This window comes from Telopea speciosissima, chromosome 8, assembly GCF_018873765.1.
Source record: "Telopea speciosissima isolate NSW1024214 ecotype Mountain lineage chromosome 8, Tspe_v1, whole genome shotgun sequence".
NCBI classification, from domain to species: domain Eukaryota; kingdom Viridiplantae; phylum Streptophyta; class Magnoliopsida; order Proteales; family Proteaceae; genus Telopea; species Telopea speciosissima.
The window spans coordinates 50038766-50182944 of record NC_057923.1 but is presented as its reverse complement, the minus strand read 5'-3'; the positions used below and the strand labels follow the sequence as shown (position 1 = coordinate 50182944).

Below are 144179 nucleotides of genomic sequence, written 5' to 3'. Positions count from 1 at the left end.
ACGGTTTCGGTTTGGTTTTGACACCCTTACATATATAAGGTAAAAAACACGTTTTTTATTAGGTAGCATATAAATACGTATTAGATGTATAGTACTTTTAAGTTTGTTTAAGTTAAAGAAAAAAGAGGTTTCTTCAAACGCTTCCCTTAAATTGCCCAAACGTACAAATGCCCCTTGAACTTTCACTAATTTCAAATGCATCCCTACTTTTCAAACTATATAATATTCTAGTCCCCCCGTTAGTCTGGGAAGTTATGTTCTAATGTTTGGCATTTTTTTAACATGGTTAGACCATTCTGCCTTTGATAAGGTAAAATGACAAAAATGCCCTTGTCTTGAAAAAAAAAAACCTACAACTCATCTTCCCCAAATCGTTTAGGATTTGAAAAAAAGAAAAAATTGCAGGTTGGAGCAGATGAAGGGGAAACCTGCAACTCATCTTCCCAAATTTTGATCATCAACATCCTTATGGGGTTTCAGAGCTTTTCTTGTTGATGTTTTGCATTGTAGATTCGGAGAATAAAAAACCCTTCTTCCCCAAAACATCTATTTGATTCGGTTGATTCTTCCCTCCCTAAGGTCCATGCGGTTTCTCCAAATTCCCAGCTTGATTCTCCCCGTTTGCAATTGGACAACTTGGAGAATGTGTTTAGACTCAGAAAAACCCGATTAGAACCTAAGCCTTTAGGGAAAGTGAGGTCCTGGTTGTTTGATTTGATTGCTCTGCAACATCTCTAAATAGCTTAATATATCTTAACACCAAATTGAATTCTGAAGATTTTTGGGTTGAAAAGAACACTGCCCAAGTTAATTCGCCTTCTATAATCAATGGAGGCTCAAATTTGGACAATTCTTTGTTCATGAAGCCAAGTTCGCTCCCTGGTTACCACAGAGTCACTACCTGTATTATCTACAACCAAATTCCCTTCATCTGCTTCATCATGTACGTTTTTTTTGTTATTTTTCTAGGTAAAGGCATTTTTGTCACTTTACCCTATCAAGAGAACTTTTAATCATGGTAAAAAAAATACTAAACGAGTAAACGTTATAGTATAATGAGCGGAGGACTAGAGTGTTACATAGTTTGAAAAGTAGGGATACATTTGAAATTAGTGAAAGTTCAGGGGGCATTTTATGAAAACCCAAAAAAACAAAAAAAAATCCCTCGTCCTTCCCGTTTGCGAATGAAAAATTCTGAACCCTGCTCCCTTCATCTTCGCCTTCACCGTTCCCGTTTGAGCTCAACAGCGGCCGGCGAGTCTTCTTCCTCTAAGGCTCAATACCCCCTGCCCCTTCTTCTTCTCCATTTCCGTTCCCGATTAATTGCAGCGGCGGGAACACTGTTCCAAGGTAATACCGGCAGACAAACACTCAGTTCTCCTTCTTCTTCTTCACCGTCTCCGTTCGGCCGGAGATTTCAGCGTCGGGAACACTCCATCTGAAGCAATTGAGCCCTGCCTCCTTCTTCTTTTCCGCCTTTAGTCGGCAGCGAGTCTCTCTCTTCTCCGTCTCCATCTGTAAGGATTTTCTCAGCCTTTATGGTCTGATTTTTGGTCTCTGTTTGCTTGTATTCATGGGTTTTTTTTCCAATTAAATTTTAACACAGTATTATTGAAAGGTTTTAATTTTACTTAAAACATATGTTTTTCCACCTGTGCATTCTCCTGTGATGGAATCGAGTCAGCTCAAGGTTTTGGGTATATTGGATCCATGGTGTGTATATTGTTTTTTTTTTCTTAGGTTTTAATCTTAAAGAGGAACTCAGGAACGGTTCAATGTATTTCTTCCCCCTAACCCCTAATTTGTTAAGTAAGAATGAATCAACAATGGATATTAGAGCCCTGAAAGATAAATATGTTGATAATTATTGGGCCATTTGTATTTTTTCTTTAACAGATTAGTTTCTACTCTTGTTTATAATTTTATCTTTTTATTTCTTGAGAACTATGGAGTGAGAATGTGCAGCTTTTTAAGTAAGAATGAATCTAACAATGGTTATTCGAAGCCGTTTTTGCACTTCTTATTTGAACAATGGCATTTTCATTTGTAGACCTGAACTTGTCTACAAAATGCCGTTTTCCTGTTTCTGAATTCTTCAGCAGATCACTGACTGGTGATTGGCATGAATCCATACTATTATTGGATATGTATTAATCCATAATCTTTTTAATAGGAGGAGGGCTTTGGAGGGCATGGTTGCATGTTTGTTATATAGTAAATATATGCCTGTATTTTTGCTTAAACACGTACCGTATGATTGCTGTACACGTTTTATTATGCCGGATTTTTGAAAAGTATTATTGTTTTCTGAGCGGTTTAATTGCCGTACGTACCTGTTTTATTGCCATTCCCGAACTTACTAACTAAGCTCATACCTCTGCCGATTTTTGCGATTTGAACCTTTCTTACAGCGGTGTTCGTGACTTGCAGAGATTTTGATCCTGGGCTTCGTGACTTGCAGCCGGAGAAATAGGGCTTTGTGATTTGCAGAGGTGCGTAGTGAATAAGGGGAGTACAATCTTGCAGTGACAAGTTTGATTCTTCAAGAAGCACGGTCTAAGGTTAATTTTGCAATACCTTACCGGATTGAGAGGTGAGACCATTGCTACAAGTCCAACTATGAGCAGTTTAAGGTCTATAACCAAACACCCCACGATTTCCCTGGTTGAATCATGCAGTGGCCTTCGAGAGATCAGGCAAATCCACACCCAACTGCTCATTAATGGTCTTCTTAACGACCCTTTCTTCTTAGCCCAGTTTCTTGGTTCACTAGTTCTCCACCACTCAAACAATGTGGGTTATTCCCAGCAGCTCCTTGACCAGTCCCATAATCCTACTCTCTTCGCCTTCAACTCCATGATTAGAGCCCACTCCAAAGGCCCCATTCCTGAACAGAGCTTTCATTTCTTCCACCGAATTCTAAGCTCCAATCTTTCTCCTGATAACTACACCTTCACTTTTCTCATTCGCACCTGTACACGCGTCTCCTTACCCAAGACTAGCCTAGCTGTTCATGCCACTGTGATAAAGCACGGTTTTGAATTAGACCCACATGTTCAAAGTGGGTTGATCAATTCATATGCCAAGTTGGGTTTTCTTGATTTTTCCCGGAGACTATTTTCAGAAATTTATGAGCCGGATTTGGTAACACGGACATCCATGCTAAGTGCTTGTGCTAGGTCTGGTGAGGTTGATTTTGCACAGAAGCTGTTTGATGAAATACCTTATAGGGATGCCATTGCTTGGAATGCAATGATTGCAGGGTATGCGCAATGTGGTCGGTCAAGGGAGGCCTTGCATCTGTTCCACTTAATGCAAAAGGAGGGTGTGGAAGTTAGTGAAGCTACCATGGTCTCTGTCCTGTCAGCATGTACCCACTTAGGTGCATTGGATCAAGGAAGATGGGCGCATGCATATATAGAGAAGAATAGACATCACCTGACTGTGACACTAGGGACTGCACTTATAGACATGTACTCGAAATGTGGTAACATGGGTAGAGCCATGGACGTCTTTTGGGAGATGAGAGAGAAGAATGTCTACACATGGAGTGCTACTATTGGTGGGTTGGCAATGAATGGTGCTGGTGAGGAGTGTCTCAAGCTTTTTGACCTCATGAAACAAGAAGGTGTTATGCCCAATGAAGTGACCTTCATTGCAGTTTTACGGGGTTGTAGTGTTGTTGGATTGGTTGAGAAAGGTCGCAAGCATTTTGATTCGATGATCCAAGTGTATGGACTTGAGCCTGAACTTGAGCATTATGGGTGCATGGTTGACTTATATGGACGAGCTGGCCTCTTAGATGATGCTTTTATCTTTATCAATAATATGCCAATGACGCCTCATGCTGGTGCCTGGGGGGCTTTACTTAATGCTTGTAGAATCCATAGAAACATGGAGCTAGGGGAGCTTGCATTAAGCAAGATTCTAGAGCTAGAAGATAAAAATCATGGTGCCTATGTGCTCCTGTCAAACATGTATGCTGATTCTAAAGATTGGGACAGTGTCAGTAATGTGAGGCAGTTAATGAAAGTTAAAGGGGTCAGAAAGATCCCTGGTTGTAGTGTTATAGAGGTTGGTGGTGAGGTTCACGAATTCTTTGTAGGGGACAAATCACACCCCAGGTATGGTGAGATCGAGGTGATGTTGGGAGAGATCTCAAGAAGGTTAAAACTGTCAGGTTATGTGGCTAATACTAACCCTGTTCTCTTTGATATAGAGGAAGAGGACAAAGAGGATGCTCTGTGTAGACATAGTGAGAAGGTAGCCATTGCTTTTGGTTTGATCAGTTTGGGTGAAGAAGTTCCCATAAGGATTGTGAAAAACCTAAGGGTTTGTGGGGATTGCCATGATGCTACAAAGATCATATCTATAGTTTTCAGTAGAGAGATTATTGTGAGGGACAGGAATAGGTTCCATCATTTTAAAGATGGGGAGTGTTCTTGTAAAGGTTATTGGTGACAAGTTGAAGTTCACTTAATTTGCTGAAAGATGATTTCAAGCTTGAAGAACTGAAAGCTGTGCTTACACTTTCCACCTTGAGTGTGACTGAATGGCCATTCATGGGTGACTACCTTTTTTGTCTATTTATCTAATGGCGAAAATGACAGAGAGCCATGGTTTCCAATGACAATGTTTGTGATTCTGCAATTTAGTTGCTTGTTCAAGAAATATCTAAGCTCACTCAAAGTTTATGGGAGATTGTGAGCCACAACGCATCTGATTTTTCTTTAGATCCCAACTTCTTATCAATGGCATTCTTCTGTTCCTGCATTGCTTTGATATCTTCTGGTATGTGCGTCCACTTCTTTATCTTAGTTAGAACCTTTGAGAAATTATTTGATTCAATGCTGTAACACTGTTGTTTTAAAATTGTTTTTAGAATTGAGCTGTTTAAATTTTTTGCTTCTTTAATGTTTATCTCGATGGATGATTTATAAATATTTAGAGTTTTGGTTTTGAGGTATTTGCTTGGGTTTGGGTCTCAGCATGGGTGATAAAAGTTCTCTCTATTGAATGGAGTTAACAAATTTTTATGTGTGAAAAAATAAGGTTAAAAAAAAAAAGATTTTACGTATTTCTTGATTTATGAAATTGGGAATTTTCTTCAAACTCCTTTTCTCCTTAGAGGATATTCTCTTCCCAACATAACTATGCCCGTAAGGACAATCTCCAAACCAAAATCTAAAGGCCTGTATTTTACCCTGATATTTTAAGTCCGTTTTCTGTTTAAATATTTCTTTAGTAGAAGGGAAAGCTAATGTACAAGCTATGATTCTCAGCAGAACCTGTGTTCTCGATTCTCCCACTGCGTCATGATGATTCTCAACAGATCCACTGCTCTCAGTGTCCTCACTGTTATAATGTCAATGAATTATATTAAATTTTTATTTGGATAATGCTTACACAGAAACATACCCTCTGCTCTTAATGTTCTCGCACTTCAGTGGTTTCTTTTTCCCCACTTTTATGGTGGGTCATGTTAAACTCAGTGTTTGTTTCTGACCTATATAAGTTCACCCTTGTTCTGAGGGCAGCTTGATTGAATAAGTTGGATGAATTCTGGGAGGAGAATCCTGACACTGGGTTTGTCAAGGCCAGTCCTCTTCTTTTTTTTCTCCAGTTCTAAAAAACTATTCATAGCCCTTCTTTCTGTTTGCCTATTCCTTCTCAACTCATTTGCCATGTAAAGACACTTCATATGTTGTACGTGCATTGTGGAACATATTTATTTTCTTCTGTATGCAATTTTTTTTTTAATATTTTCTTCCTTGTGGTGTTAATGAGCTCCCCTGATCTATTTTGTTTTTGTCCCTTTGTTTTTTTTTGTGTGTGTGTGTGGGGGGGGGGGGGAGAGGGGGTTCCATTGAGTTCTTACTCAATTGCCATTTCACTGAAGGACATGAAGAAAGGCAATAAAATTTATTTTATGTTTTTAACTATAGGCCTAATCAAAGTTTTTATTTTAGGTATAATGGTAATATAGAATAGTGGATTCTAATGGATACAATAAAGACACCATCTGAACAGCAATTCAGAGAGAAACTAGATGTTATGTGAAGTAGAAGACCCTTTGGATTTCATGAAAGGGACTGTTTCCGAAAATTTCTAACAGTAAATTTCTATAATTTTCATCCAATGGATAGCAATCTGCTTTACCACCTCGAAGTTTAACTGAAGTATGCTGTTAAGTCTCTTCACAAATCTAGAGGTTCAGATGCGCTGAGAAATGTAAGGCTATATATATATATATATATATATATATATATATATGGGTAAAGCTGTTTGTAACCAACCCTTTTACAACACACTGTTGTGACCAGACTTATTTCCCACATTACTTACCAGCTTTTTAAGGTAAGGGTATTTTTGGTCATTTCCTCCTCCTCCCTATCCCCTATTCCATCTTCAGCACCCCTCCCATTCCATCTCCCTCTCCCCCATCCTCCGGCCCCCTCATTGATTTCCTTCCATCTCTTAAAGTGACACACACACACGCACTAGACCAAGTATATTGTTGTTGGAAATGAAGTCAGTCGACTCAAACTGGGCGCAGTGTACACCGGAGAAGATGCGTTTGAAGCACCTGCTAGGGTGGCCAGGGGTGAAGCTCCAAACCGGGCGGCTGCGATAATGGAAGCTAGGAAGGATCCCCCTTTGGACAGAAATTCAACTTTGGCGGCTCCCACCTCATTAAATTACATGACTTTGGAGGGGAGTAATTTGGATTTTGTTCATAAAGAAAATCAAAGTCTTGACTCTTTGAACCAAAACTTGGAAAAGGTTACCCATGTGGCCCAGGTTGATATTAATTCTCTAACAGAGACTAATAACAACTTGAACATCTCTACACTACCAAGTTTGGCTGGTTGTGGGTCGGGTTATGACCAATCTGATCATGAGGAGGTGCGAGGCGGGTGGACTCAGGTGTTGGGTCGGAAAAATCATGATGGACATAGGAATGCTCTTCGTGGTGGTCGTGTGGGTTCCTATAGGGCACCTCCAGTTATTGGCAGAACTCGAAGTCAAAGGAATGCAAATCTTGGTGTTAAGGCGGTGGACGTGGCAGTAGAAAAACATCAGGTTGAAGAGGAGTTAGGAGTGGGGTTGCAAAAAATTCCATCTCCCTTTTCGCCAGAGGAGGAGGCTCTTTTGGCCCGTGTGGCTCTTGATCGGCCTGGTTTATATTCTGTGAGATCCCCTGATGATCGATTAGGATAAGGACCCCTTGGTGCGCCTCACAGATCCCCCGTAGCCTTATTTTATTATTTCTCTTGGGTGAGCGAGTGGCCTGTTGCCCTCGCCAATATGTTTTAGGACTTAGTCCCCTTTTTAAGCTTTAGCTTGCTTTGCCTTTGGGCTGTCTTTAGGCTTGTTTGCCCCCTTTTTAATCTTCAATAAATTTTTATTTAAAACAAAAAAAAAGTCAGTCGACTCAATCCCTCAATCCCACTATTAGCAATGCCCAGTTCGTTCTCCCTGCAATGTTCCAGTTTGTGCTCCCTATAATGCAAAATATTTGTAACACAATTTCTTCAGCAGGCCTACAGAATGAAATTGAGGTTTCCACAGCTGTCGGTACCCATCTCGTTGGAACCTCTTACCCTTCCATCCCAAGATGCATTCAAGGATGACAATGATCATTTATAGACCCAATTATTGGCTTCCTTGCCAACAACAAGGCCAGAACGTTTGTTAATTTGAAATCTGTAGCCATTGAACAACAGGGACTATCTCAGCACAAGTGGGTTCGTGAAGTTCGTGTTAGAAAAACAACGCCTAGAATGGCGATTTTGCAGAAGAAAAATGAAGAGAAAGAGAAGACAATCACATAAGACCAGATTTTACATGGTTCACCCCCAAGTAGGAAGGCTACATCCATGGCTGAGGGATAGAATGGTTTCACTACTTCTCTGAAGCAAAAATTACAAACTCTCAATCTCACACACACCTCTCAAAGAGATAAGAACATTTTATAAGAAAACCCTAACCCAGAAAAATACAGAACTGCCCCTAGGGACTCAAGACCTACCCGTTCTGGATTTTTTGACTGTTTTACCCTTTGTACGAACCGTTTCATTGATATAGTATCGGGGCGGTATCGATATCGATCACCTTCAAAACTGTGCAGTATCGGCGTGTTATTGGTGAAGCTTGATCTCAGTTCTAATCCAGAAAGTACTGTTGAATCTTCGGCGGACTGTTTCGCCTTTGAAACTCGCCAGAAGGGCTAAAAAGTGCATACATCAATGCCTTTGGCACTGATTCCTGAAGAGCTCGTCGAGATCTTCGATTTGATATGTTTTTCGCCCTTTGTTGGTTTGTAACTCGAACTAGACCGGGTGGACTTCCGGGGGCAGTTTTGTACTTCCATGGATTAGGGTTTTTTCTCTATATTGTATCTATATATAGTGGTTATCTCTTTGAGAGATGAGGGTGTAAGAGAGAGGTTTTGTATTTTTCTTCATAAAAATAGTGGATTTGAGATTCTGAGACTATCGCTCTGCAGTGGATGTAGCCTACCGTATTGGCGGTAAACCACATAAAAATCCCTGTCTTGTGTGTGTGTTTTCTCTTTCTCTTTGTTTTTCTTCTTCAAATCACCATTCTATTGCGTTGTTTTTCTTAACACAGCATATCGGGTGATCCACTACCAATACCTTAAACCATGTGCCCCATGGATTTAGTGCACGGTATTGAATCGGGATACAGTACCAATATGAATTGGCATGGATTGGCCCATATCGAACAGTTTTACCCCTGGTTTACCATAAAAATTGACTTTCTGGACTGTTTTACCGTTGGTTCATACTGTTCCATCGATATGGGATCGGCCAGGTATTGGAATTGGTATCGGCCGATACACCTACCTGATACTGATTTCTAAAACCATGATGCCCATGTTTTGATTTGATGATTTCCTTCCAAAACCCATGAAAAGAAAATGGAAACTCCTGAAAATTCAAGCCCCATTCTCCCTTCCCTCCAATTTTTGTAAAAAATATCAGATGCGTGATCTAGATCTCAAATTTAAAAGACAAAGCACAGGAGAAGTTATTTATAAGTGCGATTTGGAAATTCAAACTCTCAGTCTTCTCTCTAAAACTTTCTCAAGGAAGCCACCCCACCTCTCACATTTTTTTATAAGATCTCTCTCAAACCATTATTCCACAAATCTCAAACTCTACCTCGAAAGGGCTTGAGACTTTGGAGCAATTCTCTATCTATTCCAAGTTCTTCCTGGAATTCCATGGAGCCTTCTCGATTATCTTCTAGGGAGATCCATGTAATAATCGGCCCAATGTTGGCAGTGAAAATCGCGGCTCTCCTCTGTGGCATCCAGACTGCAAGCAATAATGGAAGGTTTGCTTCTGTTAATTTATTGGTTCTGGTATGTTATTGGTGAAGCCTGATCTCAGTCCAGAAAGTGCTGTGCTGATTCTTCGGTGGGCCGTTTCGCCTTCGAAACGTGCCAGAATGGCCTAAAAGTGCATACATCAGCGCTGTAGGCGCTGACCCCTGTAGAACTCGTTGAGATCTTTGAATTGATATGTATATCGATATATGTTGGGTTCAGGTCCGAACCAGACCAGGTGGGTCTCTTGGGCTTCTAGGGGCAGTTTTGTACTTTTCTGGGTTAGGGTTCTCTTATAAAATGTCCTTATCTCTTTGAGAGGAGTGAGAGATCTGAGGGTTTGTATTTTTTGCTTCAGAGAAGTAGTGAAACTGGTCTATTGCTCGGCCATGGATGTAGCCTACTTGGGGGTGAACCATGTAAAATTCTTGTCTTGTGTGATTGTGTGACTGTTCTTCTCTTTATCTTCGTTTTCCTGCAAAATCACCATTCTGGGCGTTGTTTTTCTAACATGGTAGAATTTGGGGTTCTATTGATTCTTCTGTGTTTGATATTTACTTTGAGCTTCATTGTCTTATGGGATATTAACGAGGTACAGTTTTATATTTTTTATCTCTATTATAATTGTAGAAATATAGCAGTGATAAAATCGAACAAGGATACAAGATATGGATTGGACTCCGCCGTGACCCATGATGGGGTGAAGCTGCCATGTTTTGCATTGACTGATCTATCATCATTGACAGAAAAAATTGGAGTCCAAGCTTATGAAAAGGTATATTTTTTAAGTTTGAACTTTTTGATTTTATTCCATTAAATGTACTTTGTTGTTTGATGTACCCTGCCATTACTCTGATTCGAATCCTACTCTCTTTGAATCTATTGATTCTATTCCATCCATTGTTCTTGTATGTTTGATTTCCTCTTCTGTAACTCTGTTTTGGATCCTGATCCAACACACAACCCACATTGGTGATCAATTGCTAAAGAGAACAGTTTAATCTGATTGTTTTCATTGTTTTTATTCTTAATTGGATGCATATGGTTGCAGCTGGACGTGATAGGGATTGATGAAGCTCAATTTTTGGAAGACCTTTATGATTTCTGTTGCAAGGCAGCTGATAATGATGGGAAGACAGAAATTCTTGCAGGCCTTGATGTTGACTACTTGAGGTACTAATTTTTTTTTTCATGTAATGTTAGCTAATCCTTACATTGATTAATTCTTGTTCACTAGTAGGTAAGACCATGAAAGAGTTGATGCAATTTATGCAGATCTATTACTTGTTTTTACTGGTTTTGGACATAATTGGATAAATTTTCTATGCAGGAGAAGCTTTGGTTCAGTTCTTGATGTTGTACCTTTGGCTGATTCTGTAACCAAATTAACTGCTCGATGTGAGATCTGTGGTAAACGTGCTTTCTTTACTTTAAGGAAGACAAAGGAGACACCGGCAGAACTGACTGGTGGGTCTGATATCTATATGCCGGTCTGTCCGACAGCACTATACCAACGGACAAGTTAATGAAGCTGGAAGGGTTGTCATGAAGTCTCACAAAATTCAATAAATATGATTCACCTTGAATCATCTTTGCTACTAATTTAGTATGTTCCGTCTATTGTACAATCTGGGTGTTTTCAGATTTATGCTTTGTCACTCTTAGCTGTATAGAAGCTACTTCTCAATCTTTCATAGATTTCTTGAAGTGTTATATGAAAAGTGAGGGTTTTCAGATTCTGTTGCTCTTCTTCCCCTTTCTACTCCATATTTTGGGTTTTTCTTGATTAGTTCAGTTCTCTTTCAAATCCTTTTCCAATCATCTAGATGATTGCATCAGGCAATATCCTCATCCCTGCATATCCTTGACATAGTTATTATTATTATTATTATTATTTAATTCCTATAAAAAGCTTGAAGAGATTAGATTGCAAGGTGGAAAGAAATCTGGAGAGGATGTTGCAGTGGAATTGTTGAGATTACTTGACCCAATTACATGGTCAATCATGGCCAACCAGTAAGGTGCTATAAATAGATTAAACCAAAGGGAACAATTTTTCACTCTAGATAAAAGGTTCTACAGACCATATCAAAACTAGCAGGTTATATGCTGTCATCCAGGATTGATGCTAAAGTGGGTTGGATAACACAGGGACTTGTTTGGGGTCATTTCCTGGATCTGTGATTCTGATAAGAACACCAAAAGGTCCAATACTTGGCAGAGCATGCCAAATACGTACATTGGCTGTTGCCACTGAGTCATCAAAGAAACCAAACTGCGTTTTCTCTCTCTTTTTTTTGGTTTTTGTTTTGTTGTTGAAATAGAATACTTATTCACTAAAAACACCCAAAACATTGTTTGGATTACAAACCAGAGTATCCTTTATCTAAAACAACACACAACCACAGTGGAACATAATATCATTATAAAAGAAAATTACAACCCAAATCTACTGTATTCCCAGCCAACATATGAGCTGCCTTATTTGCTGATCTAGGAATATGACCAACACTGAACCCCACAAAATTTAACAATTCCAAGGCCATTTTATGAAATTCAAACAATGTGAATATCCAGCAGATGACCCTGAAAATACAAAATGCGAACGAGGATTGAAGCAAAGGCTCCAAATGCTGCCTATAGTAGGAAGTACAGATAAATTTTAACAATGCAATTCAGAGCAGTTAGTATAGATTTTTCATGATTCAAGATCTGATAAATATGCTCTATTCAAGAATTACAAATAGCGACCCTAAAAATGACAAATACCATAAACCATTCCCATAATTCTAGCCTCCCACCACTATAATAAATACCAATCATTGGTGGAATATTGAATGACTGGACTCATTGTTAGCCACTGAGTTTGGGCGACAATCAAATCAACATCAGCAAAGAAAAAATTAGAGCAGCAACACAAAACAAGTTATCATACTAGAACACTTCAGCAAAAACAATATACATGTGGGTGGAATTACGACTTGTTAATTGTTGAAGACTTGGCATGACAAGGCTATTAAGAAAACAACGCCCAGAAGTGGCGATTCTGCAGAAGAAAACAAAAATGAAAAGGACAAACACACAATGTAAAGAATTTTACGTGGTTCACCCCCAAGTAGGTAGGCTACATCCACGGCCAAGCAACAGGAATGGTTTCACTACTTCTCTGAAGAAATGTTACAAACCCTCAAATCTCTCACACACCTCTCAAAAATGATTAAGGATACTTTATAAGAGAACCCTAACCCAAAAAAGTACAGAATTGCCCCTAAAAGCCCAAAAGACCCAACCCGTCTGATTCAAACCAAAATTGAACATATGTCGAAATACATATCATTTCGAAGGTCTCGACGAGCTCTACGGATATCAGCACTGTTGTATGCACTTTTAGGCTTTTCTGGCATGTTTTGAAGGCAAAACGGCCCACCGAAGATTCCTCACAGCACTTTTTAGACTAAGATCAGGCTTCACCAATAACAAAGACAAGGCTCACTGGCCCTTATTATACAATTATTGCTATACATATAAGGTAATTCTTGTGCTTTTGGAAACCATTAGTCATTGTTATGGTAAAAAGCCAAAAATGAGATGGTTTGTATTTTTGCAATGGCATAATGAACAACTTGCACCCATGAGCTCGCTAGTACAAAGACTCAGTTGAATTTCAATCAGCAGTCCTTTGGTTAGGACAAGTGGACAACATTGAATCATGGTGGAAATGTTGCCTGAAAGACCTCAGAATCACATTTTTTTCCCTTGGTAAAGATACATCATAATAGAATACGAACAGTACTCAATTTCACAACCAGAGCAAAGGTCTCTTGGTAGTCGATGTCATACGTTTGGGTGAAAACCTTGGCCACAAGTCTTGCCTTGTATCTGTCAATTATATCATCTATCTTCTGTTTGACTACAAACACCCACTTACATCCAACTGGCTTTTTCCTTAGAGGAAGATAAATAAGATCCCAAGTATTATTTTTTCCTAAGGCTTTTATCTCTTCCACCATAGCTACTTTCCATTTTGTATCTGCAAAGGCTTCTTGCCACTTTTGTGGAATAGAAACAAAGAAAGAGAAGACACAAAAACATGATAGGAGAGAGAAAGAGAATCATAGGAAACAACATGAGATATGGGATGTTGGGGACATGCCTAAATACCTTTATGGACAACAATAGGTAATTCAAGAGAAAAAGAATTCTTACCAAACGGAGTAGTAGGCTCTGGCTCAAAGGACAACGACGGGATGAATAAAGGCACTGCAATGGTGGTGGTTTCAACTTGCTTTTTAGGGGTTCAAGTGAAGACACGAAGATTTGGAAGATCAAGTCTTTCCTGAATTTTTTCAACCTGTCGTCGAACAAAATTAGGAGTAGGTTGCTCCCCTTGAAGAGTATCCAAGGAATGCCCTTGATCGGACTTTTGGGTCATCATTACACTCTCATATTTTTATTGACAAAATCGAAATTACCCTCATACAATGCAGTCCACTGGTATGGGTGGATGTAGAGATTCCCTCCACACACAATGTAGAGAAACTCGGTCCAATTACCTCAACTGTTTCTTTTTCTCATAAAAAAAAATTAGCTCAACTGTTTCACTATTTCTCTAATTCTTCTTGTAAGTCCAAGTCTAGGATACAAATATAGCTTAGCTTAGCCCAGCCCATCTTATTATTCTACACACAACACATTACGTACGTAATGGCATCTTCGCTCTTGGACTATAGAGACCAACGATCCTTGACAAGAGTTGACCAACCCAAAGTAGAGTATCTTAACCTAACCGGAAAAAAAATCCTCTGCAGTGCCCTAATTTGGCGGTACACTATAGTGTGGGCCTGAGAGCTCGACATGTGGAAGATGCGACATCCAACAGTGCCGAGCTCGAGAAGAAAGAAAAGAAAAAAAAAATACCTTGCATCGAGCTCACACCGTTGGATGAAGCTTCTTCCATGTGTCAAGCTCTCAGGGCCGCACTGTAGTGCACCGCCAAATGCCCGCACTATAGAGGATTTTAATCCGTCTTAACCCTCCATTTATCTCAACTCGGAGAATTTTCAGGAAAATCAGATTTTACTTATAAACTTTGTTTTGTATTTCTTGCTCTTTGTCTTTGTTTGTTCCTGTTCCTGATTTTACATGACAAAAATATTTTGGTATGAGAAAAAGAATCCATCTATATATCTGTTTTGTTAGTCACTGATATGGATACCATGTTGATATTGTATCGATAAAATGGTACAAACAAGGAGTAAAACATTATCGGTTTTGTTAGTCAGCGTGTGGTTTGTGTGTTTAGCAATATCAAAAAAAGCTGCGTTGTGTGCGCTGAGTGTGTGGGTTTAGCCCCACATCGGGTGTGTGAGTGTGGTGTATGTTGTATATATCTACCATTCCTCGGTCCTTAAAGTCGATTAACCTTTTGGGTACTACCGTGTGGTTTGTGTGTTTACCAATATCAAAAAAAACAACAAAAAGGTAAAACCATGGGAAAAACCATTTTTTTTAATGTAAAATCAAGGGCAAATTTATCCGATATAAACAATCCATGCTAATATTGTATCAGTTTTGCAAGTGACCGATTCCTGATCCAATACCATGCACTAAAACCATGATGTGTTATTCTTCATAGGTAGTGGTAATTGTGTCACTGACTAATTAATACAACATAGAAAAAAAATAAATTGAAAATTGTTTTTAAAATTTTTTGTATTATATTTCAGTGAAATAAATTTTGATTTCTTAGGCTATATAATTTCTATTTATTCAAGATAAATCTTGTAAAATATTTTTGTTTGAATCAGCAGAAGCCGAAGGAAAACTGTTAAAGTGCATTTGGATAGGAATTTTAAGAGAGAGAGAGAGAGAGAGATTTTTCTGCCACCCTTCCTAGGGTATTAATACTCTTTGACTTAATAGACAACTGTGTCCATTTACAATAGTAGTAAGGGTAAGTTCTGAATAGAACCCATTTTATGTTTCTAGCACAACTTCAAACACCTTCCCACACCCATCCAAGATACTCTTAAGTCTTAAATCTCCCATTGGTGCTTTTATAAATGAGCAATACTAAAAAGATCTTGGAGTTAGAGGGCGGGCCTTGGTGCAACGGTAAATGTTGCTCCATTGTGATCAGGTGGTCACAAGTTCGAGTCTAGAAATAACTTCTCTGTCAAAATAGGGATAAGACTGCGTACATTATGACCCTCCGTAGACCCTGCAATGGCAAAAGCCTTGTGCACTGGATACGCCTTTTTTACTAAAAGATCTTGGAGATGCCTTTCTTTTAAAAACTCTTTATTCTATGAGGCCCAATCCATTTGATAAGTCTTCTAAAGGCTCAGGATTTGAGGGTGATGGGGTCCACTAGAAAGCAGATGTATGGATCTACCATTAGATAACTTTTAATTAATTTAAACTAAAATTAATTGACATAATGTCAATGAATAGCAATGGAAAACCATTACGTAGTCAACAAAGTTTTCCACTGCTTCTTCATTTAATCTTGGCTGTATTAATGGACATTTATACTTTAGTCAAATTTGGTCAAATTACTTAACCTGTTAATGCCATCTTAGTTTTACAAACCAGGGGAGGTATATCTATGATCAATTCTTGGATTTGGGGCTAATACCATATTTCAATCCATTTGGATCACCCCCATATAGGGTAAGCCGCAAATATGTAACTCAAAGTTAAATGTCATGGCTGAGTTCCTGAAATTCATTTTACTCACTCCCCTTGTTAATCTTTCACAACCAGCCCATCCCCTCCAATTTTATTTGTTGATGTAAGTGGGGCTACTTATCTCAGACCTGATTCTGTGAGGTCCCATTAGTTTGACGGAGAGGATGGGGTGGAAATGTTATGGGACTGGATCCCACAGTGTAGTGGGTTGGTGAACAAGGGTGGGATTTTTACTTTTCTCATGAACAGTAACCAAAGTCCTTTGTTTTTTGTAGGACTTTGGATAACATAGGAGTGGCATTTTTAATTGTCATGTCGGCAAACAAAGCATTTAATGTTGTTCCATGAGATTTTGTAAGTTCGACACATCAGTCTAAACAAACAAGATTGGGATGGGATTTTGAAGTGCTACATCAGCACTTTCCCACCTCACCTAAGTCCCCGTCAAACAAACGGGTCTTGAATGAATAAACAGGTATAACTAAGTATGGCTCTTTTTCCCATTTATTATTTGCATTATCTTTAAAGCTAGTTCTTTGGGAATCTTATGAAATTTCCCTGCACAGCCCCAAATCTACATACTATTGTTCCCTAATGTTCAATGTATGTACCCGAAGAATAGTATAATTATGATTCTTAACCGTATGATCTTTACTGCATGTGATGGCTCATCTGTCCAGGATAGAGCTTCTTATGGGGCTCATTCTTGATAAGATCGGTACTCCAATCTTTGCTTATGTTGGAGTCTGGAGTATTCTGTGATATATATATATATGGAAATGATGGCCATTTATAGTGGGCGAGCCTTGGGGTAATAGTTAAGTTGCGATTTTTCTAGCGAAGCAGAAGGGTAAGGCTGCATACATTTGCCCCTCCCAAACCTTGCAGCAACAAAAGTCTTGTTGATGTAGGGAAGGTTTCCGAAGAATTCATGGATTAGTTAAACCAGTAATCCACTCAATCGGGTTGAAGATATTAATTTTTCAGCTCAATTTCTGACGTCAATAACTTTTCAATGGGATGGAGTCACGGGAGCCATAATACCTTTTCGGAAATGACAGCTAGTTCTTTACAGATTGTTTAATGATCTACTAATTGTACTAATTTTTCATAGCCAAATTTGCACGTTTAAGGGGTGTACGCCGCCTCCGAAGTTTTGTGTGTAATTTCAAGATATTAGTTTTTTATTTTGTTTTTTATAATTTTCCTTTGTAATCTAACCTCCTTATATAAGGGTCATTTTGGACAAAATAAAGTATCTTGAAGTTTATTACTTATTTGCTTTGTTTTCTTTTCTTTATTGGAATTAGGAATTTCACTACTTGAGGATTTTTCACTCGTGGCACTGGGTAGCTCTTTTTTTTTTCTTTTAATCTTGTGTGCAGAGAACAATATACATAGAATTGCTATTAGATCTGATTCCAATTTAGCTATTGACATTTTAAGGAGAAGAGTGCAACCCCCTTGGTGGATAGCATCATCTGAAAAGCGCCATTTTATATTTCGTGGATAGATTGTCATGGAGTCTTTTTCAGCATGTTTGGCGAGAGAAGAATCAACCGGCTAACATCATAACTTCTATGGATATTTGGGAATCAATGAAACTTTTTTTTGTACTCCTCAAAATTCCCTAAAAAATTGTGTCCAGGAGAAAAGTTCTTTGTGGGAGAGTGTAACGCCCACGTCAAGACACAGTGGGGGGTGAAAGACAAAAATCGCAAAACCCATAATGCTTTGGCTCGCCCCATGCACACACAAGGGCCACGCTCCCCCCCAAAAAAATATTATCATGAAAGGCCATAGATTCTTCTAGGGCCAAATCCCGTGGCTATTGATATTTTCTAGTGGATTTTGAGAGAAGATGAAGAAGAGAGAGAATACTATTATGCTGAATGCAATCTTTGATTGGACAGATTGAATAATTCGTAGACAAATGAAAATTAGAATGACATTAGAATCTCACCAAGACATATGGGGTGGGATAGGACAGCCATTTCGGTCATGCAAGGAGGCGGGGCAATCATTTCACGAACCCCATGTGTTTGGGTGCATCCTACACCCCCACTGCAGAGAACATTTTCCCTAATAATCCTCGTTTGCACGCACTTCCATGCAAAATCTCATCAGCACAAGAGTAATAGTACCAATAGAAAGTCAAATATAAAGATCAATTACCCGGTGGTGTTTCTTTTGTTTGTTTTACTATAACAATCTAAGAAAGTAATGAAAGGCAAGTTAAAGGATCCTAACTCAAAATAGTTTAAGAATAAGAAGCAAAAACTATCAAAGTACATTTTTGACAATCATAAAAAATGAAAATATTGGAAAACTGCTCTTTCAAACCAAGAACAATTTATATGATCTTTTTAATTAGTAAATAATATTTATGCTTATTCTTGGATAATGGTTTTGATAAATAAATGGTTTTAAATTTTTTTTACTTTGAAATCATTTATGGGTTTATGCATCTGATTTTCATTTGAAGTTTGTGGTAAAACTAAGCACCATGTCATTGGATGATATAATCCTTAAAGGCCATAAAGGATTATTGATACTGCATGAACTTGACATTTGAAACCATAAAGAGCAATGGGTTAGTCCCAAATGAATTTTTATCACCTCAAGTATTGTACTTCTCAAGTGCACCAAAAAGGTACATCTGACGGTGCACCTTAAAGTGATTATTTAAAACACTCCCCCAAGTGCATGTGCACCGTCAAATGTACCTTTTTGGTGCACTTGAGGGTGTACTGTTCTTGAGGGGATAAAAATCCAGTCTCAAATAGAATAATAAACTTTGACAAACATAAACAAATATATTGGTTACATAGACAAAAAAACAAAAGAAAGTAAATATGTGAGATTTCATTAGCAAAAGGTTCTATGCATGGGTGTGCATCAAGCACGGACTGGGGGATAGGGATAATAGGGGGTCTAAATGATTAAACGCACCTATTTAATGTATCATAACCCGCCCCCTTATACAGCTATGCTTGAAAACCGCCCCTTATTTCATATATGGGAAAAGTAACCTATCCCCCTTATACGGCCGTGCGTGAAAACCGCCCCCTATTTCATTTATGGGAAAAGTAACCTACCCCCCTTATACGGCCGTGCATGAATCTTTGGTGAATTAAGAATTTTTAATTTTTTTTTTTTTTTTTTTACCTTATTAAGATTACACACTATTTTTTTCAATGAGGAAAAATCTAGTCATTTCACATAAACATTGCATTAGATACTATATTAAATAACTTTCAATTTTTTGAAAATTTATTTTTATCCTTGCATTAAATATTGTATTAAATAACTTTTGAAAATAAGACAAAGGCCAATTAAAAGAATATTACAACTTCTTATAAGTTCACCACTTTGGTATTGTTCGACTTTAACTTAGTCTTGAATTGTAACTTATAGTATTTTGTTGAGATCATTAGTTTTAATCTCTTCTGGGTTTAACTCTTTTAATATAAGCACCAACCAAACTTGAATGACAGTAGAGTCTTAGGATTCCCGTTTGGAAGCATTAATGAGGTTCTCTTTCCATTTTCTATAATCAAATATTAATGAAGATATTTTGGTATCTAATCTCTCCCTCAATCATGAGTTAACAAATATACCCTTATTGCAAACTTCTGTTATTCTATTGGGGTCCTCTTAAGTGATCAATAGCTTACCTTATAACCTTCTCTTTATTAGCCAAAGGACTAGTATTGCAAATATAAGTGTAGCTAAAAGTGCATGGTTGGTGATGATGGTGTTTATGAAGGGAAAAAAATATGTAGAAAGGGATTCTTGTAAAAGAATGTAAGAAATAGATTAGAGCTTGATGGCAAACACACTTTAATCAATCATAGCATGTAGGAAATTAAATTACCTCAAAATCTCAATCTGAATCATATTGGGCAAGCATTTATTTCATATTAATCAAGAGAATACTCAAGTTCATGAAAACTAAATAGAATAAAGGTGGTACATGTTTAGGAAAGCTCACAATTAAAAGATGAACAAACAATTAGGTGTTTCATACCATCTTTGTGCATGTCTTTGGTGTAAGTTTTCAAGACATTGTAGGTAGGTTAAACTAAGTTCTTCATGCTTGGATAGAGATAACTGTACAAGCCTCTACATCTTTTAATCAATATCATGAATGTAGTTTTCCATTGCAACAAGGAGATGTGCGATTAATATCCCCACACATGTACACACGAATACATAAGGATCTTGTCAATAACATTCTAGAATCACAAACATCAGAGAAAAGACGCATACCATTCACCAATGTATGCTATGAGAGGATTCCTTGACTCCCACTAGCCATGGTGACGTTCGCCTTCGAATCACTGCAACAAGAACGAACAATGGAGCTTCTAGGTTTCTCCTTGTTGATCTCCCATAATGTTTCTCACTGATGGGCTGATATGAAACTTGGCATAGATAGAGAGAGGACCTAGAGCCCTTAATTTATATAGATATTTACTGTGATGCATTCCTCCCATCAAGGATTGCTATTTAGAGTAGGACTCTAATCCCCAAGTTGGCCGGTAGTCAATAGGTTTTCTCAATTAAATCCAATTACTGTAATGAGACATACTTGCCCAATAATTTATGGTCATGTGGGACACACAATTAGGGAATTAAATATTTCCTACAGGAGCACAATCAATAGATAGATTTTCAGTCAATACTTGATTTATCACCAGCAAAAAATTATCCAAGTGAATGAAAAATGCAACACCACACTAAGAAATTTTCAAGATTGCTGTTAATGTCCATTGTTGAATCCCAAAGTCTTTCATCAATTATGAATGATTAATTACCCTTAACTTCAGAAAAAGTTCCACTCCATCTTCCACATGATCTTCCTTCACAAGTTCACAATGACTCAAACACAACTGCATCATCTTTTGTAGGCATATGAGTAAGCATGCATTTAAAAGACTAATATAAAGAAGTTCTTCTATAAGAAAGGAATTAGTATTAATCTTGAAATTAGTACAACCAAACTCATTGTCAATCCTTTTATGTTTAAAGTAGTAATGGATGAGAATATCTGAGGAAATGTTAGGAATCTCAAATTGAGTAGATTCTGAAAAAATTATAATTGATTCTAATTATAAATTATAATTGATTCTAATTATAATGAGACAAAAAACAGAAATTTAAAATAATAAAAAAAAAAACACTCTTACTTTATTCAGCAACCCTACCCCTCTATGTCTCCCCATGGCATCTCTCACAGCTGTTATTACAACCTTTTCCATTTCTTGCTATAGTGAATTTTGCATCCAAGATCTATATTAGTATTAGGCAGTGTTTGGTATGCATTCTTGGAATGCATTCTAAGTCGATTTCGCATTCTCTGATGATAAAAATAGTTGTTTTTATCATTGGAGAATGTGAAATCAACTTAGAATGCATTCCAAAAATGCATACCAAACACAACCTTAGTTGCATCTTCGAAGGTGCGCTATTGCAACCTGTTTGGTTGTGGGTTCAAAACTTGGAAATAGCCTCTCTCCTGTGAAGTAAGGGGTAAAGTTACGTACATTTGCCCCTCCCAGACCCTGCAGTAACAGAAGCCTCGCGTGTACTAAATGCCAATGAACCTCCATTTATTTCTATAATCCAACTAGGAAGAGTTTATCTTTCAACCACAACCTACTACTAGATATACTTGTAAATGATCCTGTGATAAAAAAAAAATTTGGGTCAACAAAACATGAATGTGACTGTAATATTATGACTTAACCATGCACATATGCTTCTTAACATCATAAGCCAAGGTATTTTACGTAGTACAAATTCATGGCCTTCATTCCCTTACACCAAGTCCTTGCATGAAAGAATTGGAGTTTCTAGATCTAATTTATCAAAGAAAGATTCTAGGGTTTTAAAGATGGGTTTTTGGGGCCTTTCTTTACATGATATATAATACAAAAGTTTGCCTAACGTGCACGCATTTGAAGAGGGATTTGATTTGATTTTTTATTAGTTTAAAGAAAGTTAGCCTAACGAGTACGCATTGAGGTGTTGGAGAAGAAATTAAGGAAGAAGAAGAAGATACAAAGAAGGAAAAAAACTGAAACACATAACTAAGGAAGTCTTCTTCAAGATAGCTAAGATGAACATATAGTCTCATTAATTTCTAATAAACTCCAAAGGTACAAAAAAGGTCATACAAACGAGAGAGAGAGTTCTAAAAAACAAAGAAAGAATTGATAGAACAACAAACTTACAAGTCTTTATCTTCACGCCTTAACTTGTTTAATAAAGCTGTGATGAGAGCATCTCTCTTCTCTGCCCTAACTTCTTCTCTCATTTGTCTTTGTTCTTCTCTTTCCCTCCATCTCCTATCCATCATCAACCTCTCCTTCTCCAAAGCTTCCATGGTTTGTCTCCATTCCATCTCTCTTAACCTTCCTTCCTCTTCCCTTGCTTCTACTGCTTCTCTCCATTGCACCTCCATTTGTATTTGTTGCCTCATAAAATCTTCCAATATCTCCTGCAAATTATTATTACTAGTACCACCACCACCACCACCACCACTAGTGGCCTTTCCCTTCCTTTTCTTCTTACCACTATCACTTTCTTCATTATCATCTTCATCATCTGAAGACAATCTCACTGATTTCTTTTTAGAACTACTGCCGCCGCTAGCGGCGGCACCACCACCACCACCTTCTGCTTCCAACCATAACATCCTCTGCATCCTGGCTGTGAATATTGCTTGAAGTTCATTATAGAATGGGAATTGTTGGCGCATCGATTCAGGCTCCATGGTTTCGCATCCCTGGATTCAGTTTCATCACAAATAAGAATATGTAGGAAAGCAACCAAGCTAGAGCAAGAAAAAAGGGAAACTAATCAAGACAAGATTTAAGAGTTACTTTGTAACGAGTGACGAGATTCTTCCACTTGCACTTGCACTGTTCAGCGCTACGAGTGTAACCCCTTTCTTTCATCTTAGAAGAGATGACTTCCCAAAGAAGCTTGTTTCGTTTGGTTTCCATGAAAGTACGATCTAGATCTGCTCTGATTGATAAGAACTCTTTTGTTTCTTGGAGACTCCATTGAGGGAATCGATCACCACCTGTGTCCACCATGTTAACGCTTAGCTGATGTTGATGATGATGATGATGATGATGACCCCCTTCCATAGCTCATTAATTTAGAGGTATAAAGGGATAAATACGGTGCGAACGCAACGGAGAGTTTTAAAAATCTCTCTCTTTCTCTCCTCACCTGTTAGATTGGTGTCAAAGGGAGCGTTTGTCTTTGTCCTTACAGATTCTTCAGAATTCCCAATAAAGAAGCTGAGAACCCAACCCCATCTTTTCTTTTCTTTTCTTTTCTTTTCTTTTCTTTGCTTTCTAAACAGTTTCTGAATTCTGATATTTCCCCTTCTTTCTTTTCTTTCTTTTCTTTCTTTCTTTCTTTCTCAAACTCAATCTATCTACGCGGAAAGGAACACCTTTCTGCCTTTTCTTCAATTCTTCTTCTTCTCTTTCTCACTCTTCTCCATTTGTTCCCATTGGCGTTTTCGCATGGCGTCACGCTTACGACTTAAACACTTCAGTTCATTCTCACTCTTCTCTCTCTTCTCTCTCTCTCTGGTGGGTCTTTAGAAAATTAAAAATCTACTAATTTTTATTCTCATTAAAGGTTTGTTATTTATAGAAAACTTGCTCTGTAAGGCTTTAATGGAGACCGTGAGAAGTACTATTGAGTTGTGAGGACAAGTTTCTCCTCTAGTGAGTTTGCCGGATTTGGATCCTCTACCCTTTGAGGTTGAGTGGTTTTCGTGTTGCGTTTAACTCGCAAATTGTCACATGGATTTTATGTCGATCTAATGGTTAGTAGACAAGCTCAATTCAAAATTCAAAAGTGGAGGAGCCCGTTGTCAATCATTGAATCAATATGAAATTAATCCAATGTGGCGGTATGTGAGTTGAGCGCAACATGATGACCACTCAACCTTAGATCGGGCTTTTCTATGACCTGGAGTTCTGTGGTAATTGTGTTGCGCAACTCCCAAGTTGCCATCTTAGCACATATGCTCATCCAATGGTTGGATATCGAGCTCCTTTTAATTTGAATTTTGAGATTTGCATTCTTAGGAGCTTGATGCCCAACCATTAAATGGGCATCTATAATGAAGTGGTGACTAGGGAGTTGCATGCAGCATGATGGCCGCACTACCCCAGGCCGCAGAGGATCGAAATCCGAGTTTGCATGTGTGATTTTGTGTGTTGGCCGTACTACCCCAGGCCGCAGAGGATCGAAATCCGAGTTTGCATGTGCGATTTTGTGTGTTGGCCGTACTACCCCAGGCCGCAGAGAATCTGAAACTCTACGTAGGCGGTCCACGGCTATATTTTGCATGGATTTGAATTACTTTCAATTATTTTCTTCGAGAATTGTGGACCGTCCGATTTTCTTTTACTTTTTTCTATATTCTTCTTTTAAAAAAAACAAATCTGTGGGAACGCGGTTACGCAAGTACTGGACCATGTGCACTGCTGCTCTACACTCGGTATCAACGTGGCTCACAGGACCGTAAGAATAGGGTGGTGGGCCCGTCCATATTCGAGATGGTTTTCACTTCATAGGCTTCGCACCGACTTGGTTTATTGGGGCGTACGTACAGCTGTTAATCCTTACGCTGTCTACGCGTTTCTTGTGGGACCCACTTTGTGTTGGATTTGGCCAAACATTTTAGAGTCATCTGGACAGTCAGATCTGAGAAGTAGCCCTTGGTTTGCTCAATTATTTACGGACCAATAGGGACAGTTCACCCTCTTTTATTCTGTCATGTGGGTCCCCGAGCAGCAAATCGTGATAGGTATCGGATACGATATCGGTTTCGATTGATACCAATTCGATATCGGTCCAAACTAGCCAGTATCAACCTTGGATTGAATTGGATTGGATTGGAATTGGGCACGATCGAAACCCTTGTTGTAGATCAGCTTTACTTGTCGGTTTAAAAGTCGATCTTACTACTTTACAGTGGGTGGTCGTAGATCAATTCAACTGTTTTAAGGTTGTAAATCATGGATAGATGTTCTTAGACCAATTAAAATCAAACAACTATGCGTTAGTGTCCATGAATCTTAAGTAATCGATGATCTGAGAACTAGCCCTTGGTTTTGCTCAATTATTTATGGACGAATAGGGACAGTTCACCCTCTTTTATTCTATCATGTGGGTCCTCGAGCAGCGAATCGTAATAGGTATGTATCGAACACAATATCAGTTTCGATTGATACTAATTTGATACCGGTCCAAACTGGCCTACAACCTTGGATTGGATTGGATTGGAGTTGGGCACGATCGAACCCCTTATTGTAGATTAGCTTTTTTTGTTGGCTTAAAAGTCGCTCAACTATTTTAGGGTTGTAAATCATGGATAGACGGTCTTAGACCAACTAAAATCAAACAACTATGCGTTAGCGTCCATGAATCTTAAGTAATCGATGATCTGATAAGGTAAGGTGTGTCAACTCTTGCATTGTGGGATAGTATATTTTGACCTATAGTATTATAAAGTTCTAATTCACGATAAGATTTTATTTCGACCCGTATCAGTTCAATATCGAATCAGATCAATTCAAATCGAATTGAACTTTTTCGAAGAAAAAAAATTAACCAGACCAAACCATTTGAATTGATAATTGGTCTAAATACTGATATGGATTCCCTAACCAAGATCAACCAAGAATTGATACCAGCCCGCACTGATTCCAATCCACCCGATTCCTCGTTCCGTGGTCCCGAGACCAAGGACCCCCAATCGTACGAGAATGTGTTCTCTACGCTGGATGCCAGCCATATAATCCACTCCTCCTTGGACAATGGTTGTGGATTCCATTTGGCTGGCATCCACCGTACGAGAATGTGAACCAACTTCGAAAAGGATCACGTGGAGATGGGCCTTACCAATGGAAGCCATAGAATTCGAATTATTATTGCAATTTAGAGCCAATAGTAGGCCACACACCACTTTACCCTTACATTCGTGGAGTCTCTCTCACTTAGTCACGTGGAGGTGCAGATGGACGCCATACTTTCGGATCTTACTGGAACAGTAAAAAACTTTGAACTGAGAATAACGGGTTTTAGTAATCCGGATCGACTCGTATCTGTCTGGATCACACAGATTTACCTCTTTATTCATCAAAATTTTAAATTTTTTTTAAAAATATTTTTACCTTTAATCCATTCTGATCTATCGATTCATTGGTCAGGAATTGATATCGGTCTCCACTAATACTGACATGATTTTAATACACGGTATTGGATTGGGTATTAGTCATATCAATACGGTATCGGCAAGGATAGATTGTATCGCACAAACTTGCCTCTAATTTTCTTTTAAAAAAATGGGATTTTTTTATTGTTTTACCTCTTATCTGTATTGTATCACCGATATAATATATGCATGGTATCAAAATTGTTGACTTATAAAATATACGAATGATATGATACCGATACGATACCGATACCGATACCGATACCTCAAAAAATGGATGCCGATTTCTCAAACCATGATTGATAGAGGAGAATTGGAAGGACAAAATCTAGAGATTGGAGTGAGAAGAAAAGTGGTGAAATCAGGCATTAGTGCATTACCCAATTGGAAATCGGAAAAGGGATTTAAATCTAAAGACAATTAATGAAAGTTCGATTTGATAAGGTTTTGAGGGTGGGCCCTTCTTTCGTGCACAAGATCTTCTATGTGGGTCCCTCCCCTCATTAAGTGGGTGGACGTGGATCCCGCCCACTGCGAATCTAAGAAGTAGATAAAATCAGATATCACCACTGCCTTTCCTTGTCAAAAGGTTAATTTGTTGGGGAAGAGCGAAAAAGAAAAGGAGGGCTAGATCATGAATGTTAGATTCTAAAAATCTATCTGTGTTACATTTTTTTTGTTTTTTTTTTCTATTATCTATTTACATGTGGTTTTACCAAAAAATCTCTTTTACATGTGATTGAATTTGTTGAATTTTTTTTACCAAAAAAAAAATTGTTGACTTTAGTCAATTCAAAAGCTTGAGCTATTACATAGACGAATCAAATTGACATATGAAGTCATTAAAGGTCTAAACTTATTTGATGAGAGATTATTCTCTGTCAAGGTTTTAAAGTACGGAATCAAGGACAAAACGGTCTGAATCGGTGCTCAAGAACCTTAGAATTCATTCTCAAATCCAATAATAAAGAATTTCTAGGGTTTTTGAGTGTCAACATTGGCGTTGTCAAATTGATGGAAATCAGGATCGATCACATCAAATTTTGATCCCAATCAACCGATTAACCGATGTGATTCTCGATTCTTAAAACCATATTCCTTGCTGGATTCACCAAACCACAATGGATGAACAAAAAAAATAATACTTTGTAGCTCTAGATGCAATCCTTTCCGTAGGGATGTTTCTTGTTAAATAATATTTTTTTTTATTGATCCACCAAACCAAAAAAAAAAAAACTAAGGATTATCAAACTTGAAACAATAAAAGAAAAATTAGAAAAATTCAACATTCTTTAGATTTCACTGATAATTTGGAAAATAAATATTTGATCCAATGAAAAATATTATTAAAATAATTCGGAAACACAAGTCAACCTGAAAATTCAAGATATTTGATGAGAAGAGAAGATAAATTTGTTTCTAACCATAGGTTTCTTGAGTTTTCTTGAATGCAGAGTAACCCTAGATTGATCAAATAGTCACCTTTACAAAATAAATCCAAAACTACATGTAAAGGTGAGTGTCTAGGGTTTGAACTCCAAACATCATTCAAGAACTTCATGCCTTGTATTCTGAAGTTGTGTATTTGGTTTTCAATATCTCTTTCAGATAGCAATAAGTTTATGTCATCATCAAATGAAAATGAAAAAATAAAAATTTTGATACATAATTAATCATATAGTTAAAATGGATCTTAAAACTTGACATTTGGCTAATTCAACGAAATACTTTGTATCCAATAATTTGTTTAACAAGGACCATCCTTGACATGACTCAAAATGGTTTGTTGTACCTAAAGTTATTATGAGGGACAATTTTGCATATTATTTACAGGGAAAAAGTTGTGCTTAGACACAAAAGGGTGCAAAATGACTGTCCGCTCATATGAAAAGTGGAAATTTCACTCTTGTTATGTTTCTACTCAAACTTTCATTGCCCCCCCCCCGCCACGCTAGCACAGGGGCCACGTTGTCTTTCAAGAAACCCTCTCCCTTATTTATATTATTCATTTTTTTTATTTCTACGAAAACAACATATTTCTATAGATGAATTAGGATCGGTGGAATTCCAAAGAGCTCATATTCATTGAACTTGATTCGCGACGATAGAAAAATGATCGAAGCTAGTTCCACCATTGGTCACATAGGCTTGAAAGTACCCCCTTGTGTCCTTTTCAGTCAATTCTTGTTTAGTCTATATCGATATCGGCACAAGCCCTGATATTATGAACTAAAACCTTGATCCAAACTACTACATTACACAAAAATAAAAAATTAACATTTTAAATATTTGCAATTAATCTATTCAAATCAAACTACCAATTGCTGGTGTTGATTTTTGCTACTTTTCATTTTTCTCAAAGATTTCTGCCATATCGTCTTTATGAACTTCTTTTCCCATGTACCTATTGCAGCAGAAATTCGAAGTAGATGCATGAAGTGGAAAGAAGCTTTTGCCATGTCACTGGTATAGAATGCTTGTCCCACATGTCTCTTGCTTTGGAAAATTATACTACATAAAACAAGATTCCAATGATTCTATCGCTCGCTATGTCCCTCTTTATTTTTACCCCTTTCTCTTTTGGTTGGCAATTTTACTATTTCAATCTTAAAAAATGTGCCACAAGTATTATTTTTGGATTCAGATCCTCTCCCGCACTCGTACCAAAAAAAAATCCTCTCTCGCACGGGTGCCTTTCCAACGCACATTCGACGACTGGACTGGCATGATGCAAATATTGACAAACAACCCGGTACGTATCATCCCAGCCCAGCCATTGGATACGCACTAAAGAGGCACCCGTGGGAGGATTATTATCCTCTCCAATTCCTAAAGTGTGGCAGTGTGGTAGTATTAGGTGGAGATATTGACACTTGGCAGTAGTCGTATCCAATGGTCTGAACTCATTGATATGAACGGTTGGATGTTACAGGCTTACAGCTGCCAAGTGTCAACATCTCAACCTAACACTGCCATACTGCCACACTTTAAGGAATTGGAGAGGATAATTTTCCCCCGTAGAAGAAGATCTGTATTTACCTTGAAATTTTGAAAGTTGAAACTATAATGATCTCTCTCTTTCTCTCTCCCTCCATTTTTCTTGATAAGAAAGAAAATTAATTTAAAATAAAAAAGTAGAAACTATAATAATCTCTCACTTTCCCGTGTCCAGGTGCATGGACCACAGGATCAGCCAGCTTTCTTTCTCCTTTCTTTTATATAAACAAAAGACATAGGGAAGGTGCAAGCTTTCCTGGCTAAGAGATGCGTAGGATCCCCAGGGCCATGAGGGACGTAGAAGGCTATTGAAGGAGAAAGTTAGAGGGTAAGACTTTATCTATCCATCACCAGCTTAGAAAGGATAGATGGTTCATCAACATTGACAGTAGAGACGAAATCCTCCCAAATCAATGATATTTCAACTCAACTACACAGTATTCCGATGGGGTTCTGGCTCTCCTCCAGCTGTGGGGGGAGCTGGAGGGTCCAGCGCTCGGAAACCACCCCAAAAATAAGGGGGGTCGATCATTTTCGAGGTGAGACCCACCTATGAAATGACCAGCCCACCCCTGTTTTTGCTGTTGTTTAGCAAGGCTGGACCCTCCAGCTCCCGCCACAGCTGGAGGAAATCCATCTCTCTCTCTCTCTCTCTCTCTCTCTCTCTCTCACACACACACACATGCACATGGAGAGAAGCTTTTCCAATAATTGTGAATATTCAATTGATAAGTTGAGATGACTCTCCTGTACCATAAGCTAGCACCCATGTGTCTATCTCTCTTTCCCTTTTGGAATGATTCCCCTGCCCCTCCTTTGTATTGCCGCCTCATCCCACGTCTCCATTGCTGCCGCCCACTAGCTTACCGCACGCGGGCGGTGCGCCTATCCCTCTTCCCTCTTTTATATACCTAATCAATGGTGTAATTATATGTCCATAAAAAATGGTATGATCATAGCCAAACAATAATTAAGACAATTATAATCAAATAGGACACTAATTAACAATCAATGCACGAAAATTAACTCTTAATTTTCACATTCAAAATAATTTTTAACTCTTAGAAATTAAAAACTGGGTCATAATGATAACTACGTAATCATAACAGCCCAGCCAAATAGGATCTTATCAACAATTATTTAGCCAAACAACTCCTTATTAGTAACTTAAATGTCAAAAAAAACTCTTACTCATGGCACCGGATCTTACCAGCCCCTAAAGCGTCACTTAAAACAAAAAATGGGCTTAAGTGAACCCACTGGGATGGGTTTGGCACATTAGGCGAAGTCCAGATTGACTGGGCTAGGCTCGGGTTTTGTATGGACTTCGTGTTGGGCTCACTGGGCCTAAAATAAAACAAGGTTTTAATTTTAAAAACAAAACAAAACTTGGCCCAAGCCCAAAACTTAACCCATCAGGGTTGATATATCAATGTTTAGGTCTATCACCCTCAACCTTTCCGCTCCTTTCTTCTTCTTCTCGAAACCCTAAATTTAAAAGAAAAAAATATATCTTTGTTTTATGGGAGAGGAGATCGATGCAGCAGAGAAGGTTTCCTCAAATTAGGGTTTCACAAACCTTAACTCTCTATCAACAAGGAGGAGAAGGAGGAGGAGAGAGAGTTTCTGCTAGAATCATGGGCACTCTCTCAAGCTCAATCTCAATTCTAGAAGCTCTAGTCCCTCCACCTTCTCCACAATCCTATATTGACTGAGCATGCCAAGTGATGTGATCCTAATGAGTGTTCTCACGAAGGTTGCATTATATTAGTCTAATCAACTTACTAATTGGGTACTAATTATGTTATTTACCTAGTAAATAACACTATTTATTCATAAGTGCAACTTTAATTAAATATAACACATAAACCCCCCAGGTACATCCCTCCATTTTAACAATATCGCACAATGGATTTACGAGTATAGGAAATAATACAATCAAAAACCCTAATTGGTCGTAATAGCCAATATAGAGAATCTTGACAAGAGATTGAACAATGTTGGAATTTTTTCCAAATAATAGATGTGGGATTTAGTCCCACATCGGTTACGTAGAAGTGTTTCCTTTGGTTTATATATGATTATGTGCTATTGTCACATGTTATATTTGGAAAGGGTTGTATGGCGCACTTACGAGCGAGGACGGTGATCGTCCAAGCGCGTACGCATACGCGTGCGCGTATGCGTGCGTGAGGCGCAATGTGGCGCTTTGATGGCACACTTTGCACTTCAAGAGGTTACTGATTCTGCAACCAGTAATCTGTTTTAGCCTGATTTATCTTGGGAGGCAGGTTTGCTGCAACCCTTTGCAGGAATAAGAGGGTGCAAATACTGTCTTAAGGACAGAACGACCTCGTTCAACTCAGGCCATCTTTCTGTCCTCTTCCTTTTGATTCAAGATTTATTAACAATCTTAAGGCAGTATTTTTTCCAATGGAGGAGACTGCAATAATGAAGATCCCTGGGAACGAGATAAGCAAACTAGAGAAGTTTGATGGGTCATTTTTCAAACGTTGGAAAGGGAGGATGTATTTCTTCCTCAGTGCTTTGAAGCTTGCTCATGTCCTTAATGAAGAGAAGCCAGTAACACCGACAAACACCGATGGAGAACCTTCTAGTGGAGAAACACTGGTTCAAATCAAGCAACGCCAGAAGTGGGAGCAGGATGATTTCATGTGCAAAGGTTATATCCTCAATGGACTGTTGAACTCACTGTATGATGTATACGAGCCCAAATTTGCAGATAGCACATCAAAGGAATTATGGGAGGATCTTGATAACAAATACAAGATTGAAGATGCTGGCAACAAGAAATTTCTTATAAGTAAGTTATTTGATTTCAGAATGCTAGGAGATAAGTATATTATTTCACAAACCTATGAGTTGCAAGGTCTCATGAATCAAATCATCTCTAAGGGTCATTCTCTTGAAGAATCTTTTCAAGTATCTTCTATTATTTCTAAGTTACCTTTTGCTTGGAAAGACTATCGAAAAGAATTGAAACAAAAGAAAGATGCAATGACTATGCAAGAGCTGATAAAGTATATCCAAGTTGAAGAGAATTCTCGTAAACTGGACAAACTTGAATTGGAGGAAAAATCTCCTAAGGGTCATGTTATAGAAAATGCATCTTCTAAGGGCAAAAAGAAAAAGTATGATGGGAAAGACACTGTTTTGGATAAGAAAAAGGGTACTTTTACTAACCCTAAAGCGGCTTGCTGGAAATGCGAAAAAGCCGATCATTTCAAGAAACAGTGTAGAGTCTTTCTCAAGGAGAAGTGTAGACGCTGAATTTTGGCACCTTGGAAGTGTGACTCGGCGATGATGATTAAAGGTCGACTGGCTTGCGTGGTGACCAAATGGTAGAAAATTACCAATTTACCCTTACCCCACTTTTTGTAACCAAACTGTCCCAAGTAGAGCCCAAATCTCTAGGATAGCCTTGTTTAACCATTTTAAGCCCACATGTGAAATTTCACTCCAATCTAACGCCTTTTTATCAAAATGACTGTCTTACCCCTGGCCTGGTTCTCGGTATCTGGACTGCCCGATTTGGCCCAAAACACTTTGGATGACCTTATTTGGTCATATTAAGCTTTCACGAAAAGTTTCGGCCAAATCGGATAACTTTTATGAAAATGACCATTTTGCCCCTGGCATGGTTCTTGGTACCCAAGCCACCCGATGTGACCTGAAACCATTTGGATAACTTTATTTGGTCATATTGTGTTTACACATAAAATTTCATGTAATTCCGGTATCATTTCGACCTTGATTAGTGTGAAACACCATTTACGTGCTTTCCTCGATATCCGTGCCATTTTTAGGTAAAATCTAACTATATCTGCCACACGGATGGAAAGTACATGTTGAGACCTTCGCGGCGATATGTGGCGCATCAAAATCGGCCATTCGGATCAAAAGATATTGATGTTTGAATGTGGACCTTTAAAATGGAATCTCTAAAAGGAATATATAAAAAAATTAAAATAAAAAATAAAAAATGGGACAAACTGAGTTGACCCGAACCGGGTCAACCCAGCCTGACCCGACCCAGCTAGGACTGTCGGCAGGGGACAAAGCCCCACCATTTAGGCTGAGCCACACAAGGCCCATCACCCATGCCCACCTACCCAGCAGGCCTAGGCACACCCATGCCCAGGCTGCATAGCAAGCCTAGGCACACGCAAGCCCAGGCCATCACTCACCTTATCCCCAGCCTTAAAGGCCCCAAGGGTCTTTGAGACCTTTCCTCGAATAGAGTTTCTCCTATAAATAAGAGGCCATTTGGAGGGTTTAGGCACCGAGAAAATTCATGAAAAAATTATCATTGTGAAGTTCGTTCTCCCCTCTGTCCATCCATTTCAGAAACATCTCCATATCATGCTTCCATAGACATATAAAATTTCTCAAATACCCCTTGTTCACCACTCTTGCCATTTGGGGCAAACACACTTGGAGTGGCTTTCGGTGCCTTCCAGCGATAATTCCGGCCATCCAAGGATATGTAGACTGAGCCCAGACACTTCCACGCTTCAAGGGTAGGTTTTATATATCTTTATTTAGTTTTTATGTATTTCTTTTGATTTTCTTTAGTTAAAAGAGGCTGTTTTCAGTTAAAAAATCTTCAAAAATAACACAAGAGTGGTAAATTTCTGAAAATTTTAGGGAAGATGTTCCCCACTGTGCTTGATGTCTATTAATTTTCTCAAGCTCCAAATCACGGTTTTTATGATATTTTTGCCCCTGTGAAGGATTTCGGATTATGTAAAATCTGAACCTGTGGGTGGGGATTTGGACAAAATCATTATGACCATGTTAAATATCATGTTTTGATTAGTGGATGTGGGCTCCGGTTTGATCCAATTCAGATCTGTGATGGGGATTTTGTATTTTTATTTGTTTTTCCTTCTTTTTAGCATTGCAAAAAATATTAAAAATAGTATAAATGCATAAAAATTCACAAAAAAATTATAGGATACATATTTCATCAGGATTGATTTTATGGGATCATTAATCACTGGCATGAATGCTTGATCATTTTCATAGGTGTTCCTTACCATGTTAGGGATGTAGATGTCATTTTTGTATTTGTTGTGAAAATCCAAGAAAATCAGAAAAAATACATTTCTAAGCATTAAATTCTGTTTTAAGTTGTTTTAGAATGTTTTCATATGCATACATGCCCACCATGAATCATAACCATGCATAAAAAGTCACTTCTGCCCTCGGGGGTATTTTGGTCATTTTGCGACCAAATCATATTTAGGGCCCTGGAAAGGTTTCTATCACTTTATTTGCATGTTTTAACTTTCATAAGCATGTTTTAAGTATAAGTTTGCATTTTCATGCATATTTGTATTTTTGCCTTAATAGGGGCATTTTGGTAATTTTATCACTTTGTAGTATTGGATATATTTTAATAATTCACATGCATGCCATTAACCATGTTTTAATCATTTCAGCATTTAAATGTGATTTCTTGCCTTTGTACATATTTTGGTCCTTTAGGGGTATTTTCATAATTTTGGCCATTTTGGCTCTACATAATCACCTAACTTAGGGGTAGTAATTAGGATTAAAACATTAATTTTAATTAGCCTAATTAGGTCCAAAAATTTCAACAAAGACAATCAAAACACAAAAAATAAAATAGTTTAATTAGGTGCATAATACGCATAACACAACAGTATACAATAGAGTTTGGTCTAGGAAGACCGCGTCGGCAGGCTCTTCGGGTGCCTAACACCTTCCCGACCGTAACTTGACATCTACCCAGAGATCTGGAGCGAGACCATCCATTGAGTCATTGGAGTTAATTAGCGCCCTTCTCTGAAGAACGGGCACCATTTGTGGGTCCTAGACCCTGATCTAGGTGGCGACTCCCTACACCATCAACAACAATCCCCGCACCGCTCCCACACTCGGGTGCACCACGCCAGAAAGAGGTCGCGGATCGATCTTCATCCGTTGCGCCTACAAGAAGCAACAGAAGGACCAAGCCAACATGGTTGAAAATGATGATTGGACTGCTATGATATGTGAGGTATATACAATGGGTGATGATGAGGAATGGTGGATTGATTCCGGTGCAACAAAACACGTTGCCAAGAACAAAAATCTGTTCAAAGCTTATGAACCTATAGCAGATGGACAAGATCTCTTTATGGGAAATTCTTCAACTGTTAAGGTCACAGGTAAAGGCACAGTGGTTTTGAATCTCACATCCGGAAAGAAACTTATTTTGAATGATGTACTTCATGTTCCTGATATTAGGAAGAATTTAATGTCTGTAAGCTTGCTTGACAAACATGGATTTAAAATCCTATTTGAGTCAGGGAACATCATCGTGTCCAAAGGGGGAATTTATGCTGGGAAAAATTATACATTGAATGGCATGTATAAGTTTAATATGATTAATGAAAATCCATCTTCTGCTTACATTGTTTCTACTTTTGATACATGGCATTCTAGACTTGGGCATGTTAATTATAAGTGCATGAGAAATATGGTTAAATTAGACTTATTACCAGAATGTACATCTTCTAGTCAAGACAAATGTTCTGTATGCATCAAGTCTAAAATTGCTAGAAAGTCCTTTAAGAAAGTAGAAAGGAATACACAACTCTTAGAATTGGTACACTCTGATTTGTGTGAGTTAGAAGGTATTCTAACTAGAGGTGGTAAAAGATATTTCATCACTTTTATAGATGATTGTTCAAAATATACATATGTGTACCTGTTAAGGATTAAAGATGAGGCTTTGGAGAAACTCAAAATCTACAAAGCCGAAATTGAAAATCAATTAGATCGTAAGATTAAAATCTTACGAACTGATAGAGGAAGAGAATACTTCTCTACTGATGATTTCTGTGAAGTTTATGGAATTATCCATCAGAAAACGGCACCCTATAGTCCTCAATAGAATGGAGTAGCAAAAAGGAAGAATAGAACTCTAACAGAAATGGTGAATACACTTTTATTTACTTCTGACTTACCAAAGAATTTATGAGAGAAGCATTAATGACTGCATGTCATATACTTAATCGTATACCTCATAAAATGACTAATATTACTCCCTATGAATATTGGATGAAGAGAAAACATTCTCTTGGATATTTCAAAGTATGGGGATGTAGAGCATTAGTAAGATTAACTAATCCTAAAAGACCTAAATTAGGTGAAAAGACAATTGAATGTATTTTCATTGGCTATGCCCAACATAGTAAAGCCTATAGATTCTTAACGATGGAATCTACAGAGACCGTTAGCCAAAATACAATTTTAGAATCTAGAGATGCTGAGTTTTTTGAGAATTCATTCTCTAGGAAACGGAAGAATGAAGATACAAACAAGGAGGATCAAGATACTATTCAATCAAGCTCTAAAAATAATGAGAATGTTGAACTAAGAAGAAGTAAAAGAATTAGAGTAGAAAAATCATTTGGTCTAGATTTCTATTAATACTTGGTAGAAGGAAATAGAAATGAAGTTACATATTCTTGTGTATATAATGTTGAACATGATCCATTGACTTTTCGAGAAGCCATGAATTCTCAAGATTCTGTTTTTTGGCAAGAAGCTATAAATGATGAAATAGATTCTATCATGGGAAATAACACATGGGTTTTAACAGATTTACCTCATGAATTTAGACCTATTGGTTGTAAGTGAATTTTTAAGCGAAAGCTTAAAGCTGATGGTACCATTGATAAGTTTAAAGCTAGGCTTGTAGCCAAGGGCTTTAAGCAAAAAGAAGGTATTGATTATTTCGATACATATGCTCTAGTTACTAGAATTAGTACAATTAGATTGTTAATTGCTTTAGCATCAATTAATAAACTTGTTATACACTAAATGGATGTTAAAACTGCTTTTCTAAACGGAGATTTAGAAGAAGAAGTTTACATGGAACAACCTGAAGAGTTTATTTTGAAAGACCAAGAAAGTAAGGTTTGTAAACTAGTCAAATCTTTATATGATCTAAAACAAGTTCTTAAGCAATGGCATGATAAATTTGACCAAAAGGTTGTAGCAAATGGATTTAGAATAAATGAATCTGATAAATGTGTTTATTCTAAATTCAAGAATGACCATGGTGTTATAATATGTTTATATGTTGATGATATGTTAATCTTTGGTACTGATTCAAGCATTGTATTAGAAACAAAGGTTTTTCTATCTTCATGCTTTGATATGAAAGATATGGGAGAAGCAAATGTAATTTTGGGAATTAAAATTGTTAGATCCTCTGATTGTATTTCTTTAACATAGTCACATTACATAAAGAAAATATTTAAAAAATTCAATCATGAGGATTGTAAACCAGTTGCTACCCCATATGATCATTCAATTAGATTTCTAATGAAGAGAATTGTATATCTCAATTGGAATACTCTAGTATCATTGGCAGTTTAATGTATGTCATGTAATGCACTCGTCCTGATATAGCTTTTGCAGTTGGTGTTTTGAATAGATTTACTCATAACCCTAGACAAATTCATTGGAATGCAGTTTCTAGAGTACTTAAGTAATTGAAAGGCACAATGAATTATGCATTAAGTTATAAGGATTTTTCCACAGTACTAGAGGGATACACAGATGCAAATTGGATTACAGGATCCGATGAATCAAAGTCCACAAGTGGTTGGATATTTACCTTGGGTGGAGGATCAATTTCTTGGGGATCTAAGAAATAAACTGTGGTTTCACACTCCACTATAGAGTCCGAATTTATTACTTTAGCAATGGCAGTAAAGGAAGCAGAATGGCTTAGGGACTTATTAACAGAGATTCCTCTGTGGCCTAAGCCAATGCCCTGCTATATTAATATCTTGTGATAATGAAGCAACATTATCAAAGGCTTATAATAGAAAGTCAAGGTATATCAGTTTAAGACATAATTATGTAAGAGAACAACTCATCAAAGGAGTTGTGACTATTAGTTATGTAAAGTCAAAGGAAAATTTGGCTGATCCTTTTACAAAAGGCCTAGGTAGGGATGTGGTATGGAAGACTTCTAGGGAGATGGGTTTAAAGCTTTTAAATGAGAGGTAACCTACAAGTGGAAACCAACTAGACACTAGACCAACATCTAGTCGACTAGTTCAATGGAAAAACACTTGTAGTAATAACCGATTATGCACTTAACTAGTAAAGATAAGATCTTTTGACATCTCAAGGTAGTGCATGTTTGTATGAAAAAACTGACAAAGGGTAGGATCAATTCTTTAATAAATCTATGCCATATTGGAAATGCAAGACATACAATTGCATTTTATTAGGTTCACCTATATAAGTGCAGGAAGTGGGGCCACTTCTGCGAGAATCAAAGCTTGTCTCTAAGGCACTTATGAAAACCTAAGATGATAGCATAAGGCCAAAAATGTGGGGGTATTATTGAAACTATGTTCAAGTAAGTCATATGTCTAGTATATTAGATTTGTCGCTATAAATTCTAAGTTCAAGGCTACGGCTACTTGGATTTTGACAAGTACTAATGTATTCTGACAACATTAAGGTTCAAGTCGAAAGACACTTTGATGTAAGTATGATTTAAAGGTACAGAGAGGTTATTGACTGAGACTCAATTATTTTAAAAAAATTGGGGAAAATTATTGGAATTTTTTTTAAATAATAGATATGGGATTTAGTCCCACATCGGTTACGGAGAAGTGTTTCCTTTGGTTTATATATGATTATGTGCTATTGTCACATGTTATATTTGGAAAGGGTTGTACGACGCACTTGCGAGCGAGGACGGTGACCGTCCGAGAGCCTACGCTTACGCGTGCGCGTGTGTGAGGCGCAATGTGGTGCTTTAATGGCTCACTTTGCACTTTGCACTTTGCACGTGCGCATCGTCGCAGTATGTCGCCTTAATCTTTTCGGGATCGACGGTGTCTGGTCAAAGGGTGCTTAGGATCAATCCAACCGTTTGATCAGTGGCTAATCAAAGTGGGGTGCAACCATTGGTTCAACGTTGAGCCCAATGGTTGCAGCCCACACGTACAGCCATGAAAGCCCAGCCCAATAGTCATGACTTGTCAGATCAAGCCACATGAGCCAATGGGTGTGACCCATCCGAACAAATCTTGTGGGCCTTTAAATGGGCCACGAATTCTCTCAATCTAATATAACAAAAACTTCTCTGATAGCTTCAAGAGGTTACTGATTCTGCAACCAGTAATCTATTTTAGCCTGATTTATCTTGGGAGGCAGGTTTGCTGCAACCCTTTGCAGAAATAAGAGGGTGCAAATACTGTCTTAAGGACAGAACGACCTCGTTCGACTTAGGCCATCTTTCTGCCCTCTTCCTTTTGATTCAAGATTTATTAACAAACAATTATAAAAATATTTTAAAATAACATTATTTAATAATAATAATAATATTTAAATATATTTTCAAATAATTTACGAACTACCACCGATCTTGGAATTTTGTCCAATCACTCTCAGAAACTTATCTCAGGATATTCTCCCTGATCGGGATGTAGATTCCATGTTAAGTTTCTCCCCCATTCACAAATACACATTGTGAATTTAATATAGCATTTATAGCAATATACAGCCAATGTAGGCATCAACCAATAGTACATTTCTACCACACACACACAAAAAAAAAAAAACCAATAGTACATCAAAACACATAGAGTCTAATTGCAATAGTAAGAACCTCTAAATATAAAGACCAAGATAACTATCAAATAGTCTTGTTGTATAAACAAGTGACGATAATTCGTACAAGATTCTCAGCATGATCATGTTCAACAGACATACAAGACGAATGCTCACATTTATATTTTGAAATTACTTTCTCAAAATATACAACCTCATTAACGTAATACCCAATTCTTTTCCTAGATGATAACAATTTATATGTTTGGAAGCCAAGAAAAGAAAAAAAATTCAAAATTTTTTTTAATTTGAGTAGAGAGATAGACACATAAATCAATCATTGTGTCATCATAGTTTTTGTTTTATTATGTTTTTTATTTTATTTTCTTTTCTTGGCATCCAAACATAAGTTAAATAACCTTAGGATAACATATCACACATAAAATGATAATGCAAATTAATTTAATTTAAACACTTCCAATTGGATTTGATGGGCACACATATCCAAGTACATTGGCCCATTAATAGGAAATCCTAGCTCAAGCTAGGGGGCGCCTGACAGGCCTCGCACTAGGGGGGGCCGGACAGCCTCACACAAGGAACTATAAAAAAGAAAAATGCATAGTTACATGGGATCTCAGTTCTAGCAATTGCATATTAGAAACCCATTTTTTAATGTCCTTATAATTGTTACAGTAGTTTGGTTTGAGCTCATATTTGATGGACAAGTTATCAACATCATCATCCATCAATGGTTAAAATTTCAAGACTAATAATCTCATTTATCGTTATAAAAATTTTAAAGAATATTTGAAAGTTTAGGAAGTGAGGTCATTAGAACTGCTAAGAATCTTTGAAAGATCAAAGAAAAATATCCATATATGAAGAGTCATACAATTGAGATAGATCATCAAATTTGGTCGGTGATTTACCAAAGGGGTGTAGCCATTGGTTAATCTACCAAATGATCTGTCCATGTTGCTAAATTATATGTCTAACGCAAAGGTTTTTTAGTGTAAGTGTTCGTTGAGCATTTTCCCACTCCAAGTAAAATAGTAAACACTTACCTCTCCCACAACGTGCACTATCAAACTCGGAAAAATATCCATTTATGAAGAGTCATACAATTGAGATAGATCATCAAATTTGGTCGGTGATTTACCAAAGGGGTGCATCCATTGGTTAATCTACCAAATGATCTATCCACGTTGCTAAATTATATGTCTAATGCAAAGGTATTTTAGTGTTAAATATTCGTTGAGCATTTTCCTACTCCAAGTAAAGTAGTAAACACTTACCTCTCCCACAACGTGCACTATCAAACTCAGACCAAGAAAAAAAAATAATCTGAGTTTAATGTATAGACTTTTGTGACGTATCTTTTTTTTTTTTTTTTTTTTGGAATTCTCATTATTTTTCTCTTTTTTTTTTTTTTGGGAACTCTCATAATTTTTTCTATCTTTTTTTTTGTGTACTCTCATATTTTTTTAGATTGGCCCAACTTAGATTGTGAAAACAATTTTTTTTGTCCTTTTTCATCTTTGAGAATTGTATTGACCTTGTGACATTTGACTTCAACACGGAGATCTCTCTTGGTCAAACCCTCGAAGTTAGTGGGAACTGTAACAAACAAGAGGGTATATTGATAATGAGTTATAGGTGGGTCGAGGTGAGTTTTTCAAAGAAAAGGCTAAGGTACATCTGGGGGCTAGCGATTCCGCAGTCTTAGAGAGAAATTGAGAGAGAAGTGGTTGATGGTAAGGGGATTTGCAAACGGCACACTGGAGGTGGCTGCCAAAGGGTTGCTTCAAAATTCTAGGAACGGGGTTTTAGCAGCACATGTTATGAGAGAGACAGATTGCCAAGAGTAATTTAGGAATTTTGAATTACTAGATAAAAAAAAGAGGCGGAAGTTTAATTTTGGAATTAAAAAGGAATTTGAGATGAAAAGGATTTTTTTGGGGGCAATGTTCTCCACCCGAGAGCACATGGGGGCGTAGGCTATGCCTACATGGATGGGGTGGGACGGGACAATCATTTTGGTCATTCAGGGGGATGGGCCGGTCATTTGCCCACCCCCATTTGTTTGGGCACGTTCTGTGCAACTAGTGTTGAGAAGATTTTTGCTTCTTTTTTTTTGGGGAAATTTACATCTACCACCTCTGAGGTTTCAAATAATTATATCTATCACCTTTAGAATTTTAAAATTACATTCATACCCCTGAATACTAACTATGTTAGTTTTATTTTTAAAAGACAATCTTGCTCTTTCTTATTTGTTTTTGGGTAAATGACACCTAAGGTAACTACCGTTTTAATAAATTGTAATTTAAGTACCCAATGTTTCACCTATTGTGTTTGAGATACCTAAAACAGATTATAACTAACCTAATTACTCAATTTTTTTTCTTCTAATTTTACCCTTAAAATAAACTAATGTAATGTCACTGTTATGTTTTCTTCTTCTTGTTTGAGACGATGGTGTTTCATAGCACTTTCTTCTTGAAACCCTCTCCCCTTTTTTTTTTTCGCCTTTCTTCTTAAAACCCATCTTCCACTAACCGAGACCACCTGCAACCTATAACCCATGCCCTTTCGTTTTTGAAACCACAAAAGAAATCCCACTTCTCTGGATTCCACTCACCTAATCAAACCCTCTCCAGTCTCCACTCCTTCTCTTTGTTCTCCCTTTCCATTTCCACCATTCCAAAATCCATTTTCATCATAACCGAGACCTTAGCTCAGCCTCCATTACCCATCATTCCATGGCCAAACCTATTTTCCCTTCCTACTTTCTTTGTCAAACTGTCACCACCATTGCCCAAATCTTAGTCCCCATTGCCCATAACTGAAACCCAATTTCTGTTTCTATGTTGCCTATTTTGTCAAATATATGTTGTGATGTCGTTTGATTGTGGATGTGTTACATATTGATCCCCATCCCTGTAAGATCACCGTTATATTTTCTTCTTCTTGTTTGGGCATGATCCCTACTGAAACCTTTTCTTTGTTATGAACTCCTCTGGCTATGTTTGGTTGTAAGGGGAATTAAAGGGAAGGGAAGTGAAAATTTTCAAACCTTAAAAAGAAACTTTTGTAATAATTACCCCATGTGATTGTATAATCTACTTATTTATTTATTTAATTAAAAAAAACATATATTAAAACCACTGATCAAACTACAGTCCTATCGCATACCATATTTAGTAATGATACATTTTACGTGTAATTTTTATTTTACATTTTAAACCAAAGGGAATTAGATGCACAGTAAAGTGAAATTTAATAACCAAATATGGAATGGTGATATAGTCACATGGGGGTAATGATTACAAAAGTTTTCTATTTAAGTTTAAAAATTTTACTTCCCTTCCCTTTAATTCCCCTTGCAACCAAACGGAGCCTCTAGGAACAGAGGGAGACAGAGGGAGGGGAGACGGGAGGGTGGGACGTGGTGGGGTTGGCTTGCAGCAAGTGGTGGGGCCAGTGGGGTTGCAGAGGAGGAGGAGGGATGGTGATGTGGTGGGTCCCATTAAGTTTATTTTGAGGGTAAAATTAAAAAAAAAATGGGTGTAAATGTGGAATAGTACTTTCATTAAGCATATTATGGGCATTTAGTTCATTTTTGGGTGATGACATCATAACTTAATTGTTCTAATCTAATGGTAGGGGTACGTTTGTAAGAATATTTCAAAAATACAGGGGAGGTAGATGTAATTTTTGAAATCCCAAGGGTAGTAGAAGTCATTGTTTGAAACCTCAAGAATGGTTAATATACCTTTTCCATTTTTTTTTTGTAATGAAAAAGAGGATTTTAATAAGTATGGAGCATGTATGGGGGAGTAAAAAAAATTTCCCTTTTCTATTTATACCAAGCTAGAACTTGTATCATTGGACTGTGTGAGGGTATAATTAATTGAGAAAAACATAACTCTTCGTTGCTAATTGGATTTAGACTTCTAATGAAATGGTAAAAGTGATGGTGAACCATGTAGGGCCTCTCATAACGTATGACCCTTCGTCTTGTAGTGGTGGCTACGTTTACCTTAAAAACCTTGTAGAATCATATGGCTAGTGGTATGTCATAATTACTTTCCTATTTTTTTATGAATTTAGACCTCTACACACTATCTTACGCCACCATCATCCTCTCATTACTATCAGGGGTTTATATCGTCTACGGTTCCCTGACAGGTGCGGTTCCCTAGTGCCTCTCACAAGAGAGGGTGGGACCCACCCGGGGCACCTGACCTAACACTCTGCCCGGGTGGGGTCCACCCTCCTCTTGTGAGAGGCACTAGGGAACCGCACACGATAAAAATTCTTACTACCGGTCCCTGTCCACCATGTCTTGAAGCCTAACCCCTTATTTTATCACTCTAACAATCCAAATATGAGTATGATAAGACCGTTCTTGTAGGTAACCATTGTTGTGGGTGCCGAAACCACGAATTCAATTCAAAGGTAAATACGGCTAAGATTGAAGAATAGAGACCTGAAGTAGAGAAAGCAAAAGATAATCTTCTTAACCAGAGTTTAAGAAGATAATCCCTGGTAGCACGGCTCCACGAAGGTTGTGGTTGATATCCTGTCACTGTGTAGTAGTATTTCTTTTATTTCTTTTTTGCATGTTTCTCGAGACCGTGTTAGAGGAGTTTATCTTCTTGCTAAAGGAGCTTCTAGGTTTAGCTTGTCTCAGTTCTGGTGGTCCCTGCCACCCCCCATCCTTGTACATTTTTCTGTTGGCCAAAGTTTCTCTGCTGCCGATTTCTCTTAATAAAATTTTCTGTTCTTGACCAAAAAATAAAAAAAGAAAAAAAGATAATCTTCTTAACTAACCAACTTGGGAGATTACCAATTACCAAAAGCCAGGATACCTAGTCGTTACTTGAATAAGGACAGGAATTGGTTTCCAAGGCCGCAGATCTAGCGTGGATTGGTTCCATTGGGCATGAGCAACATGCAATCATTAAAGCAAGGTGATGAGGAAAGGATAAAACAAGATAAAGCAAAATGAAGTTGCCGGTATTTCCATTCTATATTTAAATTTCTTATTCTAGTTTTTTCTATTCTTTTACTAAGTCTCATATTTCAGCTGGAATTGGGTTTCTGAACCACAGACGTATGGCTGGCTTTTCTTTTGTTAGACAGAGTAATGACTATGTGAAATGGATTCGGATTACTCAAAATTTGGGCAGAGTATGGCTGTAAAAAAATGTTTTGTTACGTGGACTTCAAGCAGAGTAACGACGTCACAAAGGATTTGGGGAGGCTAGCACTCGCACCCAGACAGAGTAACTACGTATTAAGGGACTAATAGAGGTTATTTGATAGGGTTTGATAGAAAGAGTGGGAAAAATAGGGTTTGGATGGGTAAACGGGTGGATTCCGGTCACTCAGGGTGTAGTCAGAGTAACGGGGGCTTCGAGGTGGGGGCTCGGCAAAATGTTGATGCGGATTGAAAAGTGACTCTCCCTCTCTCAAAAACAAAAAATCAGAGCTTTGGGCCTCTCCCCTTGGACTGAGGAGGGGATCCTCTATTTATAGAGGGTTTTGGACTTTCGTGGTGCCATAGAAAGTGCGGCTCCGTACCCGCGGTGCCGCGTGTATGGAGCCACAGAGGTTTTGCGCGTCAGATCCCCTAAAATGACCATTTTTTGGGTTTTTTTGGTCAGTTTTTGTGTCCTTTTTTGGCTCTTTATTGGGGTTCGCCGGTGTTTGTCCGTGTCCTGTTGTCATCATTGCTGGGGGAGGGTGGTAATTTTTCAGCGTCTACAGATGAACATAAACAAAATATTGCATTGTCTGTCTAAATGTAAATGATGACCATATAACCACTCCTCATATGAGATTTTCCTGCATATCTCCATCATGTCATTTATCTATCATTAACGAGATTGATCAATCAAGAGAGACATATAGGGACCTAGAGAGATATTCAGAGAGAAATGGTTGAGGGTGGGGGTGTAGGTACTATGGCCTCTGGATGTGGGTTCAGTCCCGCCTTGCGGGCAAGGATCCAAGAGTTTCCCGTGGCCCCTCCGGCGACGAGGTGTTATGTCTTGATAAAGTTGAATCATATAAATAATCGTGGGTATTGGGTTCGTGCTGAATAAATAAATGGAGTCGCCACCTAGGATTAGGGCGCCCAATGGTGTAGCCCTATTTGAATGAACAGATAGGGCTACATGATTCCATCTGGTCTGGTTAGAGATTGGGTAAGGGGTCAGGTTATGAGAATGGAAGTGTATTAGCACCCCATCTCGCCCGGTCGGACCAATCTTTCTATTAGATGCTTAGTATCAAATATTCTCCCATTACATAAGGCTAAATAACATTACATAAGAAACCAAATTCTGATACGCGCATGCATCCGATCATGGTATATTTACATTATCTAACGCAACATGCATGAAAGCTCTACATTGTGCCAAAAACGGATCATGACAAATATACCTTTATGTATAAATGCAAAGGCTTTGCTTGTCAGTTGTCTCCAGACTCAGATGGAGATGGATGGCAAGATCGTTTTCCTTCTATTTAGATCAAAACTGACGGATTTTATCAAAAGCTTTCGTCACTCGGACAGAGTGATGACTAAGGGGAAAGGTTATCTGTATGTGAACTATATAACACACATAACTGACCGATTGTCAGGAAAACATGGTTATATGTTGGCTAGATCTCAAGTTGGGTGATTGAAGGAACTACCCATGCTTGTTTGGCAAAATGGAGATTCAAGGGAGCAAAATGAGGAAAAATGAGTGGCAATGGGGATGTGGGGCTCTCTCCCATGCCCTTCTCTCTCTAATTTCTCCTCTCTAGAGGATAGGGGGTTTGGATGGGTAAACGGATGGATTCAGGTCACTTGGGGTGCAAACAGAGTAACGAGGGCATCGAGGCAGGGGTTTGGCAAAATGCTAAGGCGAAATGAAAAGCGGCACGTTTCTCGAGCTTGGGGCTCTCCCCTTGGAATGGGGAGGGGACCCTCTATAACCTTCGTGGCACCATAGAAAGTACGGTTCTGTACTTGTGGCGCCGTGTGTATGGAGCCACAGAGGTTCTATGCGCCAGATCCCCTAAAACGGCCATTTTCGGGTATTTTGGTTAGTTTTTGGGTCCTTATTAGCTATTTTTTGGGGTTCGCTGGTGTTTGTCCGTGTCCAGTTGTCGTCATCATCGGAGGAGGGTGGCAATTTTCAACGTCTATAGATGGACATAAACAAAATATTGTATGGGGCGCTGTTCTCTGTGCCGCAGCACAGGCTGTGCCTAGGCACATGGGGGTGGACGCAATGACCACCCTGCCCCCTAAGTGATAGACCCATGTGCCTGGGTGCAACCTGTGCTGCGGCATAGAGAACATTCTCCCATATTGTATTGTCTATACAAAATGTAAATGAATGACTATATAACCATCCCTCATATGAGATTTTCTTGCATATCTCCATCATGACATTTATCTATCTCATTAACGAGATTGATCGACCAAGAGAGAATTGTAAGGACCTAGACAGAAATTCAGAGAGAAATGGTTGGGGGTTGGGGTGGGAGATTTGCAAAGGTCACGCAGTATGGGGCTGCCAGAGAGGTGCTTTGAAATTGTAGGAGGGGGGGGGGGGGGGTTGTAGGAGCGCATTATGAGAGAGACAGGTTGCCAAGAGTAATTATTTTGAATTACTAGAAAAAAAGAGAGACGGAAGAGGATTCCAATAAGTATGGACCAAGTATAGGGTAGTGTTAGAAAATTTCCCTTTTCTATCATTTTGAAAGCAAATGTGAGTTGATTGGTTCCATGATTTTGCTAGGACCGTGGGAGTCAAGCACCTGATCTGAGCAGCTCAAGCTGCCTAGTGTGGGCCAAAGCCAGTTTGATCATCCATTTAGGTGGTGCAGGTGGTTGAGCTAAGGCTCATACCCTCTTGCAAAATGAAGTAATTCCTTGCTAGAAACCATAATAGCCTTTTGTTTTTGGGGTAAGGTAGAAATAGAAACCATAAAGCCTATCTATATACTCTCTAAATCTGACCTTAGATCTCACCTTTCATTACCCATCACCCTTTGCCTCCCCATATATATTCTAGCTTCACTTGTCACTGGAAACATCATCTAATTTAGTAATCTTTTAAGCCACATCACAAGAAATTGACCAACCATCCTTATATCTCTCAATTCTCAAATCAATTCCATCAGAAAAGAAAAAGAAAAGAAAGAGAGAGAGAGAGAGAGAGAGAGAGCCTTGGAATTGGCACCAAAAGAAAATCCATCTTCTTCTTTAATTGAGCACATAAAACACACTCCTGTCCTAAGTCCTAACCCACCTTCTTCTTTAATTCTCTCTCTGTCTCTCTCTGTCTCTCTCTCCCTCTCTCTCTCTCTCTCTCTTCCTTCCTGTGTTTTATACAAGGAAAAATAAATTATTCCAAAAAGAAAGAGTGAAAACTGTAAATCCAAAATCAAACTACATCAAACCAAACAGTTTTGTTTCCCAATTAATCACAAAAAGTCCACAAACGTTCCCCCCTTTCTGTTTCAGCCGACAAAGCTTTACGGCGACCAGAGAATGTGACTGTGCTTCTGTGAGAAAGAGAAAGAGAAAGAGAAAGAGTAAAGCTTTAAAGAGGAGAAACCCCAAGATAGAGAAGAAAAAAAGAGAAAAAAAAGAAAAGAAAAAAAGAAAAGAGAAAGAATAGAACAACATTGCCGTACAAATCAGTAATTGGCTGAGATTTGCAGAGAAGCTCTTCTCTCAACCAATCAAACCACATTCTCTCTCTCTCCCTGACCTCTCTTCTAAGTATCCTTCAATCCACACATCATAATCGGTCAGTCTCTGAAACTCTGAACTCTGAACTCTGAACTACTACTCTCTTCTTCTTCATCTTCTTCATGATCATCATCATGTTAAACCCTAGCTAGGGTTAGGTTTTTGGCTTTACTGGATCGTCTCCACATTCTCAAATCTGGACCGATTTGATGGGAAACTGTTGTAGATCTCCCGCAGCGGTCGCAAGGGAGGACGTGAAGTCGAACTTCGCAGGTCACGATCATGGCCGAAAGGACAGATATGGAGGTGATACTGGTTCCGGAGGCAAGAAGACTATCACAGTCTTACCTGATGCTCCTAAGGAAGCGATCGAGGAGACGTACATGGTTGATAGAGAATTGGGTCGAGGTGAGTTTGGTGTAACTTACTTGTGTATTGATCGTGATACTAGAGAACTTTTGGCATGTAAATCGATTTCGAAGCGGAAGCTTCGGACGACGGTGGATATTGAGGATGTGAGGCGAGAGGTGGCGATCATGAAGCATTTGCCGAAGAATTCGAGTATTGTGAGCTTGAAGGAGGCGTGTGAGGATGACAATGCGGTTCATTTGGTGATGGAATTGTGTGAGGGTGGGGAATTGTTTGACCGGATCGTGGCTCGTGGTCATTATACGGAGCGAGCTGCTGCTACTGTCACGAGGACAATTGTGGAGGTTGTTCAGCTCTGTCACAAACATGGGGTGATCCACCGAGACTTGAAGCCCGAGAACTTCCTCTTTGCGAACAAGAAGGAGAATTCGCCTTTGAAGGCCATCGATTTTGGCTTATCCATCTTCTTCAAGCCAGGTAAGACCGTGAGAGTGAGAGTTCCTATAATCTATATCTGCCTTCCGTCAGCATTTTCTTCTGTTTAATTCACATAGCAGTAGAATTCTAGGTAATTGAATTCTCCCTTTTGCGCCATTGGATTACCATGGGCACTTCTGACATAATAGTGACTAGAAAATGCTTCGTTAGAACAGCAGCTGCACTTTTATTTACCAAATTTTGAGACATTTCATAGGATTCGTCTGTTGGTTCGATAAATTTTCCGGGTTTGACTTCAAAATATGAATTGGTGGTGGATTTAATTATCATATTTTTGCACAGAATAGTTCCACATTCTCAAAAGAACATAGGTAGGCATCAGTCTTAATCAGATGATGACCACGAATATATGTGAGAATAGTGATTTTTTATTTGGCTTTATTGGTTGACTAATTCCTAATTCGTTGATGGGATTAGCTTGCATTCCCAAATGTAGCATGGAAGGCTGTTAATTCCTATTTCTTTTTGTTTTTATCCTCTTTCATCCTGGTCAAGTAATGTAGGCCCGCATAGAAGTCCTAATTTCAAATAGGGAACTAAAAAACCAACCAACTTATTGACAGCAGACCTGGTTCCAGCTATGATGAAGGAAACAGAATGTATACTAGGATTTACGGTTCTGTAAGGCAATTAGAAAACCAAACATAAGAAGAAAAAGTGGCACAAGTAGGAACTGGATTAGACGAGAATTTCAGTGAAACTTTCTGGTTGATTGAGTAATAGTCAACAGAAGGTTCTGAATAACTGGACAGTTTCAGGCTATAGGAAAGCAAAAATAAAATATAATTGATTTGCAATAAGGAGAATACAGCCAGAAGAAATAGCATCTAACTAGATCCAAGAGTTTCTAAAATTAGAACAATTTATATATATTTTTTCATGTCTTCGCTTCTACCATGCCTTGAACCTTTGGTCTCAAGGTTAGATACATGCACAACAGACCATTGAGGTTCCAAAGAGGTTGGTAGAAAGTTAGAAATTGATAGCATACAGTTACTTGATCTGTTGATCATAATATAAGCACTATTCTGATGGCTGATATCCGGATCTACTCAAGCTGTAATTGTTACAGATCTCAGTGAGAAATTAGTGGGGAAGAATAACAGAGTTTAGGGGATGGGGGATAAACCAAGAATCAATGGAGAAGAAGAAGAGAAAAGGATAAATAAGAGAGAAGATTTTGTAGAGAAAGATAAAGAAACTAATAAACAAGAGAAAATAGGAAACTTAGTCCAAGAAAGAAGGAAATTCTTAGGAGAGAGAAAAAATAGAATTTGGGTGTTGGGGGTAAGGGAGTGGGAGCCCACACAAGCTTCACAGAACAAGATTTTAATTTTTCTAAAACGCTGCTCATATATGGGGGTCTACATCTCCTTCTATAAGACTATTAATGTAAGAAAACAAGATTTTAATTTTTTGCCCCTTGTTGATTTAGGGTAGTAACTTCATTATTCAGTTTCCTGAATCTTTTTATATATCATCAGATTGTTGTTTGACCCTTCCATCAACTGATTGATAGAATCTGGAAGGCTTGTCATAAAAAGGTTCCTTAAATCGCTGCTACCATGTGTAGTTCTAAATCTTGACCTAATTTGGCTAGTCTTGAGTGATGCAGATTCATCATCGAAATGGGCTTATTTCTTTAGAAATAAGTCTAGGATTGGGATATATATATGTTGGGCCTTTGATCCCAAGGGTTTTTTTTATTATGTAATAGGCCACTTTTATGGGCCTAAAGTTGGGGTACATGAGTTGCATACGGGATTAGCCCTATACTTAGTTTATTTTTATGTTTTTAATGTTTTAAATTGAATTGGTCCAAAGTTGGTTTGAACCAGTGATTCAATTTAAGTGATTTTATTAGTTTTTCTTTTAGTTGTTTAGTTGGGCTGGATTAGGACTCTATTTTCAGTCTATTTCAGTTTCCTAGTTAGTTTAAGTTAGCTAATAGGTTAATGATTGGGTTAGGCCTTTCCTTTTTAGTGTCTAAGTCTATTTTTGAGTTTTCTATATAAGTTTGTAAGGGAGGCCAGCATTGAATACGAATTTGATTAATGAAAAGCTTTTGCTTGCTGCCATAGCTGCTGCTCTGCTCTGTTGAGTGAACCTTGTGAGTAATATCAAGGCTACCTTGTGGGTAATATCAAGGTGAAGGGATTGGTGGACTCCGATTGACTCCTTGCATCGTGTAGATCGGGAGGTTCTGCTCTAGTTCTTCTTCAAGTTGCTGCATTGAAGATATTCAATTACAAGTAAGTAATTTACTGATTCAGCATTCACGCCTTATCAAAACGAAATGGTAGGCGAAATACAAAACAAACATTATCTCAGTCTGTCTCGTATCGTTTCTCCGAAACGACACATACCCCTTTACTTAACTACCTATTTCATGGGTTTTGGTCGAAATTTCGACTAGAACTCGATTGTTTCGCCAGCGGGAAGGAGAAAACACCTCCTTTGCTTGGATTTTTACCACATCACCACCTCAAACTGCTGGAATACATTTGTTGGGTGTTGCCACAACATTGCCTTAAACTATTGGAATACACTGTTTGGGGTTGCCTCATCACTCCTCAGGTGGCTAAACTCGGCTACCGTCATCATCTACTCATGGAGCTGATATCGACGACGACGATGATGGTGATGGGGGTAGTGATAGATATGCAGGACTTCGAGAGAAGTATGACCAGTCAGAGGAGGTGTAGGAGTCGAAGCCGATTCGATTCATTGGGGAGACCTGGTTTTATCATGACACAGGGTACAGACCACGGTGCACGTCCATCCTCCTCACATGCAGGCTACATGAGAGGGCCTCGTCACCGGTTCCGAGCAGATGAGCAGCCTGATTGTATGGACATTGATAGTTTGACATTAGAGGAAGTGGGCATTGGGTTGCGCCATCCTTTGTTGCAGGGAGCAGCTAGTCGGAGTTCAGTGCATATGGGCATTTCACTGGCGTGGGTGAGCATGCATCTTCTTCATCCGTTCCCAGTTTTGAGTATGACCCCCCACTCATAGGGATATACTGGATCGTCTTTTATGGACAATTTCTTCTCCTACCCATCCTACCAGCCGTACATGTTGCCAACACCATCAAATCGCAATGGCTCAGTGGCTGGTTTTTCATATTACGGTGAAATATATCTTAGGATAGGTTACCTCCAGTATGTAGATGAGGCCATTTACGAGGCAGTTGTGGAGGACTACGTGCGTTTTTTCTCGCACACTATGACATGGGATGCATTTGTCATGTAGTCAGTGGAAAATGCACGTCAGCTCCATCGGACCATGTGTGGAATCGATCCAGCACGTAATAGATCCTATTAGCACTTAGCAGATAGTATTGTATTGTGGGGACTTGAGAGACTTGGGACTTTGGTGTCTATGTTAACTATACTTTGTAGTTTGTACTATTTCGTAAATAATTAATCAATATTATGTTTCTTCATTCATGCTGCATAATTTACTTGTTTTACTTGCCCATTCTGTCTTCTAGTGCTAAAACAAGGAGTAGAATAAGCAATATTACATAAGGTATAAAATAGGGTTTGGTGTTTACTGCCAACCAAGGGTTCAAATTCAAAACCACTTTGCGTGACTTTTCTTGTAATATGAAGGTTTACATATGTGTATGTAGGCTAAAACAAGGTTTCCCTGAAGTATCAGAACCTAATATGGCCATTTGTCCACCGAAACAGTGCCAAAAAATTCATTGTTTCGGAGAAATTTCAGTTTTTTGCTTTGCTCGGAGTGAATTTTCTTGCAATATGAAGGTTTACATATGTTTATGTAGGCTAAAACAAGGTTTCCCTGAAGTATCAGAGTCTAATATGGCCGTTTACCCACAGAAGTAGTCTGCCAAAAAATTCATTGTTTCGGCGAAATTTCAGTATTTTGCTCGTCTTGGTCTGACAGGAATGGCCTACTGAAATGAGATTTAGAACTATTCTATCTTGGCTCTGGTACCAAAATAATAGTGTTTTAGATCACCTAAAGATTTAGGGTTTAGAAACCCAAAGGAAATTCCAGAATCACAGGGATTAGGAACAGGACCAGAATTGGTAATTTGTTATATATCAATAAATACAAGTCAGGTTGTCTTTATTGTCTGGTCGATTGGGCTACTAATGGGTATGGATAACAAAACAATAAAATTTGAGAGAAATGTGGCGGCCAGATTCCAAGATAGGAGTAGTCTAAAAAATAACAGGTTACTAAAACCCAGTCCGAAAATAGAAACCGATAGTGAGAATTGACAATCTAAACCAGAGTATGATTAAGGCAGCAAACAGGGATTAAATAGCTAACAGAAACAAGTAAAAAGAATTAGAAACTCAGTTTTACAGACCAGATTCGGAAATAGAAACTTTCAGAAAATAGCAATCAAAATTTAGAAGGTAATGCTGTAACATATCCCAGAGGTTAATAAAGAAACTGAAAGCAGAAACAGAACTAGAAATCGATGGACAGAATTGAGCATTACACCAAACTAGATGTCTGATGTGAAAACAAAAAGGAAAACAAAAATGCAGTCAGTTAGCAGAATAGCACCTCAATAGAACAAAGCAGAATTGAAAACTGGTATGCGCAAGAATGAGAGAACACAGAAATATGACTATTATCAATTGGAGAAGATGATAGAAAAGATATTGTAAATAATATGAAAAAGAAGTGAAAAACAGAGGAGAAATGGAGAAAACCGAGAGAGCAAGAGAGAAAGAGAGAGAGAGAGACGATGGTGAAACTTTTGGGAGAAAAAAATTAATTCTGTCTCCTCCCTCTTTACTTCATTAAATAAATCCCATTAAGGGTATAACAGTAAAATACCCAGAAACATAAATAAAACAACTTGACTAAACTACCCCTTTCCTCTTTTCTTCTCTTGCTCCAATCTCGATAACACCCCTTCAAGCTGGAGCATAAATGTTAATCATGCCCAACTTGTTACAAATATAATCCACTCTTGCACTCCCCAAAGACTCTGTAAATATATATGCAAGTTGCTCTCTCCTGTACGAACTTGACTAGGAGAAATCAGCCCTTGTTGCAGCTTCTCACGTACAAAATGACCGTCAACCTCAAAGTGTTTCGTTCTTTCATGAAACACAGGATTTGAAGCAATATGGACAGCAACTTGATTGTGACACCACAGTTGCATCGGAGAATCATCAACGAACCCAAACTCAGCCAGTGATTGTTTCACCCACTTCAGCTCACAAGTAACATGTGCCATAGCCCTATACTCCGATTCTACACTGGAATAAGCAACTACTGTATGTTTCTTGCTTTTCCAGGACACCAGGTTCCCTGTTAAAAACTTACAATAACCTGTAGTCGACCTCCTGTCAACCAGAGATCCTGCCCAATTAGCATCTGAAAAAACCCTCTATCCGCCCATGGCCATGATCACTATAGAGGAGACCACGTTCAGGAGCCTTTTTGAGGTAATGCAAGATACGCACAATTGCCTCCCAATGAGATTTCCGAGGAGTAGATAAGAACTAACTCACCACACTAACAGGAAAGGCAATGTTAAGCCGAGTCACTGTTAGATAATTCAATTTTCCAACTAACCTCCGATACTTCTTAGGATCACTAAAAAATTAAAATATCACCATCATCAACCATAAGTTTTAAATTGGGATCCATGGGAGTATCTAGAGGTTTAGAACCCAACATCCCTGTCTCTAAAAGAAGATCAAGAACATACTTTCGCTGTGACAATGAAATCCCTTTCTTCGACTGAGCCACTTCCACACCCAAGAAATACTTCAACTTTCCCAGATCCTTGGTCTGAAACTTCTATTGCAAATATACCTTCAAGTCCTCAATACCAATACCAGTAGCATCATCTACATAAACCACAAGAAATATTTTCCTAGCACCAGAATGGGGGAAAAATACTGAATGATCACTACTACACCGTGTCAGCCCAAATTCCAAGACAACTTCAGCGAAGCGATCAAACCAAGCCCAAGGGGATTGTTTCAGCCCATACAATGACTTCTTGAGCTTACAAACCAGACCAAACTCCCCCTGAGCAACAAACCCAGGAGGTTGCTCCATATAGGGCTGCAACAGGGTCGGGTTGGGCCGGGCTTTATAGAACCCTAGCCCAACCCTGAGTCCCCTTAGCTGGGCCCAGGCCCGACCCGACCCTGACTCAGGGCCTGAAAAATCCAACCCTGACCCGCCCTTAGGGTCGGGCCAGGCTGACCTTGATTGGCCCTAATCACGGGGAGGGGGAAGGAAATACATGGGCTAGAATGGGCCGTGGAGAAAATTCTCAATTTTACGTAAAATAAAACTATAATAAAATGTATTATATCACTTATTATCTTCATATATAATATATTATATACCAAAATCTGGGTGACGTTTAAAGTTTATAATATATATTTTATAGTACAACTTAAAACAGGGTCGGGTCGGGCCGGGCCAGGCTTAGCCCGAGGCCTCAACTCTCGCTCGACCCGACCTTGACTCAGGGCCAGGAATTTCCAGCCCTGACCCGCCCTCAGGGCCAAATATCTTAACCCAGACCTTGTTTGCGCTCAGGGCGGGCCAGGGCGACTTCGAGCCGACAAGGCCAAACTTGCACCCCTAGCTCCATGTAAACCTCTTCATCCAAATCCCCATGAAAAAATGCATTCTTAACATCTAACTGCTAAAAAGGCCAATGATAAGTAGCAGCAAGTGAAATCAAAATGCGAACATAAGCAAGTTTTGCCATAGGAGAAAATGTATCCAAGTAATCCACACTATATACTTGGGCATAGCCCTTTGCCACAAGATGAACCTTCAAATGGGCCAAGGATTCATCAGGGTTTACTTTCACCACATACACCCAACGACAACCAATAGTAGATTTACCTGAGGTTAAGGGAACAAGATCCCAAGTCTGATTTTCCTCTAATGCCAACAATTCCTCATTCATAGTAGCCCTCCAACCAGGACTAGACAATGCCTTTATGATAGACTTAGGAACAGGATGATTTTCAATGGTATTTAAACAAGAATGAAAGGTGGAAGACAAACCAACATAGGAAACAAAGTTAGAAATGGGGTGTTGGGTACAACTCTGAACACCCTTACGATGAGCAGTAGGAATATCAAGATCAGAAAGAGGTTCCACAGAAGAAGGATTACCTAATACCTATTGTGGGACCAGATGGCGAAGAAGTAGATGGGGCAGAAGTTGCTGAAACGGGGGGAGCCCATACTTTCCATTGGTGATGTTGGAACACAATAGGAGGAGGTGCCGGTGATGAGGCAGCCTGTGGAACAGTGTTAACAATAGACTGAACAACATACAAGGGAAGATCATCATCCAACTTAGACATAGTAAAAGAAGAAGCATCATACGGGGGTGGATTCAAAGAAGGAACATCAGTAGTAACAAAATATTTTTGTAAGTCAAAGGAATAACAACGATAACCCTTTTGTGTGCGGGAATAGCCAACAAAAAGACACTTAAGAGCTGTAGGGTCCAACTTTGAAACACCAGGACAATGATCCTGAATGAAGTAAATACTACCAAATACTCGTGGTGGTAATACAAACAAAGACATAAAAGGAAATAAAAAAGAAAAAGGAATTCCACCACATAAAACAGAGGAAGGCATGCGGTTAATAAGGTAACATGCAATCAAAACATCTGCCCAAAAAATTTTAGGCACTTTCATCTCAAATTAAAGAGACTGAGTGGCTTCCGTTAAATGTCTATTCTTCTTCTCAGCCACATCATTTTGTTCTGGAGTGTCAGCACAAGAGGATTGATGAATTATTCCACGTTGAACCATAAATTCAGCAAAGGGAGCAGAAAAATACTCCTTAACATTATCACTACGAAGAATACGCAAAGGAGTCTGAAATTAAGTATTAACTTCATTCACAAAAGCACTAAAGATGGAAAATAACTCCGAATGATTTTTCATTAAATAAAGCCAGGTAACCTTGGAATAGTCATCAATAAAGGTAACAAAATAACGAAAACCCAACTTGAACACGACAAGACAAGGACCCCATACATCTGAATGAACTAAAGAAAAAGGTTGGTCAGGCCGTTTATTGACTCTAGGAGGGTAACTCGCACGGGGAAGTTTCCCGAACTGATAGGACTCACAATTCAAACTAGAAAGTGATAAAAAACGACTATCTAGAAGCTTCAAACTGATGTAGTCCTAGATAGGTAGGAGACCTACTAGGAGCCAGATAACAGGATCAATAGCAAAAGGGGTTACTGGTTCGAATGGACAGCACTAGGTTTTAGGTTAATTCTAGGGTTTAGGATGGGAATTTGGGAATGGGTCTTATATCGCTTTAATGGGCAGTTCTAGGGGGTCAATATGGTATAAAAATAATAGGATTTGGGAAGGTTCTAAAATTTTGCAGTTCTGGACAGAATTGTGTTGCAGGTTTTGGGTTTTAATGGAGTGAAGGAATGGAGGGGATAAAGTAGAGACTAAGGGCTGGCTTTTGGGTTGAGTGTGGGGAGAGGTGTGGGGAATGTAGGCTGGAAGTAGGGTTTGAAAGTGATTGCTAAATCTGGAGTAATGGGGGAATCCTAGTGGAGGTAGGAGTGCAGGTTTAATGGAGAATTAGGGTTTGATGGATGGAGGGGACTGTGGATTAGGTCTAAGGGAAGATAAAGGCTGGTAGAAGAAGGTTTAAAAACAAATAGCAGGTTCAAACTTATTGGATTGCAGAGAACAATGGAAGCAGCTTGATAACTTGAAGAAACCTCCCGATCTTCACAATGCAAGGAGTCGCAGGAGTCCACCCACCCTATCCACCTTGAGATCCACAAGGATATACACTCACAAAGAGCAGCAGCAATGGCAGCAAGCATAAAGTTAATTTTTATTAATCAAATTTGTATGTAATGCTGGCCTCCCTTACAAACTTATATAGAAGACTCAAAAATAGACTTAAACACTAAAAAGGAATGGCCTAACCTTATCCCTAACCTATTAGGTAACTTAAACCAACTAGGAAACTAAATACTAAAAGAAATAGACTCAAAACATGATTGGACTTATAGAGTCCTAACCTAACTCAACTTACATCACATGACCACTTAAGTTGTCACATGACCACTTAACCAAGTCACATGATCACTTAAATTGAACCAATTGGATGCAACCAATTTGAACCGGTTCAATTAAAAAACACAAAAATAAACTAAGTATTGGGCTAATCCCGTATGCAACCTATATACCCATATTTTAGGCCCATAAAAGTGGCCTATTACATTAGAAACCCATGGGATCAAAGGCCTAACATGTATGTAACCCAACCCTAGACTTATTCCCAATGAAACAAGCCCTATTTGGTGATGAATCTACATCACAAACTCTCCAACGAAGGAGAATTTTTATCACTTATGGTTCCCCTACCCGGTACGATTCCCTAGTGCCTCTAATAAAAGGGGGGTGGACCCCACCCGGGTAGTGTGTTCGGTCAGGGGGTGGAATGGTCATTTCAGCCCCCTATGAGAAGAACCGCACAACTGTACCGGTCAGCGAACCTCAGGGGATAAAGATCGACCCAAACGACAATGAATCTGGTGAGGTGACGCAACACTGGAACACGCCAGAGACGAATTGTCCTCAAGTATATATAGCCCCCCCCGATTCACGTCCTCTACCAATCATCTTCTTCGTCATAAGCATAGTACTAAAACTCGCGAAATTTCGGTCGAGATATCGAATATTTCGAGTATCTCGACCTGTCCGAAACGAAACGCAAGTTCGATATGAAAAAATGCAATATTTCGAATATTTTGGAAATTTCGATGAAATTTGGGTCATCTCGTTTCGGAAATTTCGGAAATCTCGGACATTTTTGGCATTTTACACCCACAGAAAAATACCATATTTCGACGAAATTTCGGTATCTCGGAAATTTCGGTCAGACCAAAACACCGAAACGAAACGAGATTTAGTACCATAGTCATAAGATCCTGAAACACATAAGAGTCGGGAAAAAGGTTACGAAACAATTATAGATTTTGGTAAACCTATTAACAGACAAAAGATTGAAAGGAAAATTAGGTAAATAAAGGACGGAAGATAAGGACAAAGAAGATGTAACTACAACATTACCAGTACCAGTTACTTTAGCTAAGGAACCATCAACTAAAGTAACACTAGACGATGATTTTTGGAAGGAGGAAAATATACCTGAGACACCAGTCATATGATCCGAAGCCCCTGAATCAATGATCCAGGGACGAGAAGTAGTAGCCGAAAGACATGCAGTGGCATTACCTGTCTGAAAAATGGTGGCAGTTGGAGTTTGGGATGACTGAGAATTTGAAACTGGGTAAAACGAGCATACTCCTCATCAGACATCTTCACAGTCTTATCCTCAGGCTGTGAAGATGTAGAAATAGCAGACTCAGTAGTAGTAGCAGATGATGAGTCATAAATCTCCTAACCAACCAGAGGTCGCCACGTGGATGTGCTGAGACCAAATCCCTGGTCCGAGCCGAGCCGTTCGAGGCCTGGCCGAATCGTTCACCCGGAGAGATTCGACATTTCATTTCTCGCCTGGCCGAGCACCTAGGCCGAGCACCCGGTGTGCGGCGCTACACCGGGCGTGGAGCAAGAAAACGATCTCCCCAACGTGGCCAAGTTCCATGGCCGAGGCTCAGGCCTGCCGAGCCCCGAGCCGAGCCCACACAAGTAGGCCATAGACAGAGTGCCACGACTCGGCCGAGCTCCCGCATGACCGGAGGAAATTTACATTCCACATACGCCGAGGCCGAGGCTGAGCACTGAGGCCATGGCCGCCCGTGGCCGAGCACCGAGGCCATGGCCGCCAGAGGCCGAGCACCGAGGCCACAGCCGCCCAGGGCTGAGCACCGAGGCCACGGCCGCTCGAGGCCGAGCCCTCCACAGAAGCTACCATAACACCCCACCGGGGATCACGGTGCCACGACAGCACAACCCGAGAATCACGGGATAAGGATCAAGCCACGATCCCACGAGATCCCGAATTGCTCTCCGATAAGGACTCTCACTAAGGTAAGAGTCTGACCCCGAAAAGAACTCTCCACTCCGCTCCGCGTGGAAGAGCCCTACCAACAAAGGACTCTGACCATATAAGGACTCCTCCAACCGCCTCATCTCATCCTATAAATACCCAGGTATGGAGCTCAAACGCTCACCTCACTTTTACTAGCTGTTACGTTGTTGCACTGGAGACCTGACTTGAGTGTCGGAGAGTCCTAGGCCGGAGCCACACCGGCTCTCTTGCGCTCACTCAGTTTTTGCAGGCTCATCCGTGGGGGAACTGGGCAACAGAGGTTTTCACACGCAACAGCAGAGTAGGCAAATTGTTGTTGAGGTGGTTTGCCATGAAGTTTTCAACAAAAACGTTGGATATGTTCTGGACGACCATAATGATGACAAGTCTTAACCGAACTGGAACTATTTGAAGTGCCCTAAGTACCCAAAGAAGGTGGTTTACTAGAACCAGCCCCACGCCCATGACCACCACTACTATTACCATGACCACCATTACCAGCCCCACTATTGGGCCATAGTGGGGTGGAAAAGAGGCCAAAGCCGATGTGTCAACAGGTGTAGTACTCTCACCAGAAACACGTAGAACCCTGGAAAATGTCTCGGACAGTGTGGCTACCTTATCACCACCAAGAATTTGGGAACAGACTGAATCAAACTCCTTCCCAAGTCCTCCCAAAAATCCCATGAAAACAAGTTGTTCCCGCTGACTTTGCATTTGTTCCATATTAGAAGTGATAGGAAGTAGAGAATTTAATTCCTCATACATCCTCTTGAAATCAGCAAAGTATTGGGTCAAAGGACGACCCTTTCTATCAGCCCTATATAACTCTTAAGACAAATGCGACAAAGGTTGTTCTGTCTAGAGTACAAAACATTAAGGTACTCCCACAACTCTTTGACAGTGTCAATGTGTGTTACCAAATCAACAATTTGGTTCTCCATAGAATTCAGCATCTGTCCCAAGATTCTAGCATCAACAGTGTCCCACAATGGATCATCATCAACTTTGATCTTGAACAAGTGATCCTGTTGATCACGTCCGATCAGAACCAACTTCACAATTTTCTTCCATTGTTGAAAGTTGGTGATCCCCTCCAATTTCTTTTTAGTGATACGATTGGAGGAGGAAGAGAAAACTTTAGTCATCACAGTCTTTGAATTATCAACCATTATTCATAGCCCAATCGATGGAGGAAAATTGCAAGAAAATATGATGAGAAAATTCTGCAAAAAATTAGATCCTCAAAAACCGATCTCAAAATTTTGGTGATCCACGAAAGATTCTGCTGCCCCAGTAGCTTCTGAAAAATCCAGTATACTCCAAAAAACTCCAGCCAACAAAAAAGAGTCCTAAACTTCAACCAAAAAAAAAAAAAAAAAAAAAAAAAAAAAAAAATTCTTATCTTGAAAAAATCGATCTCAAAAACCCTGTCAGGTGCTGCTGATTTTATTCTTCAACTCCCAATGCAATCTTCACTCCATTAATCACCCACAAAGAGAGACGTAGTTCTTAATTTAGAACATGAACTAGTCTCTAAACAGTCCCAAAAGCAGCATAGGGTGCTGCACCACTCCAAGCAAAAGGTAGGAGAAGGCGTAAAAGCTTCAACAGTCTACTAACACCTCAATGTCGATTGAAGGCTTGAGAAAATAGAAGAAGGCGATCAAAGAGAGCTGTAACCAGAACCTATAGCTCTGATACCATGTAAATAATATGAAAAAGAAGAGAAAAATAGAGTAATTCTGTCTCCTCCCTCTTTACTTCATTAAATAAATCCCATTAAGGGTATAACATAAAATACCCAGAAACATGGATAAAACAACTTGACTAAACTAACCCTTTCCTCTTTAATTCTCTCGGTATTAGCGCCATATGCTAATATCGAGAATACTCCATTCTTGATAACAGATATGAATCAAGATCCCCACTTGATCCTCAGAAGGCTGGAATCCCGACAAACCCTATCTTGGACTCTCACCAGTCTTTTACTACAGCTTACAGTAGAACATGCTCTGAACCTTAAAGCCATTTTTTATTAATCAAACTCGTGTGTAAGGTTGTAGCCCTTTACATGCATGTATAGACTTGTGATGGGTAGACTTACTCTGAAAAATAGAAATGACTCTACACATGTTTCCCCATAGATCTCTTGTTGATACCCCAAGGAACAGGCGCATTGTTGTATCCTGGGGTCTTGATGTTTCTCTTCTTCTCTCTGTTGGTCTGGCTTCTTAGGCCATGAGTCTTGTATAGCTTCCCCCCCCCCCTTCTTCCATATGTATTCTCCCTCCCCCTCTCTCCTCCCCTTTCTGGAGTTTTGGTAAAGAATTTTTTATTCACCAAAAAAAAAAAAAAAATAGACCATCCTTACTACTAACACTTTAATAATGTCGTAATGGGGTACAAGGGAATATTGTCCATAGGGGTATTATTGTTTTTGTACTAGTTCTGGAATGTTCCTCCTCCTATTATAAATAAAGAGGCTGTGAGCACATTGTTCACAAGCCAGTATCTCCTCTTCCGCCACCCACCTTCCGCCTCACCACCACTCCTCTTCCGCCTTCCACCACCCTCAGCCACCCTTAGGCCTTCCACCTCCCTTCCGCCTTCCCGAGGTCCTCTCTTCCTTGCAGGAGGGTTTCCCAACCACCTGCTGCTACCGCCTCCCTTTTCTCACCCTTGGTGGTGAGTTAACTCCCACCAAGGGGTGTCCCTGCTCCCTATGCATCAAAAACACCCTTTGTGAATTTTTTTTTCTCTACGCCAGTGATTCTTTGATTGAGTTTTTTTTCTTTCTGCCCAACAGTCATGCCAGGAGATTCTAATATTACTACTGCATCCTCTGGACACGAAGGCGCGACTCAGCGCGCTTTCTTTCCGTTCCCTACCAGCTCCATTAAATTAAATGGAAGCAATTACCTGATGTGGTCTCGCTCCTGCCTCTTCGCTATCGGTTCCCGCAGTCTCTCTGGCTATATCATAGTAACGGTAGCCAAACCTCCTGATGTTGGTCCTGCACAAGACAAGCGGGTGACTTCCAACTTCCTTGTCATGTCATACCTTGTTAACTCTCTGGATCAAGAAAGCGCCAGACGTTATCTTCTCCTTGATATGGCTTCGAAGATTTGGAAAACAACCAAGGATACATACTCCCAAGTGTGCAATGCTGCTTCTCGGTATGAGCTCTGCCAAAAAATTCATTCAACCAAGCAATTGGAGTTATCTCTTTCCGAATATTATTCCAAGTTGTGTACTGTGGCAACAATTGGATTTTTATGGGACTTTTACTGCTACTTGTGATGTGGATACTACTGCCTTTCAGAAGTGGGAAGAGGACTTGCGTGTTTTTGATTTTCTTGCTGGACTAAACATTGAATTTGATCAAATTCGGGCAACAGTGCTCAATTGCAATCCTCTTCCTACACTTGAACAAGCTTATGCCATTGTTGCTGCTGAAGACAGTCGCCGGACAGTTATGGTTCTTCCTGTTACCCAAGAATGATCTGCTCTTTTGTTTGGCTCCCAGACCGCTACCAGGGGGACTACTTCTCGTGGTACTGGGAATGTTTATCTGGGCAGTGATCTCTCTCCACTTAAATGTCATTACTGTGGTAAGGAACAACATACAAAGGACCGTTGTTGGAAACTTCATGGGCATCCTACAGATACTCGTGGGCGTGGCTCCACTTGTTCTACCACAGTCCGGGCCAACCACGTATCCTCTGAAGATCAATCTGTTGATCAGTCCGGGTCTCTTTCCCAGGAGGAGATGTAGCGCCTGCGTAATCTGATGACCAGGCTGGACCCTAAGGCTTCTTCTTCCACATCTACGGCTGCCTCTACCATTTCCTTACTCGAATTTCTGGTTCAGGTACTTCCTTTAGAGGTAGATGCTCCTTTGTCGATTCCACCTCTTGGGTAATTGACTCCAGCGCAACAGATCACATGATAGGTTCTCCCTTTTTTTTTGAATTACTCTCCTCTACCTTGTAATACCAAAGTCTGTGTTGCTGATGGTTCCCTTTCCTCCATCTCTGGGAAAGGGACTGTGCAGTGTTTGCCTTCTATGAGTCTTTCATCTATTTTACATGTTCCTAAATTTTCTACTAATCTCTTGTTTATTAGTAGTATCACCAAAGACTTGAACTGCAAAGTAACCTTTTTTCTTACTCATTGTTTGTTTCAGGACTTGGACACGGGTCGTATGATTGGTAATGGAAAGGTGGTTGGTGGTCTTTATGTGCTTGACGACTCATCTTCAGAAAAATCAGCTTTGGCTTCTCAGGCTCCTAATTCTGGTTCTTCAGACTTTGCTCTTGCTGAACTCAATAATTGGCATCGTCGTCTTGGCCATCCCTCTATTAGAGTGCTATCTGCTTTATTTCCTAGTTTAATTAAATGTTGTAATACCAATAATTTTACTTGTGATGCTTGCACTTTTACAAAGCAATCTAGAACAATTTATCCAGTTTTCGATAATAGAAGTTTAATTCCTTTTGGTTTAATTCATTCCGATGTGTGGGGCCCTGTCCGGTGTGTGTCAACTTCTGGGTACCGGTGGTTTGTTACTTCATAGATTGCTTTAGTAGGACTACCTGGGTTTGTTTGATGCATCAGAACGGTGATGTGTTCACCTACTTTCAACTCTATCACAAGATGGTTCAGACTCAATTCGATGCCCGTGTGAAGATCTTTTGAACCAACAATGGAAAAGAGTACATGGACAGCCGGTTTCGTAGTTACTTTGATTCTCATGGCATATACATCAGACATCCTGTGTTGACACACCAGCTCAAAATGGTGTTGCAGAGAGGAAGAACCGACACCTATTGGACATTGCTCGCTCCCTCATGTTTACCATGAATGTCCCTCCACGTTTTTGGGGGGATATTGTCCTTGCTGCCTCCTATCTTATTAATCGGCTGCCTACCCGAGTTTTGGATGCTTGCTGCCCTCTTGAAGTGCTTTTGGGAAACTCCTTTGTTGTCCCTCCAAAGGTGTTTAGGTGTGTTGTCTTTGCCCGAAATCATCATCCTATTAATAAATTTGATTCTAAAGGGTTAAAGTGTATTTTCTTGGGCTATTCTGCTACTCAAAAGGGCTACAAGTGCTATCACCCCCCTACACAGAGGCTGTTGGTCACTATGGATGTTGTCTTCTGTGAGTATGAGGCCTATTTTTTACCCACTACACCTCTTCACGGGGAGCCTCGGAGTGAAGAGGTGTCTCCTCTTATTGAGCCTTTGGAAGTTGATGTTCCCATTGTTGAAGAATCATCTACAAAAATAGAACTCCAAGAAGGGATCACTGGGCAGGAACAGGAACAACCACCAATCCAAGGAGAATTTGAGGAGCCTCTAGTTCAGGGGGAGCCTGGAAAATATGGTAGCTTCGAGGAGACATTCTCCAGAGGAACATGGCACAAAACTACCACCACTGAACCTGCTCCATCTGTACCATAGTTTGAAAACTCGGGTCTCGGTGGGATCTTGGTCCCTTGGGAAACCGAGACGAGTTGAGATCTCGCCGAGATTGTGCATTTTTTTTTTTGGGACTCGGACCCCCAACTCGGTGGGTTTTACACATATTTTGGGTCTGAAACTTGGTATTCAGCCTATTTTAGGCCATTTAAACACAATGGCATGCCCAGATTTCCCAAAAAACAAGTCCAAATATGAGTTTCACTTTGGACCATAGGTTGGTAGGCGACGAGTTGTACTAAAACACCCTACTCTATACATAATTTAGTAATACATAGCAAATTAGCAAATAGCAAGCAAAACATTCAATTTAGTACATATCAATCAAAACATTCAAATAAAGAGTACATTAAATCAATCTTCTCTGAATTTGTTACATAAAATGTGATCGAGTAATGAATTCTTCCCCATATTGATCCACAAAGAATTTCCATGTCATAGAATTGCTGAAGTGTTGCACATAGTGTGACACAGCCTCCATATAAGTGTTGTCATCAACATATACCAAACCCCCTATCCTAGGGGTACATGGGAGGCTGTTGGTATGAGGTGTGAGATCCACGACTACTATCATATTGAGTTTGAGGTGTGTATGGCTTGTTTGGGACTGGGAATATGTACCCAAAACCTGACCCAGTGCTTTAATTGTCAAACTCAACTGCTGACTGTCCAAACTGACCATAGCCACTATATTTAGAACCGGTGCTCTCCTAGCTATATTCATAGCCATGATGATGCTGAGATGAATGCCATGACTGATGCTCACTAGTAGTATCTATACTCATGCTTCCGAAACTTGCAAGCATGGTGTCTATACTGTTGTCATCATCCTGAGCATGTGAGTGTTTGCGACCCTTCTTTCTGTTGTGCGTTTTAGTGTGGCCACCATGGTCTTGATCTTGAGTGGCATGCGTAAACTAAGACTCACCTGTGAAACGCACTGGGTCCACTTGCTTTTCCACGTCATTCTGGTACTGCTCGCGCATCCCCTCATAACGATCATCATAATAACCACCACTCTGCATGCGACCACCACCACCACCACCACCACCACCACTACCATCACCACCATCACCATCACCACCATCACCATCATCACCATCACCACCATCATCATCATCATCAGCAGGACTTCCTACAGCAGCCTCAAAAGGTCTCGGTGACTCTGAATGTGCACGCTCCTCTTGCGACATATAGTCCTCAACATCAGTACTGGTTACAGACGCAATGGTGGGATCGGGCTTACCCCCAGGTTGATCCATATCAGGTGTACCACGATCCCTCACCCACTGGAATAGGAAATCCTCATCATCATCAGAGTCCTCCTGGAAAATGTTGGACAGCTCAATGGGTTCTTTGTCATTGGCTTCAATTCCTTCACGTATGTGCCTCATCCTTAATCTCATATTGTAGTGCACATACACAAGCTGCTTCAGTCGTTCACTACCCAACCTATTCCGCCTCTTTGAATGTATCAATGAGAATGTACTCCAGCTGCGCTCACATCCGGAGGATGAACATGTTTGTGAGAGTACTCTTACTGCTACCTTCCTCAGGTTGGGTGAACTTGTACCATAAAGCACCCACCAATCGGCTGCATTACAAATATTGAATATTAAGCATATGTACATTCTAAAGGGATAAAATTATAATTCATAAATGTAATATCATGCCACCTACCAGGGTCTGACTTTTGTCTACCCTCCACTGCAGCTGTCGACCGAAACTTGCTGAGGCCTCTCTGAAGTATTTGATCTATTTTCATTTTAAATTTCAAACATTGTTAGAGGCATTAGTATTTGCTATTTAGTAATTACATTTATAAACTAACTACCAAAGTCCCATACTATCACCTCATCATTGCAGGTAACTTATCATTGCAGGTAACTTATATCTTTGGATTGGGCTCCAACTTCTCAATAACAGCTTGAACTCCCACTAACAAATCTGTGTCTAGCCCAAGATCATGGGAGTACTGATACTTTGGATTCAAATAGTATGCTGGTAAAGTAGACACCACAAATATAATTTGTTAGTGACTTAATGCCTTTGGGTTTTGAATATGTAAATGTAAAAAAGTTTTAACATTTAAAGTGTAAAGTATGTTGAACTCACCAGCTTTATGCAATGGATGACTCAAGTGTTTCTCCCATCGCTCATCAATGATGTTAATGTAGGACTTTGCATTTCGAGGTATAATAGCTCTAACCATTTCCTTCATTTTTTCAATGGTAGCATAAATGTGGGCCAAGGTAGGCTTCTTCTCTGTATCAACCATCCTCAGTATTGCCACTACTGGCTCTAATATGGCAACCACTTTATGCAAGTCTTTCTAGAATCCATCACTTGCAATGGTCTGTTGTGCTGCCCTCCCTTCTTCTGACCTAGAACCTTGCTAACCAAACCATTGTTCACTTGCAAATATAGACCTCAGACCTATCACCTTCGTCTAAAAGCTCTTCAATGCAATGTAATTGGTGGTAAATCGAGTGACACCTGGCCTCACTAAATCTCCATTGCATTTTTCCCTCAACATGGCTAAAGCATAACCATGATTATATATAAAATTTGTCATTTGTCTTGCCCTATTTACTACATCCGCCACCAAAGTTTTTTTCCCTATGTCATTCAGCATTAAATCAATGGAATGTGCTGCACATGGAGTCCAAAAGAGCTGGATCCTCTTACTCTTCTTATTCATCAACTTCTCTCCAGCCTTTTTAAAGTTAGAACCGTTATCCCTTACAATTTGGATAACGTTCTTTGCTCCTACCTCGTCTACCACTTGCTTCAACTCCTTATACAAGTATGATGCATCCTTTACATGCTTTGATGCATCGACAGACTTCAAGAATACTGTCTTCCCATTGCAACTCACCATGAAATTTATAATGGACAGTCTAGTAGGTCCAGTCCAACTATCAGCCATAAGGGTAATCCCATACGTCTCCCACATTGACTTCAAACCATCAATGTACTTTTTCAGCTCTTGTACCTCCTGAGGCAAATATACATTATATAATTCATGTGGTGAAGGCCCCTTTCATCCTGGGCCAGCCCTCCCTACAGCATCAAGGAATGCATTATAGTATGTTCCTTGTGCTATAGTAGCTGGAATGCCATTGTATAGCATGAACTTGCTGAAGGCTTTCCGTGCTTCCTCTTATTTACCACCAAACAATTGCGGGGTGGTTGGCTGGTAGGCATCTTGTTGCCTCAAAAAATGGGATCTGGGGAATGTGCTCGTGGTCGGGTTGGGGGCCGTAGTATATTTCTTGTCCTAGTGCTTTTCCTCCTCTCATCTTCTTGCACTGGTGCAGCTGAGCTAGATCCACCAGCTCCTCTTGCCTGCTCGTATCTTCTCACATTCTCAAAATGCAAACTTTGTGTACTCTCTGCCAAAGTCTGCTGGTAAATTCTCCATTCAGCCTTTGATTGAAACTCACCAGGTGGAGGCCTAAATTCAGTATCATCTCCTCCACGAACCTCTACACCAGGCCTCTCAAGTACTGCCTCATCAAACTGTTGTTGTATTATTTCCCTCTCAGCTTTTTTTATTCTTTCTCCTCTCAAGTGTTATGCCTCCTCTCAAGTGTTATGCCATAGCCAGTTTCACTTGGGTCGGAACATTTGGGCATGAGGCAACATCCTTGCCTGTACCAGACAAATGTTGCTCTAACCTGGTGGCTCCTCCAGATAGCAACTTTCCACAATAATTGCATTTGGACTTCTTTTTGTCTTTGGACATCGGGACTCCATGTTGCCATACTATGTCAGACATTGTGTACAAAATGTCTTATATTTTACACTGTTACATAAAAAAGCATGTATTAATAACTATTAAATACTTAAAGTAATGTATTCAAGACATTAAGTATTCTATTCATAACTGTTAAACATAATGTCAAGCTACTAGAATAATCAAATAGTTATCTCTTATTTATCCCTTAACCCTAATATTTATTTCTTAATTAAAAATAATATTTAGAATTTTTATTAAAAATATTTATATCTTAAAGTATAAGAAAAATATAATGTAATGATGTATTTGACACCATTTGAAGTTGAACATTATGTACATATGTTGTGCATAATTTTCCATAAACAACAAGTATTTTTCCATAATATTATATAGATATTTTTAATTTTAATAATATATATATATTTTTGGTGAATAAGCGGGAATACTTACCACTATACTACAACGACATTGTTCATTTTAATAATATTTTTATTAATTCTGAAAAATAAAATAATTTTTTTAATGGGTGAAAATAAAAAACTGATCCATGAGGTTGTAGAGCATCTAAAGTTGTTCAACATATATGAAAATCATTTCCAAACAATCACTATTCATCCTATTTTTTATAATTTTTTTTTCAAATAAATCATTTATTTTTGTAGAAATTATAATAATAAAAAAAATAACAGAAAAATAATTCGGACTCCATCAAGTGATAGATCGGCCAAAGTTGTTCAACATATATGAAAATCACTTCCAACCAATCAATATTCATCATATTTTTTTTTAATTTTTTTTTCAGATAAATCATTTATTTTTGCAGAAATTATAATAAAATAAATAATAACAGAAAAATAATTCGGACTCCATCAAATGATAGATCGGCCAAAGTTGTTTAACATATCTCAAAATCATATGAATCTATCAAGGATTGCACAAATTTTGTTGAAAAAAATAGATTTGGGGAAAAGAGGGAATACCTTTGAAAAATCTTCAAATATGTGATGATTCTTGCAATATTGGAGTTGAATCAACATTCAAATCTTGCAATCCATCAAAATTTGAAGCCAAGAAGAAGAAAATGGAGTTTGGAGCTGTTTTTTCAAAGTTTTAGGCCTTTAGGACAGAACTCTCATATCTCGTCGAGATATGCGAGTTTTGTCCATGGTTAGGTGGACTTAAATTAGGTAGATGGGTCATGATGGGTTAAAAAAATGGGCCAAACCGATATCCGAAACCGAGACCGATATCTCGGCGAGATATTGTAGTTTTATAATGCGTATCATGTATCGACTTGGTTTTTTGAAATACCGAGAAACTCGGCGAGTTCTCGAACCATGATCTGTACTACCTGCTCCAAGTTCTACTCCTGGTAAGCCTGCTTATGATCCTAGTCTTGATTTACCTATTGCTATCCGGAAACCGAAAAGGAGTTGCACTCAACACCCCATCTCTAATTTTGTGTCATATGAATCTTTATCGCCTTTCTTTCATGCATGTATCTCCTCTCTGTCCTTTGTTTCTATTCCTAACTCTTGGCAGGAGGCAATTGTCGAACAGAAGTGGAAAGAAGCTATGGATGAGGAATGTGTGCTCTGGGGAAGAACAATACCTGAGAACTAACATCTCTCCCACCTGGAAAGAAACCGGTAGGCTACAAATGGGTCTTTGCCATTAAACAGAAGGCATATGGGTCTGTTGAAAGGTATAAGGCCAGATTGGTCGCAAAAGGGTTTACCCAAACCCATTACATTGATTATCAGGAAACATTTGGCCCTGTTGCAAAGATGAACACAGTCAGAGTGTTCTCCTGTGCGGTTAACCTAGGTTGGGAACTTCAACAACTGGATGTAAAGAATGCCTTCCTCCATGGGGATTTAGAAGAGAGAGTTTACATGGAAATTCCAACCATAGTTCAAGAACTCGCGAGATCTCGAGAATCTCGACCCAAACTCCTTTATATGAGTGCCAGATCTTGAGATCTTGGTGAAAAATCTTGGTATACAGACACCTATCTATGCAAACCTTGGTATACAAACACTTATTTAGGCTAGGAACTAAGATAGACATTTATTTATGCCTAATATCATTTAAGTAAATGTTTTTGTATTTCATTTACTTAAGATATTATTCATAAATAAGCAAATACCCTCCTATTTGAATCCAATAAAAATAGTTAAAAAATCAAATTCCAAAAGGAAAAAAAGTCAACCCCCCCAAATTCAAGAACAAAAACTGGATTTTCGGCGGTAAGTGCAATTTTCAACTTTCTAATGCTAGGGTTTTTCTCAAATCTAAAAATTCCATAAATCTTAATATGGTAAAACCTTGCTAAAAACCAAAAGTGCGGTAAAATATTCACTTGTTTTGATGTCTAAGAAAATATTTTCATTCAGAGCGATTTTGACAGCATTCGTGCACACCAAATTAAGTTTGATCGGTACATAACTCCTATTTGGACTTTGTTTTTGCAAAATGTAATAGTGTCATTGTGTTTAAATGGCCTAAAATATGCTGAATACCAAGTTTTAGACCTAAACTAGGTCTAAAACCCACCGAGTTGAGGCTTCGAGTCGAAAAAAGAAAAAGACAACAACTCGGCGACGACTCGACTCGATTTTTCAAGGGACCGAATTGGTACCGAGTTCCGAGTTTTAGTACCTTGATTCCAACTGGGATTGCTACTTCAAAAACTGAAGGGAAAGTCTGTCATCTAAAGAAAACATTGTATGGTTTGAAGCAGTCACCAAGAGCTTGGTTTGGGAGATTTCACAAAGCAATGGTGTCAAATGGGTACAAGTAGAGTAATGCTGACCACATTTTATTTATAAAGAAGGTGGGGCAGCATATCACTGTGTTGATAGTATATGTTGATGATATAGTGATCACTGGGCATGATACTGAAGAAATAAAAAGGTTGAGACTTAGGCCCCGTTTGTTTGCCGGATAAAAAGGGGTGGGAAACTTGTGAGGGTGGATCCCACAGGGTTTGGGGTGGGTTGACAAGGAAAGGAAAGGAAAGAACGGAAATAATGGAATATGCATTTTGTAGCATAGTTATCAAGGTGGGAAGGCGACATGGCGTTTTAGATGGTTAAAAAGCAAGGTGAGCCTAGGCGTCCAAGGAGACCAAGGAGCCTGTACGCCATGGCGTCGCCTTGATAACTATGTCTTGTAGTGGGGTGGGATTTAGTGGGAGAGAGAGGAAATGGACATGGGGTGGGATTCCATGGGAAAGAAAGGAAATAGGAAGAGGAGAGAGATGACTTAAAAGTAACTTTTCCATGAATAGTGCCAAGGTCCTACCAATCTTGGTAGGACTTTGAAAGTGAATGGGGTGGGAAAAAGAGGGGTGCTACTTCACCAGACGAGAATAAATGCATTTAATAAGCTTGTTTAGAAGTTTCCCACCCCATTTATCCAAATGCACACATCCTTGATATTTTGTGGGAAAATAGTACACTTTTCCCACCTCTTTTTGCCTATCCAACTTTTATCCGGCAAACAAACGAGCCCTTAGATATTTCTTGGGAATTGAAGTTACCCATTCAGCTTGTGGCATCTCTTTGTCCCAACGAAAATATACCCTTGATCTGTTAAGTGAAACGGGCATGCTAGGTTCTAAACCTGCAGATTCACCACTAGAGCCAAATTCACATCTGAAGAGTAAGGAAGGAGATCTGATTGACAAAGGCAGTTACTAGAGGTTAGTTGGTCGCTTGATATATTTATCTCACACTTGACCAGATATAGCCTTTGCCGTGAGCTTTGTAAGCCAATACATGCATGATCCTCACTCTTCACATTTGGAGTCTGCCTACAGAATTTTGAGATACTTGAAGTCTTCTCCTGGAAAGGGAATTTTATACTCTCCTCACAGTCATACTCAAGTATAAGCATATATTGATGCTGATTGGACTGGCTGTCCAGATGACAGGAGGTCAACCTCAGGTTATTGTACTTTTGTTGGAGGTAACTTAGTAACTTAGTCACTTGGAGAAGCAAGAAACAGTTGGTGGTTGCTTGGTCAAGTGTAGAAGCTGAATTTAGGGCTATGGCACATGGAGTTTGCGAGCTGCTTTGGTTATAGAGTCTTCTACAGGACTTATGTGTTTCAGTAGATCTCCCCATGCATCTCTACTGTGACAGTAAATCTGCCATTAGCATTGCACACAACCCAGTTCAACATGATCGCACCAAGCATGTAGAGATGGATAGGCATTTCATTAAGAAGAAGCTAGAGCAAGGAGTTGTGTGTATCCCATTTGTTCAGTTAAGTGATCAGTTAGCTGATGTTCTTACCAAAGGTCTTTGTCATAAGTCATTTTCTTCTGTAATTGACAAGTTCGGCATGTTTGTCATATATGCACCAACTTGAGGGGGAGTGTTGTAATGAGGTACAAGGGTAATATTGTCCATAGGGGTATTATTGTCTTTGTACTAGTTCTGGAATGTTCCTCCTATTATAAATAAAGAGGCTGTGAGCACATTGTTCACAAGCCAACATTCACAGAATTCCACAAATAACAATAGAACAAATGATACTGCTTTTGTTGTCAATGGTAGGGGAGTTTTTGGATCTAATGATGCCTTTTTGAATCGAGAGAGTCTTTCCTTAGCTATTAAGAACCGTCCCAATCCGAGTTGGGTGATTCCTCCCATCCCTCCCTATAATCCTAATGGGAAGGAGGTCTACTTTATATACAGATGATTGGTTGTTTGAGTTTGATTATGTCCTTTGTTCCTTTTTGCGTGGTTTCCCTTAAGCTTTATTAGGCTAGCTGTAGGTTAGTCCGTTGTTTTGTTGTGGAGCTTTCTCTTCGTTTTCTTCCTTGTTCTTTCCCCTTTAATTTTTTGGGGGAAATATTCTCGGTGCTTCGCTTAATTTATTTTTTATTCATCTTGTTGTGCAAAGATTTCTGTCAGAGAGAAATCTACCGGCGACACAACTGATATGCTAGTAACTAGATGGAATTGGGAATAACAGAGATGAGACTGCGAAATACTCTTTCTTTATTGAACACTGAATATTGCCAATTGAGTTCTCTCCCTTTTACATGAGGGTCTAGCCCTTAATTTATAATAATGAAGGCAAGGCTGGGCCATCCTTCCCTTTTCTATAGTTTCCTTTTCTGGGTGCACGGTTTTAGGAAAGCTCCCATTCCTGTTGAGATTCCCCTGTGAATCTCGGGATCTCCACGATTCTTGACGCAAGTGGGACCTTCCCTTGGTGGTTACGTAACTGCCGTAGTGGGGCCTAACTTCATAACCGCCAGGCGTGTGGGAGTCTTCAAGCACGCTTGCAACTCCCGTTCCTTTGTGAATCGTGGGGAGTCCACGTGTTCGGTCAAGATTTGAAGTACAAATTATGGCATATCATTTGCCCCCTACTCCCTTTACCTCGGTTGAGGTGTAGGGAGTAACTTGATATACATCGTCGATGGGCCTTGGCAAATTGTTGGGAGATCGGATGGCTGGTCTGGGTCTGGCTAACACGGGGGCCAGGCCTATTGGGTGATGATTCTTTCTCTGTTGGACATCTTTGCCCTTCATTGGTCATATGCGCTGCTACTAGCCGCTGTTAGCGCGGGGGAGCGAAATATCTGTCGCTTTTCGCACTTTTTGAGGGGAGATTGATGGGACGTCATAAAGTTTATTTTTGAAATCCCTTACTTTCCCGGTGTTCTTTGATGATGACGCCCTTCTTTCGAGGTCTAGGTCCTTTCCTCTCCCTGTCATCTGGTCCATTGAAAATGATTGTGCATTTGGATCTAACGGGAGTTACAAGGGTGTCCCCAAGGGTATAAAATGTTTCAGCCTTCTTTAGTTTTCTCATCTCATCATCTTCAAGCTTCTCTGTCAAAGATATTTCTTCGAGTTTTGCCCTAGCATCGTTCTGTGCCTTCCTATCTCCTTCAATTGCAATCTTCTTCATCCCAAGTGCTTTTGTATCTGCATTTCCTTTTTCTTCCTTTTTGTATTCACCTCGGGGAAATGGGGAAATCCAAGAGAAGTTCTTCTTCCAAAGATGACTCAGAAGTAGAATCCCTGTTAGATGAGGGTGAGAGATTATTCCACAAGGTTACCCAGGAAGGAAACCGGGGAATCTCCCCTCCATCGCCCCTAGTTGGGGGCGCAAGTTCTAGGATTTCAGCCTTTGTCCCTTGGAGCTCCACTAGTGTGTTCGCCAGCACCTCCAGCCTTGATTCCATGAAACGGCTAGGAAGGAAGGGCTATTGAGTTCGACAACCGCAACATGGTCCTACCATTGGAAAAGGGGTTGACGAAATTTCTTCGATTCTGACTGAATATAATCTTTTGGAGATCCGAAATGTCTATACGATCCCAAAGAAGGTTGTTCTCAGAGTTCCCTCTCTTGAGGATAGACTGAATCACCCGCGTCCCCGAGAGGTGGGGCTTATCCTTGATGCCTTTGAAGCTGGACTTCAATAGCCCTTTTCTCCTTTTGTGGGTCGACTACTCGACTCCTCAGACATTATAAGATAGCTCCCAGCCAACTGGTACCCAATGGTTGGAGGTGTGTGGGGGCCTTTTTAATCAAGTGCTTTCGGTTGGGGAGACATCCTTCCCCTGCTCTGTTCATCAGGTGCTTTACCTTGAATCAGATTAGCGGTCACCCCGGGTGGTACTATTTTCGGCAACGTGGTGTACCGGTGGTGGATTCTCTACCATCGTCCAACCATGGTTGGAAGCAAAGGTTTTTCTGGGCAGTCTGTGAGGAGCCTGAGTATCCCTCCGCGTGGAATTACCCTGAAACCAGGGCGGGAAAAAAAATTCCACCCTTGGATTCTGAGGATCAGGTGACTTTGGAGAAGATGATAGTTGATAGGAGTTGTATCAAGGCAGAGGTTATCGATGCCCAGGATATAGGCGAGCTAGAGCGGGGTGAGCATTTCGGGAATTCCTCCCTTCCCCCTCCTCGGGGTGTTTCAGGTTGTATTATGATCTTTTCTTTGTTTGATACTTTCCTTTTCTTGGCTGCAGTGGAGTTTCCTTTGGATTCCCTCGTGTCATTTATAAAGGACCTTCAAGTTGCCGGGGACAAAGTTGTGGCCCCCTCAGATAAGAGCAGGAAGAGAAAAGCGCCCTTTACCGAGCTGGGCAAGGATTCCCTGAAGAAGGGATCGTTCAAGCTTCCCCCAGCGCCTCCCTGAGGTTCAGAAATTGTAGAGGCTTCCTCGGGTAAGGAGAAGACTTCTGACCCGGGGCTGGTCTCCCGGGAGGAGGGGTCCTCCGTGATCCAGAAAGGTCTTCCTCCCCTTGGCAATACCAAAAAGGACAAGGGCAAGGGCAAGGCCAATCTTGATGTGTTCGTTCCCTGATGGTCCGTCAGTAACGACCAGAGGGTGATTGGCACTATCTTGGCTGCTGAGAATATGGCCCTGAATTGCGTTGCCCCAGCGGACCAGGACTGGCTTTCTGAGATGTCCGATGAGACGTTGGAGAAATCCACCCTTGCCCGGGCCTATGAGGTGACGTTCATCTTCTCCTTACTTGCTGATTCTCATTCCGTCTTCATTTCAAACTTTGGCTTTTGCCTCGGAGTTGGTGGAGCGGAAGAGGAAAGTTGCCTCGGTGTACCAAGAATCCGAGACCGAAATGACGGAGTTGAGGAAGGCTGTTCAGTACAATGATGAACGGTTCTCTCTCTTGAAGAGTCAGTTGACCACCCTGAGGGCAGAGAAAGATTCCACAGTGAAAACGCTGGAGGCAGCTCAGGAGAGTCTGACGAAGGCGGAGGAAAAAATCCGAGCTTCCGTGACCTCTTATGGGAAAGTAAAAAAGAAGCTGGGCAAGAAGAAACAATTAGTCCGTGAGCTGCAACTGGAGATTGATAGCCTGAAGGTTCAGGTTAATGATGCCGGGACCAAGGCCCTTAATGAATATCTTAAATCTGAAGCTTGCAAGGTTCATCACATGTCGACGGCTACTCTGACTATGCTGAAGACGGCTTACTCCATCTAGGTTCAAGTGAAGGAGAGACAACCAGATTTCAACTTCGAGGGGATATCCGAAATGGAGTATATGCTTAAGCGGTTAGAGTCGGGTACCTACAGGCTTGCCTCTTCGGTTGGAAAATTGAACATCCCTCGTCCCTCTTCTTTTGTGATTCCTCAAGTGCCTTCCAACGAAGCCGGTGGGCAGAGCTCTTTGGTTAGCCTAGGAGGAGCTACTACTGGCGAAACTGGCCAGATAGTGGCCTCTGTTCCTTCTGAGACTACTCCCGAGCAAAATGTTGTGCAGAGTGTTGAGCAAGAAGAGGAAAATCCTCCCTCGGCCACGTCGACCACACCATCTGCCCTCTTGACCCCTGAAGATGCTGTAGATGCCCCTATGGTTAAATTTCTTTGTTCCGTCAGATGCTATTGCGTTGTGGTTTCTTTTTTTTTTTTTTTTGTGTAATCCCGCGCATTTCAATTAATGGAAGATGGCCATAGGTCTTATTTGCTGTTTTGGATTTCTTTCTAGTTGCATATCCGACCATGACTCCTTTCCCCTTTTTTGCCTAGGATCATCCTCCCTTGTCCGATTTCGTGGCTTGGGAGGCCTCAGAGCGTGAGAAGGAGTTGCAATCTCGGATAGAAGTATATGACAGAGCCAATGCTATACTGAGGAAGCGTAATTCTTAGTTGGAAGCAGAGCTGGAAGATCATAGATCCCTTGAGTGCTGGGAGGAAGATCTACGGGTCCGGTTGGAGTTTGCTTGGGACATTGTGGATAATGTGAGCGACTATCTCTGGGCTGAAAGATATGTCGCGGCGAACCTTACAATCAATCACGTGGTTCAATCGGCTGCATGTAAATATTTCTGCGCGGATAAGGCTTTAGAAGGCGCTCAACGCCTATATAACCGAGTGACGGAGGTTGCCCCCTATTTTAATTGGGGGAAGATGAGGTTGGGTTTTAACCCTCGTGTTCCTGTACGGGAGGTTGTACTTGACCCCTTAACACTGTTCATACCTTTCTTTCCTCCTCCACAGAATGTTCCAGGGCCTTTGCCCCCTAATCCACCTCGTCCCAAGCTCACAAACTTGTAACTGCTGCTGTTGTACCTCGGGCAACGGTTTTTGCCCCTTTGATGTATATATGGTAGGTTTTGCTTTATGCTCGGTATTTATTGCATCTGTGCCACTTGGTTTTTCTTTCCTTGAGTTGTCAAATCTTTCTTTTCCTTTGGCTTCTGGTGACGTTTGCCCTTCTCTCTGACATAAATACTTGTTGAGATAGGCTAGTTACACGATTAGAGTAACTAGTCCTAGTGGTGCTATTATTGTAGTCCTAGTGGTGCTATGATTGTAGTCCTAGTAGTGCTGTGATTGTCTTTACTTTATTTTTCCTTTTTTATTATTTTTTACTTTCAGCCGAATCCTATTTTTTTGCAACTAGGAATTCCTAGTAGGATTAGGACTGGGGTTTTATTCCTATATCTACTGTGATTCATTGTAATTCAGTTTAGTATAAATAAAGGGCCTGGGTGATCTATTTTGATCACTCAAGCATTCAGATTTCATAGCTGTTTACATGGTATCAGAGACTATTCTGATCGAATAAACAGCCTTCTCAGTTTTTTTTTGTTTTTTTCTTCTCCCCTCCCCTCCACGGTTCCAGCTCTCTCTTCTTTCTCACTCTCGGCGCTTCTCTCTCATTCAGGGCAGCATCTATGAGGTGAATCTGTTAAGGATTTAGATGCTGCTCTCCATATCACCTCTTTGAAGACTTCAGATCCTTGGTGTGCCCTAATTCTGCCGGCAGAGCTTCTCCAACCTTGAAGATCGATTTCTGAATACAGTTGCAGATCGATTCTTTCTTTTATTTTGGGGTTTTTTCCTGCTGATACTTGGTGCACACCTCCTTTTGTTTGAAGACTGCAGGAGTGGAGCACAATCACATCAGATCCGGCGCTGCAATTTCTACAAACCCAGGTTTTCCTAACCTTTTTTCAAAAGTTAGGGTTTCTCCTTGGCTAATCCAACAGTATCTTTTTTGGAGCATCTATTCTCAACTTCCAGAAGCAGTACTTGACCTGTTGGAAGCTGATTTTCTATTTGCTGACTGATTTAAGATAACCTTCTTCATCTCCATTGCATACAATGCGTGATTCTGATGTATCTACTGGTTCGGATGATCAAGTCACTTCTGGACTTGATGCACAGACTCGACAAGAGTATTTTCCCTTTGCTGCCTCCATCAAACTTGATGGAATTAACTATCTCATGTGGTCCAGATCAACTTATCTCATTATTGCTGGCCGTGGTCTCACTGGCCACCTTACTGGTACTTCAGTAAAACCTTCTACTGCAGGTCCTCTACAGACTCGATGGATCTCTAATGACTCTCAGGTCATGGCCTTTCTTCTGAATTCTATGAACCAAGATCTTGCTAATGGCTATTTACTTCTAGAGACTGCTGCCCAGATCTGGATGGCTGCCAAAGAAACTTATGGACAGATTGGTAACGATGCTCAGGTTTATGAATTACGAAAAAAAATTCATGAAACCACTCAGACGGACCTCTCTATTTCCAAGTATTATGCTCTCCTACGAAGTCTATGGCAACAACTGGATCATTACACGGATTACCAGCCCACTAATCCTACTGATATTGCTGCCTATCGCAAGCATGTTGATAAAATCAGAGTATATGACTTCCTCGCTGGATTAAATATGGAATATGATCCGATTAGGGTCCAGGTACTTAGCAGGATCCCTTTTCCTACTTTGGAATAGTCCTATGCCTTGGTACATTCTGAAGAAAGCAGGCGGACTGCTATGTTACACACTCCCTCTAGTGATAGATCAGCTCTAAAAACTGCTGACACTGCTGTTCCTACACCGGATGGGCTGTCCACTACTAGTGACTCTTCTAAAGCAACCGTGAAGTGTGAACATTGTAATAGGACTTCTCATACCAAGGCTACTTGTTGGAAACTTCATGGTAAACCGGCTGACTTTGAAGCTAAGCGTGCTGCTCGGAAGTCGAAAAACAAAGCCAATCATACTGAGGCTGTCACTACTACTCCCACTTCTGACATTGGTCTATCCAAGGAAGAACTTCAAGCGTTCCGTCGTATGTTACAGGCTTCCGCTGCTTCTACTACATCGACTACTGCTAGTTCTTCCACCAATCCAGGTTCACATTTTGTCCATTCAGGTATTTCCTTTGCTGGTCATTGTGCATCGGTAGTCTCCTCTCCCTGGATCATAGACTCCGGTGCCATTGATCATATGACTGGATCCTCCAGCCTCTTTACTCGTTACTCTCCTACCTCTGGTAAAGATAAAGTACGGGTGGCTGATGGTTCTCTCTCTTCTATCTCTGGGAAGGGCTCTATCAGTTGTACTCCTTCCTTAACTTTATCCTCTGTTTTACATATTCCTAAATTTAGCACTAATCTTCTTTCCATCAGTAGTTTTACCCGTGATTTGAATTGCAAAGTAACCTTTTTTCCTTCTCATTGTGTGTTTCAGGATCTAGCAACGGGGACGACGATTGGATGTGGTAAGATGCATGGTGGATTGTACCTGCTTGATGATGGGAGTCCTACTTCACAACCATCTTTGGCTTCTCCTATACATCGAAGCTCGTTAGTTTCTTCTGAACTTCATCAATGGCATAACAGACTAGGTCACCCCTCTTTAGGAACATTATCCCTTTTATTTCCTGCATTAGCTAAAGAATGTCATAGAAACGACTTTTTTTTGTGAAGCCTGTGTTTTGGCTAAACAACATTGTTCTATTTATTCCATTTCTAATAAAAGAAGTTCTTCTCCTTTTAATCTTATTCATTCTAATGTGTGGGGTCCTAGTCGAAAACCATCTCTTAAAGGCCATCATTGGTTTGTTTCTTTTATTGACTGTTATTTTAGGAGTACATGGGTGTATTTAATGCATAATAAAAGCGATGTTTTTTCTTGTTTTCAAAATTTTCATAAGATGATTCAGACCCAATACAATGCCACTCTCAAAATATTGAGGAGTGACAAAGGTAAAGAATACATGGATGGTCAATTTCAACACTACCTTGCTGCCCATGGTATACTCCATCAAACCAGTTGTGTCGATACCCCAGCTCAAAATGGGGTGGTTGAAAGGAAAAATCGCCACCTCCTTGAGGTGACACGGGCTATCATGTTTGCCCATTCTGTCCCCTCCCAATATTGGGGTGATGCTATCCTGACTGCTGCCTATCTCATCAATCGGCTCCCTACCCGAGTCCTTGACTCTGCCACCCCTACATCTTTATTGATGGGTTCATCCTCCTTTGTTGTCCCACCAAAGGTTTTTGGTTGTGTCTGTTTTGTTCGGGATACCCGCTCCCCTGGCAAACTCGAACCCCATGGGGTCCGATGTATTTTCTTGGGATATTCTCCATCCCAAAGGGGATATAAGTGTTACCATCCTCTTACCTGTCGTACCTTCACCAGTATGGACGTTGTCTTTCATGAAACTCTCTTCTATTATCAATCCACACCTCTTCAGGGGGAGACTTTCAGTGAAGATGTGATGGTTGACCTTCTGGTACAGACCCAGACTCGGGTCCAACCACCTATTTCTCCGACCCCTCAACCGGTTGTTGTTTCATCCCCTCTTCCCTCCGATGGTTCCCCACCGGATTTTCCCCAGGGGGAGAACTTAGAAAATGCTGAAAATCCTATGGGTGACAATTCCCTTCAGGGGGAGATGACTCCAGTCCAACAAACCATTAGGGAATTTCAGAAGAAAATAAACGACTCTAACCTCAAAACCTATCACAGGGGACGATCCAAATACGAGCAGCTTCCATCCACTGTAGCACCAGCACCACCACAGTTGTCGGCTCTGGAACCAGATCAATCTCTAGGTAACATATCTTCTCCTTTGTCTCCTGATTTACCTATTGCTCATCGTAAAGGTATTCGGGCTTGTTCCCAGCACCCCATTTCTCATGTAGTCTCTTATGACTCCCTTTCTCCATCATTTCGTACATTTATTTCCTCTCTTTCTTCTGTTCGTATTCCCCAAAATTGGCAGGAAGCTTTTCCAGATGGAAAGTGGAAAGCAGGAATGATGGAAGAAATGCAAGCCTTCAAAAGGAATGATACATGGGAACTTGTGGTTCTTCCTTCAGGAAAGAAACCAGTTGGATGTAAGTGGGTGTTTGTGGTGAAACAGAAGGTAGATGGCACTGTGGATCGATACAAAGCATGTTTGGTTGCCAAAGGATTTACTCAGACTTATGGGATCGATTATCAGGAGACTTTTGCACCAGTTGCGAAATTAAACACCGAGAGTGCTACTTTCTTGTGCAGTGAATCTTGGCTGGGAGTTGCAACAATTAGATGTGAAGAATGCCTTTCTCCATGGAGAGCTTGACGAGGAAGTGTTCATGGACATTCCACCAGGTTTCTCTTGTGATAAGACCAGCGGGAAAGTTTGTAAATTGAAGCGTGCTCTATATGGGCTGAAACAGTCCCCCCATGCTTGGTTTGGACGATTTCATTAGGCAATGGTCTCTGCAGGTTATAAGCAGAGGAACGCTGATCATACCTTGTTTATCAAGAAAAATGGTGAAAAGGTAACTCTTCTAATAGTTTATGTGGATGATATTGTGGTGACTGGGAATGACAATCATGAAATCACCCAGTTGAAGGCTTATCTTGGGCGAGAATTTGAAATAAAAGATCTGGGAATTCTAGGGATAGAAGTTGCTCGGTCTTCTAAAGGCATCTTTCTTTCTCAAAGGAAGTACATCCTAGATTTATTGACCGAGATTGGAATGCTAGGGTGTCATCCCTCTGATACACCTATGGATGCAACTACTAGACTTGAAGAAAAGGAGGGAACTCTTGTCAACAAAGGTCGGTATGAAAGATTGGTTGGTAAGCTCATTTATCTGTCTCATACAAGACCTGACATAGCAGTATCTGTGAGTATGGTTAGTCAGTTCATGCATGATCCACATTCCTCTCACATGGATGCTGTTATCCGGATCCTTCGGTATTTAAAATCAGCACCGGGTAAAGGTATTCTTTTGTCTCCGAATGGTCATCTTCGTGTCGAAGCATATACTGATGCAGATTGGGCTGGTTCCTCTGACAGAAAGTCCATTTCTGGCTATTGCTCATTTGTTGGTGGCAATCTTGTTACTTGGCGTAGTAAAAAACAGAACGTTGTAGCAAGATCTAGTGCTGAAGTAGAGTTTCGTGCTATGGCACAAGGTATTTGTGAGATGTTATGGCTCAAAGGTTTATTGTAAGATATTGGTACTCATGTTCCTCTTCCCATGAGGTTGTACTGTGACAACAAGGCTGCTATTAGCATTGCTCACAACCCTGTTCAGCATGATTGCACCAAGCATGTGGAGGTTGACAGGCATTTTATTAAAGAAAAGTTGGAAGGAGGGCTGGTCTGTGTTCCTTTTGTGCAATCTACTGACCAGCTTGCTAATGTGTTCACGAAGGGCTTAGGTGGGAAGGTCTTTCAACCTATTTTGGTCAAGTTGGGCATGGTTGACATTTATGCTCGAACTTGAGGGGTAGTGTTGAGATAGGCTAGTTACATGATTAGAGTAACTAGTCCTAGTGGTGCTGTGATTGTAGTCCTAGTAGTGCTGTGATTGTCTTTACTTTATTTTTCCTTTTTTATTATTTTTTACCTTCAGCCGAATCCTATTTTGGAATTCCTAGTTGTATTAGGAATTCCTAGTAGGATTAGGACTGGGGTTTTATTTCTATTTCTACTGTGATTCATTGTAATTCAGTTTAGTATAAATAAAGGGCCTGGGTGATTTATTTTGATCACTCAAGCATTCAAATTTCATAGCTGTTTACAATACTCATTATGGCGTGAATCCTCTTTTCAGAGATTTTTGAAGATTCCCCACGCTAACATTTATTATTTCCTTGTTTGACTGATGTTTCGCATACTTCATCATTAATGGAGTTGGCGCAGAAGCCGAATCGCTGCCTGGGTAATCTCACCCCTTCCCTATTTTGGAGAAACGTTTGTCCACTGGGGTTAGAGCACGTGGCCTTGGGCATAACTTCCCATTAAGTGGGGTAGTTGTTCCCTTAATATTCTCTTTCATCTCTGAACCGTCGTTTTGTCCTATAAATAGGGCAGGTATCCTTCACACTTTTGCTTTTCATGGAGATATGGGTTCTTCGATGTTGCCTTTTCGTTGCCGTCCCATAGAAACTCTGCGCTTCTTATGGTGTTTTGGTTGCTATTGTTTTCTTAGATGTCGTGGTTCCATATTTCTGAAGGTCTACCTTTCTGTAACTGCTACTTTCGGCTTCAATCTTCAATCGACATTTCTCTTCAAAGCTTCGATCCTCAATCGACACACAGTGTCCTTTGGTTTGACGGGCCGTGATGGTGCCTCTCTGTGCGTCCTCCCTTTGCCAACTCTTTGGAGAAGGAAGGTCTCATCAGAGAGGTGGAGAATCTTCAGGAGGCTGCTTGCCGCCGACCTCACTGTTAATGCATTTGGTGGGCGGTGGTGTGGATCGATCAGTATGCTGGGGAACCAGAAGCCAGTTAGATGTCGAGTGCTCTTCGGACTCCTCACTTCCTGTGGCATGAGAGGAGTAGTAACAGGGCTATTTTGGTGCTTCAGCGCGTTGATGGTGAATCCCATTTGGCAATGCAACTGCCTCTTGATTCTCGGGATTGCTTTGGAGCAGGTGGTTTTGCGTCATGAATGCCGAGCTTAGTATCGTTCTATACGATGCCGTTGTCGATGCTACCCCTGTCTCACACTTCGCGACCCTCGGTGCTCAATTTTCATTAGCCTTCTTCTGTTCGGGAGTGCATAGATGGTTCTCTCCTGTCAGTGTGGTTGGCCAATTAGTTTGCCACATTTTCTCCTTTGGGAGAACTTGTTCTGAACCCGAGTATAGCTTCATCGTAGTACTTATAAATCTCACTGTCTACTTGTATTTGAAGGTTGTAACTGCTTTGTAAGCTTGTACTTGAATCATTACATACTTGTACTGGTAGACTAGAATGCTAATAAAAGAATTTTGCCATCCGAGCAATTTTCTTTGTAAACTTTGTTTTTGCATACTTCATCTTTGTGTTGCTTGGCCTTATATTCCCGTTTAGTGCAACTCACCATTATGGTCGGGTGGCTTTGGGGAAACGCCCCTATGGTGCAACTCACCATTATGGTCGGGTGACCATAATCTTTGCTTTGGGGAAACGCCCCTATGGTGGAACTCACCATTATGGTCTGGTGACCATCATCTTTGCTTTGGGGAAACGCCCCTATGGTACAACTCACCATTATGTTTATTGTTGGCACATTATTAGTAAAAAAAAAAATGGTATTGCGAAGAGTTAATAATATTGTAAAGAATCATTATGCTTGCCATTAACTTGCTTGATTAATCATTGATGTCTCTATCGGCCATGGCCTGAACTTTTAACAAATAATAATTTGGGATTCAAACAACTGGGAACTGACCTTTATTGATAAAATTTTCGCAAGTTTTCTGCATTCTAGGATTGCGGTATTGGTACCCCCTCCAGGGTCTCCAAATGATAGGCTCCTAGGGCTACTTGTTTGGAGATTCTGTATGGTCTTTCCCAATTGCGTGATAACTTTCCCATGGATCTCGGGTCTGAGGCTTCTACCTTGCGTAGGACCAGCTCTCCCTGATGGTACCTTCTAGCTTTCAGCTTTGTGTTGTAGTGGCGTGCCGTCTGTTGTTGGTGCACTGCGTTCTTTACCCGGGCTGTTTCTCTGATTTCCTCCAACAGGTCCAAGTTTATTCTTAGTTCTTCGTTAACCTCGGGATTATAAAGTTGTACCCTCAGCGAGATTTCTCCTATCTCCACCGGGAGCACCGCTTCTGTTCCATACGCCAACATGAAGGGCGTTTTGCCATTTGCCAACCTCGTGGTTGTCCGATATGCCCATAGAATGTTAGGTAGTTCTTCCACCCAGAAACCTTTAGCCGTTTCCAGTTTTTTCTTGATCCCATCTAATAAAATTTTGTTCATTGCTTCTGCCTGCCCATTGGATTGGGGGTGAGCTACTGAGGTCTTCCTTAGTTGAATCTCATATTGGTCACTAAATTCCTTGAACTTTTGCTCAAACTGCTTTCCATTGTCAGTAATGAGGGTTCTCGGGATTCCATACCTGTAGATGACTGAATGGAGGAAGAATTTTCAAACCTTTGCAGTGGTGATTGTTGCCAAAGCTTCCACTTCTACCCATTTGGTGAAATAGTCGACGGCCACTGCCACGAATTGTCTACCTCCAGATGCCTTGGGGAAGGGCCCCAATATATCCATTCCCCACTGGACAAAGGGCAATGGGCTTGAGATTGAAGCGAGCTCCGTTGCTGGTTGGCGCGTGATGGGTGCAAACTTCTGACATTTCAGGCATTTGCGGACAAAACTCATTGCTTCTTTGTGGAGGTATGGCCAAAAGTATCCCTGTCTAATGATCTTATGGGCGAGTGCTATGCCCCCCAAGTATTGTCCATAAATACCTGTGTGGATCTCCCGAAGAACATACTCTGCCTCAGATGGCCGGAGACGCTTCAAATAGGGCATTGCAAATGCTTTTTTATATAGTGTTCCCCCTATTATCATGTACCTCGCTACCTTCATTTTGACTTTCTTTGCTTCTTCCTTGTTGGTAGGTAGTACGCCCTCTTGAAGGTAGTTGACTAAGGGGTCCATCCATCAACGTTCCACCTCGATCGGTTATACTTCCTCGGACTGCTCTATACTTGGAGTACCGAGCACATCCAGGTACACTGTTCTGCCCAGGTCTTGAAAATCTGAGGTGGCTAGCCTAGAGAGGGCATCTGCAGATGCATTTTGTGTCCTGGGTACCTGAAGTATCTCAAAATGGCTGAATTTTGTGATTAGGTCCTGTACTCTTCTCAGGTACTGGGCCATTCGTGATTCTTTTACCTCATACTCCCCCTTGACCTGATTACCTATTAGTTGTGAATCACTGTGGATGGTGATACGCTTTACCATAAGACTTTGTGCCAGTTTCAATCCTACAATCAGGGCTTAATACTCAGCCCCATTATTGGTTGTCTGAAATTCGAATCTCAGCGCGTACTGTACCAGGAACCCTTCAGGGCTGGTTAGTATCAATCCTGCCCCATACCCTTGTGCACTGGACGAACCATCCACATACAGTGTCCACTCTTCTATCACCTCTTCTGGTTCCGCGGTGGTGGGGATCTCTTCTTCAGGGAGTGTGCATTCTACCACAAAATCCGCTAAGGCCTGTGCTTTTATGGCAGTTCGGGGCTTGTAACGGATATCGAATTCCCCCAACTCGACGCACCACGCTACCAGCCTTCCTGAGTGGTCGGGTTTAGCCAATATCTTCTTCAAAGGCTGGTTGGTGATTACTTCAATGCTGTAAGCTTGGAAATATGGCCTTAACTTTTGAGCCGCCGTAACCAATGCGTAGGCATATTTCTCCATAACGCCATACCTGGTCTTGGCATCCAGGAGTACTTTGCTGACATAATAAATTGGTTTCTGGGCGTGCCCGTCTCCTCGGACTAATACCGCGCTAACTGCAACAGCAGTGATGGCCAAGTACAGCTGCAATCTGTCCCCTAGTTTCAGTTTTGACAGGAGAGGGGGCTGTGCCATATATCTCTTTAGCTCTGTGAAGGCTTTTTGGCATTCTTCGGTCCATTCGAAGGTGAGCTTGGCCTCTTTGGTTTCACGTTCTTTTGCTCGGTTTTTGAGAGCCTTGAAGAAGGGCAAACATCGGTATCCCGAAGTTGAGATAAATCTCCCGAGCGCGGCTATTCTTTCCGTGAGTTCTTGTAATTCCTTAACTCTTCCTGGTGGACGCATCTCTAGTATAGCTTTGATCTTTGCTGGATTTGCCTCTATCCCTCTTCTTGAGACCATGAAACCGAGGAACTTTCCTGACGTGACTCCAAAGACGCACTTGGCCGGGTTCAACCTCATCTTGCTTTCTCTTAAAACTTGAAATGCCTCGTTCAAATCGGCAATGTGATCTTGTGCTTTCAAGCTTTTTATCAGCATATCATCTACATAAACTTCCATATTGCGGTCTATTTGATGCTTGAAAAGGTAATTTATCAAGCGCTGGTAGGAAGCTCTGGCATTCTTTAATCCGAATGGCATGCGAATATAGTAGTATGTATCCCTCCCCGCGATAAAAGAAGTTTTCAATATATCAGGTTCATACATCCTGATTTGATTATACCCTGAGTAGGCATCCATAAAAGAAAGCTTTTCATGGCCTACCGTGGCGTCTATCAATAAATCAATACGAGGCAAGGGGTAGTAGTCTTTAGGACTGGCTTTATTCAAATCTGTAAAGTCAATACACATTCGCCACTTGCCATTTGGCTTGGGCACTATTACAACATTAGAAAGCCATTCTGGATAGATAGCCTCCTCGATGAAACCGGCGTAAAGCAACTTGGTTACCTCCTCGATCACTTTTTCTTGTCGTTCTGGAGCAAAGGTTCTTTTCTTCTGGAACACAGGCTTGGCAGTGGGGTATACGCGAAGCCTGTGTTCAGCTATCTTCCTGTCTATCCCGGGCATTTCAGCAGCGGACCAGGCAAACACGTCTGCATTTGTCCTTAAGAAGTTTATGAGGGTGGATTTTCTTTCGCCATTCAGGCCTGCGCCTATCTGGACGGTACGCGTGGCGTCCCCCTCCACTATTTGCACATGGATCAACTCCTCGGCTGGCTCACTTCTCTCCTGCTCACCGATATCTCGGTTGTCATCCAGATGGATTAGATGCATCTGTGGCTCCTTTCCTTTGGTTCTTAGGTATCCTTCATGGTCAGTTGGGGATTTCATGACTAGGTGTGGGGTTGAGACCACCGCCTATAGTGCATTGAGTCCCGGTCACCCCAATATTCCATTGTGCGTGGAATTCACCTTTACCACCAGGAAGTTCATCATCACCGTAGAGAGTTTGGGTTCTGTCCCTACGGTAACCAGCAGCTCAATTGATCCTTCCACCTGTACCAGGGCCCCATTGAAACCGTATTGGGGAGACTCCACTCTTTTCAGCATCTTGGGTTTCAGGAGCATCTTTTCAAATGCATCATAATACATGATGTCCTCTGAACTCCCATTGTCCACCAGGATTTTCCCTACCGTGCAGTTGGCGATAACCATCTTAATTACCAAGGCATCATTATGAGGAGATTGAATATCTGCCAGGTCTTCGTCTGAGAAGGTTATGTGATGATCAGTTCTCCTCTTTTTAACTGTTACCTCGGCCTGGAGTACATTCCGAGCGTGTTGCTTTCGGGCGTTCGAGGTTTCTCCTCCCATACCAAGTCCACCAAATATGGTTGTTATCTCCCTCAGGGGTACATTCTCGGTATGGGGCTTACCTCGGTGTGGTTCCTCTTTATCAGCTCTTGGGGGTGATCTCTGTCTTCCCTCTGGCTCTCGAGCACGGTAATCTGTCCTGTGGTCGTTCCCTTCTTTCTTGACGAATCGGCTTAGGCGCCCTCTCTGGATAAGAGCCTCTATCTCATCCTTCAACTGTCTGCACTCCTCGGTATCATGACCGTGGTCTTGATGAAAACGACAGTATTTGTTCTTGTTGCGCTCATACGCCGGCTTGACCATCTTGGCTGGCCAGCGTAGGGTCACCTGGTCTTTGATTTCATTTAATATGTGTGTTCGGGTATGAGTCAGGGCCGTATAATCCGGCTCGGATTCCAGATCTGCAGCTTTGGGGACCCAAGCTTTCCTGTCATCTTTCTTTTTCCTAGCATCCTTGTCATCTCGGCTGCGTTTTGCGCCAACTTCTCGGGGGGTCTCCTCCTTTTCCTTAGCTTTCTTCTCGGTTTTATCTTCTTTCTCGGCCGCAAGAGCTTCGGCCAAGTTGATATACTTTTCACATCTTGAAAACAACTCATATATGTCTCCTGGTTCGTCCATGATTAAGGACTTTTTCAACTCGACATCTCGGATTCCACTACGCAACGCCTGGAACTTCACCATTTGATCCAAATTTCGTACCTCCAGGGCTTCTTTATTGAATCTTGTAAGAAAATCCCTCATGGATTCATCGGGGTGCTGCTTTATGGCCAGAAGATTGGCGGCTGTCTTCTTGTGAACTCTACTGCTTACAAAGTGAGCCAAGAAGGCCCGGCCCAGATCTGTGAAATTGGAGAGAGATCGTGGAGGGAGCCGAGAGAACCATTGTCGCGCTGCTCCCTTCAAGGTGGAGGGGAAAGCCCTGCACATTATAGCATCTGAAGTGCCTTGGAAGAGCAGGAGGGACTTGAAAGTTTCCAGGTGATCCTCCGGATCCGTGGTGCCTGCATATTGCTCTATGGTGGGCATCTTGAATCCTTTTGGGAGGGGCTCGAACCGAACCTCATCCGTGAATGCCAAGTCTATAGTGAAATGAAAGTTGTGAATCGGGGCTTGGTTCTTTCCCCTTATGACTTCTTGGATTTGGTCTTGGAGTTACAAGACTTTGTCGTTCAGGGCTTGCTCTACCTTCGTCATGTGCAAATCTTGATTCTTGGCGTTTCCCGGCGTCTCCTTGTTCCTTCGTCGAGTGTTGTTTGCATTGCTATGGTTCTTGCTATGCTCTGGTGAACGAGATCTTTCTCCGTTCGACGGTGGAGGTGGGGGTACGGGGATCCCCTGTAGGAGACCGCGCTGCATCTCCAACATCTGCTCCATCTTGTCGTCCCAGCGGGCCTGCATCGCGTCGAACTGTTCCACCGTTACGTAACGTGGTGGGTCCCTGGGGGAGTCTTGGCTGAGACTCCTGACGCGGTGGGTCCTGATCTTCTGGGATGACATTTTCACGTTCTTGCCGGGAAGCGGTCGAACGGGCCAGGGCTCCTCCCTGACCTGCAGCAAAAGGTCCTGGAGGAGAAATTGCTGCTGCGGTGGCGGCGGCGGATCGAGTGATCCTCAACTGGTTTCTTGTATTGGTCATAGTGGGATCTTCGTAGGTCTTTCTTCTCCGTTCCCACAGACGGCGCCAAATGTTGTGCAAAGATTTCTGCCAGAGAGAAATCTGCCGGCAGCACAACTGATATGCTAGTAACTAGATGGAATTGGGAATAACGGAGATGAGACTGCGAAATACTCTTTCTTTATTGAACACTGAATATTGCCAATTGAGTTCTCTCCCTTTTACATGAGGGTCTAGCCCTTAATTTATAATAATGAAGGCAAGGCTGGGCCATCCTTCCCTTTTCTATAGTTTCCTTTTCTGGGTGCACGGTTTTAGGAAAGCTCCCATTCCTGTTGAGATTCCCCTGTGAATCTCGGGATCACGATTCTTGACGCAAGTGGGACCTTCCCTTGGTGGTTACGTAACTGCTGTAGTGGGGCCTAACTTCATAACCGCCAGGCATGTGGGAGTCTTCAAGCACGCCTGCAACTCCCGTTCCTTTGTGAATCGTGGGGAGTCCACGTGTTCGGTCAAGATTTGAAGTACAAATTATGGCGTATCACATCCAAAAAAAAAAAAAAAAGCAATAGAACATATTAAAGTAAATAGAAATTAGAATTGAACAAGACCAACCTCTGCAGGCTAGTCTAGCCTGTTACATCTTCTTTCTTCTGCTGAAATTCTGCACCAACTAGAGGAAGAATTATTATCATGAGCAAGTTTTCCTAGTTCCCCTGTATCCACATCCTAATTTGAATATATGGTGTACTAAGTTGCAGTAAAAAATGTCAGATTGTTTTTTTTTTGAGGATGAAAAAAAATTTCATTACTAAAGGAAAGTAAAAAAGGAAGGGGGAGAGAGAATAAACAAATAGCAATCAAATTACAAGACCCTGCCTTTACAAGGAGGGAGGCAAGGGCCTGAAAGAAAAAGGGGAGAACCCCACGCAACCAAAGCACCCAAGCAAGGGAAGCAAGGGAACTCAAAACACCCAACTAAGTGTCTCGGCACAGGGCATGGTCGCGGATAGCCTTACTTGGGGGTAAAAACTTCTCATTGAGGGAAAGGGATAGTCTCGCGGGGGCAGCTCCTTGGGATAAGGGGGTAACTAGTGTCACGCGATGGTAGACATGAAAGGGGGGATGAACCGATAAGGCCAATGGAGGCATGGGCAGAGAAGAAGAGGAGATAGGCATTGATAGGGTCGAATCCCTTTCAATAGAAGAATCTGAAGAAGCAGAGGGAGGAGGGCAGACGGTGGCTTGGACTCCCTTATGGGCCTGGAGAGTAGAATAAAAGGAGGGCTGGGCCAGGTGGCCTAGGATTTGGGAACCAGAGTTTAGACTCGAATAAGAAGGGTACACGAAGGGGGGGGGGGTTGAGATAGTGAATGAGAGGGGAAATGAGTGGGAAATGCATGATTGTTCTCAAGACAGCTAGAATTGTCAAGAGAAATATATTAAAAAAATTTCTCTTTTTCTATGAAAAATATCTCAAAAAGCTTCACATTTTGCTCCTCCCAAATGATCAACAACACAATTAGCATCTTCACTTTCCAATTTCCATAATAAGCTTCCTCTCATCCTAAATGGACTATAGTGCTAGATCCATGTCAATTCCTCCACAACTTGGTAAAACACCCCATCCAAATACCTTCAAGGAAAGATGCCGAAGCTCTCTCACAAAAGAACTAGGGAGGAATAAGTGATCAAATGATTCTTTTTCCTCCTTGCACATGTGACATGCAGAAGGAGAAAGACTCGTCCCTGTCCTCCTCTATTGGTGTATGTCGGAGGTCCTAATCCTTTTTACAAGTTCTCTCATTCTAATCATAGTTCAAAAACACTGCATTTTCTCCTTGAGTTTTGCATGGCCAATTTGGGGGGCAACCGAACTGATCAAAATTTTCAACCGAAATGATTGAAATTTTGACGAAACAATGCATTTTTGTGACTGAAATTAGCCAAATTTCGACCGAAATTATGCTACTTCTGGGTTTCACCTCCTGTTTTGTATCGAGCATTTCGAAACTAGCAAAATTAGCAAAGTTCTTGGCGAAATTTTGAACTATGATTCTACTGCCTTCATCTTGAAGGAGTCTCTGGTTTCTAAAGAATCTTACAAGGGAAAGGTCCACAAGGATTCTCCAAATCCTCCAGATTTGAGTATTTTTTTTTTTAATTTTCATTTTTACAGAAAAGATTAGGAGTGTGTTATGTTGATAGCTTATCGCTTCAGTTTTTACTGTAGAGCAAAAAGGTAAGATCAGCACCGAAGATAATTTTTAATGAGATAGAAAGCTAAGACGAGATACAAAAAGGGTCCATGTCCACACCCAACTGGACCAAACTCCGTTACCAAAATGATCCTTTTGTTAGGGATTTTCAAGGTCTGGTAGTATATTTGTTAGTATGATTCTCAACAAATTTTTTGATGGATGATGCATTAGTTGAGGAATATTTTGAGGCAGATGTATAAATCAAAAGGATTTGCGCCATCCTCAATGTCATTGCATAGAGGAGAGGATGACGAAGCTGGGGCCTTTTTGATTTAGCCGACCTCTAAAAGGGTGTTAGTTTGTAGAGTACCTTAGATAGAGGTGCAATCCAGATGGGTTATCAAGCCTGACCCATGGAGAAGATTCTGCTGACCGACCACTCAGCCGGCCTGCTCATCAACATGAGTTGCTCAAATCTGAAACCAACTCACATGACAACGATAATGCAATTTTGGCCGAGTCAGGTTGGAGTGGGTTAAGTCAAGCTGGAAGGAACTCTCTATTCATTTAATTTAGATCTGACCATGCAACTTATTCACCCTGATATTTAATGTAATGCTTATACTCTTGGATATTCCAGGTGAAAAATTCTCTGAAATTGTTGGAAGTCCATACTACATGGCTCCAGAAGTGCTCAAGCGTAATTATGGACCTGAAATAGATATATGGAGTGCAGGAGTGATTCTATACATCCTACTGTGTGGGGTTCCTCCATTTTGGGCTGGTAAGGTTCTTCCCTGGTGAACACAATCCATTTACCATATCTCTACAAGCTGATACTTATGTTAGCCAACCAGAATTGTAGTCCATGATCCTAGTTTTGAGCTTGACATTTTACTATGCCTTCTAATAAATAGAATGCTTCCTCTGCACCTGTAATGGATTTTATGATTTTAAAATACAGAGTCAGAGCAAGGGGTTGCACAGGCCATTCTCCGCGGGCTAATAGATTTTAAACGGGATCCATGGCCAAATATTTCGGAGAGTGCAAAGAGTCTTGTTCGACAGATGTTGGAGCCTGACCCAAAAGTCCGGTTAACTGCAAAGCAAGTGCTTGGTATTGTATGCCTTTCTGCTGGTTAATTTACATATAGACTATCTAATGACTGTATGGACACGACTTTTTTAAATGGTCTGACACATCGGACACTTGCTATATCAGTATGCATCCCTTTTAAACTGATATTCCTCTGCATTAACATATGTAACTGATGTTCCTCCAAACAAGATTCGTCAAATAGTTTGGTATCTACTTAGATGACACCAAATTATATGCCTATAGTGACATGCATAGTTGTTGGTTTATTGCCATCTGAAACCTTCAGCATCTTGACTTTCTCATATCAGGTGGACTTTTTTTTGCTGGGAATGCTCCTGATGCAGAAAGTTTTGTTTATTACCTTTTCCATTAGCTTGTCCACTGGAAGGCACATGCACAGACATCCACGTACACGTGAGAATGCTTCACATGCAGAAATTTTGTATGTGTATGCGCGGATACACGCATGTGTGTGGAATATTTATTTTTGGCAGTTGGACTTACAGAATCAGGTGTACTTCTCCACTGTGGAAATGCTCCCCATGCAGAAAGAGTGATTTGTTACTTGTGCCATTGCCATTTGTTAACTACTAGTGAACACATTGTCATTTTTTTATCTGGTTACAGTTCTGCAAAGCCACTGGCATCAAATTCCCTTTTGATGTATGCTAGGGAGTTTACAAATCTCACTTTTTTTGCTTTTATTTTAATGTCTAATTTATATATTGAACCATTTGATTTAAGAAAAGCTAGTTGTCCACCCCATGCCAATACGTTTTTTGACTGTCTGCAACAAAATATATGTTCCCTTTATTTTATACAACAACTATAAAGTGACGATTCATTAGAAAGTTATGGCAGCTCAACATAGGTTTTTCGTCATGCAATCACACGTTGGAAATTTGACTATTAACTCATGAAATTGCACATAATTTAGGATGTTCAGAAGCTAGGAACAAGTATCAAGTCTTTGTTAATTTTATTAACACTTGCATGACTTTCTGACCTATTTTGGTTAGAAATAAACACAGATAGCTTTTCTGTAGACAATGTTGTTGAAACCGCATCAGCTAGCTGTAATAGAAAGAAGGGGGATAAAAAAGGAAAGAGAAAGTGCTACTAGTATCGATGTTTTTAATGTTAAAATTGATTACCCCACTATTAGAGTATACTTCCGTGATATATACCTTGTTCCCTGATCGCAGAACATCCTTGGCTCCAAAATGCTAAGAAGGCTCCAAATGTTCCCCTTGGAGATGTTGTCAAGTCACGGCTTAAACAGTTTTCTATGATGAACAGATTCAAGAGGAAAGCCTTGAGGGTTGGTTGACCGTTTTACACTCCTTTTTTTCGTTGCTCGGTTAATTAGTTTTATACCCAAAATACCTAATAGTAATGGGGGTTGTCAAATAGGTTATTGCTGATCATTTATCCATTGAAGAAGTTGAAGACATCAAAGAAATGTTTGAGAAGATGGACATAGATAATGATGGTATTGTTTCAATTGAGGAACTGAAAGCTGGACTTCAAAAATTTAGCTCTCCGCTTGCAGAATCTGATGTGCAAATGCTAATTGAAGCTGTGAGTGAACACTAGCCCTGTATACCTGATGCTAAACCTAGAAAGCCCATCTCTCTTCTTTTACTGCTCAGCACTATTATTATGCTTTGTATGGATCCTTTTTAACAAAGCTTCTTTTGTTTTTCTTTCTAATATATATATATATTTTTGTGAGTTTTTGTCATCATGAGGTTGAAAATGTGTATGCAGATTAAAGGTTAAATTGCATAAATGTTAATTAAACCTAACTTTAAGTAGTTCATTGAACATTAGACTTGTATGCAAGGGAGTAAATTAGCCTAATGGCACCCTACACACCCAGCATCCTAATTCTGTGTTATTATACTGGTCTGCTGTTAACAGTCTGCCCTCATGATCTGCCAACATTTGCTTCCTTTCTTTTTCTTAATTTTGTAACTCAAAGACCAACTTCTAATGCAACCCCGTGTTACAAACCCTATTTTGTGTCGCTAACTCGCTATGGGCCTGCCAAAGTGATAAAAATCTCAAATAAAAGTAGCGGCAATTTCGTAAATATTGAGGACAGTTTAAGACTACCTTAGAAAGGTAAACAGAATCTGGGGATAGAAGAGTAAATAATTTATAAGAAAAGGACCAATCTGGAATTTCAGGAAAGATAGGAGTAAACAGAAACAACATAAGGAAATAAGGGCTATTTGGGAATAACATAAAGAATAAGATGTTGTTTGTAAATAACTGTAGTAAGTCTTTTTCTTCCCCACATTAAAAGCAAGAACATTCCTGGAACAGTTCAATCGAACTTTCTCCCTACGTAGCCAAACCCAATGAATTTTTAGGGTTGAGTTTTCTGAGGAATAACTGAAAGCAGTTCCAGAAATCTGGTATTAATTTAATAATAATTGACTGAAACAAAATCTGGCATAACCACTAGAACCAGCCACGTTGTTGCTTTTGACCTCATAGTAGGAAGGTTTGAAGGAGATAAAACTCTAGGGTTTGTCACCCTAGGATAGCAATCAAACCCCTAAAGTTTCAGGCGAAACCGATTAACTATCAAGTAGTTCGAACCAATTCTTCACAGCCGGTAGTGTCGCCAGTTGCAGCAACAGAAAAAAAGAAGAAGAATAATTCAAATGAAGAAGAGTAAAAGCAAGAAGGTTGGAGCACACCTGAGACAAGAGGAGAACAGATGGGGAGATTAGAGGGAGAGAACAGATGAAGAGGAGCTAACCAACCAACCAACAGGGCATGCAGGCAGCAGCTTAACAGCCTTCAGAAATCTTAACTTTCATATCATTCAATCAACTCTCCTCAATATTTAATCAAAATAAAATAAAATAAACTCCCCTTAATATTGATGGGTTAGATGAATATATATACTTGTGAAAAACTAAGATAAATTCCTACTCAGACTCTATAATTGAAACAACTCTATAACCTATGACTGCTATTGTTGGCTAACAAACACATAAGATAATATATTCAAATTAATAACCCAAATAAAAAATAAATTCTCTGAAATACCTCTCTGCCTGGGTTTCCAGATTGAGTCAAGCTGGTCCAACCATGAGGGTGCTACTGCATCAACTTACCTACATTCCACCCCCTGCCCAGCAGGAAGTATATTTGCCCCATGATAACCTGCCTGGCTCAAGTTTGGTACACATGTAGGCCCCACCATTCATATGTGCCTATAAGATTCATCTTAGTCCTACACGTGGCAAGAAAAGAGGGTGAAACAGGTTAAAATTCAAGGTAGATGTTAAGCTGATTTTTTGTTGAAAATACATGGACAAAAGTCCAATACCAGGTGGATAAAACAATTGAGTTGGACTATCATATTCTACACATGTCTAATACAGGTGTCAGGTGATACTTGATGCTGTTAAGATTGTCCAATTTGGCCAAAAGGCCTCAGAAGGCGACGCCTTTCTCTCGCCTTGACTTTTGGTGTCGCTTTGGTCGCCTAGGCGGCGCCTTGTCGCTTTGTTGGTGTCGACTTGGTTTTTAGTCCTTTCCATCGCCTTGGTTTGCCTAGGCGCCTTAACAACTATGCTCAAAAGACTTATTTTGGCCCATGGTTGAGTTCAATGCGCCTTGGGATTTTTGTTTTTGGGTTTATTGATGTAATGAACATCTTTTATTAGCCCATATTTAAGGTCTTAATACTGAACATTGAATTTACTTTATTAGTTTGTTTAGTTAGAGTCTTATCTCTTTTTTTTTTTCTGTTATTAAGTGTTTTAGTTGGAATAGGTGTCTAAGAGTCCTACCTTATTTCAATCTCTTTCCTTTAGTGATTCAGTTTCCTAGTTAGTTCAAGTTACCTAATAAGTTCAGTATGGGTTTAGGCCTTTCCTTTTTTTGAGTGTCTGTTTTTGAGTCGTCTATATAATTTCATAAGGGGCTGTAAGTCTATAACCTTGTACATGAATTTGATTAATGAGATTTGGCTTCAGCCTGTCTTTATTGTTCTATGGAAATTCAGAACTTGGTACTTGTATTCAGTTCCAGCCCCAACTGTGGTGATTCCAATCGAGGCCTTTGGTGGTGATTCCTAGGTCTTAGCCTCCTCTTCTTTATTCTTTCAATCAGAGTATCAGGTAAGTATACCCTAAGCACCAATCTTCTATTTCAGTTTCTAAATAATCTTTCAATCGATTGTTGTGCTATCCCTGTGATTCTGTTTTTCTCTGTTTTCTGTTCTCTGTTTTATTCTTAATTTCTGAAATAAAAATGCATATAAAAATTTAGTTTAGCATCAATTTCAGTTTTCCAGTTCTGAAAATTCCAAGCTTTTAATCTCTGATTTCTATTATGTTTTCAGTACCTTCCATTGATTTCGATTCTCTTTTGTTTTGTGATTTCAAAATCCCATCTTCAGTTTTCTCGGAATCCTAATCTCACTCTGTTTCTAGAAATCTTAATTTTCGAGCTAGATTTCTGGATCTGTTGCTGGTTGCTATTTACCTTCATTACTGATATTTCCTGCATATATGTTGCTAAATACACCTGATTGATTGCCTACTTTTCTGAGATCGATTGCTGGTTCTGTTACTCAGTTCTTGAGAATCATATCTTCAGTAAGAATCTCCCAGATCTCAGAATCCGATGATTGGATCAACCTGAGATTGTAGTATTCTATTCTCTTCTGTTAATTGTTAAATATACCTTCAACTAGAGTACGAGCTGCCAATTTGATTCTTTTGAAATTATCCTGAATCTGGTTTTTTATTTTTTCACGATGATTCTGCTTTCTATGGGATTTCTGGATTCCCAATGTTGGCAATTCTGAACCCCATCAATACCCCTCCTTCTCCAATGGTCTGTATTTTCCCTGTCATCTGCTATATGGCATCAAAACCTTGTATCTCCAATTGCTTATAAATACTGAAAGATGGAAGAGGAAAAACAAGGTAGATGGATTACCCATTGATTTTACATCCTCTTTAATGGACATGCTGTCCCACCATTTTCATCATACAATGCTTCCTAGGGAGATAGGAGACCTCTTAGAGTGAGTCTTTTAGACTTTCTATGCTTGACAAGGACAGTAACACAGTGTCAGTCTCGGATTGGCACCTATTGTATTAATTTACAGGCTTTATATATTAAATAGAAGAACCTCTTGTTGTCTGACATGAATACATGGTTTCTGATGCAACAAAATTTTGAAATATGAGTCATTTTATGTAATGTCTCAAGTAGGGAGGTTGATCATGCAATTTCTTATGTGCTTCTTTGAGCTTCAAGATCACATAAATGATAACTAAAAAGAAAAGCATATTGGATGGGCAAAATGATGCAGACAGATCATAATGAGAAGAAAGAAGGTTTGCATTTCTGGTACAAAACCTACAGATATGGTTTTAAGATCTCCTAGAAGATTTGAATATCATCTAGAAGATTATAAGAAGATTGTGTGAAGATTTTCTTGAAGACTACAAGAAGATTGCATGGGGAATATTCTGCTGTCAACCATGGGCTCTTATTTAACAGTTTATTTTATTGTAAATACTAGATCCTAGCTACTAGGTAGCTTAACAATTAAGTACTTTAGTTACTATTTTTACAATTACTAGTTACTTTCTATTTTGGTGACTCTTCCTTAGGTATGGAGAGTTACTATAGGACTCTCCTACCATATAGAGGTTTCCCATTTTGTTTTTCATTGAGATTATTAATAAAAAGAGAGGGGTTGTACTCTAGACAACAATTTTAAACAAAAGAAAAGATGATGGCTTTATGCTGTTATTCCTTGTGAGATGTAAGATGGGCTGTGAGATGCAGTTACAAGGTGAGAGGATTTGCATGGTCAGTGTGATGTTGATCGAGGCTTGGGTTGGATGCCCAAGTCATATCCTTTAAAAAAAGAGAAATTATGTTATTTTGTTTGTCCCTAAATCATCAATCCTGTTGCAATTCATCTACCATTGGTTCTTTCCCTGGATCAAGATTGATTCTGCATTAGAATCAAGTTATCATGTTTGAGAAGGTTTTCTGATCTAAATGAGCTGTTAACTTGTATGGTTTGTTACAACCCTCATCTACACTGCATCAACCTTTTTGTTTGTAGCAAGTTTTAAGCAACATGGAACATAAAAAGGTAAAACAGGTTCTTCATGTTCTAATGAAATATTTTTGCTAGAAACAGGTTGATACCAATGGGAAAGGAAAACTTAATTTTGGAGAATTTGTTGCTGTATCCCTTCATCTACAAAGAATGGCCAATGATGAGCATCTTCGCAAGGCCTTCTCCTATTTTGACAAGGATGGCAATGGTTATATTGATCCAGAAGAGCTCCAGGGTGCCTTGATGGAGGATGGAACCATCACCAGTGCAGATGTGGCAAATGACATCTTCCAAGAAGTAGACACTGACAAGGTGTGAACTTCAGATAATACTTTACTGACCTAGCATGGATTCTGTGCTTTCCAACCTTACCTCAATTTCTATGAAATGCAGGATGGGAAAATCAGCTATGAGGAATTTGCTGCAATGATGAAAACTGGAACAGATTGGAGGAAGGCTTCTCGACACTACTCAAGAGGGAGGTTCAATAGCCTAAGTGTAAAGCTGATGAAAGATGGTTCTTTAAACATGGGCCATGAGTAGCATATAACCGTTGGTATATCTCACTGGTCAATACAAATCCTTGGGACATTTTCTTGGACTATATATTTTTTTTTCTTCTTTCACTTCCCCTTGATATTTTTGTGGGGACCTTAATTCAGCCGGCCCCTATGATTGGTGGCTTACAAGGGTCCTGGAGAGGAGAGTTAATTGTTGTCCATTTTCTTCCACTGTTAAATGAGTAGGAACAGTGTCTTCTGGCTCCATTATGTATGATTCTATCCTGTCTTACCATATCAACCTCCAGTGTGTATTCCATGTGCAGAACTTGTATTCGTGGGATTAGTAGCAGTGTAGTATTTCCTTGTAAAAGAAATTTTTAGGCTTGGTGTTCCATGTTATCTGTTGGGTTGTAGTTGGGATGAGAATAGATTTAGTTTATATTAGTGCTGCTGCATGCTAATACTGTCATAATTTTTCTGTTTCAGCATTGTAGTAGTACTGATGTTTAAACACCAGCTATCCTGATCATGTTACTTCATGTTTTCACTTTTCAGTTTATCCTCTGTTGAAATACACTGGAGTGTTTGATGTGATAATGGTTACTTGCTTAACTATGTTCATAAACCCTACTGTTTCCTGTGAAAGTACTGCTGCGGCGTCTGTGTTTGCTGCAAGAGGTCTACGCCTATTATCAATAACAGATAATCTACAGTGTTTATCTTGTCTTAGTGCGGTCTGCAATATGGAATAGGTTCATTACTATTTCCTAGTCCCACCCATTGTAATGTCTATGCTCTGTTCTCTGCATCAGTTGCTTTATTGTGCTTCTACATAAGAATATTGCAGACAATCCTGAAGATTTGGGAGAATTAGGCTTTTTCTCATGTTAATCTAGGGGCCAGCCTTCCTGTATTTCTGAATCTTGCATGATTAGTTAACGGATTGGGCTTGGGTTTGGAGTTTTGGGCCCACATTCTACCTTCAAAACCAGTGGGCGAAAGGGCAGTCAATTCTCAAATCCCCAATATGCGAAGTGCCATGGCAAGTATGACAAGTGTGAAGTACTGATAGACATCACTGAGGATGGAAAAGGAGAGGACTAGGAGGGGTGTCAAGGAGTCGCACGAAGCCTATCATGACTCGTGAGCACTAAGGAGACAGTAGGATAATCATTTATATCCTCTTTTTGATGTGATATAATTATTGGTAGGATTTTGATGTGATATCTTGATTCATACAAAACCATAGAATATTTGTATTTTACTGCTACTAATAAACAATGGCTTGCCAAGGTATGTACTCCTAGATGGTGACTGATGCATATTTAAGGTAGACATGATCCATCTCTTTGAAATCTCCCCATCTTATCTTCATTTTTTATTAGAGAATCTCTTCATTCATCCTTTCTTATCCACAATTTTTTTAAAGAGAATCTCTTCATCCATCCCATCTAACTCTATTGGACTAGAGCTTAGTTAGTAAGTTCGTGTATAATACGTGTATTATATGCGTATCTGAATGTTTAATTTAAAAAAAACTTATTTTACCGTATATTTTCGTATATATGGTAAAAATGCATCCGTATTATACACATATTAAACATGAATTAAACACGTTTAATACTTTTTAATTTAAGTTTTGTTTTGTTTTGAAAAAAAAAAAACTCAAAACTTAAAGAAGAAAAAATGCAAAACAAAACCCTCGCATAAAACGATTTTGGTCGTCTTCTCTTCGAACCTTAGCCGTCGACTGCCCCCATTCCATCCATCTTCTTCATCTCTGTTCTCATTTCAGTTCAGGTGGCCGGTTCATTGCAGCTGGGTGAATTGGCGATTGTAGAGGCAAATGAACTTCCATTGGTGATGCTAGTTCATCTTAGAGATGAGTTCGTTGATGTGAGCTCATCTTAGAGATGAGTTCTAGAACACAATGTCTTATTTTCTTTTCTTAGGTCGGATGAGATACTTTTATTGATATTTTGATTTGTTAAATGATAATCTTATGAGATGTGATAGGAGATATTATATTGTGTTTATTTTAGTTGTGAGGTTTCTTTTTGATAAAATAATTGTCTATATGCTATTATTTTGTTTATTAGGTGGTGCATGTCTATTACATAGTGAATATATGTCCGTATTTTTACTTATAGAGCGGTCGTATTAAACACGTATCGAATTATTACTGTATGCATTTTGTTACATCGGGTTTTTGAAAAGTATTATTGCCGTCTAGTCCGTTTAATTGTCGAACGTATCCATTCCCGAACTTACTAACTAAGGACTGGAGAAGGGTATTTTAGATCATGAACAACCATGAGTGGGATTTATTGAAAAACTCGGAGTCCAATCATAACGTGAGATCACCATGTTGGACTTATGGTGTTGTGTGGCAATGTTTACTTTGCATGTGTTGTCATTGTTGGCAATACAGGTGTTTAAAGTATTGGGATGTGTTTTGAGATGTGCTGGGGATGTTTCCGGATGTATTTGGTATGTGTAGGGATGTGTTAGAATATGTTGGACTTGTGTGCGGATGTCAGTTGATGTATGCAACATTGTTCATGATGTGTTTGATGTGTTTTGCATGTGTATAGTGTGTTTCAGATGTGTCTGGTATGTCCATGATATGTTTTGGATGTGTGTGGCATGGGTGCAGATGTGTAGAGCATGATGGTGATGAGTTAGGCATGTTTTAGTATGATGGAGATGCATGCATGTAGAATGGAGTTCATGTATGATAATGGATGTGATAAGTCATAAAATCCCCATCCAACCATGAAGCGCCACGTGGAGGTACTGAGATTGAACCCGAGGACCGAGCCAAGCTGACAGATGCCGCGTCGAACCGGTTAGTCGGGGCTAGATCATCACCGTAATTCTCCCTACAGCCGAGCACCACGGTTGAGCAGTGGAGTCTGCCGAGCACTGAGCCACATCCTCCAGGATCGGCCATACAGTTGAGCGTCCCCGAGGACGAGCATCGAGCCGAGCCCTAGTGTGGTCCAAGTTCAGCTGAGCTCACACATACGCCTAGGGCAGCTCCCACGCCAATTGTGCCGAGCGCGAGGCTGAGCACTAAGGGCATGGCCGTCCGAGGCCGAGCCCTCTCCAGAAGCAGCAATATCGGCTCACCAGGGATCACGGAGCCACGTCAGCGTGTCCCGACAATCATGGGATATGAATCGGGCCGCAATCCCACGACAGAATCGAATCACACTCCCATAAGGACTCTTACCTTATTAAGAGTTTGACTCCGAAAATAACTCTCCACTCAGCTCCGCGTGGAAGAGCCCTACCAATAAAGGACTCTTACGATACAAGGACTCATGCAACTGCCTCATCTCATCTTATAAATACACAAGTATAGAGCTCAAACGCTCATCTCACTTTCACTAAGCTGTTACGCTGTTCCACTGGAGACCTGACTTGAGCGTCTGAGAGTCCTTGGTCGGAGCCACATCGGCCCTCTTGCGCTCACTCGATTTTTGCAGGCTCATCTATGGGCGAACCAGACGACGGAGGTTTTCGCACGCAACAGGATGCATGTCATAATGACATGTATGATGGTGAGTTGCTTGTGAGATGTCATGGTATAAGATGATGGCATGGATGAGATGTCATGATAACATTATGGATGATATGCATGTGAAAGATATCATGATGGTGATGAGTATTATAATGCATGATATAATGGGTACATAGATGGCTCGATGGGACACACACTATCAAGGTAATGGTCATGCATGATATTAAAAATGCTGACATGGCAGCCATTGGAGTGATGTGCAATGGAGTGTTAATGTGGAATGAAGTGGCACCCAAGTGGATTTCAGTTTTCAGCCCAGGTGAGCATGCATAGAACCATCTGGCAGCACAGGCTCACACGGACACGCAACAGTGCAGCTCTTGACCAGGCCAGTAGCCACATGGCCATGCAACCCAGGGGCGAGGGCGAGGGCCATGATATGGCCAGCAAACAAGAGACATGGCCCCGCGCGCGGGCAAGCGATGCCGGGCCAGGCGCATGGCACTTCAGCTCTGCTCTATGGCTTCAAGTCGAGGACTCGAGCATTCGTATGGTTACTCTTGGGAACCTCAAGCCTGAGAAAAGGTTTTTTAATGAAGTTAATCGGTTCCAGAGGGTTTTAGTCCATTGGATTGAGATCTAAATGCCCAAGATGCTATTTAAATGGAGCGGACAGAGTAGGGTGGATTATATGCTGGGCCACAACTGTTCGTTGGTGGGTGTATTGGGAAGTCTACATCGGCGCTTCATTGAATGGCGCAAATCAAAATCATCGGGAAGATTCTACCGCGGGCTTCTTAAGTGGTTGCGCAGAAATGCTTTGATGCGCAAGTCTCACCGAGGTCAAGACCCTATCGTAGGTAAAGAATGGTGTTTTATGGTCATATGCGCAATGACCATCCTGCCTCGAGTGGTAGGCTCATGTGCCTAGGCGCAGCCCTGTGCTGCGGCACCGAGAACATTCTCCCCAATTTTAATTTCAATTCATTTTCTTTTGTTCCCCTAGGGAAACTATATATCATATCGTTAGGCGGTTAGAGACAAACTAGTCTGCCTCAATTTGTTTGTATACTCCAGACCTTCCCATGAGTTGTTCGTCCTGTTAGGCGCAGCCATGATTATAATCAATCTCTATCAATTGATAACGGTTGATAAAGCACTCAAGACATATATATATATATATATATATATAAAATAAAGATTAAAAATTTTGGACGAGCTTCGGCGGCCACAATCTTTGTTAATTGTGCAAGACAATTTGTCTTTTCATTGTCGACCCCATTAGATACCTAATTCAGTGGAGTGAGTTCTGCTCAGTGCTTAATTTTGCGGTGCCTTTGCAGTTCACTTTTGCGAGCTCTACACGTAGAAGATGCTTTATTCAATGATGCAAGTTCGAGCATACCTAGTTGTTGTTATTATTATTATTATTATTTTTGTTTGAGGTCACACAGTTGGATGAAACATATTCCACATCTCGAGTTTGTAGACTCGAACTACAAAGGTGTTACGAAAACAACGGTCAGAATGACGATTTGCAGAATAAAAAACGAAAATAGAAAAGAACACATAACGCACAACACAGAGATTTTACGTGGTTCACCTCCAATATGGAAGTTACATCCACAGTTGAGCAGTAGAACGGATTTCACTATGTCTCTGAAGTATTACAAAACCCTCATACATCTATCTCAAAGAGATAAGAAGAATAAATAAGAAAACCCTAACCCAGAAAGTACACAAATGCCCCCAGCCCAAAAATGCCCAAAAACTTGGGCCGGTCAAAAACATAATACATGGCTCAAAAGGTACTTGTTTCGAAGATCTCGATGAGCCCAACACCACTCGGGCGTGGAGCCCCGCCAGTTTTTGGCATTCCGAGATAGTTTCGAGGCCGAAACAGTCCTCTGAAGGTCTCAACCGCACTTTCTGGGCCAAATCAGGCTTCACCAACAACAAAAGGCACCGCAAAATTAAGCAATGCAGAGGATTTTTGTCACACTTGTTGCTTGATCATGTTTGTTTGATGAAAAAGAAAAATGGGGTGGGAATATAAGGGTAGGATATTTTGAAGATTTTTTATAAAATTTAAAGGAATTTTTTTTCTGTGGAGGTAGTGTACCCCGTGCGCTTAGACACATGAAATGTAAAATAACCTGCCCACCTCCCATGAAATGTAAAATGATCCCCCTATTGGATGCTTCTGCATACATTTTTATTGGCCCTCGTGCACCTCGGACAGAGAACACTTCCCCAAATTCTAAAAATCAAAGTTGTTTGTTTGCATGAGATAATAAAATAATAGACAATATATATTAAATAATAAACTACATTAAATGTTTTGTCTACTTATGTGGCAAGAGAACTATCTTATATCCCATCCTTCAAGTCTTATCACATTTGGTAGGATTTTAAGGAAAAAATAGGGATATAAATTATATTATTTTATTATTCCACCCCATCTTTTACTGCCCTTTCCTTTCCTTACCTTTGATGTCCCTTGACCCCATTACATATGAGTCCCTCAATTTTTCCTTTCCCACCTCTTTTTCCCCGCCAAACAAATAAGGCCTTACAAATTTGTAGTATAACTTGTTGGACGTTAGATTAGGAAACTAGGGTTGGATTCTAGCCTAGAACACATTTTGAAACCTAATTCTTATCTATTTTCTTGTTTCAGAATACATTCTAGTCATAGAATCTATTCTGAAAATGCATACCAAATACAACCTAGGTAACCTGTAACATCAAGAATCACAACCACTAGGAACAACCAGAAAACATATCCAAATGGCACCGGGTCACGCAGAGAATTTCACAAAAAGGAACCACAAAGCTCACTAACTACAAATCCATTCCCTTCCCCCCAACCTTACCTCCAATTGTTTCAAAGATAAGATAAAATAATACAATTAAAGAAATAGAAAAAAAAAAATTTTAAATATGGAGGGTTCTTGCAATGTTAGTATGGGGATGAATCTTCATATCATACCATGGTTTTCGTGCAAAATGTATCATCCACATGGGATCCAGATATTTAGAACATGAGAGAAAATAATAAAAAAATCCATGAAAGAAAGAGATTGCACTATGAAGTCATGGGGAAGTTTTTCCCTAGAAAATTTTAAGTAAAAATTTAAATTATTATATGAGAGTAGTTTGGTGAACGATAATCTAAATATGGAATCTCTAATTCTTCTATGTGGAAGCTAAAATAGGGTTGGAATTTTATGGACTGGTAAACTTGCTTGCTTTTATGTTAAATGTCATATGATTTAAAGTTTTTTTTTTTTGGTGATTAAAATATATTCAATGAAGTATAGAAATTTTCCCTAAAAAATGGAGGAAAGAATAGGAAAAAATAAGATAATAAAAAATATGAAGAGAACTCCACAACAACAACGGCCTATCCCTACAGTCGAATCGAGCTAAAAGGGAAATTCGAAAAGGATACAAGGACAAAGCAAACCCGAAATAGACAAACATCAGGGCCTACATGAGAGAACCTAGTCGGCTGAGCGGACATTACAAAAGACCACACCAATTTTAACCCTGTTGTGGCAAGATCTGATCCAAGCTGACCTGTACAGAGGAACAGAGCTAAGAAATGGAGGGCCGGCCTGAGCCGGCAGAATCACTTCGATGCTTAAGTTAGACCTCTTGCAATAGATAAATCTCTAAGTAGAGAAAATGAGAAGTGAATTGGCCCTTTACCTTGTATGATGCTTGGCTATTTATAGAATTAAGATCATAGATCATCCTAGGCTTTTCATTGGTGATAGACCGTCGCTCTGGTCCCCAAGAGGCATAGCTGGAGCTCTCCCAGTGTGGACAGCTATCCTAGAGAGTCATGCGGTAGGTGTGACCTCAAATCATGCAGAATGCATGATCTGGGTGAAGTGATTCTATCCTTAACTTGTTGGCTAATCTGGAGATGTGATAAGCTCGACTCGGTTATGTTATGACCGATCCGGTCAGAGACAAGCAGGTTGTCGTAAAGGCTTTCTTATATTGTTCAGTTCTGGTCCGTATTTTGTAATTTTAGTTCGGCCTTGGCCTGGTTTTAGTTCTGCTCGGGTCGGCCTAGAGTTTGATAGTTGTAATGAGCTAGATGGATGATCTAATGGTCGGCTCATGTCATATCGGGTCGGACCAGCATCTGACAGATATAAAGAGCTAGGTGGATGATCTGAGATAGTTTGGGTCAGCTCATGTTAGAGCTAGGTGAGTGATCTGAGACAGTTCGGGTCGGCCTCATCCCAGATGTTGCCACAGGTCATCATCTCACTGGTCAATAATAATTTGGTTCATCAGACCCCAAACTACATCTACTATTTCTTTAACAAAAGAAAAATACAACTTAAAACAAACAGTCACTTGAACATGTCAAAGCAAGTTTTCTTATCAGCAAAACAAGGAATTGAATGCATATCAAAATTTAGTGGCTTCGAAATGAAACATCATGAATGGGATTTTCCTTTTACTTCTATGTTCTTTAAACAAGTTTGACGATTTCAATTAATTTTCAAGCATACTTCTAAGGACCGAGTTTCCCTCCTCCCATGGTAAATGGGATCTCATTCACCGAGGGTTGGGAGAGGGCGGGAATGGGTATCAGAAGGATATTTTGAAACATACTAAAACTCTAGGAGGGGTTTGTGAATCCTAGGATGGTGGGTGAACTATCTTCCATGGGTGGAGGAAAACTTTGTCCTAATTCTAATATAGAACTAGATTGAAAATTAGCAAAAACCACCTCAACCCCTACCCCATGGTTTTTTATTATTGTTCCTATAGCATTCAATCTCATTGTGTCTATCATCATCATCTGTATTTAACAATTAGATTAATATTTATGGAATTCTAAGGTGTGAAACAAGCTGTTTATCATGCCTTGATATGAGATTTAGGCCAAGGGGTGGTATACAAAATTGAATTCTCTCTCTCTCTCTGGTTGAGAGTTGTGAATTTGGATCTTCTATTCATGATGAGAAGGGTTCTTTTCCTAAAACTGATATGATTGGTGGATACAAATTTAAATCCATTAAGGATATTCATATTTGGATTGGATTTGGATATGTGAGTATTGCATAATAAGTGCAAACAATAAATCTTTGAAAAATGAAAAAGAAAATAAATCATTACAAACCAAGGTAAGATTGTAAGAGTACTGAAAATAGCACTCTAATATGGATAATGAGAACTTACTGGAACAAATATATCGAGAAAAAAAAAATTCAATTTTCCCGAAATAAGACAATAGACAATTAAAAGGTATCAGCTGTCAAGTTATAAACACACCCAATTTTGAGTAAACTTATAATTTCTCGTAAATAAAGAAATCTTGACATGATGGAACACAAAGGTAGATGAAGCTCAAAATGTGACACATGGATAATCCATTGAGAGACCTTCCCATCTAATTGTCTCTATTTTTTTTTTATGAGAAAAGAGAAAAATTAAATTAAGTAGAGCGAGAGCTTACATCAGGGCCATAATACAAAAAAGATGACTTCCCAACCACAGCATTTTATGCTAGGTGACTGTGTTGGTGAAAAAACTCCCAAACACTCACACGTGGGACTCCGCACGAGGTGCGAATAGCGCGGGCGTGACATGACCTTTGCATAGGCCCAAACGAGGCTAAAAACAGCCCAATCTGACTCCTTACCAGGCTAGCAGATTTCCCTCCTGCCTGAGTAGCTCTAAGGTCTTTTGGGTTAAGCCAACCACACTTAGGCACGAAATACTACAGCCTTATGAATAAAGTAAACGACTACACTACAAATAAGAATAACAAGACTAAAATAGGAATCACATTATCCAATCATACCAGATACAAGCATAGGCCTTGCGCGCGCAGCCTTGCAGCCCTCAGCATGTGGCTGTACATTCCCTCAATCTCAAAATGCTAATAGAAAAAAGACGTAAATGACAAGTGAAGAAAGAAATGAGAAACGCAAGTCTGGTTATCGAGTGTGTGTCCCTTGCCCAGATCTGTCACCTTCCTTATAAAGGATAGGCACTGGCGGTTATCAGCCTGGCAACCGTTCCCTCCCAGGCTCTCCTTTCAAGTCCATATCCCCTAAGCTTCCAATCAGGAGTGGCCATGTGGATTGCTACCCACGCCTTTACCCTAACTGCTGCAGTAAAGGCGGGTCCCACTACCAGCTCCATCGTCCTCATCCCTCACGGAACGTAGACCTACGTCTGGCGACTTCTACTCCCCTGACACGTGGCCCAGCCTATAACTGCCAGAGCGCAGTTGCGCTGCTGAGCTTTCCCTGGTCAGCGACGATAGCCTGGTTCTGGTTCACGCCTGGCCCATCCTTAGTGGAACTAGGTGATTTGGGCCGCAAACAATGCCCCTCACAACCCTCCTGGGCGATGCCATGTGGCCTAAGCTCAGGGAGGGTTGTGACCGAAATGGCAGCCTGACTAAACTGTCCAGCCGCGCGAAGACCACTGGGTCGCTCCGTCTCCTCAGGCCGTTAGGGTTTTCAAAATTCAAACCCTGGCGCCATAATGATGGCACAAATTCTGGCCCCTATTAACTCCTCGCTGCTTCTCGAGAGCTCAACAAACTCTCTAACCCCTTCTTCCTTCATCCACCGCCTTCGACATCTCAATCTCCCTGCTGTCTCAGTCTCCGTCCTCCCTTCTTTCCCAGCGCGATGGCCAAGAAGAAAGCTTTGGTGCCAGTGGACGAAACAGAAGAACTCCTTACATAAAAACGGTCACTCTTGCCACCCTCTGTTGTGACCGATGTTCAAATCCCCTGTTCTAAGTCTGCCATCTTCAGGTTAGGTCCAGCTTTCGCTTCCCACCCCCATGGTATCCTAGGTTTTCCAAAAAACGACCGGGAGCAGCTACTTGCTCAAACCCCTGAACCCTTGCTCCTCAAGGATAAGGCCTTTTGGCCCCATCATCTCCCAGACTGGAAGACCTTGGTGGATAGGGTTGCCTGTGATAAATCTGATTTACTGATTAAGCTTGGAGTTCTCCACGCCGTCCAGCTCTCTACCAACCCAGTTCCACCCGACCGACCCCTACTTAAAGCCGCACTCTAATTCTGGTCACGGTCCACCAACACTTTCCACTTCCGCTTTGGGATGACGGCCCCCACACTCCTAGACGTCAGAGCACTTACTGGCCTGAAGGCCTTTGGTAAGGAGTTCAATGGCTCCTCTTTCGGCATGCTTGATGCCACCAAGCGTGAGGTCCATCATGGTCTTAAATTCTCCAAATCTGCAAGCTATTCCTTCTATCTTCAAACTTACCGGCAGACCCGCGGTCTTGTCACTTCCAGGGAACTCGTAGCCTTCTTTCTAGTCTAGATCTGTCGCTATGTTGCCTGCGTTCGGTCCAACAAAATTGCAAAGACCTATCTCCACCTGGCCAATGCCCTCGGTCGAGGCTGCGTGGTTGACCTGGCCTCCATAATCCTGGCTGTCCTGTTCCGGGCCTGCAACGTGTGTCTGAGTCTGACTTCGACTACGACGGTGGCCTGTTCTGGCTCCTCCAGATGTGGCTCCGCGCCCACTTTGTTGAGTTGTACATCGTCCCTTCACCTCTTTCAATCTGTCCTGTGGCCGGCTACCTATTTGCTTCATACCCTCATCATGACCTGAAGTCCTTATAGGTGTATTACAATTTCTTCTGTTCTTTTGAGCCCGATTCCAGTGGTGACTTCTTCCTCCCCTATCGTACAGGGGAGGGCATCCCAGAATGGCTCTCGCTGGCCATCGACTGCCCTTCCTCGGAGCCAGACCTATGGAGCAAATTCCTTGTCTGCTAAGACCTCCACATCGGGGTGACCTTAGAACCTTCGGGCAATAATGCATGTGGCTTCGAAATGTATAATCCTCATTTTCGTGCACGACAGTTCGATCATCGCCAAGCCATCCCCTGCCCGAATTACTACTCGATCACCAACTGTAAGCTAGACCGATTGGTTTACTCCTCTATGACCGAACTTCTCCAAGCGTCAGCCATGAATGCCCTTGTCCTATCCCAGTTCTAATTGCAGTCCATTGCTAGGGCACCATCAGCGACTGAAGATTTTACTGCCTGGTGGTTCGCCTATTTCACTTCCTTGACGCCTCTTCGGTCCTGCCCTAAAAGCAGTAAGCACCCCCTCTCGGCCTCGGGTGCAAGCCACCAGTCTGCTGCTCCTAAGCGAAAGAAAGCCGTGGTCTCCAAATATGCTGCCGGTAAGCACACGCCCTGCTCTGCTCCCATTTTACAGTCCAAACGGCTTCCAGACTAACCCTTCTTTTGCCACAGTAAAATCAGCAGCCCGCTCATCCTCCTCGGGTCAATCTAACTAGAGTGACGAGGGTTCCTCCCCAAAAACCAATAAAGATTCTGAGGCCGAGGAAGAAGAGGACAAAGAAGAAGAACTTCCTCCGTTGAGCAAGAAGCTCAAAATAGCCAGTCCACCAAAAATTGCCCCACGTCGGGCCTCCCTTCCAAGCATGTTTTAGATCAGTCAGACCGCGGGTGCTCTACCCCAGTCTTCAGCAGCCTCTCCTTCAGGCGTCCCCCTCTCTGTCAAGGACCGTACCAGATCTAGCGCTCATCCCAAGCCAGTTACTCAGAGCCAGTCTGCCCAGGTTGTTGTTTTTAGTTCCTCCACATCTGGATCTTCCTTCTCCCAAAATAAGTCTAAGGGTAGTCCTGAGGGGAACGATGAAACAGAAGATATGGGAGTTGACAAAAAAGAAGAAGAGGGCGACGATGTCATCAAGCATGATGAGGCTGAACCGGGTGGGTCCAAAACCCCCCGTGTGATCCAACATCCTCTTCTCCTCGGGGCCAAATTATTCCTGAAATAACCTCAATGGTATGTGTCTCTGTATCCATGTTTATCCCTTTGTGCTTTATCGGGGCTAATCCATCCCCTGCCTCAGGTCCCTGACATAGAAGCTTTTCTGGCCGACCTGAGCTCCTCCAAAGAAGACCAAGAGATCGACAATGCCTCAGCCTCCGGGCCCAGTGATTCCTAGGTGACCGAAGTGAAAGCCCTTCTTCGATCCTTCTATGAGTCCACCTTTTGTGAGGCCGTGAAAAGTACCAACCTGACACCGATTGCAGTAGCTCTTCAAACACTGTTGTCCCTTCCAGGCCTCTCAAACTCGGTCCGTAAATGGTTGGATGAGGCCGTGGCTTTCATGTTTGATGTGACCACCTCAGCCCCTCTCGTCCTTCAGAACGTTCAAGATTTTGACGCCCTTCTCAAGGAGACCGATGCTATGAACGCGCACTATCGAAAGCTGAAGAATGATCTGAAGGCCCTGGTTGATGAGGTCAAGGAGGGATAAGGCAGGCTTGCTCAACTGGACGAGAACATTCAAGAATTAGAAGCCCGTCTGAAAGCCCTTCGGGCAGAGAAGATTGCCTTGGGCGAGACCATTATGCGAAAGCTCATCGGCTCTGAAACCCTGTCTGCCGAAACATCAACAGCCCAGGCCCAAGCTAAGGAACAAAAAGCGCTGAGGCCAAGCCACGTAGCCAGCCTGGCTGTCACCAACGAGCGTCTGAATGTGATGGACCAGAAATGGCATGAACTCCAGGGTAACACTCCTCATGACTTCTTGAACTAGGCCTGTGTGCCTTCCCCCACCCCCCTCTTTTGTTTAGAAAAACAATGATGCTTTTGGTTTTTCCTGTTTCGGGCGAGGCAGGCTGCTTAGGCCATCTTGTTTTCGTACTTTAGTAAAGCCCATTTTCTTTCGTCCACGGCTTTGTTTGGAAGACATTTGCCCTCGTCTGGTTTCACCCTAAGTCCCACATTATGGGATGGTACGCCTTTAGGAACTTTCCATTTATAGGTCTGACATGGATGCTTCCTTCCATGTCTCGTAATCTATATGCCCCGCCATTGAGAAGTGATGAGGGAATACAAGAGTTGGCGTGTATCCAATCCCGTCCCAGTAGGGCATTGTAATTGGCTACAGTGTCTATAACGAAGAACGCCGTTAGTGACGCATGATTTCCAACCTTCAGGTCGATCGGGAGAACCCCCTTTGGCCTGGTCTAGCATCCCAAGAAATTGGTGACTGAGACGTCGACAAGCAAGAGATCTGTCTCATCTTTGCCAAGGTGCCTCATCATTCTAGAAGGGAGGATATTCAAGGCTACTCCATTATCCACCAGTACCCTGGTCACAAGTTTGCCATCCATATGGGATTGGATGTACAGTGGCTTCAGGTGTCGCGTCATTTCTCGAGTTGGCCCTCCAAAGATGTCGGCCATCTTTAGTCACGGCACTGAAGTGTCGAACGTATATTCGGTCTATCTTATGATGACCATTTTAATATTGTCCCCTGTGTCCTGTCAGTCTGTCCGTCTGCCAGCCATATCCTCGTCCCCTGGCACCAATTCTATGCCGAATACCCCAGGGGGTAATTCCCCTTCGTCCACATCGCCTTCGAGCTCAGTTGCCTACCCTGGCTGATACTGAAACATCCTGGGCAAGACATAAACCATTGATATCTGTACGTGAGTAGGGACTATTCCAAACATCATTTTGACTAGTTCGCCAAAATTCACGTCTGAGGAGTGTATGGGATTATCCAGGCCTCTGCTGCTGTCTCCTGGGCTGGCTCCAGTGACGACATCTCCCAATACGTTCGGGTTGCTTTCGTTGGTCTCGTAGTCCGAGACTTCCGGCTCCAAGGGCTGACAACCTACCAGACCTGCCTCTGGTTCTTTCGTCTTTGTCGGTTCGTGCGTTGTTTGGCCTTGCCTGTGGGGATCCATGCCTATCTCGTCCTGCCCCTAGCAAACCGAACTCTGGTGGCTTCTGCTTACTTGCCCCTGTTGGTGGCGTCTTTGGGCTGCCCTTTTCCTTTGTCATCTCCTCTTCTGAGCCTGGGTCATATGACTTGTGCCCGCATTAGCTGGAAACTTTGGATGTCTAGCAATCCTCCACTCCTCGCCCTCAACCTTAGGCAAGACCATCCTAGGCCTACGTTCCTCCGGGCCAAGTAAGCTGCTTCTAGCAGGGCTGGTCTTTATGCAGGCTGTATCATACTACTCATACGTCAGGTGCCTTCGTACAGACATTCTCCCAAGCCGATTGTTGGCTGACGGCCTGGAATGATTGTCCTATTGCTGGGATGTTTGGACTCTTCGCTACTCTGGAGGTAGTCCATCTCGAACCTTCACCTCCGGGGTAGGCTGCCCATCTTGCCGGTGCCCGGCCTCCTCTGTTGGTGGCCTTGGCATCTCTCATAGTTCCCTGACTGGTTGGCTGCACCTGGGGCACACGTCATGGTGACGCCTCGGTGCTTCATTTAACTTGGGTGTAACTCCCCCTTGTTCCCACCAACCTCTCAATCCCCCGTGTGGGTCGAACTCGTAACGGGGCTTAGTGTAGCGGTGTTTGCCCTCCTGTATCGCTTTTGGGGTTCTTTTGATCTCTCAGGCCGTACCGGGACATTACTGGATCGCCCCATCACTGGTGTCTTGGACCGCTCTGGTGGCGCCCATGGCGTTACCCCCACTCCTTTCGATGTACCGTGCCTGTTCTCATTGTCACGACTAACCTGCCCACGGTAGGGAGGAGCCAACGGGTTCAGGAGTGACTCTGATGGCCATGTTGATGAGCTTGGCCTGACTGGACTGGCCTCTGCTCCGATGCTCAAGGTTGGTGTTGCACCCCTTCTCAGTACGACCATCCTGAAAAAATCAGCATTGATCATGTTGACTGGAAATGGGTCTTCGTCCACCACCATGACCCCTTTTCCTTTATAGGAAACTGCAGGCACCCAATTGTGATAGCTTTCTGCAAGGCATTGCGTAAAACCACACAATTAGTTGTTGTATGGGTACGAGTGTTGTGCCACTTATAGTACTTCTGGTCCTTCAGTTCATGACTGGGAGGTATCTGGTGCCCTGGAGGCAGTTTCATCTGCTTATCCTTAAGCAACTGGTCAAAGATTACCTCGGCCTTGGAAATATCAAAGGAGTAATTTACTTTTGAGTCATAGATCCGTTGAGGTGCGGCCTTAGATTCGGCCTGTTTAGCTTGTTCGCTGGGTCTGGCCAAGGCCTTGCACACATATGGCTTCCCCTCCAAGATCTCTGCCGCGTCGATCTCAAATTCCACGTAGTCCACTTGTTTTTGGTTACCAGTACCTAGTAACGGGAATGCCTGACCAGCGAAATCTTTATAATATATTCTAATCGAGGCCGCTTGATGCTGGCCCTCCTCTTTAAGCAACTGCTCGTAAGGCACGGCTTGAAGTACTAACTGCCCCAAGTCAAGGAAGTACTGGCCAGTAAACCATTTCCGAAACTCAAAGCTGAGCCCTCCTAAGGCCATCTTTGCGTATTCGGCCTTAGGCAAAGGAGTAGGGCACTTGTATTTCACCGTCTTGAAACGGGTAATGAACCCTTCTATGGTCTCTCCTGACTCTTGAGTCATCTTAGCCAAGTCTGCTATTGTGACCTCAGGTTCAGTCCGATAGAACTGGGTATGGAATAACTCCTCCATCTTTTGCCAGCTTTGGACCGAGTTGGCGGGTAGGTTAAAGTACCAGGTGAAGGCCGCCCCTGTCAGGGAATTGGGGAACAGCCTGAGCTTTGCTGCTTTGATTCCTCCCAAATTTCCACACTGCACCGTGAAACGGGCTATGTGTTCAATGGTGGAGACCTTGTCTTCTCTAGAGAACTTGGTGAATTTCAGGATTTTGGGATTCCTACCAAGGTCCACCATATCAAAGTACTCCGGGTAAGGTTTCTAGTCAATGGGACGTGGCGTCGTCCTATAAAAGGGGTTGATGCTTTCTTGAATGATCCTAGTCAACTCCCCTCGGTCAATTGTCACGGGTGGCCCTTGGGCAACGGGGTGCCCTGCCGCATCGGGCGGCCATGGATTACCGTGGTAAGTCTGCCCAGGATTGGGATTCATGGGAAACTCTAGTCTCTGGTCATACCCAGGAAAGCCCTCTCTGAGACTCAAGCCCGCAGGCCGATGTCCCGCCACCCTAGGGACTACGCCTCCGCGTCCTGGGTGTGGATACCCTCCTATAGGGACCGCGTTTGCCCCTGAGGCCGTGGCATTGTGGGACCCTGGATTGGGTCTGATGCTACTGGCCTGGGTGCCACCCCCCATGGATGACCACTGCAGGCCGGTTGGGATGGGGGCGACAGGCATGCTGGCAGTGCTAATTGCCTGGAGGTTCCCAACAGGATTGGCGGCGCCAGGCTGAACCGCCGAATACAAAGGATTGGTAAAAGTCATTGCCAGCAGACCGACTCGGGGTCGGCCCCCTATAACAGGGTTCTGGCTTGAGCTTTCGTCGTACGCGGTCTGAGCCGGTTGGAGGCCTCGGCCCATTTCGAGTCCTCTCCCTTCAGCCATCAGGACGCCTGGGTCAGGTAGTACCGTTGCGGCATGTGGCCTTGCCCCTGGCACTACTTGTTGTCGGAGGGCGACCAAGGTCTCACGGAACTCGTCACACTGGCTTTGCTGACTAGCCACAGACTTGTCTACTGCAGCCATCATATGCCACAGGTCATCAGAGATAAGCCTAAAAACATCCACTAATCATTGTATGCTGCCGGCCAAAGGTTCAACCACATCACGAACCACGAAGGCCAGCTGCTATGCGGAGTCATGACTAGCATTACTACCGTGTGACCCGCATGGGTCATTTTTGGCTTGATCGACGAACTCGGCCGCTGTGGGGTTTTCCATCCCTTCGTCGATCACTATTTCTCTATGAGCACGAGGTCGTCCGGGGCCTCTTTTTTGTCTGGCCATATCAATGGTTGACTTATGTGTTGGTGAAAAAACTCCCAAACACTCACACGTGGGACTCCGCACAAGGTGTGAATAGCGCGGGCATGCCAGGACCTTTGCGCAGGTCCAAACGAGGCTGAAAACAGCCCAATCTGACTCCTTACCAGGCTAGCAGGTTTCCCTCCTGCCTGAGTAGCTTTAAGGTCTTTTGGGTTAAGCCAACCACACTTAGGCACGAAATACTACAACCTTATGAATAAAGTAAACGACTACACTACAAATAAGAATAACAAGACTGAAATAGGAATCACATTATCCAATCATACTAGATACAAGCATAGGCCTTGCGCGTGCAGCCTTGCAGCCCTCAGCATGTGGCTGTACATTCCCTCAATCTCGAAATGCTAACAGAAAAAAGACGTAAATGACAAGTGAAGAAAGAAATGAGAAACGCAAGTCTGGTTATCGAGTGTGTGTCCCTTGCCCAGATCTGTCACCTTCCTTATAAAGGATAGGCACTAGCGGTTATCAGCCTGGCAACCGTTCCCTCCAAGGCTCTCCTTTCAAGTCCATATCCCCCAAGCTTCCAATCAGGAGTCGCCATGTGGATTGCTACCCATGCCTTTACCCTAACCGCTACAGTAATGGTGGGTCCCACTACCAGCTCCATCGTCCTCATCCCTCACAAAACGCAGACCTACATCTGGCGACTTCTACTCCCCTGACACGTGGCCCAGCCTGTAACTGCCATAGCGCAGTTGCGCTGCTGAGCTTTCCCTGGTCAGTGACGATAGCCTGGTTTTGGTTCACGCCTGGCACATCCTTACTGGAACCAGGTGATTTGGGCTGCAAACAGTGACGCATAATATTCACAAAGGAGTTACTGAGATTTACAGTAAAAGCTAAATTTAAAAGTTCATCACAGTAATGCAGTAATTGAGAAAGAAGGTTCTAAGGTAAGGTTCCAAGGCCAATCATCTCTATTTGACAGAAGATGCTTTCTAACATGACTCAAAAAGGCTGAAGCGTGTTGAAACGCCTCTCAACACAGATTTTCTTTGATCCAATCCAACGGTTAGCCTTTTGTGTCTATTTTTTTTAATGCGTAATCAATTTTCGATTATAGGCAGTATTTTTTTAATGGGACTGTCTAAATGACACCTTTAATTGTCAATTGTTTTATTCCCAAAAATGTTTTAAGTTATAGGTGTAAAAGGGTTTTCAAAAATAATTTAAAAATAACTTATCACCAAGTCATTATCTTACACATTTTCTTGAGTACACATAGGAAATTATAATTTACAATATTTACCTTCATTGGAACGAAATACGAGATACTAAAAGGTAAAAAGATAAAGTTATAAATTATTTGACACCTTATGAAAATCTTTTTTTAATAAATTACATTTTTGCGAGGCTAGCCTTGGTTTTGTGTAATTGCATCATCATGGTTTTATTTTCTTTTATTTTTGTAACACTTTCAGAGTTGTACTTTAACAATTAACCGGACGGCTCTATATGAAATGTACATTAGCGAATCCCTCATCCCTTAAATCTTCTTTTGTTCATAAACTCGATGTAAATCTTTTATCAGTTTAATATATTTTCTTTCTTTTTTTCATAAAAAATAATAATAATAAACATAATATTCGCTTTGTGGCATATGAGCATTTCAATTTATATTTAAAAATTCACGAGTACACGTAAAAGTCAAACAATTCTAGTATTCTCCAATAGTGGAAGAACACTTTGTAATTAAAAAAAAAAAAACCTATAAAAGCAAAAAAAAATATAATTCTTATAAAATATATAAGGACTTGAAGCTCCATTACAAAAACTACCTTTTAAATTTTTATAAGATAAATAGAATATTGAGATATCAAATGATTTGGTAGGAATAATTACGATTTTATAATTATGATTCTCTCTGAGATATCAAATGATTTGGTTGGAATCATTTTGATTTTATAATTATGACTGTTTCTCTCTTTTTGATCTTTTATTTTTTATTTTTTATTTTTTGAGAGAAAGAGCAAATGTTATTTATCTAATGTATAGTATACAGGGTGGAAAAATGACAAACTCCACAATCCATGGATCGGAATTAGGTCAGATTGTCGTACACATAACCGACATAACCCTCCTAGTCAGAAAGTCAGCAAAATTATTTATCTCCCTTGGAATATAAACAAAAGAACAAGATACAACATGAACATTGATCTCCTCCCCCCTCTCATTATCGTCCTCACACCAACTACCACCCTCTCTAAAACCCCCAACCCCCTTCTTGTATAATACACCCTCGCTCCACCCCTCCCCTCTAGATGACGATGCAACATAGAGCAAAGGGGAAGGGAACGGGAAAGAGTGCAGGGAGCGGGTGGTTAGGGAGGGGTAAAATTAGAATTATGAAAAAATAAAAACTAAGGATGTCAAAATCAAACTGAAACCGAATCGAACCATTTAATAAACAGTTCGCTTATGGTTTTAAAATTGAGACCGATTAATTAAACGTTTAAATTGAATCAAACCTTTTAACTGAATAAACTTGTTTAACACTCTAAAATGTACATAAATGTGTCAAATTCAAACAAAAGAGTTTACTGAAACTGAATTGAACCGTTTAAAATCGAAATTGTGAAACCGTTTAATAAATGGTTCGGTTATTGTTTTAAAATTGAGATTGTTTAATTAAACGATTTAAACTGACCTGCACCATTTAACTGAAACCGGACCGTTTAAAAACCTTAGATGTAATATTGTTGAAACATTAGATACCTCAAATGTATTAATGGGAGGTATCCAAAACATGAAATTCCAAACGTTGGGTATCTTAAATGCATTTTCTGCAAATGTTAAGTACCATATTCGAGTCTAGAATAATATTCCACTAATTGATGATTAAAAAGAAAAAGAAAATGTAGGCCAAAGTTTTCTTTTTCTGAACAAAATTATTACTATTTTATCTAATGAGAAGATCGCCCAATGAGTGCCCAATGAGACATCAAACGGTTGAATTGTATCCCATACATCCTGGCAGGCATCCAGGCAACTCAGCTGTTGGATGCTCATTGGGTGATACCCTCATTGGAAAAGAGTTGACCACATGAGATTTTCAAGTATAATGATGAATAATCTATAGAGCTTTTTCTGCCATATGATTAGAAGGGTTTATTTTTCCATTGTGTCCATTCTCTCAGGATCAGGATCTTCTCCATGTAGGGATGTAAACGGATGGGATTCGGCTCGGATAATGCTATATCCGCATCTACATCCGATTAGCTATCGGACGGATTCGGATAATGTTAAATAGATACGAACACCGATACGGATCGGATATTTTATCCGTTTACATGTAAATATAGTTTTTCGGATAGCTATAGCCTATCCGTATCCGCATCCGTTTAGCTTTCGAAAGGATTCGGATAGTGTTAAACGGATACGGACACAGATACGGAAATGGATTTCGGCTATTCATTTACACCCCTATCTCTAGGGAGTCCAGTGTCCAAGGTGCTGCCAAGGAGAATCCAACGACTAAGCTATATCGCACACATCGCGGTGCACGTCTAGGAATGTGATGTGTTCGACACATCTCTCACGGCCATTACCTTTTTTTTTTCGGATAAAGCTCTCGGCCATTACAGTTAGATAGATACAAGGCATGATTGACTGATTGTAGGGGTGTCAAAACATCTGACCGACAATAGACGAAATGGAAACTCTACTATTCTCAGCTTTCCATATGTTAATCATACATTTTAGCCAAAATATATTAAAAGAGCCTTTTTAGTCTAAGTATCTAATGAAGCCTGGTAACCATGGCCTTAAATATCAGTATCGATACCTTTTTTTTTGTATTTTTCGGTAAGAGTATCGATACCAATACGTATAGATAGAACGAAGCCGTAGTATCAGATGCTTTTACTCTTATTTTTCTAAAATAAAATTTTTATTTTTGGACAAATTTACCCTTATTAAGAATCATAACACTGATAGATCGGCTAAATTATTGGTATCAATAGGAAGAGAGATATCTATCAACAAGAAGTTTTACGGCAACAAAGTCAATTCACTGTTTGTATAAGGTCTTGATATGATTTGTTCCTTCTGAAAGGGGTTCTTATCAATTAACACTATGGTCTTGCTGACATAGAGCAACTATTATATCGGTTAGCTAGGTTGGACGAGATCCAGATCCATTGGCGTGATGTTCAATATGGAATCCACTTCTTGCAACAAAGAATATCAGAGAGAGAATGTCTGTGTAAGAATGGACGAGATCCGAATCCATGACATGTTTATAAATAGTTTACAATAGATTTTAAAGATAATAATTAGTATTAATATTTATTTGGTAAATTTTATTGAAATATTTTTAGTGGTCCAATCAATGATATTGATTTTCTATATGTGAAATTACGAGTCTGTGGTGGTGACAGTAATTACTACCATCCGAGGGACTGTTACATGATATTGTTAAAGTAGAGGGATGTGACCATAATTAACTATTAACTTTGGAGGAATAGATTTATTTTACTTAAGATGTATATATTGGTAAATATATGTAATTTATAATTAGGAGAGGGATAAATATGCTAGCGGCATACCGTATGCTAACACCCTATGTGTCTATCTCTCTCGTCCACTCTTTGAAATGACTCCCTTACCCTTCAAAGGGAGGAAGAGTGAGATAGACACTAGGGTGCTAGCATACAATATACCGCTAGCATACCCAACGTTTTCCCTTTTGAATTATATATATTTAGGGAAGCAGTTTTCTGTCCGGGAGTGTGGCCTTCGCTAGCACTCCCATGTGTCTATCTCTCTCCTCCTTAAAACAAGAGGGCAGAGGTGTCTTTTCACATGGGGAGGAGAGAGATAGACTCATGGGAGTGCTGGCATAGGCCACACTCCCGGACAGAGATCTTTTTCCCATATATTTATTAGGAGAAATATCTCTACTTGGTGTTGTTTCCTACGCCCTCTCACAGGGCACCGTGAAATGATGCCTCTGCCTTCAGGGTAGATACCCAGGTGTGCCCACCCATTGGGCCAGACGCTTCTATAGAGACCATGCAAGCAAGTAGAGATCTTTTTCCCTAGATCCTATCTCTTCCCTACGTGTAGCAACCTAAGAGTTCTATTTTGTAGCATGTTTATTAAAAGGAGAAGTTGACAAAAATACCCAAAAGTGGTCAAATTACCAAAATGCCCTTTAGAGCAAAAAGAGCAATTTACATACGATGGAACATAAATATACACCCGAAACACATTGTAATATTGCAAAGACATGTTATACATGGTAATTTGTGTTAAACATGATTAAAATGTATTTTTTGTATTTTCTTATATTTTTGGGAAATCAAATTATAAAATTACCAAAATGCCCTTAAGGGGAAAAGAACACCTATACTGTTATCAACTACAATGGACATGTAATTTAACATGCAGGGGACATCACAGAGAGCATTCATGGATTTTTTTTCTTCCGAATTTAATAACATAAAAAATATTGCACAATAATATGCATACTGACATACTATGATAAGTGCATTACAAAAAAAAAAAAAAATTGTACCTTATAACAAAAAAGGAAAATGTATTAAATAATAAAATAAAGATCACATAATGCCATTAAAATACATGTTAACATCTAAAATAGTGAGATATTATCTAACACATGGTTGTACACAGTAATCAATGCAAACTTGATATTTTAAAAAAATTTCAAGCATTCTTTTTAGAATTAAAATGGCTAAATAACTAAAATGCCTCTAATGGGTTAAAATATTAAAACGTATGTATATATATACATAAAGCAGAGGTACAATACAAATTTTTTTCCTCTCAGGTTCCCTGCCTGGTACGGTTGTCTGGTTCCTCTCATAGGTGGCGAAAATGACAACTTAACCACACGCAGTCAGTGTGTTCGGGGGTAGGGGGTTAGGTGATCATTTCCGGCCCCCTATGAGAGGGAACCGGACAACCGTACCGAGCAGGGAACCTGAGAGGCTAATGATCTGTTAGAATACATTCAATCATTCAAAAACATGAAAATAAACATATTTTTCCAGGATTTCCTAATGTTTTTTGTATTTTTAAACATATAGGACCAAAATACCCCTCCAAGGGAAAAAAAAAAATGGTAAAAACCATTGACCTGATTTCTAAAACTTTTTTTTTTCAAATCAAAGCACAAGAACAATAGATAAATTGAGCCTTTTCAAATCAACACAAAAAATTTCAATTTATTTCTTATTTGGGCTTTAAGAGTGAAAATTACCAAACTAACCCAAAGGGCAAAAGTGCCCTACAAAATTGGATTTGGGCTTCACGAATTTTAGAACATTTCAAACACATAGTGTGCCATATTTTTCTCTTTATCAGAATTTAATAATCTAAATAGGTATTGTTTTTAGAGGGTTTTAAGGTAAAAATTAGTTTTACAGCAGAAAATATAAAATTAAAAAAAAAAAAGAGAAAATTACCCTAGATGTGTGTGGGAGGGTTTTACCTACCGAATGTGGCTTGAATGGTGTGATATATCGAGTGCCAGAAATGGCTAGTTGAGGGTATTCGGGGAATATTCTTGAGCTGCAGAAGTGGTGGATGGAGGAGATAAAGACATTTTACCAAAACAAACAGAGGAGATGAAGACATCAATGTAAAAAAAGGGAAATGAAGTCTTACTTTCAGCAAAAATTTCACTAAAAAATTCCTACCCGTCCCCTCACAAACGAAGTGGCTTTTATAGGCCAAAAACCAAAGATTTTCGTCCAAAAATCTGGGTTTTCAGAGGCATGGGCAAGTAAGGGTCTCAAAATCATACCAAAACTGTTTACGTAAATCGAATCGAGTCGTTTCCATCGAAACTGTGAAATTATTTAATAAATGGTTCTATTTTAGTTTTAAAATTGCATATGTTTTAAGAATAAAAATAAAGGAAACAATTTGGGGAAGATGAGGGCAATATAGTCAATTTCCCTCTTAATTTTAACATTGTTAGTCATAAACTAACGGAATGGGTGTATGTGTCAATGTTTGTAAACCTCAGGAGGGTACGCAGAATTATCCAGAAGTGGAGGGTAAAATTATACTTTCATTAAACCTCAAGGGTGATATGTATAAATTACCCAACAATTATTTAAAGAAACATATAAGAAATATTAAAAGATATGTAATGCATAGTATGCGTTTGAATAAAAAAAGCTAAAAAACCATATAAACCGATTAAACCGAAACCATTTATAAATGGTTTTTATTTCAACATGTGAAACCGTTTATTCACTTTTGCCTTCACCTAAAAACACTTGCACGAAACCAAACCGTTTAACACCCTTATGGGCAAGCATGGGCCGTATGGACTGAGCACTGGTTTGAGCTTGCGTGCAGGCTAGGGCTAGTCTTGGCTCGGTGCGTACAGGCTGGGTTACGCTCGACTGGGCTGGTCTAGGTGGGTTGTCTCAGGTTGACTTGGTTTAACCCAGGTTAACTCGGGCTAGCAATTTTTTATATTTTTAAAAATCATTTTAAAGTATTGAAAATTAAAATATTAATATCTTCCAATCTGTATGACCAATTTTGACGTGTCTTATATCACCGCAAAATATTTCTCGAGCACTTTCCATCCATACAGTGATCAAACTCAGATATTCTAGGGAAATAACAAAAAATTCCTAACAAGTGTGAAGACCAACAAAAGATTCTTTGTATCGATCAAGATTCAAATGGTATCAGATTTAAGCGAAAGTTTATGCACAAACCCAAAATAGACAAATAAGGTCATACAAAGGGTTTCAGCTAAAACCAAGAGGTCTGGATATCAAGAAAATACTAGAGGCAAAATGGTCATTTTGTACTAGATAAAAACCAAATGTTATCGGATTTGGGCGAAATTTTACACATGATCAACTTAGATAAATGGTGTCACACCAAGATTTTTGGCTCAAATCAAGAAGGTTCAAATACTAAAATTATGCCAAGGGCAAGATGGTCAATTTTCATCAAATGGAGACCAAACGTCATCAGATTGAAACAAAATTTACGCACAAGTTTTAAATAGTTAAATAAGGTCAGCCTAAGAGTTTTTGCTCAAATAGATATGTTTCATATACCAAGATAATACTAGGGGCAAAACGGTTATTTTTTATTAATATCATCGAATTTGAGTGAAATTTTGCATATGGGCTCAAAATGACTAAATGATGCTATCTTCGAAGTTTTGGCTCTATTTAGAAAGGTTTGAGAATAAAAATTAGGCCATAGCTAAAATAATCATTTTCACCACACTCTCACCACGGGAGTCAAGCGGGCTCCATAAGGTCCTCCCCAGCCAAGGTGTTAAAATGCATTGTCTAAAAAATTCTCTCACCTTATGAACCATATTTTAAGAGATTAGTTTTTAATAAAATTTCTAGGGGCTGCCCCGGACCGAATGAATATTCAAGTTAAAAAAATATATATATTTTAAGGGAATGGTTAGGTACATCTTCCATGACATTATTAAGTTTATTCCACATATATTAAAGGTGAAGTGACCCATAGTTTTCACTTTTCATCCAGCAAATTGTTTTGCAGATTATTTATTTTCCAAGTGTCTTCATCATTATTAGAACTATTCTTGATTAGTGCACTTTATTTTATAATAGTCTTGCATGTTTTCGTCCGGATCAGCACTAGACTTTGATTTATTGGATTTGTTGCTAAATATCAGTATTAAACCCGAAACTCTCGGTGGATGGTCAGTAACCCAAGGAAAGGAAAGTTGATGATCCTTTACTCCGACAACATTTAGGGTTCCTCAAAAAATATGATATCTCTCTGATTGATCGATCGATTTGGGCTGGTTTGGGATTATTCTCTGTTTAACTTACAGTTTGTCACTTCTATTGAGGGTACGATGTTTTGTATTCCGTGGCTTGGATTTTTTTAGGACTATATGGGTATTTCAGTAAAATTCCAGTATAGAGTTTTGCTATAAATTTGTAGCAAGTGTTCTATTCTTATAATGCAATTTGAGAGAGGTGTACGTGAGGATGAACTACTATAACCCTATTCTCCATGATATTGAAATAGATCTCATCTCACCGTAGACGTATGTTAAATAATCTTATTGAACCATGTAAATCCTTATGTTCGATTGCGTGATTGTTATTTTCTTTGTGGATGGATTTTGAAGATGAAACAGGATTTGTTGTTAGAGTGCGTGTAGTGTCTGGTGAGAAATGGGAAGAGTGTCTAAGAGATTGACCAGATTTTGTAAATTTTATGTAAAATCATGTTTATTATCAAAGTTATTTGTAAGTGGCCACCACGCGTATGACGCTTTTGCGTGGATTCAACAAATTGTAAAAACAACAGAAATCCTGCAAGTAATGAGTGTATGATGTGTGAAAGGGAGCCCAAACCTGTGAAGATTAATAAGTTTTCTGGATATTATTATGGCAATTTTACATGGCCAAACAAACCTCTTAGAATTGCTTATTGAGGACTTGGTGGTGCTTTTTCTTTCTTGTTTGATAATTTCTTTGGGGGGGAGTGAGATAAGCTATTACGTTTGTTGGCTTTTCATGGGAAACTCATGTGTAATTGTAATTCATTGATCAAAATTGATTTCTCTTTATAAAAAATAGGGGAAGGTATTCGTACACGTAGATTCTCTTATCAATTCCATCAAATAGGGGGGTTAGGGGTTTTTATGACATTTTAGACTACATTTAATGTCGATTGTGTACATATGAGGTCGTGCATGAAAACTTTTGCATAAAAAATAAGAAGAAAACGTGACATTAATTCCTCCTCCATCGCTTGGGCTTGGAAGTTGACTTGATGATGCCAAAGCTAGGGAACCACTACCCCTTACATGGTATACAGTCTAAGCTTACCCAGAAATCTCTAATATATGGAAGAAAGTTTGTTGTCTAGGAGCATGGCTCCTATGGTAGCGTCCATGTGTCTATCTCTCTCCTCTTCCTTGCCCCATGGATTGAACTAAAATCGGAGGGGGGGGGTTGCTGATTGGCTTTTGCAGGAGTAGGAGCCGTGCTCTAGGACAGAGAATACTTTCCCCTAATATATATACATGGGAAAAAAATTACTCCTTGGTCGCGTGGCTCCTAGGCCCAGAGACAGAAGTGTGAAATACCACCCAACCCCTAGTCCCCTACTGATATAAAAAATTCCATTCGTGTTGATACAACCCCTATGTGCGCTCTCATTGACCCTCGTGCTGGTTTAGAAGCTGTATCACGAAGCAACGATCTCTTGCCCTAAATTTATATAGGGAAAATCTTGTTGTAACCAAAGATTGGTTACAACAAGAAAGATTGTGACTTTACTCTTTTGTCTCTTTTCTATGCTAAAGGTAATTTTAATTATGGGTAAAAAACGTTTTCAAAGTAAACTGAAAGTGGCTTTATCGTTACATCATTTTCAAAAGTTGTCATTGTCCATATAAAATGACACGATTACACTTGCATTAAATAACTTTTAGAAATAAGACAATGGATCAAAAAGTTGAGCTACAACTTCTTAGTTCACCTGTAGGGGACATGCTCTCTAAGCCTAAGACGTACATTGTGCTTCCTCATATTGAATTATTTATTATTTTTTTGGAAGAGAGAAATAATGATTAAAGAATTTGTGTGAGAGGGTGTAGAGTTCCCTGTTTGCTCACAGAACCCTCTCCATATATATCTACTACCACTTTGGAAGATGACCTGCTCCTTGTTTGGGATCTAGGAAAACCAAAAGTTGCCCTAGAATAGTAGGATTGCCTTAAAATTACCTCGATTTCATAAAAATGGTGATATTGTGGAGACCACAAGGAAGGAGTGCTCCCCTTAGGACTACTCTTTTAGAGGTTATAAATGAGACTGTCTAAATGACACGGCTCTATAGGTATATTTAGAATCTGACACTTTCTTATAATTGTCATATTCCCAATAGTACTTTAAGCTTAGGGTATAAAAAAGATTTTTCAAAAATAATTTGAAAGTAACTTATCATTATGTCATTATCAAAAATAATCATTGTTTTGCACATTTTCAAGTACACATCTAAAGTGACAATATTTATCCTCATTAAAAAATATATGTTATATTAAAAAAACCAAAAAATTAAAGTGACAATTTATTTATCAACTTACGGTGTCACTATGACAGACACATTATAAAAAGAAAACGTGATACAACCAAATTCCTCCTTTATCAAGGCTTTGTACTTGGAATTCAGTAATATGATACCAAATTTAAAAAATTTGTCAATTACATGGTGTAATCAAGCATATTTTACATGTCTAATATATGCCATGTGATAACTTAATGGTGTTTAACTTTGTAGACATATTGCCGATGATGCATGTCACTTTTGTGTTCATCCTTAAAATTCTCCAAACATGATCTGTATAATCTTTCTCAAGTTTAACTTTTCCTTCCGGAAAAAAATGTATAAACGAGGGGGAGAGGGAGGGGGAGGAGAGTTTCTTACAACAAGAACATGAGAAGGCATTTCTACAATACAAATTTCTTTTGACATGTCAAGATATCTATTAGGACCAAACTCTATAGACATGTTGTCAACATCGTTATCTAGTTACATCGAGACAAACTTGGGTTTCTCTATGCCATAATATTGTAATTTGAAAATTACTTGAAAAACTCAAATTTATTTGTAGGATAAGGACCATAAAAAAAGATCTAAAAAGGATCAAAACATGGTAGACCATAAGATTGAGCTACGTCACCAACTCTGACATACTACTTAAGAACTCTTCATCTATCAAATGGCCAATTTGACAAAATTATTTGTTCATGTGGCAAAGTAAGCTTCTTATGTTAAAAAGAAATCTCACATTGTTGTTTGCTTATGAAAATAAAATAAATGCAAAAAGCGTTGTATAGGCTTCACTATGCATCTCATCTAGGGGCAAATAATACAGTATAACACTTTTTTTTTATCGGATCCTACCGAGGGCCCATAAGCTACTAAGGGTAATAGACTGAGGGCAGCCAGAGTGGCGTCCCATCTCAAAGAAGAGAGGCCACCACGGGGGAGAGGAGGGGGAAGAGGGGGGGGGGAGGAAGGAAATACGGATGTCTAACATCTGATTGTGGGGGGGGGGGGGGAGTTTGGATCTGCTACCTACATGGGGACGGGTGGAGACAAATCTGAACCTTCCATGGGGGTGTGGGACTCACTTCTAGGGTGTGGGACCCACTACCCATGGAGGGGTCAGATCTGTCCCCACCCGTCCCCATGTGGGTGATTGATCCGGATTCTACAAGGGCGGAGGGGGGGTGTCGAACCAACAACCTCTCCCTTGGACTTAGCCCAACATCCTAGTTCACTATGCCTAGTGAATGTCGTTTTTTCATTTGATACTTCCTAGGCTTCACTATGCATAACGCTTCACTATTTGCCATGTTGCCCACCTATGTAGCGACATACTGTAGATGGTAATGCTTCACGATGCATAGAGATGATTAATTTTTCCCAATGAAAAAAATCTTCTTTCTTGTAAAGTAAATCCAACTAATTAAAGAATCTCAATAAATCTCTTTTTTTTTTTTTTTTTTTTGTAAAGAAGAATCTCAATAAATAAACCAATTATGGAATCTCTCTTCTCTCTACCTACCTTGGTAAATAACAAGCAAAACTTATTTTCTAAAATAAACCCCTACCCATGGTTCTGAATCTCGGATCGGATCAGCCGATATCGGTTGTATCAAATCGGTATCGGTTGAGGCCGATCCTGAGATTAGACCGATACAACAAGGTTTCGCTGGATCGTTCCCTGGATGGGCCAACTCGGTTGGATCAGTCGATCCGATCCGATCCTTGACTGATCTGACTGAATATTTTTTTATTTTTTTCAAAGTTTCAAAGTTTTTCTTTTTTTTATATTATCTTGACTGATTTTGATAGATACTAATCGATACCAACCGATATTGACTGATCCGATCTGGATAATATTGGCCGATCTGATCTCAAGATCAAAACACCCACCAACTTTGACCGATACATAACCCGATCCATAAAAAATAATTTTGGAGGTTTTTTGACCGATCCTAACCGATTTGTACCGATACAATACCGTATCCGATACCTAGATTTTAAACCTTGCCCCCACGTCTCCATTCTTCTTTCCCTCTTTATGTTGACTCTTAGAAATCTATTTTAATAAGAAACCATCCCTAAAATTATAAACTCCATTAAAAGGAATCCTTTCTCTCTCCATATCGGTCCCGAAAACACATTCAACACAAATATATCTATTATATTCTTACATTTTAGCTAACCACCCTATTAAGAAAACTATATTCATCATCGTCATCATATTATATATATATGGAAAAAAAATTTTAAAATTTTTGTTGAAATCGAGGTTGATTACAACAAGATTATCTATATATTTTCCTTTTTTAATTAACCATCCTTTTAAGAAAACTCACATCCTTATAAATGTATAATATCCTCCCCTTTCCCCCACCGCCCTTTTTCTTCCCCTCTATAAGAGCATATCCTTCATGGAGAGCTTTGTGAAAAGGTTTTTATGACATAACCACCGGGTTTTACTGATTCTCTACATCCCAATTATGTTTGAAAGTTGCATCAGTATTTGTATGGCTTAAAACAAGCTCCCTGTGCTTGATTCGATAAGTTCAATTCTTTCCTCCTTGAATTTGGTTGTTTATCGATTTCAAAACCAAAACGTCCCTTTTTTCTATTAGTATCAAGGTGTCGCCATCTATATCCTAATAAATGTGGATGACATTATTGTCACAGGAAGTGGTTCTTCTATTCTCATAACTTCATCAGCAAAATGGCACACAATTTTGCCATTAAAGACCTTGCGGTCCCCTTTACTATTTTCTCGGGATCAATGTGGTACCTGTGCCAATATAGTTACTCTTATCACAGCGGCAGTACCTTGTTGATTTATTCTCTCGGACCAACATGGCCACTTGAAAGTCTCTCACCACCCCCATATATGGCTGCTTCATCTCACCTTACTCGCTTCATCGGCACTCCAATGTCTGACCCTACTCTGTATTGTAGCACTGTTGGTGCACTTCAGTACGCCACACTCACTCGTCCTGACATCCAATTTGCGTTCAACAATGTGTGCCAATTCATGCATAGCCCTACCAGTTAAGCCCATTCTTTGTTATCTACAAGGTACTCTTGATCACGGTCTCCTGTTCGAACATCAACCTCGAATGCAACTCTCAGCCTTCTCTGATGCCGGCTGGACTGGCTGCCTCGATGATCGAAAGTCCACAGGTGGTTTTGCCATCTTCAATGACTCTAATTTAATTTCTTAGAGCTCTCGCAAACAAGCCACAATGCCTTACCACTACAAAGGTCACATGCCTCCCATTCTGTGCTATGATAACATTGGTTCCACCTATCTCATGACTAATCCTATGTTTCATGCGCGCACCAAAATGTCGAAATAAACTTTCCTTTTGTCCGTAATAAAGATGTTTGATTCATTTCCACCGAAGAACAAATTGCTGACATCTTTACAAAACTGTTATCTCATGCTCCACTAATGTCCAATTAACCTCAACAAGGTCATTGATGTTCCCGTGAGTTTGAGAGTGAGTGTAAGAGCATATCACGGAAGAGTAGGAGAAGTTTTCTCCCATCCAGAAGACACCCATAGTTTTAAGGAAGCTTAGAGATAAGGATGGTGATTGTATGCCAACACCTATTCCCATAATTTGAGGAACCACGCACTCCAATTCAAATCGGTACAATGTCCTTAATCGGTACCTGCTGTGTCTCTTCTTCCTCTTTTCTGTCATTTCTCATCTTTCTTCTTTAACACTCACCCTCGAAAGTCCAATTAATCTTGTCTGGCTGTGTCTCTTCTTCCTCTTTTCTGCCATTCTCATCTCTTTTTTTTTTTTTTTTTATAGTTGTTTAAGTCCACTTGGGTCTTCTCCGATGGATCATTCAAAAAGTGGACTTCAATCAAGTAATTATGCATTTTTGTTTTAGTCAATCCTATCTATTGGCCCAATGGGACTTTAGTTATACCAACTACAAGTAGGGATGTAAATGGATAATCGAACTCTGAATCCAAATATGCATTCATATCCGTTTAGGGACATTCGTATTCGTTTAGAAATATCTGAAAAATAATCCGAAAACTCCGATTAAAATCCGTCCGGAAAAAACTTCGAATACTTAATAATAAAAAATTAAGTCAATAAAGAGGGTTTTCTAGAATATGTTGAAAAGAGAATCATGATCTAAGAGATATAGATTGAGAGTGAGTTGTATCCGCTAGGGGGAGATAGGTCCGGGTTACACAAGGCAAAGATGTAAACGGATGGTCAAAAATTCGAATCCGATCTGCATCCGAATCCGTTTAGAGGTATCTATATTCGGCCAAGGAATATCCAACTCCGATCACATCGGATCCGTTTACATCACTAAACTACAAGAGATATATCTAGGGGGGAGGGGGGGAGAGAGGGGGTCTTTTTCTGGCACAAATATGCATCTAGGAGAGTTGATCCCTTGACCTCCTTGGGGGGGGGGCATGTGCGTTCAACTAGCAAGCCTCCATCCAACCGAGCTACCGATTGTTTGCAATTCAAATATTTGAATTAATTGAAACATATATATTGAAATGTTGGCATTCCTACAAGAAGTTTATGTGGATTAAATGGATGGATACCTTAAATTTTGGGTAATATTGAATGGACTAATTTATGACACAAATATCTTAAAGGGTTAGTTATGAATCAAAATTTCAAGATTTTATATTTTCCTTTTTAACTATATTTTTAATTACCGTTGTGTCAAATTAAAAAAAAATTGGTAAGAGGAGCAAGGGTAGTTCACCTGTCTTTTTTTTGTTTTTGGTATAAGGTTGTTCACTTGTCACATTGGCCAAATTTCAATAGATGATTAGAATGTTATATAAGTAAAAATGTTCCTAGAGTTATAGAAAATTAAACATGCCACTGACTTTGATTATTATATAAGGCAATTGTTCTATGCTTGAAAGCACAGGCTGCACCCAAATATATGGAGCGATCATTTTGGTCATTCAAGGGGGCGGGGTGGTCATTTCGCTCACCCCACATCCTGCACCCCCAGCACAGAGAACATTTGGTCTATTATATATTAGAGGTTTATGGTATTCGTATAATTTTCCATAGATTGGTTTTGTGATAAACATAATTTTTCATAGCTTTGAACCATAATATTTGTATTTAACTAAAATTTTACTAGAAATTGGTTGAGGATTCTCTAGAACATGGGCCCACCCATGTCCACCAATCTTGCCAATGGAAAATAATTAAAGAATAAATTTTTTAAATTTTAATAATTATTATTTTATTTTATTTTATTTTTGGAGAATTCGGTGCATTATCAACCCCAACAAGAGAAACCAAATAAAAGAGGTAGACAAAATCTGTGCTGAGATTTATAATCTATTAGTCAAATAATTTGAAATTCCATGTTCCATAAGATGATCTGAATTTAGATGGGTTTGTCTGCAAACATGAATTCTCTGTGAGGTGTTCTAAAAGCATTAAACATAGTCAAGTTTTGAGAATCTGTTTAGCATATCCAACATAGCTTATACTCCAATTATTATGTATTCTATATTGCTATAAAACAAAGTCAAATAATTAAAAAATTAGCTAAAAATTAATATTAGAGAGAAGATTAATAAGAAAAGCCAAATATCATAGTTCCTATCATTTTAAATAAGTAAATTGCTTCCATAATTAGTGGGTCTTCCTTGATACTAATTACTAAGATATCAAATATACCTGACCCACCTACTACATTAAGAATTAGAGATCATAAATAACTGACCCTACTACTATATTAGGAAAAAAATTGTTTAAAAATTCCTAGTCTTTACTTATCATGTGTAATGCATGTATAAGAACATTCCTAGAAATGAAGGTCATAAGTACTTATCATGTCTTTTCAGCCACATGGGTTGTTTGTGAAGGATAAGGACCACCACTATCCAATGGATACCCCTATACTAGATTCTCTGTCAGAAATATTTGCAGCACCATCCCTTCACATTATTTACTGTATTATTTGGGTGTGGAAAGAATCTCCATATTAGTAGGCTTAACATTTGATGATTGAGGTTCATAAGTCACTTGGCACTAATATTGGTATGGTCTTCTTTTAGATTGGGGTCTATTTATTTTTCACATGAGAGACATGTGCTTGTGCTAATATATAGTGCTAGGCTGGTCCTTATGCCTAAAATGTGACACATGTCTCAAGTAAAAAAAAAAAAAAAAGGGAATTCATCAATGATGCTTTATGCCAATAGGAGAAAGGGGAAATATTCTCTACACTGGGGTGTAAGATGTGTCTAGTCCAAGGTTTTAAAACTCGGGTTTCGACTAGGTTTCAATTAGTCAGAAATCGAGTTTGTCTCAGTTTCGACCATATCTCAATAAAAACCTAGGATTTTCTCCAGATTAATTTGAACCTTGGTTTCGAGGCCCAGAAGTTGTTTTCTTGCTCTGATTCGAATTGTGCTACCCATTTTTGACATTTTAAGCCTAATCCATGCATAAATTTCACATAGTGAACACTAAAAATAATACTTGTGGTTTTGATCCAAGTTTCATACTGTATATTATTCCTGGACATGGTATCAAATAAGGTTTGATCAGAACATAACTCCTTCAATATAAATCGGATTAAAGGAATCTTGGATTTGTTTGAAAGCTTTCCACCAAAGCTTGCAAACAAATCTAAAATTACTTAAATCTGATTTATAATGAAGGTGTTATGTTTGGGTCAAACTTAATTTGATATGCGCAAATGCTGTTTAAAATCGTTTTGAATGAAAATATTTTTTTAGACATCAAAACAAATGTATATTTCATCGTACTTTTAGTTTTTAACAATGTTTTATCATATTAAGTTTTATGAAGCTTTTAGATTTAAGAAAAACCCCAGCATTAGAAAGTTAGAAATTTCACCTACTGTCCAAAAATCAGTTTATATTCTTGACTGGGGGGTTGACTTTTTATCCTTTTGAAATTTGACTTTTTAACTATTTTTATTGTATTCAAATAATAGAGGGTATTTGCTTATTTATGAATAACATATCTTAAGTAAATGAAATACGATTGGATTTTTTAAAATCACCCTTCAACTCATCTCGAAAACCTACGAAATTGAGTTAACTCGGTGGTTAACTCGGTTTCGCAGGTTTCGGTCAAGTTCTTCTTGCATGGTCCAGACACATGTGAGTGGGTGAAATGACCACCCTGCCCCTTGAATGGCCAAAATGATGCTGCACCTTGCCCCATGTGTCTCGTTCCCTGGGTGTGATATTCCAACTGTTCTAGAGGGATGCCGTTTTGGCACAACATATTCAATCCAAGAGAGTCCATCCCTTGACCTCTTGGGAGGCATGCCCTCAAGAGGCAAGCCACCAACCAACCGAGCTAGCGGTAGTTTGGTTGTTTTTTGTTTTTTTGTTTTTTCTGCTTTTGGTTTTTCCAAACATATTTAATTTTTTAAATAAATTTCAAAATATTGTATTGACTGATGAGAAATTGGATTGATTAAAAATAAGTCATGACTAAGAAATGCTATGAAAAATGTCCAAAAAATTAAATTTGCATCCATCAAACATTTCCACACATGGAAAATGATATTATTGGTATAGGAATGGCTGCCCACTTTGTTAAAGAAACCTTGCCACGCTTTCCCCAACTTAAAAAAAAAATTAAAGACACTAAGGTGAGAAGTTGGAAATGATGCTGCAGTTAGAAGTAATTTGATCATGTTGCTGGAGTTATAAGTCATTTTGTAATGTTGACTCTAGTTAGTTAATTCTTCAGTCTCAATCTACCACCTAAAAGACACGTGTCTTATATACCTATATATAATTTTTTAAATTTAAAAACCGACCTTACTTGGTGGTCCTTGAGAAATAAGTTTATTTTAATAATGAGAATGAAAAATTTATTGGTTAAAGAAGTAGATATGGATTCATATATAGAGGCTGCAGTACAATAAAGAAAAAGCTAAAATAAAATATAGTACATTTTAGTAATTTTTTTATAAGAAAAAAGATATAGGTAAGATTCTTGTTTATAGGTTAGATGCCAAGTATTAAAAAAACAGAATAGTAATATTTAGATCAGATGATTGAGAATCATTAGATTATGACAATCATGTGCACCTCTTTTGTTTGAAGCACTGAGAATCTATTTATGTAATACAAAAAAAAATTGCTAGCCAAAGGATCTAATATGATTTGTCATAATAAATTATATTTGTTTTGTCCACTTTTTATTTTATGGGTTTTCATTTGAACACTGGTGATTGTCAAGCTAGGGTAATGATATAGTAAGAGCATGAGGTGGTCTTATGAGTATATCACATGGTTAGATTGGAATCAAGATGGCATTTATGTCAAATACATAGAATATGGAATTGAGTTGAGTCTCAACTTGATAGTACAAATCTAGATGGTTCAAGGTTTAAGATAGAGGTGTCAAAACCTAAACCTAAACCAAACCGGTGAAATTGGCCCGAACCAAACTAATATAGCCCCAACCAAACGGAACTGATCCTTGTTGGTGAAAAAATCAGACCAAAATCGAAACCAAACCGATATATCCTGATACCAACCTAAAGTTCATTAAAAACCGTCAAATCAAACCCAGATTGGACCGAACTGAAACCAACCCAATAGCAAACCAATTAGAGAAATTGATAAAATTCCAAATTCAAAACCGAAGCTTTTGTTATTGGTTTAGTTTCGGATTCATCGTCACTACACTGAAACCAATGCAACTCGAATCAAAACCGTCCCGAACCAACTAATTGACACCCCTAGTTTATGATCTTATAATCAGACACAGGATCAACATTCATTTTTTTCCATTGGATCAAAAGGCCTAGAATTGGAATAAGAAAGAACAAGCAAATATTTTCATGGGAAAAAGAACACTAACCAGTTGCGTGGTTACTGCACCTACACATAGGCGTACACAAAAAGACTGTTCAATCCATAAGTCCATTGATTTTCTAGTATTTTACAGGCAGAAAAAAAGGAATATTGATTATACATAAAGATAATAAAATCATATTCATGACCAATTCAAATAAAATCATATTCATGACTAATTCAAATAAAATCATATTCAACCATATTGATTGAGGATATACCTCATATTTTTTCATATTATCTAGAATATAGTTTTCGGTATATTCCAAGGGCCGGAGAGCAATTTTATAGTTGATTCCCTAGCAAGGAAGGCCCTATCCGTTACAACCATGATGATTTAAATTAATTCCACTCCGTGATTGATGGAATCTTGTAATTCAACAACTACAAACTTTGTTCATTTTCATGACTATATGTCTTTTACCCACGAAAAAAAAAAGACCAATTCAAATAAGAGTTGCAAGAATCATCAAACATAATCGAAATCGGATTTCGACTAATTTTGATCCTATTTCTAGAACAATGAAACAGTTTCGTAATCATCCTTGCTTGTTATAAATAATTTCCTCTTATGTATATATATTTTTTTTAAATCCTTTAAACATGTGACAAATAACAAGTTATTCTCAACCCCAAGGTAACTTCCTACCTAGTCTTTCTATAGTCAGCCCCACACCTTAAACATCCCCACACCTTTTAAAAAAATAAAAAAGAACAAAAGAACAAAAGAAAAAAAAAATTATTCTGTGAGATAAGTTGTACTTTTCTTTATGGGTAGAGAGAGAAGAGAGAGAAAAGAAATCAATTTCATCACGGTGCCGAAATATAAGCTGTGTGACAATCTGCGCCCACTATACTGTTTATATGTATGTGTCAGTGAGTGTGAGAGAAAGAGAGAGAAAGCAAATAATAATGCGTATCATGCCATGCCTCAAAATTACAACTAGTGGTAGCAGCAACAGCTACTCATGTGTTATGCTATGTAATGGTAGCTATGTCGGCCTTGTCAGCTTCTCAGATAACAACCAACAAAACCCCCCCACAAATAACACGTTCCTTTTTATTTCAATATCTAAGCAAATCCATCCACCACTACTTTATTCCTCTCTCTTTCTTTCTCTATAAATTCAAACCAACCAAGCTCTTATTTATGTTCTTCTATCTTCTTCTTCTTCTTCTTTATTTTACCACTTCTTCTTCTTCTTCTTTCAATTAGAATTACAAGATATGAGTTGTTTACATCAAGATTGGCCTGAACCAATTGTCCGAGTTCAATCGTTAGCGGAATCCGGCGGTTCCGTAATCCCAGAAAGGTATATCAAGCCACCATCACAGAGACCTTCAATAGCTCTTGAGTCCAACAAAGAAGAAGAAGCTGATGATCATGTTGAAGCCAATATACCAATAATTGATCTTGGAGATTTAGTAATTGGCGACAACATCGATCTTAACTCAAAAATCTTATTGAATAAGATTTCAGAATCTTGCAGAGATTGGGGTTTCTTTCAAATAGTGAATCATGGAGTTAGTCTTGAACTTATGCGTCGAGCACTTCAAGTTTGGAGACAATTTTTTCATCTTCCTTTAGAAGATAAACAAGTTTATGCAAATTCACCAAAAACTTATGAAGGTTATGGAAGCAGATTAGGAATTGAGAAAGGAGCCATTCTTGATTGGAGTGATTATTTCTTTCTTCATTACTTGCCTAACTCCATTAAAGACATTAACAAGTGGCCTTCCCTCCCACAACCAATCAGGTATTAAATTAATTAACTAAATCTCTCTCTCTCTCTCTCTCTCACTTAACTGTTTGTTCCTAGCTATATAGAATAGGCTTTAGATATATATATATATATATAATTGATGTCTTATCTAGTAATCATTAGTTGGATTTGAAACTAAAAATTTTGATTAATTTGTGATTTGAATTTGTAGAGATACAATTGAGGAGTATTGTGGACAATTGGTGAAGCTTTGTGGAACTTTGATGAAGGTTTTCTCAATTAATTTAGGATTGGAAGAAGAACATTTGCAGAGGGCTTTTGGAGGTGAAGATATTGGGGCTTGTATGAGGGTGAATTTTTATCCAAAGTGTCCACAACCAGACCTTACACTTGGGCTTTCCCCTCACTCTGATCCTGGTGGTATGACCATTCTCCTTCCCGATGATCACGTCGCCGGACTTCAAGTCCGGCGAGAGGATTCGTGGGTCACCGTTAAATTGGCTCCAGGCGCGTTCATCGTCAACATCGGTGATCAGATTCAGGTAATTCTTCTTCTTCTTCTCTCAATCTCTCTTACAAACTTCTCTACTCTAAATTATCCAAACCACAAGGAATGATTGGCTAGGAATAATTCAATCAGCTAAGGTAAAAAAGATACTATTAAGGGTCCTCTTTCTTAGAACCTCTACCTCAACAACTGCTACTATAAGAAGACTGAGTTTATGAAGCATTAAACATAAGAGGGTACCCAACAACAACTATTATAAAGCAATCTTAAACATTAAAACACAAAAGAAGAGGAGTGAGGGGGGGAGGAGAGGGAGAAAGAGGTCCATAGGTTCATGACCTCATCTCACAGTTTCTCTTATACATGGCCTACCAATTAATAAAGCTAAGGTTTTTTCCATTTATGTCTTCTTCTTTGTCTCAAGTGTAGAAACTAGTTCTGCAAGTTGCCAATTTTTATATTTTTCTATATATAAATATGGTCCTACAGGCTACAGCAACAAAGAAAGAGTAATGGTCCTACTGTGAAAGGACATGACATGGGAAACCAAAGGTACATAGGATTTAAGGTCCCCCCCATTTGTATATAGTGTTTATTTTTTATTTTTTAATTTTTTCCAATTTGTGAGGTAGAGTCTTTTAATGTAAAGAAAGCAAAACTGGATAAAAATGAAACTAAGTCTTGGTTTCACATGTTGATCGTTACTCATTGATTGCTAGTAAGAATATTATCCATGCATATGCAATAATTATGCTTGTGAAGGTTGTAGATAGGGAAATCCATAAAGCCCAAGCAATTCAAGATATTGCACTAAAGGACAATAAATAGTAACTTATTGCAAAGTTCTAAATCTCGATTTTGATGCCGGTTTCGACCCTGAACGAAATCGAGATTTCCCAGGTTTCGGTCAGAACCTGGTATTTTTTTTTGGGCAAAACTGGACATTTCATGGGCTGATCAAAACTGGTCGAAACCTGATCAATACAGTTTTACATATGAGTTTCGTCTAAGATTTCTTAGGTTTCAGTCAGAACCTGGTATTTTTCGGGCAAAACTAGACATGTCATGGGTTGGTCAAAACTGGTCGAAACCTGACCAATACAGTTTTACATATGGGTTTCGTCTAAGATTTCCCAAGTTTCAATTAGTACCTGGTATTTTTTGGGGAAAAATCGACATTTCATGGGTTAGTCAAAATTGGTCAAAGCCTGATTGATACAATTTTACATATGGGTTTCGTATCGAAAACTTAAGAAACCGAGATATTTCGATTGAAACTTCAATTCTTGACCGAGATCTTGAACCATAACTTATTGGTGAAGCATGATCTCCTAAGTTCTAATCCAGAAAGTACTGTTGAATCTTCGATGGGCTATTTTGCCTTCGAAACGTGCCTGAAGGGCCAAAAAATGCATACATCAACGCCTATGGCGCTGAATCCTGAAGAGCTCGTCGAGATCTTCGATTTGATATGTATTTTTGTTGTTTTTCCAATAGGGCATTCTTAATTATTCATATAATTATCTTGAAATTTGTCTTTAAACTTATTGGTTGAGTAAATCACACTAGAATATATGATTATCCTTTAAATAATCAAAATTTGATATGAATTAATTAATTTTGTTTCTATTTATTGGTTAATTTATTAGGTGTTGAGCAATGCAAACTACAAGAGTGTGGAGCATCGGGTGATAGTAAATTCAGCTAAAGAACGTGTATCACTAGCTTTCTTCTACAACCCAAAGAGTGATTTACCTTTAGGACCAGTGAAGGAGCTTGTGACACCTGATTGCCCAGCTTTGTATACTCCGATGACATTCAATGAGTACAGATTATACATCAGGATGAAGGGTCCACAAGGAAAATCACAAGTGGAGTCACTAAAATCCCCTCGCTCATCCTGACAGAGGCATCCATCCATATATACTCAAAAACTTATATTAGAGTGTAAAATCACATTTGAAGAATCCCTTTTTCATTTAGCTAATTGTAAATCTTCCATTCTATCAAAATTGAGGGATTTACATATCAAAAACAAATTTGGTGAATCAATTATGTAATATTAGAAGTCATTTGCAACCAATGAAGAAATGTGGCACATAAGATTAATCATAGAAAAGCACTTTATGGTTGATATTAAGCAAATATACTTCTTCTTTCCACCTTTCATGGGGGCAGGGTGGTTATTTCATCTCATCTTATGTCTGGGCACAAGTGCTCTACTAGCACACGGGGGGGCGGGAGAAGGGGAAAAGGAGTGCCTTTTTGGAACAATATGCAATCTAGGAGAGTCGATCCATTGACCTCTTGAGTTGGCATGCACTCAACTGCTATTACCATCAACTAACCAATCTATCGGTTGTTTGCATGCAAGTCCTATTTGGAGACCTTTTGTTTTTTATCCCGGCATTTAAAAAAAAAAAAAGACGTACCTAATGCACAAGGCTCTCACTACTAATGGGTTTGGGGAGGAATATAAGTATGCAGCCTTACCCCCACTTTTTGTGTAAAGGTTGTTTCCATGTTCAAACCCTGGCCCACCAGGTTGCAAAAAAGCAACATGACCATTGTGCCAAGACCCGCCCTCTTATCATGTTTGTATTAAATAATTTTTGAGAATAAAATAATGCGCAAAAAATAAAATTACAATCTTATTGTAACAAAAAAAAAATGTTACAATTTGATTCTATTCTCGCAAAGTGTTGTCGGTTAAAAACTGCTCTCTTACGACTCTAATAAAGAAAGATGACTCTTGCTTGAGAGCAATTTACAATCTAACAATTATGCCTCCCCTGACAAAAACGAATGGAGTCCACCGGAAGAGCAGTCTTGATTGACAGAGTGGATAGCTGGTTCATATGGTATCTAGAATACATTAGCCAACTGGGGACCGGCTTTCATGAAAGCACTATTGGGTGGTGGTTCCTCTGCAGCTCCTCTCGGACCCTCGAACAAACTCATCAAAGAAGACTACTCTCATATCAATGTCATCACAGAACTATAAAACATGAATCAAAGAAGCAAACAAAATGTGTCA

General features: G+C 40.0%; 5 protein-coding genes, 1 long non-coding RNA gene and 1 pseudogene across 6 annotated transcripts; 4 read left to right on the top strand and 3 right to left on the bottom strand.

Annotated features, from left to right (window-relative positions):
- Positions 1-2594: 2594 nt before the first annotated feature.
- Positions 2595-4466, top strand: LOC122670762 (putative pentatricopeptide repeat-containing protein At5g40405). The gene has a single exon (XM_043867742.1). It carries the CDS (start codon positions 2620-2622, stop codon positions 4459-4461), a length of 1842 nt encoding a protein of 613 aa, XP_043723677.1. The 5' UTR covers positions 2595-2619; the 3' UTR covers positions 4462-4466.
- A 4075-nt stretch (positions 4467-8541) lies between these two features.
- Positions 8542-23215, bottom strand: LOC122670607 (trihelix transcription factor GT-3b-like). Its single transcript, XM_043867548.1, has 4 exons — positions 22936-23215; positions 22274-22838; positions 21704-21709; positions 8542-8552 (listed from the first exon to the last, which is right to left on the bottom strand). The coding sequence occupies exons 1-2, from the start codon at positions 23203-23205 to the stop codon at positions 22281-22283; spliced, it is 828 nt and encodes a 275-aa protein (XP_043723483.1). The 5' UTR covers positions 23206-23215; the 3' UTR covers positions 8542-8552; positions 21704-21709; positions 22274-22280.
- LOC122670608 lies at positions 9236-11088 on the top strand (annotated as a pseudogene).
- Positions 11050-28296, bottom strand: LOC122670609. Its single transcript, XR_006334232.1, has 3 exons — positions 28285-28296; positions 11505-11509; positions 11050-11164 (listed from the first exon to the last, which is right to left on the bottom strand). It is a non-coding gene; the product is annotated as an uncharacterized LOC122670609 (long non-coding RNA).
- Positions 28297-48573: 20277 nt separating this feature from the next.
- On the top strand, positions 48574-102100 carry LOC122671498 (calcium-dependent protein kinase 13). Its single transcript, XM_043868747.1, has 7 exons — positions 48574-49527; positions 94580-94723; positions 94904-95056; positions 96244-96359; positions 96452-96619; positions 101235-101465; positions 101547-102100. Exons 1-7 carry the CDS (start codon positions 48891-48893, stop codon positions 101694-101696), a joined length of 1599 nt encoding a protein of 532 aa, XP_043724682.1. The 5' UTR covers positions 48574-48890; the 3' UTR covers positions 101697-102100.
- Positions 102101-116886: 14786 nt separating this feature from the next.
- On the bottom strand, positions 116887-117906 carry LOC122672401. Its single transcript, XM_043869881.1, has one exon. It carries the CDS (start codon positions 117904-117906, stop codon positions 116887-116889), a length of 1020 nt encoding a protein of 339 aa, XP_043725816.1.
- Positions 117907-140061: 22155 nt separating this feature from the next.
- LOC122670707 (jasmonate-induced oxygenase 1-like) lies at positions 140062-143109 on the top strand. The gene is made up of 4 exons (XM_043867668.1): positions 140062-140076; positions 140109-140667; positions 140846-141176; positions 142792-143109. The coding sequence occupies exons 2-4, from the start codon at positions 140138-140140 to the stop codon at positions 143044-143046; spliced, it is 1116 nt and encodes a 371-aa protein (XP_043723603.1). The 5' UTR covers positions 140062-140076; positions 140109-140137; the 3' UTR covers positions 143047-143109.
- The last annotated feature ends 1070 nt before the right edge of the window (positions 143110-144179 follow it).

Bases quoted from the DNA above. Each gene is read 5' to 3' on its own strand.
- LOC122670762 (XM_043867742.1), top strand. From the start codon at position 2,620: ATGAGCAGTTTAAGGTCTATAACCAAACACCCCACGATTTCCCTGGTT.
- LOC122672401 (XM_043869881.1), bottom strand. From the start codon at position 117,906: ATGGTGGACCTTGGTAGGAATCCCAAAATCCTGAAATTCACCAAGTTC.
- LOC122670607 (XM_043867548.1), bottom strand. From the start codon at position 23,205: ATGGAAGGGGGTCATCATCATCATCATCATCATCAACATCAGCTAAGC. The intron at 22,839-22,935 runs GTAACTCTTAAA...AACTGAATCCAG, and splicing joins ATCTCGTCACTCGTTACAAA to GGATGCGAAACCATGGAGCC.
- LOC122671498 (XM_043868747.1), top strand. From the start codon at position 48,891: ATGGGAAACTGTTGTAGATCTCCCGCAGCGGTCGCAAGGGAGGACGTG. The intron at 96,620-101,234 runs GTGAGTGAACAC...TGCTAGAAACAG, and splicing joins TGCAAATGCTAATTGAAGCT to GTTGATACCAATGGGAAAGG. The intron at 101,466-101,546 runs GTGTGAACTTCA...TATGAAATGCAG, and splicing joins AAGAAGTAGACACTGACAAG to GATGGGAAAATCAGCTATGA.
- LOC122670707 (XM_043867668.1), top strand. From the start codon at position 140,138: ATGAGTTGTTTACATCAAGATTGGCCTGAACCAATTGTCCGAGTTCAA. The intron at 140,668-140,845 runs GTATTAAATTAA...TTGAATTTGTAG, and splicing joins TCCCTCCCACAACCAATCAG to AGATACAATTGAGGAGTATT. The intron at 141,177-142,791 runs GTAATTCTTCTT...TTAATTTATTAG, and splicing joins ACATCGGTGATCAGATTCAG to GTGTTGAGCAATGCAAACTA.